At 33.7% G+C, this 144,179-nt stretch overlaps 13 protein-coding genes, 1 long non-coding RNA gene and 3 pseudogenes across 18 annotated transcripts in view; 7 read left to right on the top strand and 10 right to left on the bottom strand.

The window, feature by feature from the left end:
* The window catches only part of LOC145637604 (putative LRR receptor-like serine/threonine-protein kinase At3g47570), a 6,524-nt gene extending 2,028 nt beyond the window's left edge, over positions 1 to 4,496 (bottom strand). Inside the window, exons 1-2 of the mRNA XM_081688834.1 lie at positions 3,641 to 4,496; positions 3,272 to 3,555 (exon numbers count right to left, since the gene is read on the bottom strand). Of these exons, the coding sequence (XP_081544960.1) occupies positions 3,272 to 3,555; positions 3,641 to 4,496 (1,140 nt within the window). The remainder of the gene's footprint in view (positions 1 to 3,271; positions 3,556 to 3,640) is intronic.
* Positions 4,497 to 5,167: 671 nt separating this feature from the next.
* LOC145637588 (wall-associated receptor kinase-like 14) lies at positions 5,168 to 5,669 on the bottom strand. The gene is made up of 2 exons (XM_081688833.1): positions 5,650 to 5,669; positions 5,168 to 5,567 (listed from the first exon to the last, which is right to left on the bottom strand). The coding sequence occupies exons 1-2, from the start codon at positions 5,667 to 5,669 to the stop codon at positions 5,168 to 5,170; spliced, it is 420 nt and encodes a 139-aa protein (XP_081544959.1).
* Positions 5,670 to 13,056: 7,387 nt separating this feature from the next.
* On the bottom strand, positions 13,057 to 15,668 carry LOC145637572 (trimethyltridecatetraene synthase pseudogene; annotated as a pseudogene).
* Positions 15,669 to 20,835: 5,167 nt separating this feature from the next.
* LOC145637556 (trimethyltridecatetraene synthase pseudogene) lies at positions 20,836 to 22,721 on the bottom strand (annotated as a pseudogene).
* A 2,825-nt stretch (positions 22,722 to 25,546) lies between these two features.
* LOC145624188 (putative receptor-like protein kinase At3g47110) lies at positions 25,547 to 28,292 on the bottom strand. Its single transcript, XM_081677177.1, has 3 exons — positions 27,450 to 28,292; positions 26,247 to 27,064; positions 25,547 to 26,091 (listed from the first exon to the last, which is right to left on the bottom strand). The coding sequence occupies exons 2-3, from the start codon at positions 26,893 to 26,895 to the stop codon at positions 25,688 to 25,690; spliced, it is 1,053 nt and encodes a 350-aa protein (XP_081533303.1). The 5' UTR covers positions 26,896 to 27,064; positions 27,450 to 28,292; the 3' UTR covers positions 25,547 to 25,687.
* On the bottom strand, positions 27,445 to 28,203 carry LOC145637540 (wall-associated receptor kinase-like 14). The gene has a single exon (XM_081688832.1). The coding sequence runs from the start codon at positions 28,201 to 28,203 to the stop codon at positions 27,445 to 27,447; it is 759 nt and encodes a 252-aa protein (XP_081544958.1).
* A 2,189-nt stretch (positions 28,293 to 30,481) lies between the features above and the next one.
* LOC145624181 (uncharacterized) lies at positions 30,482 to 33,806 on the top strand. The gene is made up of 2 exons (XM_081677165.1): positions 30,482 to 33,134; positions 33,232 to 33,806. The coding sequence occupies exons 1-2, from the start codon at positions 30,482 to 30,484 to the stop codon at positions 33,630 to 33,632; spliced, it is 3,054 nt and encodes a 1,017-aa protein (XP_081533291.1). The 3' UTR covers positions 33,633 to 33,806.
* A 631-nt stretch (positions 33,807 to 34,437) lies between these two features.
* Positions 34,438 to 35,781, bottom strand: LOC145637523 (E3 ubiquitin-protein ligase ATL6 pseudogene; annotated as a pseudogene).
* A 6,868-nt stretch (positions 35,782 to 42,649) lies between these two features.
* On the top strand, positions 42,650 to 43,931 carry LOC145624172 (protein MIZU-KUSSEI 1-like). The gene has a single exon (XM_081677152.1). The coding sequence runs from the start codon at positions 42,776 to 42,778 to the stop codon at positions 43,562 to 43,564; it is 789 nt and encodes a 262-aa protein (XP_081533278.1). The 5' UTR covers positions 42,650 to 42,775; the 3' UTR covers positions 43,565 to 43,931.
* An 8,940-nt stretch (positions 43,932 to 52,871) lies between these two features.
* LOC145624168 (putative glucan 1,3-beta-glucosidase A) lies at positions 52,872 to 56,442 on the bottom strand. The gene is made up of 10 exons (XM_081677139.1): positions 56,281 to 56,442; positions 56,056 to 56,171; positions 55,836 to 55,955; positions 55,107 to 55,295; positions 54,631 to 54,789; positions 54,196 to 54,365; positions 53,941 to 54,096; positions 53,396 to 53,748; positions 53,104 to 53,283; positions 52,872 to 53,006 (listed from the first exon to the last, which is right to left on the bottom strand). The coding sequence occupies exons 1-10, from the start codon at positions 56,372 to 56,374 to the stop codon at positions 52,921 to 52,923; spliced, it is 1,623 nt and encodes a 540-aa protein (XP_081533265.1). The 5' UTR covers positions 56,375 to 56,442; the 3' UTR covers positions 52,872 to 52,920.
* A 2,902-nt stretch (positions 56,443 to 59,344) lies between these two features.
* On the bottom strand, positions 59,345 to 61,139 carry LOC145624158 (RING-H2 finger protein ATL52-like). The gene has a single exon (XM_081677130.1). It carries the CDS (start codon positions 60,914 to 60,916, stop codon positions 59,702 to 59,704), a length of 1,215 nt encoding a protein of 404 aa, XP_081533256.1. The 5' UTR covers positions 60,917 to 61,139; the 3' UTR covers positions 59,345 to 59,701.
* Positions 61,140 to 72,407: 11,268 nt separating this feature from the next.
* LOC145637507 (uncharacterized) lies at positions 72,408 to 73,031 on the top strand. The gene has a single exon (XM_081688831.1). The coding sequence runs from the start codon at positions 72,408 to 72,410 to the stop codon at positions 73,029 to 73,031; it is 624 nt and encodes a 207-aa protein (XP_081544957.1).
* An 851-nt stretch (positions 73,032 to 73,882) lies between these two features.
* On the bottom strand, positions 73,883 to 82,368 carry LOC145559859 (ATP-dependent RNA helicase DEAH12, chloroplastic-like). Its single transcript, XM_081621143.1, has 3 exons — positions 81,326 to 82,368; positions 76,094 to 79,250; positions 73,883 to 75,305 (listed from the first exon to the last, which is right to left on the bottom strand). The coding sequence occupies exons 1-3, from the start codon at positions 82,160 to 82,162 to the stop codon at positions 74,086 to 74,088; spliced, it is 5,214 nt and encodes a 1,737-aa protein (XP_081477269.1). The 5' UTR covers positions 82,163 to 82,368; the 3' UTR covers positions 73,883 to 74,085.
* Positions 82,369 to 85,622: 3,254 nt separating this feature from the next.
* Positions 85,623 to 94,673, top strand: LOC145559843 (ribosome biogenesis protein BOP1 homolog). 2 transcript variants are annotated; one of them, XM_081621134.1, is made up of 18 exons: positions 85,623 to 85,951; positions 86,037 to 86,082; positions 86,193 to 86,317; positions 86,402 to 86,556; positions 88,808 to 88,925; positions 89,039 to 89,140; positions 89,960 to 90,116; positions 90,219 to 90,327; positions 90,445 to 90,547; positions 90,705 to 90,855; positions 90,955 to 91,087; positions 91,167 to 91,273; positions 91,409 to 91,476; positions 91,583 to 91,643; positions 92,475 to 92,702; positions 92,798 to 92,885; positions 93,523 to 93,686; positions 94,190 to 94,673. In XM_081621134.1, exons 1-18 carry the CDS (start codon positions 85,685 to 85,687, stop codon positions 94,273 to 94,275), a joined length of 2,268 nt encoding a protein of 755 aa, XP_081477260.1. In that variant the 5' UTR covers positions 85,623 to 85,684; the 3' UTR covers positions 94,276 to 94,673. The 2 variants fall into 2 exon arrangements, with proteins under 2 accessions (XP_081477260.1, XP_081477256.1); XM_081621130.1 differs by having other exon boundaries at positions 86,184 to 86,317.
* Positions 94,674 to 99,045: 4,372 nt separating this feature from the next.
* LOC145624138 (putative CRM domain-containing protein At3g25440, chloroplastic) lies at positions 99,046 to 103,575 on the top strand. 3 transcript variants are annotated; one of them, XM_081677111.1, is made up of 7 exons: positions 99,046 to 99,217; positions 99,359 to 99,755; positions 100,713 to 101,114; positions 101,220 to 101,374; positions 102,303 to 102,397; positions 102,526 to 102,644; positions 102,728 to 103,575. In XM_081677111.1, exons 1-4 carry the CDS (start codon positions 99,147 to 99,149, stop codon positions 101,370 to 101,372), a joined length of 1,023 nt encoding a protein of 340 aa, XP_081533237.1. In that variant the 5' UTR covers positions 99,046 to 99,146; the 3' UTR covers positions 101,373 to 101,374; positions 102,303 to 102,397; positions 102,526 to 102,644; positions 102,728 to 103,575. The 3 variants fall into 3 exon arrangements, with proteins under 3 accessions (XP_081533237.1, XP_081533244.1, XP_081533228.1); XM_081677118.1 differs by lacking the exon at positions 102,526 to 102,644; XM_081677102.1 differs by having other exon boundaries at positions 102,526 to 103,575.
* A 421-nt stretch (positions 103,576 to 103,996) lies between these two features.
* Positions 103,997 to 115,884, top strand: LOC145624133 (uncharacterized). The gene is made up of 4 exons (XR_014110387.1): positions 103,997 to 104,120; positions 104,896 to 105,000; positions 110,584 to 110,670; positions 115,651 to 115,884. It is a non-coding gene; the product is annotated as an uncharacterized LOC145624133 (long non-coding RNA).
* A 6,969-nt stretch (positions 115,885 to 122,853) lies between these two features.
* Positions 122,854 to 125,097, top strand: LOC145559825 (homeobox-leucine zipper protein ATHB-16-like). 2 transcript variants are annotated; one of them, XM_081621124.1, is made up of 3 exons: positions 122,854 to 123,065; positions 123,402 to 123,772; positions 124,105 to 125,097. In XM_081621124.1, the coding sequence occupies exons 1-3, from the start codon at positions 123,014 to 123,016 to the stop codon at positions 124,687 to 124,689; spliced, it is 1,008 nt and encodes a 335-aa protein (XP_081477250.1). In that variant the 5' UTR covers positions 122,854 to 123,013; the 3' UTR covers positions 124,690 to 125,097. The 2 variants fall into 2 exon arrangements, with proteins under 2 accessions (XP_081477250.1, XP_081477246.1); XM_081621120.1 differs by having other exon boundaries at positions 122,854 to 123,306.
* Positions 125,098 to 144,179: the final 19,082 nt, after the last annotated feature.

The following is a 144,179-nucleotide window of genomic DNA, read 5'->3' as shown; positions in this document are numbered from 1 at the left end:
AAATCCAGTGTGATGGAATTCCATGTTATGCTTCGGATATCATAACCTTTGAATTCCATTCTACCGTCGGATGTGCAATCCAGTTGAAACTCGCATTTTTGGAGAATCCGAAAGGGTAATTTACTGTTGTCCCCCGTTACATGATCTGATGCATTTTGTTGGATTTGTGATTGCTTTTATTGTTACTGTAAAGGTGAAAGGGATAATTAATAATAATATTGTATTGTTCTTTCTTGAGTTTTTGACGTAGTACCTGATTCCATGACAACTGATCAAGCCACTTCTTGATTATGCGTCCTCTATTAGCCACACTCTAGGGTTTTTTCTCTATTGATGAGAGATTACTGAGAGTCTATTGTATGTACTACTGGAGACCATAACCCTAGACGTATATTTGTATAACTTCCTACCCTAATCCGCCCACTATGCATTAGGAAAGGTCCAATGGTCTTTACACATAAAATTAAACCATGCTCTATAAAAGACGTAATAAGCCCAAAAATAATAATTACTTAAATGGATCACTTTAATTTTGGCTTATAAATACAATCATAACCGTATTTGTTAACGTGGAATCTCTATTACAGATGTCGTATGACTTTTAATTAATAAAATAGAATATATATATATATATATATATATATATATATATATATATATATATATATATATATATAAAGATCCCAATCTAAGACACTTTGAATATTTTATTTTAAAAAAATTAATTAAAAAAAATGTACATACTAGATACTACTTATCAAAATAATCTAGATTATGATGATTTAAAGTTTGGATCATGTAGAGTGTACATTATCAAATGCTAACAAAAAACTTGCTTTTAAGTAGGAGCAAAATTATGGACCTTAGATTAAGAAAAAGCACTCCGTACTTCCGTAGCTAAGGAGGTTTAAGTCATCAACTCATTTATCGGGGCCAGCAGACAAAGAAAAAACGAGTCATGTACCGTCAATGAACGCGGTATGCATGCGTTCCTGCTATAGTTCAATGAAACTACTAGGAAAGTGGGAACAAATATAATTGATGTGTTCTGATTTTCATTGGATTACGTGTATGTTGATCTTTGACTCCATTGAAAATCTTTTAAGGTGCCTTAAAGAGTCGAGATACTTGTCTATTTTTTTTCTTAAGGTCTGTTATCTTTTTAATTTAAGTAACTTCGTTTAAGAACAATGTATAATAGTATAGAGAAACTAATTAAGGGAGCTCACTAAACACTAGAAAAGTTTTTTACGGTTGATAGTAAAAGAATACAAGATGGGCATGCAGATGGCCCATTGAAGAATGTTTAATGGATGGGTTGGGCTGGCAATCCCTAGCCTGACCCAATTGTTGACACCGAAATTTTGTTAATTATTCGGTGTCGTATATATGTAAATAAGGAGATAATATCAAAAAATTAAATTATAAGATATTTATCTTCTGAATCTCATATATTATTATCTTTTACTCTACGATTCTCTATATAAAGAGGGTCGAATTAGGGTTTAATTAGGCTCGGATGGAATAAGTCACAAAGACCCCATCTCCTCCCTACTACTAAACATTGTAGGTATAAAGTATGGATTAAGCCGACAAGGCCCCGTACTATAAACAAATATCAAAACCTAGCCCTTTGGAGAGAGGAATCAAGGGATCTACGAGAGTTGTAACCCACAAACTATCAATGAAAATCATTGTTTCCGTATATTTTTCTACCTTTTTAATCATATATTGCAGGTTTGAATTTTTATAGTTTACACCAATAACCCGTCACGAAATTATTGAGAGAAACTCGAACCGACCTGAACTAAACCTGAAACAACTCGAATTTAACCCAATTTTATCCAAATTTCATATTTTGTAATAATATTAAGTGTTATACTATTTTTGATAGTTTTTAAGCATAACACGAAATTGACCCAAAATCTAACCAAACCCGAATTGCCACCTCTATAGATGGGATTTGGTTGAGGGGTGATGGGCTTCAAATAGACGAACAGTGACCAATCTCATCAAATGGCCAAAGTTGGCTGGTCTTCCGTTTTCAAAATTGAACATTTATTGTTTAAAAAATTCAACATTTTATGATTGAACATATTTTGAAAGAAACATTATTGAAACTGAAGATAGATATCCGAAAATTCGAAATGAACCTTTCGTTATATAACAATGAACATTTTATAAAAAGGAAAGACTTGGCTAGATAATATAGCAATAAGCCGATAACAGAACTTCTCTGAGTTGCTCAACATAGCTTAGGCTGGATATTGTACGTGCTTAATTTTATATATATGCAGTTTGACTTTGAATATATTACATGTAGTAATAGATTGACAGTAAAACAAAAAATTTATTTGAATCAATTTTCTGCGCCTACGTCTCTGATTAGTCTTATAACGTGTTTAACTAGCAAGATCCTTTAAAGGGGTTTAAAAAATCAGTAATGGAAGGAATATTGTGATACCAGAAAATTAAATCTAATGTAAATTGTATGCACGTACCTAATGCGCATTGCACGGATGATTTGTAGGTCTTTAAGGAGAACATCCCTTGTTACTTGTAATTCTTCAATCTTCAATCTTGTGGTGACTTTACTGAACATTTCACTCAATGATAGACCTTATGCACTTCATTTAATTTTTCTACCAAAAGTTCGCCTTCATTTCCTTCACTTGCATCATCTAGGAGCCTTGTGTCAATGATGTTTATCAATTAATTAGGCAATGTTGTTAATTAGCATAATTAATTATGCAAGTCTAAGCCTCCTTCAAACATCCTATCAATGGGATTTATGGAAGTCATCATCTCTAACAAGTAACCATGCTTCCCACACCATAATTTGTCCAAAAATTAAAAGAGCTTATCAAATAAAGCAGAGAAATGTTTCAAAAAAAAAAATTAATAAAGCAGAGAAAAGCTAGATATAAACAAACTACTTATAAAACAAAGAAAGTAAAAAGAAAATGAAGATTAAGCATATATAGATAGAGATAAGGATGTGTAAATACGGATGTGCTATTATTTCAAATACAACCGTTATTTTAGATGGAAAAAAATATATTTATATACATCCTACATTAACTTTTAAGTAACTAAGTTAATAGCAAGCTTAACCGTCTATAAATATAGCATCTGACACTATTCAATACATATATTTGTTGATGATGTGTAACTCTTTAAGTAATTTATCCTTCGTCCCTTGTAGTTCGTTGATTGCATCTTTGACTGTTATTCGATATAGAGGTGACTCGACCGAACATTTTAATCCTACCTTAATGCTAGATTTTATGCACTTGATGTAACATTCAATACTGGCTGCCAAATTTTCATCTTGATTCCTATTTCTTGCACCAATGCAATCATCATCTAGAAGTCGTGGATCAATTATCTTGGACAACTGGTCTGTTAATAATGCTGATTTTGCGTACTTATGAAGGTCTAAATCTTCCCCAAACATCCTATCAGTGGGAGTTTTTGCCGTCATCATCTCTAACAACACAATGTCGTAACTGTAAATGTCACCTTCCTCGGATACCATGCTTCCTAGGCCATATTCTGTCCAAAACAAGATATTTCCGAGGTGAGGAAATTGGCTATTGATAGGTAAAATATACAAAAATAAATAATATTGTTGAGTTACCTGGAGCAACATATCCAACAGACCCTTTAACTGCAAGCGAACTACTATTATTTGCGTGCACATGTAAATGAAATCTTGCCAATCCAAAATCTCCAACATGAGCAACCATATCATTGTCGAGCAAAATGTTGCTTGGTTTCAAGTCGCAATGAATTATAGGAACGTCGCAATTGTTGTGCAAATAATCAAGTGCACATGCTACATCAATTGCAATATTAATTCTTTGAAGGGGGCTTAGGGTTCTCTCGTGTTGATCAACGTGAATCCACTGTTGAAGATTTCCATTTGGCATGAACTCATAAACCAACGCCTTGAAATCGTTACCTTGAAAGTCCATACTCGAGCAAGCAGTAACAATCTTAAAAAGGTTCCTATGGCGAGTAATTCTTAATGTTTCACACTCTGCCATGAAGCTCTTGGTAGCTCCTTTTAGATCAAGGCTAATGATTTTAATAGCAGCAACCATGATATTGTCTAGATCAAGGACTCCTTTATAAACAGAACCAAAATGACCTACACCAATTAAATTTTCTTTCGAAAATCCATCTGTTGCTTTCAAAAGCATGTCATAAGAAACTTTCAAGAAGGGCGATTTTAAGTTCAATGACGATGATACTAAAGATAACTTATTGTGTTTCCTCCAACAATGAACTACGAAGTATATTAACGACAATGTAACACCTACCAAAGAAATTACCCCAATAATCGAGGTCGGAAGAAAAGGTAGTCCACCTTGGCTCTTAGATTGGTCGTTTTGGGTACCAGACAAAGAAAGGTTATGAAGTTGATCAGAATAGCCTTCACCAATCTTGTAATTTCCAACATTTGCTGCATATAAATCTGCAAAAGCTTCCATTCATTAGAGCCTGTCTAAAATCTAGTTACAATAACCAAAAAAAATTAAGAAGTTATGAGAAGTTTTTTTTTTTTTTTTTTTTTTTTTTTTTTTTTTTTTTTTTTTTTGGAAAGCAAGTTAGGAAGTTGATTATTCACATGTAAAAAATGTAATATGATAGTAAATAGGAACAAATTAGTGTATTTGACTGACTAAAGACAAATTAAATGAACTAATCAGCATTCATAAAATTTTAAGTGTGGATAGATAATGTGAATTATATGTAGAAGTCGGTCAAAATGAGAAAAGTGTGCAACTCTAAAACATTGCAATGACTAGTCTTATTATGATTAGTTCAGTACGGTGTATATCAATTATTGAATGTGAATAAATTGTTGCAAAATAAATGCACAGTTGACTCAAGGTCTTGTACAATGACTATTGACCAAAACATGTCACAAGAGTTGACTCTACTACTCTAGTGAATCAGGTAGAACATACTAGGAAAAAAAAAACATACGTGTTATGTTAGGATAGTTTTCAAATGGACACAATAAATAAAAAAATTGTGGCCATTTTATATCGACTAATATAAATGTATGTAATCTATATCAACAGTTTGTATTAGTCAACATAAATGAATGGTTGTGATAATGACTACAATCATATTATAGCCACTCAAAAGTTATCCGTTATATTAAGCGTGAAAATTGAAAAGGACCAAGCACACGAAAACCCTCTCCTTCGATGAACCCATCACCAGTGAAACCCGGACGACACCGACATCGGAACCCGGAATCTCCAACATGACTACAAGAAGCACTGGGATGACAACGGCACGTACCGGTAAGCCACCAACCTACCTTAACCGCTTGAAACTCAACCCATAAGTCGGAATCATAAACAACTACAGACGAAAACAGGGATTGACATCTAGTACCAATAACATCTTCGTACCTCAAAGTAGTAGAACTCTCCTTAGCATAACAACTCAAAATTCCCCTCCTTCCTCTACACTTCGTAAACCAGCTCTCAACCAAGTTCGGAATTACACACTTGTATAATGGCGTGACACAGTTTTGCAAAAGTAAACTGTTTTGTGCAGTTAAAGCGTAGTTTGTTCCGAAAAGATGCTGGATTTGGTTGATCGGACGACTGCAATTTGAAGAGAGACTGAGTATGACGGAATTCCATGTTATGTTTTTGACCTTATTATAACCCGCAAATTATTGAATTGAATCGAACCCGACTCAAACCCGAGAATGACCCTAACCCGTTTTAACTCGTGACTCGAATTAAACCCGACCTATTGTTCACCCGACCCGAATGTAACCCGACATGTTATTAACCTAACCTAAACCTGACCCAAACCCGATAAGAAGTATCACCCGACGTGTCCCGACTCAAGCATGACCCGACCCGCATAGGTTATGGAATTAATCTGAATTGACCCGACCCGAGTTGACCCGACCCAAACCCGACCCGTTTACCCGAAATGACAGCTCTACCCGAATCCTCCAAAAAATTTAAAAAAGCGTGGATATTAGCCTTAAATTTCGGAATTTTTTGACTTTTTTCACCCAAACATAAAAATTATCGAAATGTTTACCATGGTCCCTAATATCCTACGGGAGTCCAATTGGCTGGGTGGAACCATCCAATTTGCCTTTAAACGACCAATTTACTGGTTTACAACTTGCACCGATTTCATTAACTCAAGCTTTCAACGAACATTTATGACAACATATAATAATGATCATATATGGATCCAAAAAACATTATAACCTTGAGATGTATCCCCTAAAATATCAATGCTTTTCGACATCGGGCCCCAAAACATTCGAAATTTCTCAAAAAGAGTAGATACTAGCCCTTAAATTTTTGAATTTTTTGACTTTTTTCGCTCGGAAATAAAAATTGCCGAAATTTTTACCATGGTCTCAAATACCCTTCGGAAGTCAAATTAGGTAGGTGGAACCATACAATTTGCCTTTAAACAACCAATGTACCAGATTACAACTTACACCGATTTCATTAATTCAAGCCTACCACAAACATTAATATATGGTTCCAAACGACATTATATGATCCCAAGATGTATTCCCTAGAATTTCAAGACTTTTCGACACCGGGCCCCAAAGACTCCATAAATTCTCAAAAAGTGTGGATATAGCCTTCAATTTTTGAATTTTTTGACTTGTTTTCGCCCGAAAATAAAAATTGTCGAAATGTTAACCATGGTCTCTAATACCCTCCGAGAGTCCAATTGGGTGGGTAGAACCATCCAATTTGCCTTTAAACGGGCAATTTACCGGTTTACAACTTGCGCCGATTTCATTAACTCAAGCATACCACAAACATTTATGACAACATATAATGATCATATATGATTCCAAACAACATTATATGACCCCGAGATGTATCCCCTAAAATCTCATTTCTTTTCGACATCGAGCTCCGAAATCTCCAAAATTTCTCAAAAAGTGTGGATATTTGTCTTGCATGCATTTTGGAATTTTTTTACTTTTCTTCGCTCGGAAATAAAAATTACCAAAATGTGTACCATGGTTTTTTATATCCTCCGAGAGTCCAATTAGGTAGGTTGAACAATCTTATTTGCCTTTAAACGACCAATTTACCGATTTACAACTTGCACCGATTAAATTAACTCAAGCCTATTACGAACATTTATGACAACATATAATGATCATATATGGTTCCAAACGAAATTATATGACCCCGAGATGTTTTTACTTAAATCTTAAAACTTTTTGACACCGCGCCTTGAAACATCCCAAATTTCTCAAAAAGCGTGGATTTCAATTTTGGTATTTTTTTTATTTTTTTTCGCCAGGGAAAAAAATTTACCGAAATGTTTACCATGGTTCTTAATACCCTCCGAGAGTCTAATTGGATGGGTGGAACCAATCAATTTGCCTTTAAACGGTCAATTTACCGGTTTACAACTTGCACCGATTTCATTAATATAACTCAAGCCTACCACGAACATTTATGAAAACATATAATGATCATTTATGGTTCCTAACAACATTATATGACCCCAAGATGTATCCACTAAAATCTCATTTCTATTCGACACCAGCCCCGAAACCTTCGAAATATCTCAAAAGGCATGGATATTAGCCTTCAATTTTGTAATTTTTTGACTTTTTTTCGTCCGTAAATAAAAATTGATGAAATGTTTACCACGGCCCCTAATACCCTTTGAGAGACCAATTGGGTGGGTGGAAACATCCTATTTTCCTTTAAACGACCAATTTACCGGTTTACAACTTGCACCAATTTAATTAACTCAAGCCTACTATGAACATTTATGTCAATATATAATGATCATATATGGTTCCAAGCGGGATTATATGACCGCGAGATGTACCTCCTAAAATCTCAAAACATTTTGACACCGGGCCTCGAAACATCCCAAATTTCTGAAAAATAGTGCTTTTCAATTTTGGAGTTTTTTTTTACTTTTTTTCACCTGGAAATAAAATTGCCGAAATGTTTACAATGGTCCCTAATATCCTCTAGGAGTCCAATTGGCTGGTTGGAACCATCCAATTTGCCTTAAAACGACCAATTTACCGGTTTACAACTTCTTCGATTTCATTAACTCAAGCCTACCACGAACATTTATGACAACAAATAATGAACATATATGGTTCCAAACGGAATTATATGACCCCGAGATATATCCTCTAGAATTTCAAGGCTTTTCGACATTGGGCCCTGAAACCTATAAAATTTCTTAAAAAGTGTGGATATTAGCCTTTAATTTTGGATTTTTTTTTAGTTTTTTTTGCCTGAAAATAAATATTACCGAAATGTTTACCATGGTCCCTAATAACCTATGGGAATCCAATTGGTTGGGTGGAAACATCTAATTTGCATTTAAACGACCAATTTACTGATTTACAACTTGCACCGATTTTATTAATTCAAGCTTACCACGAACATCTATGACAACATATAATGATCATATATGATTCAAAACGGCATTATATGAGTCCGTGATTTATCCCCTAAAATCTCAAGCATTTTTGACACTATGCCCCGAAACCTCTAAAATTTCTCAAAAACGTGGATATTAGCCTTTTATTTTGAAATTTTTGACTCTTTTTCCGTCCAAAAATAAAAATTGTTGAATTTTTTACCATGGTCCCTAAAACCCCCCGAGAGTCCAATTAGGAGGGTGGAACCATCCAATTTGCCTTTAAACGACCAATTTACCAGTTTACAACTTGTACCGATTTCATTAACTCAAGCCTACCACGAACATTTATGACAACAAATAATGATCATATATAGCTGCAAACGACATTATATGACCCCCGAGATATATTCCCTAGAATTTAAAAAAAAATTAGTCACCGGGCCCCTGTAGACTCCTAATATCTCAAAAGGCGTGGATGTTCGCCTTAAATTTTTGAATTTTTTGTTTTTTTTCGCCGAGAAATAAAAATTTCCGTAATACTTACCATGGTCCATAGTACCCTCCTGGAGTCTAATTGGGTAGGTGGAACCATCCAATTTGCCTTTAAGCGACCAATTTACTTATTTACAACTTGCACCGATTTTATTAATTCAAGCGTACCACAAACATTTATGACAACATATAATGCTCATATATGGTTCTAAACGGCATTATATGACCCCGAGATGTATCCCCTAAAATCTTAAGGCTTTTCGACAACGGGCTCGAAACCTCCAAAATTTCTCCAAAAAAGTGGATATTAGCTTTCAATTTTGGAAATTTTTTATTTTTTTCGCCTGGAAATAAAAAATTGATGAAATATTTACCATGGTCCCTAATACCCTCCGGGAGTCCCATTAGGAGTGTGGAACCATCCAATTTGCCTTTATACGACAAATTTACCGATTTACAACTTGCACCGATTTCATTAGGTCAAGCCTACCACGTATATTTATGACAACATATAATAATCATATATGGTTCCAAACGGCATTATATGACACCAAGAGGTATTTCCTGGAATTTCAAGACTTTTCAACACCGAGTTCCGAAACCTTCAAAATTTCGCAAAATGCCTGGATATTAGTCTTCAATTTTGGAATTTTTTGACTTTTTTCGCTCGAAAATAAAAATTGCCAAAATTTTTACCATGTTCCCTAATACCCTCCGGGATTCCAAGGATTGGTAATGTGAGATAATATTCTTTTGTATTTAAGTTAATTCATTTTTGGCCCTAATTTTATGGCTTTGCTTGTTACTTATAAGACTTGTAAGTGTGTGCATCTTTGGACTTTTGAATCCTATGTAATAGTTTTAAGTGATAAACCATGGAGTTAGGTGTTTTGGATTGAATTGTAACAGGATGTAACCCATTTGGTAGGATATACTATCATTTTGTATTCGACTCAAATATTTATTAAAAAAAAATTATTTATTTATTAGTAACAAGCGTAATCTAATGCTAGTTACTAATAGTATTTTTTTAAAAAATAATAAAAAAAATATTTTCGTAACCGGCATTAATATTTGCCAGTTACTAATAATGTCCTAATTGTAACCGGCGTAACTTAATGCTAGTTACGAATAGTATGCTTTTTTAACTTGGAATATAGACTTTTTGTAACTGGCGTTAGGTTAAGCTAGTTACGTATATTACATTATTTGTAACTAACATTAGCCGGTTACAAATAGTTTCCACTAGTTGTAACGGTGACATTCAAAACCAACAATGCCAGTTACAAAAAGTTAATTTCGCCAGTTACAAATGGCACATTTCTACTAGTGATTTATGATAACAAATAATGATTATAAATGGTTCCAAACGACATTATATGACCCCGAGATATATTCCCTAAAATCTCAACTCTTTTCGACACTTAACCTCCAAAATTTCTCAAAAAACGTGGATATTAGCCTTCAATTTTGGATTTTTTGACTTTTTTTCGCTCGAAAATAAAAATTGCCGAAATGTTTACCAAGGTCCCTAATATCCTTTGGAAGTTCAATTGGGTGGGTGGAACCATCCAATTTGCCTTTAAACGGCCAATTTACCAGTTTACAACTTGCACCAATTTCATTTACTCAAGCCTACCACTAACATATCTAAGACAACATTAATGATCATATACGGTTCCAAATGGCATTATATGACCCCCAGAGATGTATTCCCTAAATTCTCAAGACTTTGCGACATCGGGTCCCTATACCTCCAAAATATTTTAAAAGCGTGGTTACTAGCCTTTAATTTTTGAATTTTTAGACTTTTTTGCACGAAAATATTATTTCCGAAATGTTTACCATGGTCCCTAATACCCTTCTGAAGTTCAATTGGGTGGGTGGAACCATCCAATTTGCCTTTAAACGGAATATTTACCAGTTTATAACTTGCACCAATTTCATTAACTCAAGCGTACCACGAACATTTATGACAACAAATATTGATCATATATGGTTCCAAACGACATTAATTGACCTTGAGATGTATTTCCTAGAGTTTCAAGACTTTTCGACACCGGCCACCAAATTCTCAAAAATTTCTCAAAAACATGGATATTAGCCTTCTATTTTGAAATTTTTGACTTTTTTTCGTCCAAAAATAAAAATTGCCAAAATGTTTTCCATGGTCCCTAATCCCCTCCAGGAGTCCAATTGGGTGGGTGAAACCATCCAATTTGTCTTTAAACGACCAATTTACCGGTTTACAACTTGCATCGATTTCATTAATTCAAGCCTACCACGAACATTTATGACAACAAATAATGATAATTTATGGTTCCAAACAGCATTATGTTACCCCGAGATGTATCCCCTAAAATTTCAAAACTTTTCAACACTGGGCCCTGAAACCTCCAAAATTTCTCAAAAAACGTGGATAGTGTTCAATTTTGAAATTTTTTGACTTTTTTCGTCCGGAAATAAAAATAGCCGAAATGTTTACCATGGTCCCTAATACCCTCCGGGAGCCTAATTGGGTTGGTGGAACCATCCAATATGCCTTTAAACGGCAAATTTATTTACCAGTTTACATTTGCACGGATTTTATTAACTCAAGTCTACAACGAACAATTATGACAACATATAATGATCATATATGGTTCTATACGGCATTATATGACCCCGATATGTATCCCCTAAAATATTAATACTTTTCTACACCGGGTCCCGAAACCTCCAAAATTTCTCAAAAAGCGTGGATATTAGCTTTCAATTTTGAATTTTTTTATTTTTTTATTTTTTTTCGCCCAAAAATAAAAATTGCCGAAATGTTTATCATGGTCCCTAATACCCTCCATGAGTCCAATTGAGTGGGTGGAACCATCCAATTTGCCTTTAAACGACCATTTTACCGATTTACAACTTGCACCGATTTCATTCATTCAGGCCTACCACGAACACTTATGACAAAAAATAATGATCATATATGGTTCCAAACGACATTATATGACCCCGAGATGTATCCTATTACTTCAAGAATTTCTACACCGGGCCCTGTAACCTCCAAAATTTCTCAAAAAGCGTGGATATTAGCCTTCAATTTTGAAAGTTTTTTGACTTTTTTTTCGCCCGAAAATAAAAAGGAAAATTTTTCAAAAATAACATCACCTTTGGACGGTCTTCAAATAATAACACCAGTTTTTTATTATTCCAGAATAACACCACCTTTCACATGTATATGCCAAAAATGAAACAAAAAATCGATAACCTGTTTTATAAGTAACCCTGGGACACGTTTTCTTGTTTGATTGGTTAATTAATTTATTTTTATTTTTTATTTTGAAAAACCTTTAAAAAAAAAAAAAATTAACCCCCCCCCCCCAACCTTTCACCGTCATCCACCGCCTTCCCAAAAATTATTTTAAAAAGCACTTGCCCAAACCCTTACGCTTTAATAACGTTTATGTGATTTGCTAATAAAAGTGGCGCGTCATACTATTGACATGATGGGACAAGTGCCAACTATACTCAAGAAAATTAGAACCATATTAAAGCTTTGTTTCCACGACTCTATGCCTCTAATCAAGAGTTCAAGACCCATAATGTAGGCTATAACGTTGTCACTTTGAGTTAAAAAACAGCGTAGGCTAGTGCATAACTTACTCCACAACGCAAATACATACTACTCCGTACTTTAATATCCATCTCCTAATATAATATTTAACCTATTTTCATTTTTAGTATGTTTATTTACTACTTTTGTTTCATACTACATACAAAGTATCAGTTTTGGTTGTAATAAACCACAATTTTACTCTTACATATTTGGTTCACCCATTTTCCGGGCTATTATCCACAAAATTTATCAATTCTATCATACTCTCACATATGAGCGCTCATAAAACATACATCGTATTAAACATTATTATTGAAGAAATGTAGCAACTACAAATACAGAGCTGAGTTATATATATGCATAACTAATTACGATAACAAAATATACTCACATATAACTTTAACATCTGACATTACCATAACTTACACACTTTGATTTAATTAAAACAAGAACATGAATTCAACGGCCTTAACTACTAGGCTACAACCTCAAACCCCAACTTGAGACCAGTAATTGAGGTTCAATATTAAAAATTTAAAATTTCAAGTATGGTAAATATGGTGACAAAGTCGAGGCTCAGCACAAACACTAAGAGGAATCTTTTTAGGATTTGAGAGACCATAAACCTCATCCATATCCAAATCTTGAGGCTTCATGTTATTAGGCAATTTCCATGCAAAACCATGAAGAAGATTAGCCAAACTTGTCTCAATAACTTTAAGGCCAAGATTATACCCTGGGCACATCCTTCTCCCCGATCCAAAAGGCAACAACTCAAAATTGTGACCTTTGACATCGATATTTTTCCCAATAAATCTTTCAGGCCAAAATTCATCTGGCTTTTCATATACCTTAGGGTCTCTTTGTATGGTGAATGTATTTACAAGCACAACGGAACCCTTAGGGATATCATAGCCTTTGGTTTTAACTTGCTCCCTTGCTAGGTGAGGCGCGAGCAAAGGTGCTACCGGGTGCAATTTCATTGTTTTCTTTACTATTGCGCAAACATAAGGCAAGTTTTGTATATCTTTCTCTAGGACCCATCTTTCCTTTCCTATCACTTGGTCCATCTCCTCTCTAGCCTTAGCTATGATGTCCGTCCTTCTTATGAGTTCAGACATTGCCCACTCAATTGTTGTTGTTGAACTCTCTGTACCTCCAGCAAGTAAATCCTAAAATTCATTTTATGTGTGTATAATACTAACGTACAATATAATGCGCATGCTTATAAATGAGAAATGGAGATCGGATTAATAATAATTAAGTTCAATTTAATTATAAGTCGCCAAAACCATCTAATCATTTTTATAACAAATATTCTTCCTTGTATTTAGCCTAGATGTGCATTATTAAAAAGTATATATACCCTAAAGTTTTTATTTCAAAAAATCTAACTTTATTATACATTTATTTTTAAGTATCGCCCCACTATATTAAGTGTAAATTTACTTCTTATATTAATATTAGGTTGGCTTATGCGAGCGATGTGCACGTCATAACTAGTTATGTTTGGGGAGTTCTTTTAATTTAACCTTATGTCACAAGTTTAGTTAAACAAATAAATTTAAGGGGTATAAATATTTGCACACTAATTTAAAGGTTTAATTATCCAAAAACTATTAATAAGAGTTAACACAAATCTGTTAAAATATATGAATATGGATATGGATATGGATATGGATAAAAGGATGGAGTAGCTATACAAGTAAACTAAATTCCCGAGAATTTCAAATTTACCCTCATCCCTATTCCTCTTTTTTTTTTCATTCATCATCTTTTTGTATAGTTTTAATTTTATACATATTTAACTATCAATCTATTCAATGATGTAGGATTAAAAAAATAATGCTACACATTAAAATGAATCTGCCATCATGAATATGTGTTATCTTATCAATAATGGTTAAACTTTATCACATTTTTTTATTATTATTTTGAAAACAAACTTTTTCACTTTTCAAAATGAACATGTATAATGGGAAATACAAAAATAACGGGGAGTAGATTGTCTGCCCTTTATTACATGGATGTCATTGCTCTCTATGGTATTTCTCTAGGTTGGTTGGTTTCTTTTTTTTTTTTTTTTTTTCGATTTTGGTGTTTAGAGAGTCACAAGGCAGTAATCTATTCCAAAAATCACTTCGAATTGGGGAAGTTTTTATAACCACTCTCTCATGAAAATTGATGTTGCGTAGGTATAACAAAGTAAGATTAGGACATACCTGAGTGAATGCCTTGACTCCAATTCTTTCAAGCTTAACTTCATTATTAGGATCATCAGCAAGTTGTAATAATACATCCACCATATCTTTTGGAACCCAATTTTCCTTCTCAATTTCCCGTCTAGCATTATGTTCATCCAACACATGCTCCAAAAACCTATCAAATTTCTTAGCTAAAATCTTCATCCTCTTCACATAACCTTGAATGTCCATATACTTCAAACAAGGGATCCAATCTCCAAGATTCAATACCCCATTTAAAAAGAACCATTCATCAACCATCAACTTAAATTCCTTTAGTGTTACAATCGATTTTTCTTTGTCATTTTTTTCCGTGTATTTTTTTCCTAACACCATTATACTAATGACGTTTAAGTTCAAAGTAAAGAGGTAATCTTTCAACAAAATGGATTCTCCATTAGTGTTAAATACGCCTCTTAATAAGGAATTAAGTTCTTCTATGCGTATGTACTCGTATGATTCGAGCCTCTTGGAGCTAAAAAGTTCCATCAAGCACATCTTTCTAGCTTGACGCCAGTATGGACCATATTGAGACCATGATATATCGTAACAGTTATATGCAGTATACTTTCCGGCAGCAATTCTAGGCCTTCCGGAAAAGATTTCATCGTTCGTTTTTAGATATAATCTTTGCCATTTCTACGGATGAGCCCACTAACACCGGGACTGACCCAAATTTGAGCATCATTACATGCCCATATTTCTTAGAGAGTTCGTCGATAGAACGATGGGGAAGTGACCCGATGAGATTGAAGTTCCCTATGATAGGCCATGGTTTTGGGCCGGGTGGTAGGTTAAGTTTAGGACGACGAAGGTGATTAGTAAGGAGTACTATGGCTATGGCCGCTAGGGATGTGAGAAAATACGTTGCCCAAGTTGGTGCCTCCATTGTTGAGTGGTTAGTTTATGGATTAATGGAGGTATAGCTATGAATGTTTTTTTAAAAAAAAATTCTTATAGGGTCGATGGTTTTGAAGTGAAAATCAATAGGGTTATTTTACTTATTTATAGTAAATGGAGCAAGAATAACTTAAATCATGCATTAATGTCCTATTTGGCAAAACTAGCGTAGCGGATAGCTTTTAGCGGTCGAGTAATGGGTAACTATTAATATAATTATTAAAGTAAAGGTAATTGTTAATTAAAGTAGCGACTAGCTGTCAATTAGTACTGAATAGATGTTAGCTATTAAAGTAACGGATGATATTATGGGTGTTTGGAAAAAGTAGCGATTGCATTACTAAAATATATTAATAATAATATAAATTGTTGAAAAGATATAATAAAAAATTAACAAATGTGATCCGCTAATTTTAAACGCTACTATTTTTAACGTTTGAGAAAAGCAATCTAAACGCCACTTCTACTGCTAATCACTAATCACATTGATACCTTGTCAAACACTCTTATCTTTTTTTCCATTAGTATTTTGACTGATCAAAACGCTAACCACTATCTTAAACATTATCACCTGTCAAAAAAATCAAAAATCTTAAACATTATCACCAAATCGGGCCTAGGTGATGATGAAGTTGCGATTTTGACCTCCCTTTTGTTTGTTTTTGCATTGCTTTTATAATTTTTTATATAGTGCGACTTGGGAATATTGCTAATCTATGGAGAATGACGAATTCTTTCAAACACATGAAGCGCAATTGATGATTTCGATCATAAATTTCCACAAGATTACAGTAATTCATTTAAGAAAATTATAACGAAAAGTCAAGCAAGCTTATCTTAGATAAAATCACTAGCAAAAGTGCAATTATTAGTGGGTTAAAAGCTTAAAACAAAACATAATCAATAATTGATTAAATGGAAAGAGTATCCCATTGAACTTGTAATTGGTTGGATAGATTGTCTTTTTACGAAAAGTATTCTGATAGAGTAAATTTTATCTTATTCCTATTTAGCTGATTCAAGTGGGTGATGACTGGCGGGATCAACCAAAAGATACGAAATAATTACGGAATCACAAAGTTTTATATGTGGCTAGTCACATGGTGTGACCACTTCACATAATCACATACTAGAATATTGATTAAGTAATAGGGGGTTACGGTGATGAGCAAATGGGTTTAACTTAACACATATATAGGTACTTAAATGAGATATAGGGGTTACTCGATCTCTTAAATAAGTGGAATTATTCTTTCATTTTTTTAAAACAAAAGAATAGGTGTTACGTGAATGAACAAATGAAGTTACTTATTTCTAAATTACTTGAATTTACTCGTATAATGAATTTTAGTTACTTTTATGGACAACACGAGGTTACTCATAAAAAAAAATTTGAGGTTACTCATATATATAAATGAAGATTAATCTTATAAACTAATGTGGCCATACCGTGTGGCTAACCACATAGAAGACTTACCCTAAGGGAATATGTGATTTTTTAATATGACACCAAGTCAATTTAGGGAATATGTTGTTTATCATATGAAATCAAGTCAATTTAAGTTTATTCAAGGTATTCTAAAAAAAAAAAAAAAAAAAAAAAAGAAAAAAAAAAGAAAAAAAAAAAAAAAAAGGTTTATTCAAGGTATTCAATAAACTCCAATGGTTGATTTAATATATGATATTTTGATAAAGATTCTTGTACTATTTCTCCAGGCCAACCTTGGACCAAAAATTGCATGCCCAAACCCCTAAATTTTTAGATGCACCATGGTGCACTTTGAACATTTAGTAAAAATATATGAACAATTGCAAATTTTGAACATGTAGTAAAAACAACTGAACATTGCAAATTTTGAACATTTAGTTAAAAAATATGAACTATCAAAATGCATCACTCCTATACTTTTGAACATTTAGTAAAAAAATCTAAACAATAGCGAATTTTGAACATGAAGTAAAAATTCTGAACATCACAAATTTTAAACATTTAGTACAAATAATCTGAACAATCACAATACACCACACACATTTAGTAAAAAAAAAATATGAACAATAACAAATTTTGAACATTTAATAAAAAAATCTAAACAATCGCAATTTTAAAATTATTACGAGTCAGACAAATTTTGAAAGAAGTTTGTGTGACTCATAAGATCTTCGTACCTCAAAGTAGTAGAACTCTCCTTAGTATAACAACTCAAAATTCCCCTCCATCCTTTACACTTCGAAAAACTGCTCTCAACCAAATTCGGAAGTACACACTTGTATCATGGCGTGACACAGTTTCGCAAAAGTAAACTGTTTTGTGCAGTTAAAGCGTAATTTCTTCCATAAAGATGATGTATTTGGTTGATCGGACGGCTGCAATTTGGAGAGAGACTTAGTAAAAAGGAGCTCCATGTTATGTTCATAATATCAAAACCTTGGAATTCCATTCTACCGTTGGACGTGCAATTCAGTCGAAACTCGCAATTTTCGGAGAATCCGAAAGGGTACTTTACTGTTGTTCCGTTGCATGATCTGATGCACTTTTCTGAATTTGTTATTCCTTTTGTTGTTGATATGAAAGTGAAAATTATCACTAACATTAATTTTCTTCTTTCTTTATTTTTTGAGGTAGTTTGCATATTTCTTATGTTTGAGACTTGGGTTACAGCACTAGAGAACAAGGTTGATTTTGCTAGGTCGTAATTTCATTTGAACTTTCGATATGATATAATTGTGATCCTATTATCATTTTTACAAGTCTTTTGAATTTTAGTAAATGATATGTTTAAAGGTACAAAGTCAAGTTGCCCCGTGAACCAATCCAAATGAGTCTATTTATAGTCCCTTAAAGGAGATAAGGTCAGCTCAACAAACTGTAGAAAGTTCTTGCTTTATACACTACTATTGAAATTAAACGTTACAAAGGGAGAAAAAAAAAGTGTTAATTATGGTTAATTTTTTTAGCTTATTTAATATCATGACCTGTCAATTTGGGTCAACGACTGGGCTTAGGTCTAATTTAAGGTCATTTTAGTCATTTGGTTCAACTGGTTTGTATCATCATTTAAGTTATTATAATATTTCCTCTAATTTTTTTAGTTGACATAGAATTAGAGACCTATATGGTTAAAAATAGATTAAAAAAAAAAAGCATGTGCAAATAAAGAAATATGGTACGAGTTATATTTGTGGAACTTTCTAAATGATAATTGTTACAATAGGAAAACGGGGGAAACATGTTTAAAGTACATCGAAAAGTCAAGTTGCCTCACCAATTAATCATATTGAGTTTATTAATAGCCCTTTAAAGAAGATACAATTAGCTCAAAGAAAAAATAAAAAGGTACTCCGTATTAATTATTTGCTTATGGCTGATTATTCACTTATTCAGTATTATACTGGATGTGCTCTATAAAAGATGGGCAGATGGTCCATTGATAATTATTTCGAATGTGATGGGCCTTTTTTGGGAGGAGGCTATAATAGGCCTACTGCAGTGTGATTGATTATCCAATGATCCACATAATTTAAAGCTGAAATATTTGGTTATTCAATGGGGTGCCTTGACCTTGTTTGTCAATTACGAGGAGCTTTTTACTATTATTTGTTAGCTTCTTTGATAATTTGTAATCAGTTTGATTATATGATAGTAATTGTGTAAAAGTAAAGGTATTTCGTAAATTACTATTTTCTCCATTTTTGAATAATTGTAACATTTTTTTAAAATAGTAATGTCACAATACATGTAAGAGCAAGTTTAGCCCAAAGTCTTAAGATGTGGATGTGACATCATTTTTTGCGGTACTCATTGAAAATAATGTCATCAAATTCTTGTTAAGACTCACTAAGATTTACACAAACTTATCACTTTAGTCCTAAAACTCAAATATATGACATATTATATGTAGAAAAGTGTAAAAAAAATATATATATATATAAAAATATAAATAAAGTGAGGTGGGTCCCAATCTCAAGTCTTAAGTTGAGTCTTGAAAATTTCAAGACTCAACTTAAGACTTGCTTGAGATTTAAGAAGAAAAAGGAGAAAGGTCTTAAGCATAAGTCTTAAAACTCAAAATGATGATATGACTCCAAACTTGGGGCTAAACTTGCTCTATAAGTGATGTAACACATTATAATTGAAATTTTTTTATGTTGAATGCTGTACTATTACAGTATTACCCTTATTTTAAGTTCATTGTCTACTAAATTATACTCCTTATAATCTCACTCTTACTTTTAAAGTTTTAAGTGTATTATATCATGTGATGTCTTTTTTTTTTCTTAAAGACGTGAAAAATTAAGTGTTACAACTCTTGCAAGTATTAAAAAAAACACAGAAAGTGTTAATTAGCTACGAGTATTAATTATTTTTAGTGTATAAAACAATCAATAAGCTTAAATCTCCTCATATTAGGTTTCTGCAAAATTGTTTGTTGGACCCAAAAACTATTTTAAAAAGCACTTGCCCAAAACCCTTACACCTTTAATAATGTTTATGTGATTTGCTAATAAAAGTGGCGCGTCATACTATTGACATGATGAGACAAGTGCCAACTATACTCAAGAAAATTAGAACCATATTTAAGCTTTGTTTCCACGACTCTATGCCTCTAATCAAGACCCTAAACCTAAATGTAGGCTAACGTTGTCACCTTGAGTTTAAAAACAGCGTAGGCTAGTACATAACTTACTCCGCAACACAAATACATACTAGTCCATACTTTACTATCCATCTCCTAATTTTTAACCTATTTTCATTTTTAGTATTGTTTAATTAATTTTGTCTCATACTAAATAAAAATTATCAGTTTTGGTTGTAATAAACTACAATTTTACTCTTACATATTTGGTTCACCCTTTTTTCGGGCTATTATCCACAAAATTTATTAATTCTACCATACTCTACTTGTCTCACATATAAAGTATTAAACATACAAAGTATTAAACATTAATGTCAAAGAAATGTAGCAACTTAAAATACAGAGTTGAGCTAAATATATGCATAACTAATTACGATAACAAAATATACTCACATATAACTTTAACATTTACCATTACCATAGCTTACACACTTTGATTTAATTTAAACAAGAACACGAATCAAAAGGCCTTAACTACCAGGCTACGACCTACCTCAAACCCTAACTTGAGGTAATTAAAATTCAATATTAAAAATTTAAATTTTCAAGTATGGTAAATATGGCGACAAAGTCGAGGCTCAGCACAAACACTTAGAGGAATCTTTTTAGGATTTGAGAGACCATAAACCTCATCCATATCCAAATCTTGAGGCTTCATGTTATTAGGCAGTTTCCATGCAAAACCATGAAGAAGATTAGCTAAACTTGTCTCAATTATTTTAAGGCCAAGATTATACCCTGGGCACATCCTTCTCCCAGATCCAAAAGGCAACAACTCAAAATTGTGACCTTTGACATCAATATTTTTCCCAATAAATCTTTCAGGCCAAAATTCATCTGGCCTTTCATATACCTTAGGGTCTCTTTGTATGGTGAATGTATTTACAAGCACAACGGAACCCTTAGGGATATCATAGCCTTTGGTTTTAACTTGCTCCCTTGCTAGGTGAGGCGCGAGCAAAGGTGCTACCGGGTGCAGTCTCATTGTTTCCTTTACTATTGCGCAAACATAAGGTAAGTTTTGTATATCTTTCTCTAGAACCCATCTTTCCTTTCCTATTACGTGGTCCATCTCCTCTCTAGCCTTAGCTATAATGTCCGGCCTTCTTATGAGTTCAGACATTGCCCACTCAACTGTTGTTGTTGAACTCTCTGTACCTCCGGCAAGTAATTCCTGATATTCATTTTATGTATATAATACTAATGTATAATATAATGCAAATGTTCATAAATGACAAATGGAGACTGGATTAATAATAATTAAGTTATATGTAATTATAAGTCGCTAAAAACATCTTATAGCTTTTATAACAAATATTCTTCCTTGTATTTAGCCTAGATGTACAATACTACAAGAATATACCATAAAGTGATTTTTAAATGTAGATTATGTTTAGAGAGCCACAAAGACAAATGATGAGAATTGTTCCTAAGATCTCTTCGAACTAGGAAAGTTGCTCTAATCACTCCCTCATATAAATTTATGTTGTGTAGGTATAACAAAGTTAGATTAGGACATACCTGAGTGAATGCCTTGACTCCAATTCTTTCAAGCTTAACTTCATTATTAGGATCATCAGCAAGTTGTAATAATACATCCACCATATCTTTTGGGACCCAATTTTCCTTCTCAATTTCCCTTCTAGCATTATGTTCATCCAATACATGCTCCAAAAACCTATCAAATTTCTTACCTAAAATCTTCATCCTCTTCTCATAACCTTGAACATCCATATACTTTAAACAAGGGATCCAATCTCCAAGATTCAATACCCCATTTAAAAAGAACCATTCATCAACCATTGACTTAAATTCCTTTAGTGTTACAATCAATTTTTCTTCATCATTTTTTTCCGTGTATTTTTTTCCTAACACCATTCTACTAATCACGTTTAAGTTCAAAGTAAAGAGGTAATCTTTCAACAAAATGGATTCTTCATTAGTGTTAAATATACATCTTAAGAAGGAATTAAGTTCTTCTATGCGTATGTACTCGTATGATTCGAGCCTCTTGGAGCTAAAAAGTTTCATCAAGCAAATTTTTCTAGCTAGACGCCAATATGGACCATATTGAGACCATGTTATATCATAATAGTTATATGTTGTATACTTTCCGGAAGCAACTCTAGGCCTTCCGGCAAAGATTTCATCATTCGTTTTTAGGATAATCTTTGCCATTTCTACGGATGAGCCTACTAACACTGGGACTGACCCAAATTTGAGCATCATTACATGCCCATATTTCTTAGAGAGTTTGTCGATAGAACGATGGGGAAGTGACCCAATGAGATTGAAGCTCCCAATGATAGGCCATGGTTTAGGGCCGGGTGGTAGGTTAAGTTTACGACGGCAAAGGTGATTAGTAAGGAGTACTATGGCTATTGCCGCTAGCGATGCGAGAAAATACGTTGCCCAAGTTGGTGCCTCCATTGTTGAGTGGTTAGTTTATGGATTAATGGAGGTATAGCTATGAATGGTCTTTTTTTTTTTTTTTTTTTTTTAATTCTCTTAGGGTTGATGGTTTTGAAGTGAAAATCAATACGGTTATTTACTTATTTATAGTAAATGAAGCAAGAATAACTTAAATAATGCATTAAGGTCCAGTTTAGTAAAGCTCGGTAGTGGGTACCTTTTAGCGGTTGGGTAACGGGTAACTGTTAAGTTAGCGACTAGCTGTCAATCAGTAGTGGGTAGATGTTAGCTATCAAAGTAACGGATAATAGTATGCATGTTTGGCAAAAGTAGCGATTGCATTACTAAAATATATTAATAATAATACGACCTCCGTTTCATATTATGTGCAACATTTACTAAAAGTAGATGCTACACTTTATTTGCAACAAATGTTTTCTTTCCTTTTATTGGTTGTCATTTCTCTCTATCTCTCTCCTTATCACATACTTTTTTATATTTCTCTCTCCATTTACCACTCACACACAAATTTTGTCTAGGAGTCCGTGTCGATGTTTTTGTTGCACATAATATGTAACGGAGGTAGTATAAATTATTAAAAAGAAGTATCCCATCAAAAAAATAAAAAGAAGTAACAAAAAAATTAACAAATGCTACCCACTACTCTTAAACGGTACTATTTTAACATTTGAGAAAAAACAACTTAAACGCTACTTCTACCGCTAATTGCTAATCACATTGATACCTTGTCAAAACGATAACCACTATCTTAAACGTTATCACCAAACAGGGCCTAAATGATGATGAACTTGCGATTTAACCTCCCTTTTGTTTGTTTTTGCATTGCTTTTATAATTTTTTATATTGTGTGACTTGGGAATATTGCTGATCTATGGAGAATGACGAATTCTTTCAAAATTGATGATATCGATCATAAATTTCCACAAGATTACAGTAATTCATTGAAGAAAAGTATAGCGAAAAGTCAAGCAAGCTTATCTTAGATGAAATCACTAGCAAAATTGCAATTATTAGTGGGTTAAAACAAAATATAATCAATAATTGATTAAATCGAAAGAGTATCCCATTGAACTTGTAATTGGTTGGATAGATTGTCTTTTTACGAAAGTGTCTTGATAGAGTGATGACTCGCGCGATCATCCAAAAGAGACGAAAATAATTAGGGAATATGTGGTTATCATATGACACCAAGTCAATTAAGGGGATATGTGGTTTATTATTTGACATCAAGTCAATTTAAGTTTATTCAAAGTATTTAATAAACTCCAATGGTTGATTTAATATATGATATTTTTTAAAGATTCTCGTAGGGCCAAGCTTGGACCGAAAATTGCATGCCCAAACCCGCCTAAAATGGCCAGGTCATGCAGGCTTTAATTTTTGGGCTTTTTCAATCCCGGCTAAGAAAATCAACTAAAAATACATAAAAGCGCATGCCCAAGCCAGTCCAAAAAAAAATCGAGCCGGGCCGAACCCAACCCGATTTAGGTCGAAATTTTTTTTTGGCCCAAAACCCACCCAAATTCGTGCTGGGCTAAGTTTGATTAGCTCTAAGTGATACTAGTACTATTACACACATATGCGAGTAGTTTAGAATCTTTTGATAAGAGTGTGTGATTACAAACATATGCGAGTTTGATCATACATTACATACACATGGAGCAAATGAAGTAGTTCAAAGCGAAACATACATTTATAATATATACTATTCGGTTAAAATAATATACTTTATAATCTAATAGAATTTTTATTACTTCCCCTCAAAAAAATAATAGAATTTTATTACAATGTAGACCTCTCAATTAGGGTCGGATCATGAGTCATCTCGGATTAGGTCACCTCAGGTTACGAGTCAAGAAATGTTCAACCCTTGCCTAAAGTTTTGGGTTTGGAACCAACCCAACGGGCTTTGAACATTTATTTTATTTAATTTATTTTTTCTAATTTTTTTATTTTTTTAATTTATTAAATAAAATATTTCTACCAACATTATTATTAGTCATTACATACGAGTATACGACCTACGAGATAGCAAATCATTACAAAATCACATCAATTCATAACTAAATTTTGTATCAATGATATATTTTAAAATTTGATATATAGATTAAAAATTTATTTTAAAATGCAATTATCAACCCGAGCATTGCACGAAGCACAAAATTAGTATATAATACATAAATATGATAATATAATATGTTGTTGCATTTGTCATAATGTCTACTTAAATTAATTAATTTTTTTCATAATTTTTACTAAACTCTTGCTAAATCTTGTATTACAACTAGTTACTTATTTTGTATTCTGTATTTGAGAAGCACACATTCTTGATTAAGACGGACTTAAATATATATTAAATTATTACAGTATAAGATTGTTTAAAGTTAACTTAATAACATGTAATCATTAATAAAAACAAAAATACAAATTAAAATACAAAAACTTATTGTAAATTAAAAATTACTCTAAAAGAGATTAAATTTACCCTAAAATTGTTAAAGTTACCCCCACTGCACATTGTTAAAGATACCAATAAGTTAGATATTATCAAATGTATAACTAGCCAAACAAAGACCATTGTAGTTACGATTTACTAGATTGTTCACCTTAGGCCTTAGAGCCAATTCGTCGAGGCCATCATGCACTCGTGTGTATGTGATACAATTATACAAAACCTGTGAGTAACATATAACTAATTTGCTAAAAAATGAAAATGATATTAATAAGAAATATATAGACATTTCTCACGAATTATTCTATAACAATTCAATCCAATTCATGCATATAGAACTGAGAAAAAAAACATCAATATCGTGTGGGAAACTGATAAATTATAGACACCAGATAATCATTGATTGATCTAAAACCTTTCATTTGCCTTCATATTAGGCAATACGTTCAGTACAATCTCAAAGGTGAATGGATTTCTACAAAAAACACCTCATACTTGTTCCAAATTTTTATTACATGTATCGGTTGATGATGCGCAACTCTTCAAGAAAAGTATCCTTTGTAACCTGTAGGTCTTTGATGGCATCTTCGATTTTTATTCGATTTTGTGGTGAATCCACTGAACATTTTAGTCCTACCTTAATGAGAGATTGTATGCACTTCATTTTACAGACATTAGTTGCCGAAATTATATCTTGATTCCCATTTCCTGAACCATCACTATCATCTAGAAGTCTTGGGTCAACTACCCTGGACAATCGGTCTGTCAATAATGCTTTCTTTGCGTACTTGTGAAGGTCTAAACCTTCCTCGAACATGCCAGCTGTGGGAGATTCAGCAACCATCATTTCTATCAACACAATGCCGAAACTGTAAATGTCACCTTCCTTAGACACTCTGCTTCCTAGGCCATACTCTGTCCCAATAATAACACTTAGAGGTGAGAAACAAGCATATATAAATATGAAAAACATAATAAATTGTAACAACTTATTTTATAAATAAATATATAAATAATGATGCATCGTTTAAGAAACAGAAGTATGAAGTAGTTAATAAATAAGTCGTTACCGGGAGCAGCATATCCAACAGTCCCTTTAACTGCAACTGAACTACTAATGTGTGAACTTGATTGTAAATGAAATCTCGCTATCCCAAAGTCTCCAACATGAGCAACCATGTCATTGTCGAGTAGAATGTTGGCTGGTTTGAGGTCGCAATGAATTATTGGAATGTTACAATAATTGTGCAAATAATCCAGTGCACATGCTACATCAATCGCAATGCTTACTCTTTGGAGGAGGCTTAAGATATTCTCAGTATGTTGATCGTTGTGAATCCATTGTTGAAGATTTCCATTTGGCATGAACTCGTAGACTAATGCCTTAAAATCATTGCCTTGAAAGTCAGTACTCGAGCATACAGTAAATATTCTTAGGAGGTTCCTGTGACGAATATTTCTTAATACTTCACACTCTGCCATGAAGCTCTTTGTAGCCCCCTTGAGATCAAGGCTAATGACTTTAACAGCTACAACCACCTTCTTATTGTGCTCGAGATCAAGGACTCCTTTATAAACCGAACCAAAATGACCTGCACCAACTAAGTTTTCTTTCGAAAATCTATCTGTTGCTCTCAAAAGCATGTCATAAGATACTTTTAAGAAGGGCAACTTCAAGTTCAACATTAATCCTTGAGATATCTTGTTCTGTTTCCTCATAAAATGAACTACGAAATATATTAATGCTAATATCACACCAACCAAAGAAGCTACCGCGATGATTAAGGTCACTACAAAACGTAATTTATGCTGCCTTTTGGACTTGGTTTGGCTATCTGGCAAATGAAGCTTATCCCACTATAATTTTCTTCATTTCCAAAATATTTTTCTGCATTTAAATTCACAAAAATTTACATATATTACATTAGAACATATCCCTCAAAATATTGATAAATAGACTTACATTATGGGACTATGTGCATTGACTTGCAATCTTGTATTATGGACTACTTATAAAGTGTTCCTTATTTGATTAGCTGTCTATCCAACCACTTGACGATATTTAATGTCAAATTGTGATTAATTAATAAGACGGATGTTAGCTCATTAACAACTTCACATACATCCTCATCAAACATATTATAAAATTTAAATTGTTTTTAAATATAATCACATTGTGTTAACGTTAACAATTCAAAGGTATTGAACTATTGACCAAAATAACACGAAAAAAAATGATCGGAACTTTAATAGCAAAATATATTAGCACTAACCGTTACGGCAACCCTCTCCGTCGATGAATCCATCACCAATGAAACCCTCACCACACTGACAGCGGAAACCGGAAGCTCCGGCGATTTGAATACAACGAGCCTTTTCATGACACCGGCACTCCCCATTAATCCACCAACCAACCTGAACCGCCTCGAACTCTAGCCATGTATCAGGGTTACCTCCAGAGACGAAACTGTCTACAACAATCGACGAATACAATAAATCACATCGACTGTCAATGACATCCTCGTACCTCAAAAGTTCACCTTTTAAAGTACCGTTCTTCGAGTCATAGCAGCTCATGATGTCTTTCTTCGAACCACACAATGCAAACCTGCTTTCCGACAAGCTCGGCGGAATCATGCACCCTGTAAAAGGCTTGGCACAGTTCTGTAAAAGTAGACCGTTGAGATTGGTTAAAGCGTAGTTTTTCCCGAAAAGATGTTGGATTTCGGTTATCGAACGGCTGCAATTTGGAGGGAAATTGAGTATGATGGAATTCCATGTTATGCTTCGTATATCATAACCTTTGAAAAACATTCTACCGTTGGATTTGCAATACAACTTAAACTCGCAATTTTCGGAGAATCCGAAAGGGTACTGTACTTTTGTTCCTAAGCATGATCTGCTACTGCAGTTTCCTGAGATCTCAATTGCTTTTGTTGCTGATATGGAAGTCGTCAAAAGGATCACCAAATTGTAGATTATTATCATCATTTTAATTCTATCTACATTTTTTGTGGTGGTTTGCATTTTTGTATTTTGTGCATTCGACTTGGATTAAACTCATTAGTCATTACAGTAAAGAACAAAGACTTGACTTTGCTATGGTGTTTTGAAACTTCCAAAATAAAATAATTTTGTCCCTGTTATCATTTGATTACGTGTTCATATGATTTTTGACTCCATTGAAAAATACGTTTAATGGCACCTGAAAAAGTCAAGTTACTCGTTATTGTTTGCTCTTAGATTTGTTAGTTCTTTAATTTTTTTATTGAATGGGGTTGATGAGAGAAAAAATAATGGAATTTTAAATAACGAGTATTGTGGTGATTAAAATTTCCAATTGTCGAACAAATTCAAAATAACTTGAATCAAATAAGAAGTGATAGAGGGAGTATACTATATCAGTGTATCATTATCCATCACGAAATATATCGAACTAATATACCTGAAATAAATACTTTAATTTAAACCTTGGTCATTCTTATCGAAAAGAGAATTAAAACATTACTTCTCCGATCTCCATATTAATTATAAAAACTGTTGAGCCCATAAACAACCTGCATGTGAGCATTCTCTTGTCCCATACTAAAAAACTAAAGGGGAGGGTGTAGTGGTAATGTAATCTCACATTAAAAGAATTCAAGTGTTACCATCACTATATAAGGCTAAGGGGCTACTCCCCTCATTGCCATATGATTTTGAGGTGGAACCTTTTTGAACTTGTGAAATAGTGGCTTGCACTCTCCTGTGACGGGTGCAGTCCAGACCCGTTATTCGACAAAAACTCAATTGTATTGAAAAGGCAATATAGCAAGAACTCGATACTCGCTCTCTTCTCAATATACTATACATTATTTTATCATTTTATTGGACATTTCCATTCAAATTTCATCATCATATTGGACATACTTTATACAAGATTGGCAGATGGCCCATAAAAGAATATTTAGAATGGTCTGAATAGATGGGCCTTTTTTTGGGGGGGGGGGGGGGAGGGGGAGGGGGTGGACTTTAAACGGTGATTAAAATCACTCAATGGTCCAAGTCAAATCCAAAATTTCTAAGCTCAGCTACGTATTTATGAGGCTGCCACCAAAATGAATATTTTCTAACAAAACATATTTTACAATAATTTTCATTCATATAAATAAATATTCATTTTCTTTTTTAATTATTAATAAAAAATATTTGTGTTTGTTCAGTTGTATAAAATGTTCGCTTTTATTGTAAAAGAAGTTTAATTAACATTAACATTAATAATGTTAGACATTAGCATTTTGTTCATTAATAAAAAAAAATATTATTGATTTACTATGTATTTAATTGGTAATAAATCATATAGTTCAGTGAATTGCAGGATATTCATTTAAGAGACTTGAACAAATCAAAGTATTTCACTTGAAGCTTACAAAAATGTTGATGAATAAGGAATAACAATATATATTCATTTTTATTTAAAACTAAAATATTTGGTTATATAATATAGATGTACAATCTCTTTTATTTAGTTTTATAATCTCTTTATTTTACTTTTTTTTATTATAAATGTTCATTTTTATATATTGCAATGTTCAAAAATTAATGTTCATTTTTTTCTAGTTAATGCTCATTTTGTTCTAGTAAATATTCATTTGTGTTGCGCGACTTCAGCCTAGCTGACTGTGACCCTAGTTAAAAGTTTGCGGTTTTAGGTATCATCCCAAAACTTAGAGATATAATTTCAACTTATTATGTCACCAGCTAACTATCTTTTTTGAAACCCATGAGTCCATGACCCACGTATTACTGTAACACCAAGGTCACCAACCAGCAAATTGACGGCACAAGTACAGAAATTACTATTGGCAACCTCAACCCGGTGTGTAAAGGCAGCTAGGGGAGAAAATAAAAAGAGAAAATAAACTAAACTACTTACTCTCAAGCTCTCATATTAGTCGTATACTTCAGAAAAAAATTGGATCATGATTTCCCCATGTCCATACAATGAAAACGAAGTTATTCTGTACATTTATTATAATCAAATAATGTGAATTCTATTACCTTCCTTTTATAAAGTCATCTTTGTTAATTAACAATAACAATAAAGTGTTGTTGCATTTACTTTACCAACCACGTCCTAGTCTACATTCTGTTAATTGATTGTCGTGTTTAACTGCTCTTTGAATTTCGTCCATTGTAAAACAGCCAAAATGCATTTTACTACTGTAAAAGCTGAATATTTTAAATGCATTTTGATACCATAAATCACCAAATTAGGTACTATAAAAGTACATCAAATAGCCTTCACTTGTGATACATTAGAGCCATGAATATCATCTGCCCATCTTTATTCATTTTAATCATCCATTTCTTAAGCCTTTTAAGCTCGGTCTTGTCAAATAGTGAAGACCGTGTTGCTCTCTTAGCCATTAAGTCTCAAATTACTCATGACTCTCATGGAGTTTTAAACTCTTGGAACGACTCTCTTTCAATTTGTGACTGGCAAGGTATCACTTGTGACACCAGCCATCCTCATCGAGTCGTTGGCTTAAATCTTGAGCACAACGATTTGGTGGGAACTTTATCACCTTATGTAGGAAACTTAAGCTTCCTATACAATATTTCCTTAGCCAATAATACTCTTGGAGGATATATACCACCTCAAATAGGTAATCTCTTAAGTTTAAGGCACCTAGCTTTAGAAAATAACAACTTTCAAGGCCAAATCCCGGCGAACATATCTCAATGCTTAAAGCTCCGGTCACTTGGTCTAGGAGGCAACCGTCTTACAGGAATTGTTCCGTCTCAACTTAGCCTCCTATCTAAATTAGAGTATTTATATCTTTATAAAAACCAGCTTATGGGTGATCTTCTCAGCACAGTCGTTATGAATTTGACATCTTTGCGACAACTGTCTGCATCATTCAATTCCTTTGAAGGAAGCATTCCACACAATATTGGAGCAATACTAAAAAATTTAACTTTTCTTAGTATTGGAGAAAATAAAATGTCAGGTACTATTCCTCCTTCCTTTTACAATCTTTCAAACCTTCAAGTCCTAGATTTGAGCCTTAATCAACTTCATGGAACCCTTCCTTTGGATATCGGGTTTCGACTTCCTCAGCTAACCATATTCCACATAGGTAATAATTCCTTCCATGGAAATCTCCCAGCTTCTCTCTCAAATCTTACTCATCTTGTGGACTTAAGTGTCTACTCTAACAACTTCACTGGAAAATTCAAGTTTAGTGCTAAAAATATGCCTAATTTAAAAGGCTTAGATGTCTCCTCTAACTATTTAGGGACAGGAGAAGTGGGAGACTTAAGTTTTCTACAAACACTTGTTAATTGTACCCAATTACAATTTTTACAATTAAGTTCCAATAATTTTGGTGGGATTTTGCCAGATTTTCTTGGTAACTTGTCCTCTAATTTGACCGAGTTAGATTTTGGACTAAATCAAATCTACGGTAGCATTCCTATAGGATTGTACAACCTCATAAACTTAGAGCGACTAAGTCTCCAAGGAAATCGACTAACCGGACATCTTTCTCCTCTTATAGGAACAAAGTTAACTAAACTACAAGCCTTTAATTGTATGAATAATAATCTCCATGGACCTATCCCTTACTCATTAGGAAATTTATCGCGATTGAGTTGGTTGTACATGGGCTATAATAACTTTGAAGGTATAATACCCTCAAGTCTAGGAAATTGTACAAATTTGTTATATGTGTCACTTAACCAAAACAACCTCACTGGACCTCTGCCTCCTCATCTATTCCATGCTTCGATGATAGTTGAACTAAATTTGCACCAAAACCGCCTACAAGGAGGTATCCCGGTGGAGATTGCTCAACTGACAAATTTAGTGGCATTCGACGTATCAGAAAATGAATTATCCGGTGAGCTCCCTAGTAGCCTTGGTAGTTGCATTAGCCTTGTTGGACTATTTATGGGAGGGAACGATTTCACTGGACCTATCCCTCAATCCTTCAAGTCTTTAACTAGTTTGAATTACTTGCAACTATCTCATAACAGATTATCTGGCCTAATTCCGAATTTTTTGGCTAACCTTTCATTGATGACATTAGATTTATCTTATAATGAATTTGAGGGAGAGATTCCTAGACTTGGTATTTTTACCAACTCTAGTGCCATTATAGTTGAAGGGAATAGCAAACTTTGTGGTGGGATTTCTGAGCTTCATTTGCCTAGATGTTCGAAAAGAGAATCAAATAGAAGGGGTAGATTGTCCGTTGCTGTGATCGTGGTTATTGCAGTGGCTTCATTGATCGTTGGTGTATCGATAGTGGTATCAGTATACTTCCTGCTTCGTACGAGGAGGAAATCCGATAAACTGTCACATACATCATTGTTTAATACAGAGCACTTCTCTAGAGTATCATACTCAATGCTTCTACAAGCAACAGACAATTTCTCGGAAGAAAATTTACTTGGTACTGGCCATTTTGGTTCTGTTTATAAAGGAGTTCTTGATATAAAGGGAAATACAGTTGTGGCTATTAAAGTAATCAATCTTGAAATAGAAGCAGCTACAAAGAGTTTCATGGCCGAGTGTGAGACATTGAGAAATATCCGTCATAGGAACCTTCTTAAGATTGTCACTGCTTGCTCGAGTACTGACTTCCAGGGTAATGATTTCAAGGCATTGGTTTACGAGTTCATGCCAAATGGGAATCTTCAACAATGGATTCACACTGACCAACATGAGAGAGCCTTAAGCCTCCTACAAAGAGTAAACATCGCGATTGATGTGGCATGTGCACTAGATTATTTGCATAACAGCTACGACGTGCCTATAATTCATTGTGATCTAAAACCAAGCAATATTCTTCTCGACAGTGATATGGTTGCTCATATTGGAGACTTTGGATTAGCAAGATTTTATTTAGATACAACCGCGAATAATAGCAGTTCAGTTGCTGTCAAAGGTACAACTGGCTATGTTGCTCCAGGTAATAACAAAACTATAACGCTCAAGTACTAAACTTTCATGTGTTTATTTTTGGAGGCCTTCTTTTTTCACCTCTAAATTGTTCTGTTTTTGGACAGAGTACGGCCTAGGAAGCATGGTATCTAAGGAAGGTGACATTTACAGTTACGGCATTGTGTTGATAGAGATGATGACCGCAAAAGCTCCCACTAGTACCATGTTTGGGGGAGGTTTAGACCTGCATAATTATGCAAAATCGGCGTTGTCTGAACAACTGATAAACATGATTGATCCAAGGCTGCTAGATGATGGTGCTTGTGCAAGCAATGAAAACAAAGACCAAAAGTTGGTAGGAAATTATGACAGTAGTAAAATGATGTGCTTGAAGTTACTCTTTGAAATCGGAGTAAAATGTTCAGTGGAAACACCACAAGATCGAATGAGAATCAAAGATGCTATCAGAGAGTTACAAATGACTAGGGACATGCTTCTTACAAACTTTGTATCCCCTGTACACTAAATTTTAAGTTACATTGTATTATATTATCTTGGAAGAATAATATAATACAATGTAACTTAAAATTTAATATAGTATTTGGAGAGTACTCCCTATATTCATAGGAAAGCCGAATTTCTTCACCCACAAACATTTATGTCAAATGCAAGTTATGTATTCTATATTTGTATAATTGTATTACAAAATTAAAAAAATCAAGAATTAAGGACTTATTAATCGTCATTGCAATTAAAAGATTGATACTTAATCTATTTATTTAATGGGTATTTTGCAAATGATATGTCAATTTCATATAAAATTAAATGAAAACATTGCAAGTAAACAAAACCCAAAAAAATATGCTGAGAGCAATTTAATTATATAAATACAAACTTGCGTGAGGTGGAGAGATGGTGGGCGGTGTACATGATTTCTCAACTTAACCGAAAATTCAATGTCATTTGTTTGGGGTGCTTTTTATAAAATCCTTCCAAACTTACTGTGTGATTATTTAATAAATGACTAACCAATTATATCAATGCATGTCAAGTGCATGGGCGGATCCAAGGGAGCCTACCCGGGACTTGGCTTGCTCGACCTTTGCCAAAAATGTGTTGTATTAATTATTGTGATAGATAATCCATACTATATGAGTTGTTGAGTTGGTTTTATATCTTTGAAAAATGACACGGTAGATTTCATAACGGACATTTCAACAACTACAAGTGTAACAAGAAAAGGTTGGTAACTTGATATTCATACAATCAATCCCAAATTCCAAACATAATCATATATATAGTGTTACCGTATATATTATGGAAGTATACAATTCACAAAATTAAAACTTGTATCATATAATTTACTCAAATTATAAAGGAGTAGTTTGATGCACACTCATTGTACATTATTCTAAGTTTCTAACATGGCAGTATATACAACAATTCCTAATAACTCATTTGTCCCAATGACGACATGGACAATGATCAAATTCTATAAAGATTAAATTTACACCTCACCATGAAAGAAATGGGTTAACTAATGTAATTTGGGAAATTAAATAGCCCTATAATAATAAAATAAATAAACAAGTTATAATATACAATTATTGAATTATGAAAGGGGGTCTAAACTCTAACACTCAAACAGGAAGCCGAGGCAAACCCTCTACCGGTGTTACAACCGTACCAAAAAACCTCTTAGACCCCGAACCTGAATCTCCGTCACCACCATTATTTTTCGATGTCCACTTAAACGAACGCCCGAAAAACCGTCCATATCGACTACTTCCACTACCTTCTCCTCCACCATTTCGATACCCTCGTCGTGAACTCGACACCCGAGGCAAAACCACCAAGCTAGCTGACCGGTTCAGCTTCGGCCGAGCCACCATCAACTGCTTCCGAATCTCATCCGGTAACCTCAGCGTAAACCGCTCATGATCCTCACTCGATCGAACCAATGAGTGACCCGTTGAGTGCGATCTCGGCACTCTCCCCTTCGGTGGCATAGGTAGAACCGTAACCTCAACTTCATAACTTGTCGTTCCTGACTCACCCTGCGTCGAGTGAGGAAGATCCTCACTCGACGACTCGGGTAGTGTGTCAGGAACAAGGTCAGCTCTACAAACAGGGCAAGTTGTATGAGCAATAAGCCAAGCGTCAATACACTCTGGATGAAAGACATGATCACATTTTGGTAGCAAACGAAGCGTTTCATCCTTTTCGAACTCGTTAAGACAAACCGCGCATTCCAGGGACCCTTTACCGATCTTCAACTCCCTTACATCGGAGTATAAAAAAGTCGGGAATGTGTCGATCACGGATCGATCAAGTCCCCGCTGGTTAATTCTTACCAAGTTACCGTTTCGGGCGATAGTGGTCGTATCGCCCGTATTATTATTGGAACATTGTTGGATATAGATGGAAATACATCCCGTGATGAAAAACCCAAGGACTAACACAATCACGATCAAAGCCATGGATGGGCTTACTCTACTATTGTCCAACCCATTATAATCGTCATCTGGTGAATTTGACGATTGTTGCGCATCCACCACACATGTCGGTATTGAAAGAAAGATTAACACTAATGAAATAATAAAAAGCTGGAAGATTGGGATTCCATGTGATTGAGTGTAGAGGTTGTTGGTAGTGCAACAAGGGCGGGTCTTCATTTGGAAGAGAGTTTTTTTTTTTTTTTTTTTTTTTTTTTGGTTAAAATTTAAAGTGTTACTTACAAAAATTGAAGTATATAAATGGGGGTAGGAGTTGTCGTGGGAAAGAAGAAAGTGGGGTCCAAGGGAGTCTTTGCTTTGGCATGTGATGACGTAATAAGGGAGTTAGTAGGCGGCTTTTTTGTGATTAATCGGACGGTAGTGATGCGAGTGATTTATTATGAGAATTGGAGGATTGACTTTATCGGATATGTATGGGAGTTGAAAATTGACTTTCTAGATAAATCCTGAATTTATTGACTTCTTATAATATCATTAATTGTATCAATCTAGAATTCTAAATTCAACCATGCATGTTTTTTCTATTTTGTTGATGTAAGATAAGGTTCAAATGAGAAATTAAAATGAAGAATAAGAATAATCCTTTAGTAATAAGGTTACTAATTTTATATGACCTATTCGTATAATCAGATAGCTAGCTAAATGTTCCGGTCTGATATTTCGAAACATTAACTTTTGATTATGATGTTTAGGAAGGTTTCTTTAAATTCAAGGTTTTGTTAAAAGTTTCTTATGGTGTGACAACACGAGTGCCTAAGAAGGGAGGACTAAATGTTGTAGTCCATATTGGAAGAGGACCGCTGCCATTAGTAGAAGAAAAAGATAATTATAGTATAGATGGAATATATTGAAATAAAGGAAAAGGGGGAGAAATGGAGTGAAGATGACGTTTGCTCTTTTAGGAGCGTTGTTCAATGTTCATTGCATTGCCTTTTTAATAAGTATATTTAATCAAGGTTTTTAAATATTTAATGGGATAAACTGCTTTATAAATTAGCTCACGAGTTTGCTTCCAAGATAGTGTATTTTGGGTAAGAAGGGTGCTTCCAAGTCACGCACTCTTTTGAAAATATGATTGATGTTATATAATGCTTCCACGCTGCACCTCTATTTATAATATACTTGTATGAATGTTAATTTTTCAGTTGTTGATACATATGCATCCACGTTCCACTCTTACTACTTCTATACTCTCATAACTAAACCATATATTGGCTTAAGCCTATTAATATACTAGTATCTTCTTTTTATGTTAAAAACAAATAATAAAAAAATAAAATATAAAAAAAATATAACTTGTATATAATTTACTTTTACTATCTTTGATGATTATAATTAAGGAATATAATTTTGTAAAGATGAATTTTGTCATATTCGTGTCAATTTATATTTTCAATCTTTTAAAATTATATCCGCCAAAAAAAAAAGTCATAATCTATCTATCTATCTATCTATTAACCTATATTAAAAGCAAATCCATCTATATACCTATTCTATATATACCTAAATACAATATTGTTGAATATATTTTATATACCTTATATTTTGTAATATTATTGTAAAAAATATTTAACAAACGTGCATTATTGCATGGGGTTTTAACTTAGTTATTAACTAGTAGGGTATAAAAAAAAATTATATTAATATTGAGACAAAATTTACAAGACCTCACAATATTAAATTTATCCTTGTATAAATATTACTCCGTGCAACAAATAGGTAAAGTAAGGTGTAAAAAATTCTCTTTCAATTTGACCATAATCTAGTATAATATCCATTAAATTATGTATTAACCAAAACAAGAAGTCATTTCACATGTGGACTACTAACGTGCTCCAATTCTCTCGTAAAGCCCAGCCCAAGTTGGTCAATTGCAAGGCGACTTTTGTTAAAATAAAACCAGATCCTATCCACCCAATTAACCAGGTAGGCACTGGCTAAATATGTGATCATAACAATCTTTTTTACAAATTTAAATTGTTTAATGCATCGCTTTTGATCCCTTAAATCACAACTAAACAAGCCCAAGAGTAAAGGCACATCAAAAAAGTTCAACCAATTTGTTAAACTCTAGATGCTATTGGGCCAATGAATTTCATTGTTAAATGAGACATATGAGAGATTGACTCTGAGAGGTAGAGTTGTCAAATTGGATCTGTAGTTCAGATTCGGATTTATAATGTGAATTATTTGGATAATATGTTTATGATATGATCCAAATAATTCACATGGCTCATAAATTTACTGTAGTAAACTAAATATATAGCCAAGAAAGGTACAAGTTTTTAAGGCCAATAGCCTGTAACATTATAACACAAGTATGATTTGAGAAACTTGAACGTCAATATTGATCTGTATAGCCCTAACATTATTTTAAAGGCGGGTTTTAACAATCCCCGGCATATGCATTTTCATTTTTCATTGGGTTGAATCGGGTAATAGGTTTTTATTGGGTTAGATGCAGATTAAGTCCATTTTAAAGTTTTTGGATTTAAATTGCGCATCAGATTCTTCGAGTTGGTTGTGGATCGGTTTAGATATTAAATTCACTGATTAACTCAAATGATTGATTAATATCATATTGATTTGAATCAATTTCAATAGCGTATTTTTTTTAAATATTATAAAGTTGGATTGAATTTCGATTGATTTTAATCAATTTCTCAAGTCGGGTCAATTTTTAACTGCTCTATTGATAGGGGGATTAGCTTTGGACTTTAGAGTCTCCTCTCTATCTTTCTCTCACGTTGACATGTTGGAAAACTTCCAAACTGTAGTGTTTCCCCAATAAGCATCAGAGATTGAGTAATAATTAAATTAAACAGACAAGATTATATATATGTTAGCAACCCAACAACATTATAACTACACCTAAGATGGAACACACTAAACTTTGTCTTAGATTTGCTCTTTATTTTCCTACTCAACCCACCAACTACATGTTTTAATTAATCTTTATTGACACAAATTAGTTGAGTACATGTGAACCATAAGAATAATTGTGAAAAAAAATTAATAAATCAAAGTGCACAACATAGATTTTCATAACTATATGATTCAAAAGTAGATTTAATTTTTAAAAATAAAATAAAGGAAGCAAAGTTAGGACTTGCACGTCGACACGTCGTTTTATTGGGTGCAACTTAAAATTATGTAATTAAACAATGGCTTCAATAATATTATCTACATTCTACACCCATCTAAATATAATAAAATGGCTTCAATAAAGCCGCTATTTATGCAAGTCAGCCTTATTGTATTAGTTTTGTAAGCCAGGTCGTCAAATATTGTTAAGGAAGAAAGAATTATTAATAATTTAAATGGGGAGCATACTACATGATCTGTTATTCTGTTAACCTATAGTATTTTGATTCTATGTCCATTCTTAATTTTTGAGGAGATTTTAAGGACACCGAATTGCATGTAAACAAAATACACATATGGGACTAAGTCACAAGCTATGTGACTAATATGTGCTCATATGGTCGAACTCTCTAAAATATAGTATTTAGGGATGAAGATCTTTTACCCTTTTGAAGAACCGATTGGAATAAAATAAAGCAATCCTTGTTCATAATGAGGGAAATTGGATGCTAGGTCAATTAGTGGGAGCAATTAAAAAAAAAGGAACAAACACATCAAGAAAATCAAATGCGCTACACCACAAACCCTACATAGCCAACTTGTGTGTGTATAGTATACATCCTCCTAATCCAGTAATCCCTTGCCAAGGAGGAAAACATACACTTTGTATAAACAAGGGAGATGTCTTTCAATCTTTCTTTGTGAGACAAAGACACTTTTCCAAAATAAAACCCATGCCACGCAAGCTTTAATTTGTGGTTTTTACCTCCAACAAGATATTTTGACATTCATATATATTTTGAGATAGGAGCCAAAACATAACAATTGGTATTTCTTTGACTTTAGATTACATGAAGCTAAGGTCAAATCTCACCAATCTCAATCTAGAACGGATTTTCCTAAATTTTTACCTTTATATGGATCTTCTTCTATCTCTCTTAGCGATTCATGATCTTCAATCCCATATTGTACGTTAAAATATGAGATATTTTTCACCGTACAGACAAATCACACTACACATCATATATGCCTAAACATTGTAGAGTGAAAAGGTACGTAGCAAGTCTTTCAGTATACTAGGTCACACACTCACACAATAGTACATTGTATTGTCATTTTTTGGTTAGTTGTATGCTAGAGTCATGTAAAAAGGGTCAATAATGATTTATGTGCACCATATGATTGAAAAATACCTTGGTCATTTATACAATTATAAGATATGAATAAGGAATGTTTTCTTTCAAAATAACGGAATTGGTCGATTTAGCGCGGGGAAAGGGACGAGGAGATCGAACAAAGTGGGTCGAAGCATGTGGTAAAGGAAAATTAAAGGCGAAGCAAAAGAACATGAATGGAAAATTCCAGCTAGAAAGCCAAAAGAAGAGCAAATAATGAACTACTATCTACTATTAATGCTACGTTTATGGTTCGTAATTTTATCATAATTTTATGTATACTTGCTTATAATTCAGTGGTCTACATTGCATCCAACAAACCACATTAATTAACTCTATTTATTCTCTTCTTTATATTTTCTCCCCCTTTATTCACTTTGAAAAAAAAAAAAAAACTTAAATCAATTTCAAAATTATTATTAAATACTAGAAAAGATAGAATAATTTGTTTCCAAAACATATTCTTTTTGCTTGTTGAAGGAATCTATTTGTTGATATTCAATTTATGAAATCTCAACATTTGGTACATGAGAATGTTTAATTAAAATTTCCTTTTCTCAACACCCGATGTATAGGTCTATCATGTTAATATTCTTTACTGATCTCGACTCTATTTTTGATGATATTTAATCTTCTTGTATTTCTTCGTTCTAATGTTGTTATGTGGTCTCACATTAAGTGGGAGGGAAATATAGTTGCTCATAATCTAGCATATGTTTACGCCTTTTGGTATTGAGCAAATTTGGGAAAATCAATGTCCTTGTGAGGTTTCTCTGTATGAGATTTTTCCGTATATTTAAATGGACAAATTATTAATATAATGCATCTCTTGACTTTGCTTCAAAAAATATAGGTGTATCGCGTTAATTTTCATGAAATTTACATGTATTAACACGGTTACAATCTAAATCATATTTTAGATAGCATCCGGCCAACAACTTACACCCTAACAATATATTTCTAAACTTTCTTTTTTCAGAATTTCCCACATTTGTATAAGCCAAAATAACATATAGTAGACCATAATGCCTTTATTAAATTAATATTCTCTTCTTTAGAGAAATTGTCGTTTTTCTTAAAATTGAAATGATATGAGTATCTTTTCCGGGAACACCGTGTTAATTTGGAGGGGAGTATAGGACATCCTTTCGTCAAGAAAACGCCAATTAATTAATGTTAAAACTTTTTTATTTTTTTATTTTTTTTATTTTTTTTTGTAAAAAAATATCCACACACTAACAAACACTTATTTTTGGGGTTTTGGGTGGCAAAATGTCGTTAAATCATTAATTTTTCCAACCATTTTTTTCTTTCGAAATGACTAATTGTACGGTACTCCCACGATTCTTCCTCTCTATATTACTGTTATCGTTGTTATATTATGTACATTCCCATAATTATTCCTTTTCATTATTGTTGCAATCTAGGATCAACGAATTTGCAAATATACCCTTTGTCAAAATATTTTCATTAATGAGAGAGTGAGGGATAGATCAAGTGGTAAGAGCTTCCCTTCCGATTCTAGGAGGTCCCGGGATCGATTCTTACCCCGCCCTTGTGGCTCTCTAAACACCAAAAAAAAAAATCATTAATTAATTTAACAATTAAAATATAGTGGTATTCTACATAAATAAAAAACAAAAAAAAAAAATTCAAGTCTAAGATTTTATAAATAATAAAATAAATAAATAAATAAACTATTGGATTAAATTGAATGGATTATGTCATTTTTGAACCTATCCTTTTAAGGAAGAAGGGTGAAGAATTTTTTTTTCAAGCTTTCATTAATGATTTAAAAATAATACTCCGTAATAAAATTTCTAAACAATAATGGGTATATCAAACTATGGTTCACTATTGTAGTTTTTATGAAAGAAAATTTTATTTGATTCAATATCTTATTTATTTATTAACGTCGAATCTCTATTGTAGTTTTTTAGATTTCGTATGACTTTTAATTAATGAAATATTTTTCCTATTATAAATTTATTAAAAAAAAAAAAAAAAAAAAAAAAAAAAAAAAAAAAAAAAAAACTTATGGTTCACTACTAATGTAACCCATGCCCAAAATTAGCACCATTCACATACAAGTAATACAACTCTGCAAGTCTATCTCAAAGAGCTAAGACCAATATTTTTAAAATATACTCCAAGCTCGATCTCTTTGCCTCTATTCTAAATCATAAAAATGCACTTATTAATTATATATGGACCGACTAGATAAATGGGATAAGTACTCAATTTTAATTCAAAGATTATTAAGAAAAGTGATTGATTATAATACGTTTATAATAACATTATGATGTTATGGTACAATGTATAACCTTATGAATTATAATTTTTTTCCTTAAAAAACTACTTTTTTATGTTGAATTTGTTCAACCTAATATGTATTATCCAAAAATAATATAAAATATTACTTAATTTCCTACTTTGCAAAGTAAGGTTGAATATATTCACAAAACATTTGATCGACATTTACACCTCATTTACGCAAACATTACTAGAAAATATTTATTTAAGTACATTTAAAAAGAAAAACTGTCAACTTTGCATCAACATATATAAAAAGAAAAAAGAGCATCAAAATCAATGATCAATTGAATGATTGAAATCAAGAATAAATTAAACATAGCACCTTCTTTCACTAATTGAATCATTCCATTATAATTAATGTGATTAATTAGTGTCAAAAGATAAATTAAATAATTACTCATTAGTGGGCTAACTAGATTCTCATAAACCCACGCATATAAACCTTTTTTTACATTGCTAACCTCATCATATATTCATATCCCTTTCTATATATAAAGGTGTACCACACAAAGTTCTTAGTAGCTCCAACAAACATTTCACACATACATCACCTAAATCCTCTACCAACAACAACCACCATGCCCACATACCGGAACATGGGCCCCACCCACATCGCCGCCAACGTTACCACCGTCGAATGCCACAAACAAGTCCGAACGTGGCGGCTCCTCCGTGCCATCATGGAACTACTTATCCCTACATGTAATTGCACCTTTGTCCAAGAACAACAACCTAATAATAACCACCAAATTAAAAAAACAAACTCAAAACATCATAACCTTAAACCAACTCATTCTAGAACCTCCTCAGCATCCTCATCCTCATCCTCATCCTCATCATTCTCCTCGTTCTCCTCCTCATCCTCGTCCTCATCCTTCCTTACAGGAACAATCTTCGGATACAAAAAAGGCAAAGTAAAGTTTTGCGTTCAAACAAACTCTAACGCAGCAACTCCAATCCTACTCCTAGAGCTAGCCGTCCCTACAACAATCCTAGCTCGCGAAATGCGAGGCGGGGTATTGCGAATCGCCTTAGAATGCTCCTCCATGCCTAGTACTAACGACCCTTTTTCTCTTCTCGAAATGCCGGTTTGGAAAATGTACTGCAATGGTAGAAGGGTGGGTTTCGCAGTAAGGAGACGGCCATCGAAGGCCGATACCGAGATTTTGAGGAAGATGAAGGATGTAGTGGCGGGTGCCGGGGTTGTTAGCGGTAAAGAAGTTGGATGTGAAGAAGATGATATTATGTATTTAAGAGGAAATTTTGAGAGAATTCGTGGATCAAATGATGCTGAATCTTTTCACTTAATTGATCCTGATGGTCATATTAATCAAGATCTTAGTATCTTTTTTCTTCGATCTCGATAATCGTTATCGTTATCGTTGTCGTTGTCGTTGTCGTCGTCGTCGTCGGATCAAATCATCTATCTCCTATGGATACTCACTAGTCCATGCTATATTTGCATGGTTTTTTTTTTATTGGGTTGAAGAAGGAGGTTTTATATTTTTTTGTCAAATATTATTTTGGTAATTTCCCATTTAGTTGGTTGTCTAACAATTTTCTCTTAGTTTTTTAGCTGCTAAAAGAGACTTACTATAAGTGCTTTTTTGGTAGTTGTTGTCATTATAGAGAAAATTTGTAAGTGTATTAATTACCTAAAGGGGGTCTTAAATTGTTGCTAGCCAATTTATGTAAATGATTTATTCATGAATTAAAGTATTTTGTGGATTTTAATACATGAACTATATATAGTTCAAGATCAGATTGCTTGTTTTTATTGCTTCGTTTATTTTAATTATGATTTAAAAATTGAATTAAATATTTGTATATACTCAATCAATACTCTCAAACAAAAACCAATGAACTTGCTGGCTTGGAGGATAGTTAAAAGATAAGAGCATGCACATGCATGCACTACACTTTTTTTTTTTTTTTTTTTTTTTTTTAAGAGGGGATTATTGAACTGCAAGAAATAATGTGTATTAAGACTTTCAACTTACATCCTAGCCGTGAAAGTTGAATTTACTTTGCAAACATTAATCATTATTCTTGCTTTTGTTTTACGAATATTAATATGTTTATATGTTCAGTCCAATCTAGTCCCGCAATAGAGAAGGCTTAAGAAGCTAAGACAACTAATCTAACAAGGTTTCTAATTTGGAAAGCTCAACTAACTTAATTTGCCAAAATCTTGGGATTGCGGTGATATTCAAGATTTGTGATAGTATTTGTACACATTATTGTCTTTTGTGACTTTGTTCACCTACACACAATAAAAAGTACACGACCACCCCTTTGTTGAAAACTAGAAACCCATTGTAAACTCACTTGTGAGTGTCTGAAAAAGGAGAGTTAGTTTTACTATCACCAATTGGTTTTAGTATTTATATCCGCAACAAAGTTACCTTAAAATGATTAAAAATTACCCAAGCCTTGTTTATGGAATAAACTTTCCTCGTCCGATTTGTCCAGACCCATCTCATTTTATCTCAAAATTTAACATATTAAAGCCTGATTTTATTTACTACCTCCGTTAACTATTATGTGCAACAAAAAAATATTTTATGTCTCATAAATAATACCCCTTTGTTACACATAATAAACAACGGAGGTAGTTTTTTTTTTTCTCGTTGTTGATGATTTTATATAAAGGAATATATGTCATTTTTCATTGTACTACCTCTATTGCATATTATTTGCAACTTTGGAATATTTTATTTCTTACAAATAATATCTAAAGTTATAACTGATATGTAACGGATGTAGTACGTATATTATGGAGCGTAGCACTGTATAGTTGATTTTTGAAATGTTGTTTTCCCGCACGCTCCTTATCTTTAAATGTCAGTAACACTGTAAAATGCATATGATATGATTCATGCATGCAAGTCACGTCTTTCGTTCTCAGTTCTCACCAGACACTAGTTGTTGCACACTACGGGCGCAGGCAATTTAGCATGATTTGGTCGTGGTCAAGCATTGTCGTGTGGCATCTATATATACACAAGTACTCTGAAAGTGCTTCTTTACTCTTTAGTCCTAGCTTTTCAAAATTCTTTTCCATGCATGGTTTGTACGGACTACGGAGTCATTAACACCTATTTAATACTCCGCACTTCAGAAGTGATAACAAATGGTAAATTACAGTACTGTAATATATACTTCCTCCGTTTCTTTTTACTTGCAACACAGTCTTGTGGCACGTGTTTTGAGGTCGGGTTTATGTAATGTAAACGGATAAATTATTCATTATAATTTTTACAAATGATACTTAACCCTATTCTAATCTTCGTGTAAAAATTATATTGATAAAATCGCTCGTTTATCCTCACTAATCATCTCCTAAAACTGCGTGCCTAAAAGGTGTGTTGCAAGTAAAAGAAAACGGAGGAAGTATAATTTAGTAACGTGTGCAGATCTATAAATACTATAGTATGTTAGTAACGTGATGTGTGCAAATTTATAAATACTACTCTTATCAGTATTATGGATTCACAATAATATATACAACTCTCTTTTCAAACACTATAACAACTTTTTTTTTAAGTATTTATGTTTGAATGGTAATTGTCTCACAAGAAGAGTCAATATATAAAGAATTTTGTGATGTAAATGAGGTACTCCAATAAATTTGGACAATTTGAATCAAACATTAATTTTTCCACTAAAAATTATTTAAATAATTAGAGTGATAATCACCGGCAAATAATGTTGGGATTTATTTCCGATAAATCTATCTCCTCATAATGCAATGAATTTTAAGAATGTTATTGCACCTTTTCTCTATGACTCTATCATAGTGGAATTGTTTTAATCATGTTTGTTTGTGATTTTCCCCCACATATTTCACAAAAAAACAGATATTAAGATTTTGAGTGGTTGATTTGCCATAAATCCCATGATAATTTAAGAAAAAGAGGTTGGGCATGAAAAAGAAATTTATGATAATGGAGCCCATTTTGCACTATTATAGGGCCTTTACCCAAAATAATTCGACAACACATTATACTTTGCTGGTTACACTCACTTTACTCTGGCCCAATTATGATGGAAAATGGGCCCAAGTGGTTTGGACTTTCTCTTGGAAGGCCTGCTATAAGACAATGGCCATGTCTTATCGATTAAACCTTTTTGTGCTAGATCCTATCAATCAATTATTATTATTTTTTAATTTTTTTAATTTTTTATTTTTTTAAATAGAATCCTGTCATTCATTTGTGTCATTTCATTGCACTTTTTATAATTGTTTAGCCAAAGTAGACAAATTCACACGTGTATTTGTGCCCACATAAAACTATGGTGCCCCCTCCAAAAACTTGCATACACAAATCATTCAATTAATGGAAATTCTCAATAGCAACCTTGTATTTGTGCTACATTATTAAGGACTTTATTTTTCTATTTTATATAAAATGGTTTTAATTAAGATTTTATGATTACATCTTATTTTGATAAGGGATGTAGCTAGTGGTGGCTGGGTTTGTTAGGGGTTTAGGGTTGGGGTGAGGATGGTGGTGGTTGGATGGGTGCGTGAATGATGTATACCTTCTTTCATTTTCTACTCATAATCGATATGCTTGACATTGTTAAAACTCTCCTTTAGATTAATACGTAAGTTAAATATATATTTTAAAAAATTTATTAGATTTGTTTTAATAAAGTATCAAATTTTTATAATCTATGTGTATTGATAATTACATAAACTAATAGTTGAAATTATGGCAAACAATCCAAACATGCAAAATGGATGAAGTAGTTTAAAACTTACAAATTTCTATAAATTATAGCTCTTATCTAAGGCGACAAAATCAGTTGTTGTAGTTAGTCGTTAGATAGGTGTCGCAGAAAAAAATTAAATAAATAAAATAGTGGACTCGTATACACCATGAGTAATCATATGTTGTCTGACATCTTCGGTTCTTTTGAATGTGTTTTGATGTTTCTTATATAAAATAATTGTGACCAATTCTATCATCACTCTACCAAGCAAAACCAATGTATCTTTAATGCTTCTAGATTTAAAAAAAACAATTTATGTTGGGCTGAACAAAATTCTTACAAGGTAAATTTGATGAAACCAACCACAGTATAAGGTTTAATTTAATGGAATTTTAACTGAAAATTATCTTTTTAAGGTCATATTTGAGATATTTTATAAATTCAAATTTATCATTGGTAAGTGAAAAAAAATATATGAAAATTAAAATATGATTTGAAACATAATTTAATTGTATTTTTTGTTTATTCACCATGGTAGGTAGCTGATGAAGGTAGCTGACATTGGAGTGATAGCAGCTGACAGAACTTTTTCAGATAGGACTTATTCTGAAACATTATAAATAATTTTATAATACGTTTTGAACATTGTATGGTTTTACTTTAAATTCTTCAAACTTAACAATATGGTTGCTCATTTTCAATGGTAAATTTAAAGATACAGTTTTCTATCATCATCAACATATGCTCCACTGGTTACATGAAAAAATTGGACTCATTAAAATTCAATAAATAGGTAAGTAATTGCATATTTAATTATTTTGTTAGTAAACAATTTTAATCAAACCATTTCAATACATAGTGTTATATATATCGTTTAAATTATATACAATTTATTTTGTCAATACATATACTTTACACTTGGGCAAAGGTAGAGGGTCATTAGCTCATTTTAATTTATTTGACAGAGATATGTAAAATCAAATCAAAAGATAATTTACATACAATAATATAAGAATTAACAAATTACGTAAAATAAATTATAGGTACTTGCATTATAAATATCAAATACATGATTTAAATTGACCATCATAAATGGTCATGAAAAAAAAAAAAAATTGAGTGCAATGGGGAAGATTAATGTTGCTGTTAGATATGGGATCACCAACACTTGTTCACATATTTGATAAACTAGTTTGATTCAACAAATATGAAAGGGGCTTTTTAAATGTGGGTCACCTTTAGCAAATCAGTAATGTAACAAACAAACGCAAATTTTTAATTTTTAAATTTAAAAGGAAGTGACAATCCATTATCAAACAAAAGCAAATTTTTAATTTTTTTAATTTAAAAATGTTGTAATCTCGGGCCTCAAGAAGAAGGTTGCCTTTCGCAGTACATAACCGAGTATGTACTGAATCTGGACACGATTATTGAACAGAGTGCTTGAAGATTGAAGGAAATCCACTTTCATAACATCAATTCTTTTTTTAGGGCAAAATACCTAGTAACTCATTTCCTTGTGGCAGTTGCAAAGGAATTTAATTGGGCTGTAACGAAAAGGGGGCTGTTGTAGAGGAATTCGGGCTGTGACGAAAAAGGTGAAGCATGTCTTCATTAGGGGTAGCACCTATAGTACGAATAGGGTCAAAATTTGGGATTTTTCTAGCTAGGACATCACCAACAAGAAAAATAGCTCTAGTAATGCTCCAAAGTAACATTTTATATTTGAAAGGGGTATTTATTTTCCATAGAATAGACCAAGGAAAACTAAGGAGATAAGGAGATTGAAGAGTAGGAGGGGTAGAGGCATGATAAGCAAATTTAATTGTGAAGGAACCATGTTTGTGAAGAGTCCATCCAAGCTTGTCTTTGGGGGAGTGAAAAAGGGGGGAGGGATAGCTTTTACATTAAGGATGATATTGTTAGGAATGAGGTGAGAAATAGGATGAAGAAACCATTTGTGATCAGAACCCTAATGATGTCGGATACTCTCCAATGGCCTTTGCTATAAGGAATTTTGACATCATCATTTAGATAGAGTGGGTTGTCCCCCGCCCACTTGTGAAGCAAAAGAGAAGTGTCTTCACCATTACCAATGTGGATAGTTAATAATACAGTTTAACTGATTCTTCCTAATTAAATATGAAAATAACAGATTTTTGGAAATTGTATTTTCATATTTAATTAGAATATACTACATAGAAAGTAGTTGTTTTTTCTCAACATGTGCTAAAGAGTCTATAATTCATTTCTTATTTTAAAACCGTGCATCGCACGGGGCTAATCTAGTTTAAATAAATTATGACCAATTCTATCATTATTTTACCAAGCAAAACCCCACTAGAGGCAAATTGGGATGGGGATTCTCTTACCTTTCTCCCCCATTTTAAAATTGTCTAGCCCGTTAACCTAGGTTGGGTTGGACCTATGAGTGGTTCTGGCCCGGTAGGGCCCTTCTCCTTAAAAAAAAAAAAAAAAAAAAAAAAAAAATTCATCACTCTAAAGGCTCCTTTGTCCTCTCTTTTTTATCAGCTTTAATGGAGGTTTAAACATAAAGTAGGATGTGTTTTATATGCGAAATATCTCTTCATTGAAATTAATACAGTAGGTAGCAAGTGTTTTTTTTTCCCTTCCTACAAAGTACAAACTTAAGAGATCATTATTTGAAACTTTGGGCCAACAAAAATCAAACATGAATATATAGTCGGGCCTTTTTATTTATTTATTTGGACTTTTTTTTGACGGGTATTTATTTGGACTTGCATATTATTTATATTTACCAAACACATTACGAGATTTCCCATACTTAACCTTTATTGATCAATAATCATGTATGGATTGAGGGCCTGTTCCTTAAATTAATTTCAGTTCAGTTTAATTCAATTCTAATTAGTTCAGTTCAATTCCTAATTTACTTCTCTCTAGTTCAGCTCAATTCAATAACAGTCAATTGATTTCGGGTCCAAAAAAAATTGAGAGTCCGGTTCAGACTGCCACATAGCTGCCTGTTTTTTTGGTAGTTAGGAAGTGGGTCCAAATTGGACATGCAGCAACTAGTCAACTACCTGAAATTCAGTAGAATGGTCTCTGTTCAGAAATCCTCTGTTTTGCCGCACCAAACTGTCAAGTGTAAATAGGAAGTCTGGCAGTTTCAAAAAACAGACATTCAGTTTTTCTCACCTTATTGTCAAAATTTCATACTTATATATAGCTTAGTTTGGACCAAACTTCATAATTTCTGTATGTTTTTCCAACCATTAAATTTCGTTTCTTCATTTTCTCATGGCAAGATTCAAACTTTCCTCCATATTGATTTCTTTGATTAAAACCATTAATTTCGTGTATTTTTGATTGATTTTAATAGGAATTGAAATGGGTAGTTATTAATTTGTTGAAATTTTGCAGGATGAAATGATGGGAAATCGCAGACTAAGGAAGAGAAGGTTTATTCTTGATTATATGCTTTTGCTCAAACTGATCAAGCTTTGCCTTTTGAATATGTTGAATCAACTGAGCAAGGTGAAGAATTTTTAATTATTTATTTTTTCGATTATTTTTTACTTTTTTATTTATATATATAAGTTGTAAACCATGTGCTTGATAAAATGCCTTCAATTGTTGACTTTGATTGAATTTGTCTGAGTAAAATGAGAGAATGTGAGAATGATGAAGAGAGGCCAAAGTTCATAATCTTCTGCCAAGTACAATTGTACAACCCACAATATATTGCAATATGAACTAGGATTTTCTAAAACTGGTTATACATTATACAAATTACTTTTGTTATGGCATTATAATAGGCAATAACCATGAATGAAAGGTTGTGATGATATTACTGGAATCATTACTGTGAGTGATGGAAGTAAATTACGCGAGTTGCTAAAAATTCATTTCTTATGTTCCCTGAAATTTACCATCATACTAGAGTAATTATCATAGAGAATTTGGTTCCTTAATTTGGGCTTACTTCTGCTCTGACAGAAGACTAAAAGAAAGTAGTCTCAGTGTAGTCAACACTGCCTTGCATAACTTGGGACGTTTTAAATGGCTGCATCATGCTGCTGGTACCGGTTTTCATAAGTGTCACTCTTCGTTCCTAACAGGTCAAAATCTATTTCAATGGTTTTCGTCCCTTAATGATAAAGGTTCCATGAGCCACATAGTCATCTTTCGCTGATTTCTTCATCCTCGCAGGAATACAGTAGCAGCAAAGCAGCTCCGAAGCTTTTTGAATATTTAAGATATCAAGTTAAATCCAAAGATGCACTTGTAGAGTTGTTCAGCAGGAAGTAATAACTCGAGTTGGTCAAAAACATATCGTGCCTGGTGATATCATCCTTTTTGGACCAGGTGACCTTTTCCTTGGCAATGTGAGGCTTTTAACATCAAAGCAATTGATTTTAAGGTATAATAGTTTTAATGGATTCTTGACTGTAACTTAGGTTCTCAGAATGTTCCGTCATGCACTCTCATATATTTTAGCTTCTATCAATGTCTAGAACAAATGATGAAATCCTGCTTCTATAACAGTTAGTCATCATTAACTGGGGAATCTGGAGTAGTTGCAAAAACCACCAGATCTGAAGAAGATCAAAGCACACCTCTACTAGAAATGAAAAATATATGAAGATGATCAAAGCCATTCGAGTCATCCAGCAAGTCGCCAATGGATGCAGTTGCCTAGGATTGATAATTCTAACTAATGTTTTATGTTTTCGGATAAGGAGTCCTTAGCTGTTGGTAATGAGCTGCTTGTCATGGGCCACATTATGTCCTAGGTCATTGATGGATATAGTATACTAACAAACTCTTTGTCATCTGGGTTGAGCACGAACTATCCTAGGTGTATATTTGGGTCTGCAGCCTTGGTGCAATGGCCATCTTTGCTGGTGCCACCTGATGATTATGATATGCAGTGAAATAGTCTTAGTTTGAGCCCTTTCGAGCATGATCAAACCAAGGAAGATGTGATCAAACCTAGCAAAGCCAAGGAAGATGGCAATTGCACCAAGGCTTACAAACCCAAATAAGCACCTGGGATAGTTCGTGCTCATCCCAGACGACAAAGAGTTTGTTAGTATACTATATTCATCAATGACCTGGGACATAATGTCATTCCCCATGACAAGAAGCTCAGTACCAACAGCCAAGGACTCCTTATCCGAAAACATAAAACATTAGTTAGAATTATATATCTATCCTAGGCAACTGCATCCATCAGCAACTTGCTGGATGGACATCGTCTGTAGTTTATATGTCATTCTGATGATGCCACACTAGAAGCACTCTCCGCGGAAAATCACCAAAGGATTCAAATTATGGGAGAAGCATTGAGCAGAAACGGGTTACAGGTTCTTGGAGTAGCAAAGAAGCAGTTATAAATGGTATAATCATTTTTTTACAAACTTGCATCAGTCTCATACCAAACCTATTGAAATTTGAAAGTAACATGTGGTTGCAGAAGATAGTTGTTGGAGGAAAACTTTATGATGATTCCAAAGAGTCAGATATGGTGTTTCTTGGCCTAATGACATTCTATGATCCACTGATGGACTCTGCTAAGATAGCTTTATGGCATTTGGCTGAAGAAGGAGAAGCAGCAAACGTTTTAACTGGTGACTCTGTACCTCTTGCAATAAGGATTTGTGGAGGTAGGCATCACCGCATCAGTACAACTCGTAATCACTGGACCCAAACATGAGTTATTTGACCCTGACACTTTCCATGAAGCCGTCAAAAAAACAACTGTACTTGCTTGGTTAACTCTAAACTCAGAAGCAACGGATGGTTCAAGCAATGCAGAATAAAAACGTGGGGATATCTGTTGATCATGAGGTTATTTATTTCAAGATCCGTTGACTGTTATCAGAAGAAAATTAACTTGTATTGGCACTCATTGACAACATACAAGATTTTTGTATAATACAATTAGGATTAAAGAAAAAAGAACAGCTGCATTCAAATTTCTCTTCAGATTTTGTAAGAATAAGGTAAATGATGTCTGTTACAAAATGTGATGCAAGAACAAGTAACTGCAAGTCAATAGTAGGAAAAATATGACGTCTGAGTCATACGATCTAGGTGAGCTGCCTGCATAATAGAAGCACATTTATGAAAACGTACACTATCAGTATCCAGTACATCTGAAGCACGAGACAAATCAATGGGAAAATAGATATATACTTACTGAATTGAAGATAGTTGTTTTTAATGTTCCATTCAAAATCCCAGTGCTTCCTGTCATTTTTTATTGTCCAATAAGCCCATCCAAATGAAGCAGCATTATAAACATCTAACTGTGCTTTACCAAAACTCTGGTAGTCTTGTTCTGATCCGCTTGTTACATTCCATTCATTCACCCATTCACCTGAAACTCAAAGAAATACATTCATAAATATCTGAAGCTCGTTGATGGAGTTTTCGCAAGGAATTTTCATGGAAATTTGGCAATAATTGCAGGGTTTTTTAATCTTTATTACCAATGAAAAGAAGTGGACCACTCGCATTGTTAAGCTGTTGGAGTTGAGCTTCCCTACTCTTGTATATATAGTCAATATTCTGAGCTGAACTCATATTAACAAAGAAAGTATCAAAAAGATTATAATAGTGCAGGTCCACCACAACATTTGAGAAGCCTATGTTAGCCTGATAAAGTTCAAGAGGATCTGCATTGCCGATTCTCTGACAGACTATAACATAAGCTGTTGGGGAATATTTTCTCACTGTCTCATAGCCATTTTGGTAATAGGAAATCAAAATGTCAAGCGGAACTCCTGCAGCTGATGGTTCATTCAAGAGCTCGATTCCCAGCAATGCAGGGTGGTCTGCATATCTGCAACAACAAAAAAAATTCAGCAAGTTGGTGATGCAGAAACCAACGTTGTCTAAAAATGGACAACCATATAGATTTGAGGCAATAAGGCATCATCCTTGTCATCTGAACGGATTTTTCCCGAAACATTATGCTGTAAGCCTGTAAGGTGAAAAGAACAAAGCCCAAGAAGCTTTGGTGTGGGGGGATTACCTGGAGGCCAAGAAGTCAATAACATCCAATGTTTTATCAATATTATCTTGTGACTTAGGCCAATCAACTGAGCCGTCTCTGCTTGCACTATGTTCCATTCCATTTTGAGAGCCCGGGGCAGCATGAAGATCGATTATGCACTTGATATTATATGTTCTGAACCACAAATGTAACATGCTTATCAATACGAAGGAAAACTCAAAATTCACTGATATATAGACTATATACTTCGTAAGTATTAGAGCAAAGACCTACTGCGCCCAGGAAAACGCATTGTCTAATGCTGCCAATGATCCCCCAATGAAAGGTGCAGGAGGATCAGGATCAAAAGCAATCCACCAGCCAACAGGGATCCTCACCGCATTTATCCCATGTTTACTGATAAAATAAAAATCATCTCTGGTAATAAAGCTGTTTCTATGTTCCTGTGCTTCAAAAGGTGAAGAAAAACAACACATGTAAGAATCAGAACAAATTGTGTGTTTTCTGAACTTCTTCATTAAGAAAATAGACTGAATGCCTCACAGGCCAAGGAACCACTAAACTACTCCCTTTGCCCCACATTAATCTATTGCTTCACATTTTACAGGAAACTTTATCCGTAAAGTTTAGGCTCACTCAAAAGACTTAAAGCATTGCCCCCATACATTACAAGAAAGTGGATTAGAACTGCTAAGAATTACAGCATACCTCCAGAACTTCTTTGGCCTTGGCATGTCCATATCCATTTGCAAGCTGGAAATCGCCATTAAGATTATTTAACACTATTGTCATCTCAAAGGTGGCTGCATTATCATCCCATCCTGGTGTCCCTTGATAATCTGCTGTAATCTGGCTTTCTGTCAGAGCCTAAATTGTGAGGCCAAATCACATAGTTCTTAGTAACCAACATTCTGAGAAGAGAAGCCGACTCTGTGACTCTTGAGTCTTGGCAGAAAAATTTGTTCAGCAAAACTAAATTTTGCAGAATACCATGCAGAATATTATGTAATACGTATTAACACATTAGTCCAAGAGTTTTGTTTCCCCCTTTTATTTTCCTGATCATAGTTGTCAGACAAGGACATTTGTCAAGGTACTTGAAATTCTCTGTTAGGATTTTCTGATGATTACTGGACAATCATTAACCCGATCATAAGCATAAGAGTTAAGATGCAAATATATACCTGCAGGTAGATGCCACTCTGAAGTTTAATATGAACTCGGCTGCTATTGTAAAGTCTCTCTATGTTAAATGTCTCATTGGTTGCGGGTGCATCTGTAGTAGCTGATACAGAGCTTCCTTGACCCTCACATGTCCAAAATTGCCCTTGTGTGGAGCGCAATTGGAATTCTTTCTCGGACACTCTCCATAACTGCAATCATATTGTTGAATGCCTTGAATATTATTTTCATCAATTGAAAATTCAAATAATCAGTAACCATATCTGTAAAAACATAGAGGCATGAGTTCAGAAATCCTGATTATATTGCATATTTCAACACAACAAAATGTTGAGCTGTTCAGTAAGTTACTGACCAAAAAATCAGGCAGAAACAACCTTAAAGATTGCTGTAACTAAGCTTATTTCGAAAATTCAGATATACATATTGTCTAACAGAAAATAGTTCTTAGTCATGTCAGGCAAAAAAAAAGTAGCACATCCATGATCATAAACCAAAATTACCAATTTCCATTACTCTATTACAGAAAAACTCATTGACACGCAATTACAATATTACATACAAGGAATTCTGATTCCTGCTCATGATCATATCTGTTAAGCACACGAGCAATAACGTTTTCATGTAGCAAAATGAATAGAGAGTATCAATCAATTACGAACCAAACCAAACTAAATGTATGTAAAAACCACACTTTCAACTTGTAAGTGACAAAGTAGTCAAAAACGAACCCGAAACGTTTCCCAGGAAGAAGGTATATCCCTACTGACTGAGACATTTGAGCCACCTCCATTTTCAGCAGAAACATACTTCTGCAATGTCACTGACTTAAACTGCACTTCTGTCCCATCCTACATTTTCATTGAAACACAAGCATAAACAAACATATTCACTATAAATTATTCATATCAAAAAGATAAATCAAACAAATTCCAAGTCAAGAAATCTCACAAGCACATCTCCATTGAGAATTCCATCAAAAAGTGAAGGTTTAATCCACCCTTCTATCACCAACCACCCACCTAAATTCACTGCTCTAACTTTTGAATTTCCTTTTATTCCTTCAACTTCATTCAATAATCATCAAACAAAAACATGAAAATTATCACAATTAGGATCAAAAGATTCAATAAAATACAAAGCAAAATGTAGCCAAGTTTTTTTGGTATTTTTTACCTGATAATGCAGCAGAGAAGTGGAGACAAAAGGAAAAGAAAAATGCCAAAACCCATTTCTGGAAAACAAATTCCATGTGAAATGTACAATTCATCTCCTACAAGATTAGTTCTAGAAGAAGAATATCATAAAGTAAGAGGAAATTTATCCAAACTCGTTAGGAAAAAAAAAAAAAAAAAAAAAACCCACTTTGAGCAGAATCTTAGGTAATTCTTTTCTTTGAGATAAATCAATCCCAACAAATATACTAAAGAATGATAAGATAATTAACGGCTTTTAACAACGTTCATGTATGTGAGACTGATCAGTTCTCGTTTATGATCCAAGAATCATTACATTACTTACTATAGAAACTTTGAGAATGCTCATAAAAAATTACTACGTAGCATTACAATTAGGAAAAGTTTATTAATAGACAGCAATGTCTTTTTTTTTTTAATAAAAAGAAGATGGTAGAAGAGAAGAAAAGAACAAATGGAGCAACTTTAGAGGAACAGAGAAAGCCCAATTTTTGCTGTTGTGTGCCATGTTAGGCTATTAGGATTATAAGGTTTTTGATTGTTGATCAACCACCTTAGTGCAGCTGAAAAGGCATGCTTATCTAACCGAATCAACATTTTTTTTAGGTAGAAAGTTCATTAAATTGACATTTTTTTTCTTTTTGGACAAGGATAAATTGGAAGTATAATGTCATGTAACTCATGTTCAATTAAATTTGCAAGTCCAATTTTTAGAAAATAATGGTAAATTATGGAAAATAATTTAGTTAGTTCAGATTAGAAAGGCTTTGGGTTCATAGAACACCCTTTTAATTTATACAACAATGTGCTAATTTGATATAGAAATATATGGTGTGTTGTGAAAATTATAAAATTCACCTTATGGACTCCATGTTTTTTTTTATTCATTAAAATGAACCAAAAATATCCTTAGGCACACCCGGAAGTACATAAGAATATTTGTCTTGTAGAAGGTTGTTTCGCTCAAAGGCGAGAATAATTCACTTGTCCCCTTCTCCATACCAACCTCATGGGTGACATCCGATGAACAATAGAAAATCTCAATTTAAAGTCTAGTAGACTCGTGTCAATGACATTTTTGGAAATTGCTATGGACATCAACCTCAATTTCAGAGTAGAGGGGGGAGATTAGGGGATTCCCCTACTCCTAAGCAAATGAAATTCGTGGGGCTTAAACTTGTGACTTCAAAGTCATAAGGTAAGTTCCCCCATCAACTCCACCAAGCTTTACTTGGTACCCTGTAAATATGTTAATTGCATACAACTAAGGGATGATCAATTAAAATAGAGTAGGAACAAACACTAATAACTAATTACTCGTAATAGTTATGATATCATAGAGCGTAAAACATATATTGCTTGAGCAAGTATTAATCATAGGTTACTAAACATCTTGTAGAAAAAAGACCTATTTTTCAAAAAAAAAAAAAAAAAAAGGAAAAGAAAAAAAAAAAGAACTCCTGTAGTCCTGTGTTAAAAAAAATAAATCATGAACTCCTGTAGTCCTGTGTTACAAAAAAAATATCATGAACTCCTGTAGTTTGAATTTTGGCAAGTGTTGGCCTTTTTTTTCCTCTCATGCAATACATGCTACCTATCTGCATTGTTCCTCTCAGTCCCTTCTTGCGTTCCTCTCAGTCACCCTCAAAATCGTAGGTCGGCTCACTTGATAAGACAGCCCTACCCCATATGAAGATGTCACACCCCACAATGAGAAATGAACCAACAAGGCCAACATGGTGGTTCGTCATAGAAATGAGAAAAACGGTATGTTTGTTTAGAGAGACGGGGATAAAACGTTCTTGTATCCTAAATTCCTAATCCTGTTCCCATTCTACATCAAACAAGTGAAAAAAACATTAATTTCCCCTTACTCGTATATCACACGCCCCATAAAATATGGACCAAAATCAAGGAAAAAACAGTACCCTGTTTGAAGGAAAAAACAACAATGATGTCAAGCTGCTGACAGCTTTAAAGTTCAAACCTGCTCTTTGGTCCTAATGTTCATACCTCTCTAACATCAAAACTGACTGCAGCAAACATTTACACACAATTCAAGGAGAAAAACAAGGCAGAGTCTGCGCCTGACGTACTCAGCTAGTGTACACCAATTAGAATCTTTGTCTGTTAAACCTTAATCAAAATGAGTTTTCACTTAATCCCTGAAGCTAAATTGTTTTAACAAGATCAAACAAACAAAGAAACATATGAAGCAGACCTAGCAGTAACAGAATATCATACATAATCTTAGGGTATCCGACGAGTTTTTGTGAAAGGAAGACGACTTCTAATGCGTGTTTAGTTGTCCTCTCGAATCTCGATACACTGACAGAGTCGGAGTATCAGATTAAGAATAAACTTATTTGCTTCGGTATAGTTGAACACTGAAATAATTCAAGTACCACCGAGTCTCATACTCTCATTACTTTGAAGCATTTGCAGGTCACTCCTACAAACGGATCATGATAGAATATTCTCTAGCATGAACTCATATCATGATGACAGATTAGATCAAACACAACAGAATTTCAGCTACAATTGTACACCCTTGGCTCTAGAAGCTTTGATTTTGTTCAGACAAGTCACTCGAAAAATCTACAGCAGAAATAACACAAAATGACATCTAGAAGAGTTAATTCTGCTGAGACCTGAGTCTGACACACAGGTGCATATTGGACAGTCTAGTTACGCCAGTTATTTGAAGAGCCAGCCTAATCAAGCCATACATTCAAGGAGGGAATGCAAGTGCTGATTCTTAATGGGAGAAAGAAGGATAATCAAATTGAAGATGAACGACAGTCACATCAGCTGACAAAATATGCACATGACATTCAATGTAAGAAACTAAGAAAGGTAATCTATCAGCAATATATGTTGGCAAACAGGCAAACACAGAACATTCAAGCACTAACCCAAATATGCAATGATGCAAAGCAAACCTTGCTGTAAAATTTCACTACCGCAACCAAATAATACTTAAAATAGCATATAATAAAACTTTTCCAGTAAAACTCGTAAAAGATGAGCTGCTACAGCAAAAATAAAGGATAAATTGTAGTTCTTGATGCCATTATATTGTATCATTTACTTACTGAGTGCAAAAATTGCAGAGGCACTCTACTCATAAATAGTGGCTTCAATTTGAGTAAACCACAATCGTTGACATAAAGATTTATCATATTTACATTAATTTATCATATCATACCAATGCCCTATCCTCATTACCTATATATGCTCGAACGTCTGAAACAGCCTTCGGCAACAGACAATTAGACCAGCTTTATATATTCCTGAGAGTTCGGTATGTTGAGACCATAATTCACCAATGTATAGCAGTATAATTATTGGAGGCGGTAAGCATGTCTTATTACATTAGCAAGATGATCAATCCACCTTATTCATAATGGAAGAATTGAGGCCTGGCTTTTGGACCTGCGAAATGAAAAGAACCTGCTACTCGAAGACAACGATCTCTTCATAGAAACAGGACCCTTCTGCAATGATAGACCAATAGACGAACTCTTCATCAACAAACCTGACATACTCGATCCCCTCTTATTACCACCCCCTTTCCCTGAATCAACTTTCTTTTCCTTTAGAACAACTCCAGAATTCCCACCACCAGAACACCCTTCATTGCAACTCCTATCACTAGAACTCCCTTCATTGCCCACAACAGCACCACAGGCTGCAGAAGCAGCAACAGCATCGAACGAAAACGACCTCCTAACCGGCTCCAAACCCTCCTCCACCCCTCGAAACCGATGATTCTCACCTAAATCACTATAAATCCTTAACTCACGATTCTTCTTCAATATCTCAGCTATCCTTACACCCTCCCCAAAAGGCAATCCCCTCAAAACATCCTCTTCTCCCCTCGAATTTCGATTACTACACTCGCCGCCTCCTCCAGACGCAACCCCTCCATCATCCTCCTCCAAATTAACCCTCACACCTTCCTCACCGGAACCCGAACCACTCGAATTCAACCCCATTACACCAGAATCACCCCCCTCAACCTCATTCACAACAGGAGCCCGGCAAAGGGGGCAATTCTTATGAGACCTTAACCAAGTATCAATACAAGAAACATGAAAAGCATGACTACACTTTGGCAATAACCTAAGATCATCACCTTCCTCAAAATCAGTCAAACAAACAGAACAAGAAGAATCACAACCATCAACAAAAAACCCATCAATTTTTTTATACTTAAAAGCAGTTATTGAATCAATTACCGATTGTTGAAGCCCAATTGTTGCGATATGCCAAATTGGGTGGTCCACAACCGACCCACCATCGTTCATCGAAGCATCATCGGAGTTCGCCGGAGAAACCCCTCTTCTCCGGTCAGTAAAACGAACCCTCAAAATGATAGTACAAGTCGTAAGAAGAAGGAAGGAAACTCCCAGAATACAAACAGTAGCAATCAAAAAAGGAGCTATATGACTCTGAGAAGACGGCGGCAATGGCGGCGGAGGTGGCGGCGCAGGAAAAGGTAAGGGGTCAGGGATGATGGGGTAGCAGTCGAAAAAACAGGGTTTGGTGAGGTTTTCACAGCTTAGTGGGAAGCAATTAATGAGGCCATGATTGGGAGAATCCGCCATGATCATGGAGCTTGAAAGAGATGAAAATGGCGGAATTTTGTTAAATTTGTTGTTTATTTTTTGAGGGGTTTGGAATTGGAAATTGCATGGTGTAGAATTCAAAGAAGTGAGTGCGTTTCAGTTGGGTGAAAGGGGGAGTTATGAATTTTTCCTGTAAAAAAGTCAAAAGGGGGAAACTTGAAGTCAAAATTCCGCGTATAATTAAATGGAAATAAATAAAAATGGTGGGTGGAAATTTACTGATAAAGATGGGAGGAGAGAGAAAGGAGACGAAGAAATACGTGGAGTTTGTTTTGCGAGATTAGTGGTTTTTAAGTTGAAGGCCGGTGCTCATTTTTTAGATTGATGTAATAGTGCGTTATCTATACTTCTTTCATTCTTTGGTGTCCGAAATACTAGTAGTCTAGTCTAGCATGTCATGTATGTTGGTTAAATCGGATTTATATTGATGATGTTTATTACGAGTAGCTACTTACTTTTGGTTTATGTAGTCGACCCTACTTAGAGAATTAAGGCTTTGATTGATTGATATTGATGTTTATTAGCATGCTAGGTGCTCTGCATGTTAGTTAGATCGGATTTATATTGATGTGTAGCATGTTGTGCATGTTGATTTTAGATCGAATTTATATTGGTGTTGAAAATTGAATTTTATTATTGTCTTGCCACTCTCATATAGATGAAAGAATGCGAAAAAGATGTAAGATTTTAAACTTTATATAGGATTGAAGTTTTGCATAGTGATTCTCATTATTAATAGAATAATGATTATGAAGGGTGATTTAATTTTTTTGTATGAGTCAAGGAGTATATGTCATGTTGAAAATTTTACTAGGTGAGAAAGTAGCATAAATTGCGGGTTGAGGACATCTAGCATGTCATGTATGTTAGTTAAATCTTGAACTGGTGTGAATAACTTCAGTATTTTAATGCTGAAAAGATGTAAAAATGTAAGTTTGCGGTTTTTGAATTGTAAGCTACAAGTATAATTCTTCGCATAGCATAGTTGATTCCTTTTTTTTTTTTTTTTTTTTTTAGAGAAAGCCGATTCCTTATTATTATGAATTATGATATGATCCCTTGAATGAGTAAGATCTTCTATACTATCTAACAATTAAAATTTTTTGTTGATTATGATCATATAAGTTATATAAGAATCAAAAAGATCTTTGTTGATTATGATCTGATCTTATAAATTGTCTAACTATCAATGCACATATCATATTACCAAAATCTCATAATTAAATTGAAGTTTATTTTCTCCCCAAACTTGATATTCAGGAATCAGGATCAATTCAATCTTCTAAAACACAAGATAGAAAACTAAATCACAAAATAATATAATAATGAATGAGACTTTAATTTCCACCCGTTCATTTTTTTTTTCCATTCATCAATTTAAACTAAACCTAGCTTCTTTTTTTTTACTCACATGTACTATTTTTCCTCTTTTTTGAAAGAGCAAATACATATTGATATCCTATTTTTTGAAAGAGCAAAAAGTTTCCAAATATTACAACAATGCCATTATATCAATATATTTTTGTTGATAGTGGATATCAATGGGGTGTGGCTCTTTTTGAAATTATCTCCTTACATCTCTTTTAAATTTTATTTGTATAATCAGTTTATACACTTTTTTTTTCTTCTTTTAAAACTTTTATTCAATCGATTATCTGATCTTGCTATGCTCTTTTTCCTTTTCGAACGATTTCTTATGACAATTTATGTTAACCGACAGCAAATCATTTTAGGATTAGACTTTGTTTATTGTTGTTGTAATTGAGACTTTCCACCCATTGATTTTTTTTTTTAAAAAAAAAAACAAAAAATTAAAAAAAAAAATAAAAGGCAAAAAAACCAATAGAAGCCCTTCTAAAATTTGCTAATGGTGGCTAATGTAAGAAAATTGAGAGAGAAGAATGTAATTTTTTTTGAAATAAGAGAGAAGAATGTAATACTATAAAGCATAAAGTTGTATAAGATCAAACAAAACTTGCTTGTCAAAATAATACGTAGTAATAATAAAATTTAAAAAAAAAAAAAAAAAAATCATTTTAATTTGGGATGTACAAAAAAATAGGAGAAAAAGGAAAATGTTTCACTTATTGGCCCATATAGTGCATGAGAGGTTAAGATTATAACTCTACCACCCCCTTAATTATTTTTATTTCAAATATAACATTCAATGACATAATGTGAGCTTTAATTTAGTCTATCATACTATTCGATCAAGCCTGTGTATTACCCTATATAATGTTGTTTAAGATGGCTATGCCGCCTTTAATTTGGCCCTTAATAGTCATCATCTTGCCCTCGATTAAGACCTCAGAGTTTAGATCTTAGCCTTGAAAGAAACATGATAAAAGACAAAGCTTGTGAACTAATCATCGTCCGTTTCTCTACCTAATGCCACCAAATTAATTTTAATTAATATTTTTTTTTTAGTAAAATTAGTATGATTATTCTTTTTGCACCAAAGGAAACCAATTTAAATTTTAATTAATTAACACAAATTTTTAGGCTTCTAGTGTTAAAATGGGCGGCTCTACCTTTTAATCGCAATGCAATATTTATTTATATACGAGTAGTTTGTTATAAAATAAAAATAAAATATAAACCTCGAGTCATTTAAATTATTACCCAAAGATTAACTAATAGTAGGTAGAGTACGTCTACATCTTAGTGGCAAAACACTCCCCAACATGGTAACATATATATACTCTAAGGACCCGTTCACATTTACTGAGCTGAACTGAACTAGACTGAACTGAGTTGAAACGAATGTTTTATGAGAGAGGAAAATTAGGAGCTGAATTGAACTGATTAGAGCTGAACTGAACTGAAATTAAGTAAATGTGAACAGGCCCTAAGCCTCTAAAAGTGTAGTTAGTTGATTTAAGATGAGCTAGTACAATGGCCTGTAAGCTGCTTCGTTAATTTCCCAGTAAAAATGAGAAATTTTTTGATAGAATTAAAAGAATTAATCAAACTTAAGACCTCATAAATAATAATTGCAAGGTTGGATCCATTTGGAACTCTATGCTTAATTTAGCTTGTAATTACGACATGGAGCCATGGAGGTTATCATGTACTAACTCTCGACGTAAATTTCACTAGCATTGCAATGAAGAGCAAGTTGTAGGCAGTGTGGTGATGATTTCATGGTATTAGAAGATGTTACACTCACCTTAAAGCTAAGAGAATTATTATATACTTGTATATTAATTAAGATCGCAAACATCAGCAACACACTCCAAAGACAACTTGCAGTTGTTAATTAAATTCCCTAAATCTCTATATATTATAATTAACGTTAGTTGTTAACTTGTTAATAAAACAACAAAAATCTAGCTATTATATCGTCTATTATATGCATGTTTAATGTTAATTATCGCGATAATTCAGGCAGCCTCACCCCCAAGCTAAATCCAAGCAAGATCAAAGTTCTAGACCATTTCAAATGCTTGCAAATCTTAAAATGTTCAAAGAAAATAAAATGGCTTAAAGTTGACTTGTACTTCTCAAAGGTGACATAATTCCAAAGTGATTTTAGATCGAAAAACATCCATAAATATTTGATGAAAGCACTAGTATTAATATTTATATCTATGCCTGCTTTTAATTCTTATTTTTTTTTCATGGAAAATTCATATGCGCAAGTTACATGTAGCTGTCCTTGTGAATATTTATCATGCACCTAATCCTTCAATACTACGGAGTAATAAACATTATTAATAATACATAATGGCTTACAAACTTGTATAATCTCATATTTATAATGGAGACATTGAACTCGAACGGCCTGATTAGACTCCGTAGAATTCAAACATTGCAAAATAGATCATCTTCGAGTTCTAAAAATAATCAAAGCAGCTTCGTCGATATATCAGCAATCAAGAATCAGAAAAGGTCTAGGGTCTTGAGTGATTCACTAGCTCGGAGCAATGTTAATACAAGCCGGAAAAATTACGTGTAAGTTTTATTTATTTTATTTTTTAAGAAATTTTATGGCATTTATATATTATTCTAATATTGTTGGAAATTGAAGTAACTTTAATTTCTTTAATTTCTTGAATCTGATCATGCATGCAGGGGAGTAGTATTTGCATGGCAAGGCGATAAAAATGTTGAAGGATCAGCTTCCAACCCAGACCCTTCTGGAAATTTTAATTGGTATAATTTTCATCATAAATTCTAAATTTCTAAAGACATTAATTTCATTATTTTTTAAAAAAATTATATTCCTTTTCAAATAGGTGTCTCTAATTCTATCAAATAGGTATAAGCTAAATAGGTAAAATCTTGTCAATATAATGTGTTTTGAAGTACTTTTTGTTTACATGTTCGTAATTGTTGTGAGTTTTTAAGTATTGCAAACTTTTGTCGAAATTTCCCATGTTAATTTAAATAACAAAACAAGTAAATCATTTAAGTATAACCCTTTGAGAAATTATTTAGTTTAGTAGTCCTCTTGGTGAGCAGAGCTTATAAAAATTGTTATCTCATGACGGCAGTGTCAAAATCATTTTCCAAATCCTTCCATCAGCCAGTATCATCCTCTCACTCTCTCTTTTCATGACCTATATCAAAATTTCCTTACTTTAACTCTATCGATCAAAAGCATACACGCACATCCTCACTTCTTTTCCTTAAATTAATATGTCAAAGACGTAGTACTTGTTAGGAAATTAGGGTGTAATCGTGTTTGATTAATGCGGAACAAGTCAATGAAATTAAGAACGAGAAAAGCAATAAAGAAGATAGACAAAAAACACAAGGATTTACGTGGTTCGGTCAAAATAGACCTACATCCACGGGTGGGGGATTCGAGAGCTTATTCACTATAATGGAGACAGAAACAAGAGAATAATACAAGCAGTCTTAAATCTAATGGCTCAAAAGGTATATACTAAATGATCAACTAAAGGGTCCTTTTATAACACAAGGAAACCCTAATAAAACCCTAAGATTGTTCCCCAAGTATACTCAAATAGCCGTCATAGAAAAGATATAGATATAGGAAATATTCCATAAATTATCCTAGAATAACCTAACTACCGAGCTATAGCTCGGCAGCTAGCTCATACCTGCCGCAAGTCTTCATAGGGCCGAGCTATAGCTCACTCGCATAGAGCTATAGCTCGCAGCCTCGTTGCAAATTTCCAGCTTCGTCAGGTTTTTGTAAAACGGTCATAAATTTCTCATTTCTTATCGGAATTGGGAATATAACCTATCGTTGAAAAGCTCTTGAACCAAGCTATCACCTCCAACTTGAATCACCTCAAAATCAGTTGTAGTTTGAGAGATATAATCGTTCAAAGTCATCCCTACTAGATTTTGAGTCACAATTTAACAGTACTTTATATTATATGTGTCAATTGTTAAGATTATTAGGAATAAAATAATTTAAGGACATAAATAACAATAACATTAGCTACAATCAAATGAAGTGGTCAAAGTTCTACCACACGTATTGGAGACATCTTTCGTCGTGCATAGTATAATTCTACTTCCACCACCAATTCAATTAACATGAATATATATTAACTTTGAAGATTGGTAATAATTTAGTATTCTGAATTATATTAGTACGAGTATATGTTAAACTGTCATGTGATGCGATGCGATGCGTGCAGGTTAAGGTGGTTGGTTGGTGTAATTTTGCCACTTATTTTGCCCTTTGCTTCTAAAAAATGGAGCCGACTATTGGCAATCAAAAGTAAGTATACACTTTACCTTTATTTAATTACATACGTAGTATATATTAGAGTACACTCCACATTATTAAAAAATTAACATAGTATTCTCACTAATTAATTTAAGTTGTGGTTATTATATGATAAATTAATAATATGGTACGGTAGATGAAGTCGACACGGTGGTGGAGACAGTTGAAACAGTGGTAGAAACCGTTGAAACGGTGGCTGAGGAGGTGGCTCACGTGGCTGATGAAGTGGCACATCAACTTCCAAAAGATGGAAAATTGCATGATATTGTTTGTCATGTAGTAATCCGTGGTTTATACACACGGGTGTACAGTGCTCATTGTACACCCGGATAAATAAAAAAAAAGGCGGAAAGAACATCCTGTATTTCATAAAGAACATACATGTATTTGACAAAGAACATATTTGTATTTGACAAAAACATGCATTACCAAAGAACATAAAGATATAATAAAAAGAACGAGATAAAATCTTAATTAAATTTTCTGAAAAATTACACATTATTAACGGTAAAAATTTAGAGGTGATAAAAAATCGAGTAGGGCCGGGCCATATCATAATTTCTCGTGCCCAAACCCGTAGAAAAGTAGTGGATTTTCGGGCTTTTTTCAAGCCCGGTTCGAGTTTTAACTAAAAATGCATTTTTAGGTTTGCCCAAACCCACCCTATTTCGGGCCGGATCGGGTTGGGATGCGAGTCATGCCAATGTTGATCACCTCTTAAAAAATCCTTACCAAAGATATCATTTCCCCAAAAAATAGTTTTCTATCTCTCCAAAAAAAATTCAACTTCCCATAATAATTTAGTTTTTTTTTACTCTAATATTATTTTCAATTAAAAATAATTTAAGATTTCAATATCAAATTTCAAAATAACATACGAGTATGTTAAAAGAACATAATTTATATTGTAAAGTACATATAGTTAATACCCAAATAACACACTAATCAAACTCAAAGAACATACGATAATAAAAGTAATTTAAATATGACATATGATAATAAAAATAGAATTTGGGCGTCACTACGACCTTAAAGAACATACACGCCAAAGTCAAAGAACATACTTTGTATTATTAAACCAAAAAAACATATATGTTTATCAACATATGTTAAATAACATAAGTTATAATGTAAAGAACATATAATTTTACTCAAAGAACACACTGATCACACTCAAAGAACATATTAAAGGTATGTTCTTTGTCAAACATAGGTATGTTCTTTATCAAACACTATATGTTCTTTCCGCCTTTTTTTGTTTACCAGGGTGCACCATGAGCATGGTGCACCCGGGTGTATTATCTAATTTTCAGTCATGTAGCAAATGTTGCGGAGGAAACTGCAAAAGATGCCCACTTTGTAGATCAACTCATTGAAAAGGTCATAAATTTTTTTTTTCCTTTGATCTTTTGGGTGCATGGCCCTAGCAGATACTCTTTGCAAATAGTACATGTAGCCTCGTCCATGATAAATTGAGGGTCTGTTCATATTTACTTAATTTCAGTTCAGTATATGTGAACAGGCCCTGAATCTCAAAGTGACGCCGTTTGTTTTTATTATTAATATGCGTTTTTTATTCATTTGTTACGTACAGATAGAAGATATGGAGAAAGAAGTAGAATCTACATTTGTGGGTGAAGTATTACACGACGAAATAGCCACGAAAGTTGTACCCGGTGATGAAGATGTTACAAAGGGCAATATACAATCTGAGAAGGAACTACTAGAACAAAAACATGGTATAGCCATGGAAGTGCAACAAGATGAGATTGTCGATAATCAACCTAAATAACTAATCAATTAAGTATGAATTGTAACACTTGAATGATCTCATGTAAAAAAAATAAAAAATAAAATAGTATTCATGCAACGTAATTATCAAATGTAATTATACTTGTGTATATGCACCTAATAAAAAAAAGGTAAACTTGTTACACGTTTGGTCTTTCGGACTAACTTATACTTCATGATAACGAATTTAGTATTACAATTAGGTTATAATTTTATTTTTTTTTTGAAACGCACAATTAGGTTATAATTAGGTACTCTATATTGATAAATAAGATGAAATATATTCAAATAACTCTACTTAATTACTAGCTTAGATAACGTCAAATACTAATGCATACAGTACGGTTAGCTTATTTTCTGATCTGCCAAGCCGGCCATATGATTTGGCAAGAATTTTCACATACGTACGGCTTTACCTTGTAATTCTTAATGTTGACAATTTTTACATGAAATTTTTGTAAACATATTCAAGTAATAAGTTATTCAGAGACAACGGTTGTAAAAAGAGATCTTGAGTGAGCTTATGTATATACATGTGGTAATATATATTCTCACGTAGATATAGTGTAAACTAGTTTTTTATCAAGCGAATTTGGGTTAACACTAAGAATTGTATCTCTTAATTAATTTTAAGGTTAGGGGTTTAATAATACCGCTAATTCTTTTTTTTTTTTTTTTTTTTTTTTTTTGAAAACCATAATACCGCTAATTAAGGGTATGTAACTTGGGGGAAAAGTCCCCTACTCCCCCCTCCCCATCGCTCTCTAAGGGTTATTTCACTAACCCGGACTGAGTTGATCCAAAGAATTGTAATTTCGTAGTGATGCTTTCTTACCTACTAAAAAAACTATAAGAAATTACTTAGTCAAACATTACAAATTGACGTGTAACGGAACTTTTAACAAATTGTTCACTAAGATTAGTAAGATAGGGTAGTTAGGCCAAGTAAGGTTTGGCTAAAATTGTGGGTCATTAGGGTTGAAAGGAGGATATATGAATGGGTTGGGACAATGCTAAATTATAAGTAAAATGATATGGATAACGATTAAATTATATTGTCTAACTTATATACCTATGAATATGTGTTCAATTTCGCTTGTCAATGTTAAACAACCCATAAAATAATGTTGTGAATCATGTTTCATATCGAGTCCATATTTTATGGAGGTTCAATCCGTAGACTAACCCAGTTATGTATTGTCTCAACATTCTCAAAAGGGAAGTCCGAGTCCAGCATAACTAAGCTCACATGCGATCATGTCACAGCAACACACATACATCATACATCCACCTGCCACTGTATCATACTTGCACGCATAAGCCGCCAAATGTCATTCCTTATACGGAGTATTAATTAGCTTGTTTATATGTGCTAAGTTGTGTTGTGTCAAGCTTTTATACAAAAAATAAAAAAAATATTGTGGCATAAGCCCAAACCATAATTTGGCATGCACCCAGTTAAAAAAAAAAAAAAAAAAAAAAAAAAAAAAAAAAAAAAAAAAAAAAAACTTGGCATACACTACATATCATATATTCAATTCGTATAGTATCATGTCTTTTCGTGTTAGATTATGTCATGTTATAAAGCTTGTCAATGTCGATTAGTTAGCTATTTACCTATATTAGTTATTGAATTTTTTTTTAAGTGATACGTATACAATTTTATTTGCAAATCAAAATTTTGTATATGAATACATGGTGATCTAATTTTATAATCTCATGCTCACAAGATATTACAATAGTATACAACCAAGCATCACTTGAGATTAAATCTAGTTTGACTATTAAGTGATTGTATGAGTAATAATTTATATTGGGTAAATATCAATTTTATTTCTATTTCATAAATTTTTTTGGCAGCTAGGGAGAATGTCTAATATTATTGTTCTATTGAAAATACAAGCTAAGAAGACAAATTGAAGTCGTCAAGCTGGGCTGCTGGGGCCACTACACACAACCGACCTCTATAAAAAGACTTCATCAACATCATTAGGAAAATACTTAATTATTGGCTACTTAATTAGTTATCCTTCATCATAATTATTTATTTTAAAAAATCAAATATCTTATTTATTCATCAAATCAAAATCTCTTACCAGATGCATGCATGGAATTGAATTGAGATGATTTGGTTTAGATGAGGTGGGCGATGTAGAAAATAATTTGCATATGTGGAAATGTGGCAACATTACAAGCAAAACATATTTCCAAATTATATTTATATATTTATTCAAAATTTAATAATAAGATTATACTCCAATCGGTGTTATTAATATTTATAATTATCTCATTTAGGTCTTAGGTAAGGTCTTTATATCATTTTTAATAGCGTGTTTTGTGTGTCTAGCCTATAACATAAGCCGAGTAACCCATGTAATATTGATCGAGTAACCCATGTTACATTGACCAAATAACTATTATAACACTAATGAAGTAACCCTTATAATAACTAGCCACACGATGTGGCCTACCACATATAAAAGTTTTTACATTTCTAAATACTGCATATTATTATCTTATCACCTAATAAATAGTCGGAAAAAGGAAACATTATATTATGATATGATACCATACGCCACAATTATTAAAGATTAACATCTTGAATAAAGACTATTTGGATAATGGAATTTGATTGTTTCAAATTATTCAAAGCATAAGAGTTGACCTTAGGTAGACTTTTGACCACTCTATTGCAATCCCTTTCTATATATGCTAATACTATGAGAGGAACCGCACCTTCTACTTTAATTTTTTCACCTCATCCTATTTTTTCTACACCAAATTTTAACTGAAAACATCTCTTGAATATCCATTAGCATCTTTTTGTGAACAATTATTTTTAGCAACAAGCGTTGTCCTAAGTAACTCATTATTTGGTCTTCCAAAGAGTTTTTCAAATGGCACTTTCCCCTAAATTGTGAGAAATTACAGCAAATAAACATGTTATCTTCCATGAATTATGCAGGTGGAGTAGTCCAAAGTTCCAAACCCTTAAGATCGTCCGAATTGAGTTTTTACTCCTTCTGCTCCTTAAAAATAACTCCATCTCTACTTATATTTTTTTATGTATAAAAAAAATTCCTAACAAAATAAAAGAATGATTTCGAAGAAGAATAAAATGTGAATAAACTCGGTAATCTATACTTAGTATTTAAAAACACAAACCACACACTACTCATATGCCACATGTCACCACAAATCATTCATATGCCACATACCACCTTCTTTATAAAAAAAAAAGTTCATGTCTTTATGCATTCTGTAACTTGCAAATTTAAGTAAGGAAATTAAGTATTTCAACTACACCAAAATAAAGCCGTAGTCTTTTCATCTCCTAAACTTAAAATAAAGTAATAGTAAATAAAAAATAAAAAAATAAAAATAAAAAGTTGAGCTAATTAGTCCACATTATATAAACATATATATAAAGTACAATAAAACAATGTTGACTCATATAACACAAATAAGCAACACATTACAAGGAAAGTATTCTAAGTAATTACCCGTGCATGGAACCGGCCAGAAGGCTAGTTCTATATTCTATAGGTTAACCTTTTTCCGAGCAAGCCACCCTTAATGTTTGTCCAAAAATAATTAAAATGCTTAATTCCTTGCTTTTTCCAAGCAATTGATATTTAGTGGAATCTTTCAATATTAAAAGTAAGAAAAGTTGTAACGTTTTGTCAATGATATAGCATCCCACACACGCAAGAAAAGCATTTCCCCTCAGCAAAACCAATTTAAAAATAAAATAAATTAACACCCCACCATTTCTTGAGGTATCCACTTCCCTCTCAACCACCCTTTTTAACTTAAAACTTGATCAACACATATAAAACAAATAAAAACATAAAGATTAGAAAAAAAGAGTCTCTTTCTTCCACGCCTCAAACTAACAAATTTCTCTCGTGTAAAAATCTAAGATGACCAAAACTTCATACATACCTTAACTGACCTTAGAAAGGAGCCACTCTAATGGCTAGCTGGGCCGGGGCGACGCCGAAGAACCAACAGATGTTTAATGTAAAAGGGTTTGATGAGAATGAGTTGATGATGGGTTTTATGTTGTCACAAAAACCAGGAAATGATCTTATTCAAAACTGTGATCTGCCACCCCCTACAAAAGTCTTTTCAGGGTTACCTGACAATGTAACAGTAATTAGTCCTATGAACAGAAAAAAAGTGCAGACTTTTGTGGGTGATCATGATCATGGGGATGAATTTGATGTTGGGGATAGAAAAATGGGGCTTCTGAAGGCACTGAGGCTGTCTCAGACACGAGCACGCGAAGCAGAAGCTAAGTATGCCGCGATTACCAAGGAAAGAGATGCGCTTGCCTGTGCTGTCGTGCAAGATTCGATGCAGATTTTTGCTTACAGACAGTTTGTGAAGTTGCTTGAATTTCAAGTAACTCAGCTTCAGCAACAGCAAAAACAACAGCAGCAGCAAGTCATCTGTGATCATGGGAAGCGAAAACAGGGCGATGAAGGTGGTGATGGAAGTGGAAGTAATGGGTTGACATTGTTGATAACTATGGCTTTCTGTTTGGGTATTGCTGGGGTTGGAATTGCAGTTGGTTGCAAATATTTTTACTCTTAGGTTTACTTTTTGTTTTTGGAAACTAACTTGGGTTTATATTTCTGATTTCTGATGGGTTGTAAAGTTGTAATTGGTTTAAATTATAATAGTAACCTATGAAATTCCTCTTTTCTGCAAGTATGAACTCAAATTTGAGAGTAAATTCTATGGTACAGGCTTTTTCTTTTTAACTTTCTGCTTCAATGTGCCAAAATCTGATATTCTGCTAGTTCAGACTCCAGAATTTCTTGGCATTAGGTATTATAAGGCAACATTGTTTTTACCTATCTTTAATTAAATAGCCCATTCACAAAATCACAAGTCTTTTTCATCTAACAACTCAAGGTACAGAATTACAGAACCAAACGTTTTCAAATTTTACTCAATTATATTCTTACACTCATATTCATAAATATATTCCACAACTATAATTGTATAACAAATCAAATCATATAGGTTGCATACTATTACCAATTCTCATCATCATCGAATTATTTAAGGATGGTGAGACTGTTTTTAGTAAACAGTAAATGCAATAAACATTATTTGAATTAATGTCAACAAAGAAAAGAGATTTATTATACTCTGTTACCTCATACAGGTTCACCTACAAGCAGTTGTGCCATAGTTGATGAGAATTTCACCCAAATGATAATAATAGAATAGTCGAAGTACTAATTTACAGTTGCAATTCTGATAAAGATATCCTTTTTGCATTATCTCCCAAAAGTTCTTACTGTCTGTTTCACACCAAAAACAATTGGAGGTGTAGCGAAAACACTCAATTCAGTCAGTTAAAATCTAGAAAATGGTACCTGAGAGACTTTTCAAAGGAGAATAAGAAAGGGGGGAAGCATAGAAAGCCACATACATGCGTCAAACCTGCCACGAGCACTATATGTACTCCGTATATATATAACATCATTACCAAACTCGATATATACAGAAGGATCACTAAAGTTAGTTTTAGACTGTAGTCGGAGCTATGGGATTGTGGAAATGTACAATGAGCTAAACTAAACAAGCCAGTTATATACATGACATCTAATGGTTAGGATTAAGATAAATACCACTTTCATGTAATCCCGTGATGTATTTCCCTCAAATGGCTATAACATTCATCACTATCAGCAAAGTACTCCAAGCAAACCCAACACAAATGCTTCCCACATTTACATTCAACGTGGTTGCATCCCTCGGACTTCTCAATGGTATGGCCACAAATCGGACACCTCTTAACGTACTCCTCCTTACCTCTCCACCACTCTCTTAGAGATGAATCTGGATCTTCCTTGAATTCCTTGTACTTTTCACATGATAAGTAAGGGTGGTACTCCAAATGGCATTGAGTACAAGTCTCTGCATAGCAAGCCCCACACACAAAAGGCTCCCCTGTCTTTCCTGGACCATCAGTCTGATAAACAGAAGGACAATCAGGTGAAGGGCAAAATTTGAATTTGCCGTAACTACATGCTACAAATGCTCGCAATGAAGCCATAAAAAGCTCATCCAGCTTTTCAGATGACAAAAGAGATTTCAAATCAACAAGCCAAAAAGGGACGCCACAACCTTCATGGGCACAACAGATAGGGAAGCTATCTATGTTTTTTATTGCTGACTCACATTGTTCCACTAAACATGATCTGCAGAACACATGCATGCAGCTCTCAAGCTGATATGCATCCTCCAGTTCACACAAACAAATCGAGCATGCCTTTTCACTACAAGCATTAGGCTCTCTTGAACTACCACTAACTAGTGCTATCTCATTTACAATCTCCTCCACCTTTTGCTTTGCCTCTTTAGTACCACAAATGGAAATGACGTGACGGCGTGTATTAAGAGTGAACTCAGTTTCAGGTATCTTCTCCTTCAGCCCATGCAGGTCTGGGCCAAACCTCTTGACAACTTCCTTCATCAAGTCATGCGGCAGTTCAACTCCACGTAGATGGATCTCTAAGTGCTTATTCATTTGGAGATTAAGAAGGCGCTGAACAAACTGCTCCTCTGCAACAACAATCTTAGCAGAAGGCCCAATCATTCTCACATTAAGACTCTGCCTGTCAAAATATATGTAGATTCTCATTTCTTGTTGTAGGGACTTCATTAATGTGATACCATCTCTAGAAAAGAGCAGCTGTAGAACAGCTGGAGTGAGGCTGGCATGATGGATAATTTTCCCTTTCATAAGTTCTTCCAGTGGTCTTCTCAACTCGGCAACAACTTTAGTGGCTGTTGCTGAAATCTTCACTCGATAAGAGCCATTGGCATTCCTGTCTAAAGTGCATTCAGTTCCTGTAAATAAAGTTTCCTCATAACAGTTAGACATATAAATCATAGTGGTTCCACAACTATTTCAAAAAGAATATATCATCATAGTGGTTCCAACTTTGTAATCCATCTCATAAGGGGAAAAAAACAACCTAATTTGCTAATAAGCACATTGTCCAGCATGCCTTTAACTCTATATCCTCATTCCTTATTCATGCTAACATGGATTTAAGATAAGAGAAAAATGAATAAGGGTGAAAAAAATCTAAGAGCCAAAAATAAAAATATATAATAAAATAAAATAAATACTCCGTAAAACACTAATAGAGGCTTTCATCAAGTCAAGTTGGAAAGATGAACTCATGAAAGTCAACACAAACAAAAAATTGGGTTCTTGATATGAGGCCCCTCATATAGCATGATAAACCTGAAGTTTGTAATTAAGGTAATTCCTTATTTGAAATTTTAAAAAATCAAGTGAATTTGAGGAAGTGATTGATGAAGTTTAGTTCAGCCAACATATAATCGAGTAAATAACACTGGGGTGCATAGCAATTTAATATTCATTATTCATTAGATATGATTCTAACAGCAATTAAGTTTATGGTTTTTGAAAAATGCTACTTTCATTTACTTAAGCAAGGAATTTCAGATATCTCAGCAGTATCACTATATAGAACTGATGATCAAGAATTCAATGCAAGCCATTTGAAACATTGAAACAGTGAAGAGTTCGATTTAGGCAACAGAAAGGGAATGAGTAGAAAAATATTTTGAGCAGACAAGTGAAGTTTCCATGAATTTACACATACCTATTTGACGGTTAAATCTTGCCACCAAGGAATCAAGTTCTCTCTTGATTATAGAGTAGACAGCAGAAGAACAACACACTGAAGTGTAAAATAAACGCTGGCATTGTATTTTCTGCCATGATTGAAAACCAAGTAAAGCCTTTCCTTCAATCTCTTCTAACGCTCTTGCCGCCTCCAAATGTAACCTTCCATCAAAAGTAATCAAAGCTCTCATAAAAACATTCTTGGGCTCTGGAGGAAAGACCTGAACTCTGCAGAAATTAATCTGTGGGGCCCCTTTTGGCATGAATACAGAAATCTCTCTAAAAAGAGCTTCTTCACATGCATGGCATGTTGGATCTTCCACAGCATCTCCCCTGACCAAAAAAAAATCCATAATTCTTCGATTTGTAGCACTCCTCAATACCTGTAATATTTCAGGTTCAGAAGCTTCCCGATCAATTCCACTAATCACAACAGAATCAATAGACTTTTCACTACGTTCACATTTTAGATATCTTTCTCCAATCCGCAGATTAGAGAACTGTGAAACCAGTAAATCAGCGTCATGAGCCATGCATTTAACAATACCAAAGCCTCTGCTAATTCTACGAGGCCATGACAATTTTGCTTTGACAGCAGGAAATGAAAAAGGTCGGTCTATTCCAAATGTTGCCCTTGAAAGATTCACTCTAAGCAAAGAACCATCAAACGTAAAATTGTTCAACTCAGCAACTGCCCTTTTGGCAGCATCAGGCGTCAGAAACGTAATACTGCCCCACTTCTCTTTATCTTCCATCTCTGAACCATGAATTACAGATTTATGGACAGCACATACTCCTGAGGCATGACTTTCAAAAAGCAATAAGAGCTCTTTATCATCAATAGCATTGGCATTGGGATGGAATACATCAGCAGTCAAACATCTTTTGTCAAGCTCTAGATGCTTAATTTCAGCTCCAGACCCGAAAAGTGCAACAGGAGGGAATGCACCAGGACCACCATGATACAAACATTTTTCCACGCATTCATTCTGTAATGATCGTCTTTCACGATCCAAAGCAGCCTTAACATGATCTGAAACCTTTTCGATGTCATCTGAAGAAGTATACAACCGAATTTCATCCTTATCACAGTCAACTTCAACGATGATTCTTTCATCTCCGCAGATACTTCGCAGTCGTGACACAAGATAAGTCAGACCATTATTATACTTCCCGCAGAATTTCTTAAGAAGGGTTTTCCCATTGCCAGATAATGTCATTACTTGCAGCTTTTGACTTGCCAGTCCAGAAACATCAAACAGAGGAGGGAGGGTAAGAGCAGATAAGAGTTCCTGGTTAAATGCAGTCACACACGTCAAATATTGACAAGACACTGATAATAATTCACCAAAGACTACCCAATCAGGCCTATGATTGAACATCAACAGAGAACAGGCAGGATGAAGCTGCACATATTGCCCTGACAATGCCACTTTATAGCCGAGTTGATCACTACCAGAGTACATTGCCACATTTTCAGCAAGGGAAGCAAGAATGGCCATTGTAAGATTCCTGTCATGCTCCGTGACACGCTCAGGTGTCCAGCCCCAGTAACTTGGTACAATAATACGAAGTTCGCTTTTAAGACAGCTCTCCCATTCACAGATGGCATCATGGCATCTTTGCATTGCCTTGGCATTAATGCTGTTATCCCAACACCACTGATTCCTCCTCTTTCCCACTGGAACATCCTCCCATGCTTTGTAAACAGAAAGCAGCGTAAAGAGATCACCATGAGGGTGACAAAATGACACCTTAAGACGGTCAGACTTCAGCTTATCTGCAAGGTTACCAACTCGACAAAATATACTGCTGGCATTTGCCAAAACTGCAGCAAGAACAATACCTTCTTTTTTCAGGCCAACACTGCCACATCCGAGAATTAGCTTACCTAAACGAGGCTCGATGCCCAGTTTAACCAGAGACCGACCAAGGTCAGTCAATACAAAATTGCCACTATTTGAAGTGACAGCTCCCAACTGCACAAGATTTCGAATAGCAATATCAATTGCCTCAGTGGAGGGAGCATCAATGAAATCAAACTCACTAATGTTTTTTACTCCCAGTGCAATAATTTTCAAGGCAGCAACACCCAGATGTACTCTACGAATTTCAGGTTCTTGCTGAGCAGTCATCGAAGTAAAATCATCCAGAGAGTACAGCCGATAACAGCATCCTGGTTCTGTTCTCCCAGCACGACCAGCTCGTTGGTTAGCAGAACTCTTGCTGATCCAGCATACTCTCAATACATTCATGCCAGAACCAGGTTCAAACCTGCTCTCCTTGGCCAGACCAGAATCAACAACAAACTTGACCCCTGGAATTGTCAAGGATGTTTCAGCAACATTTGTTGCAAATATAACTTTTCTTTTTCCAGGGTAGTCCTGGAACACCTGTGACTGCTCTTCATATGACAGCTTACCATGTAATGCCAGAGGCACCGCATCAGGTACAACCAACATTTCACAAGCCCATTCAACTTCCATGAGTGACGTCAAAAATGCAAGAATGATGCCTTCTTTCTCAGTTCTATGGATTTCAGTCACCAATCTTACAACATCATACACATAAGGGGCAATGTTACCAGATGACCCAATAAGTGACTGAGAAATTCCTTCACAGAAAGATGGGACATATTTCACATCAACTGGGAAATTTCTGCCGACCACCGAAAACATTCCACATCCAAAGAAATATTCTGAAAGTTGCTTAGCATCAGCTGTTGCAGACATGATAATAAGTCTCAGGTCAGGCCTCAGAGGAAGCAACTTTTTAAGCATTGACAAGAGCAGATCAGTGTTTAGAGTTCTTTCATGAGCTTCATCAACAAGAATGCAGGAAACCCCATGCAACATCTTGTCATTCATACAGTACTGCAGTAGACAGTGATCTGTCATATATATTAGCTTGGCATCAAATTGCTGAAGAGATGAAAAAGACCGATAGCAGCTGATAGCATTATCTTCATAACACCCATAACTCTCTTCTTTAACTCTACGTTCCAGTGAATTTGCCGCAATCTTTCTTGGCTGAGTGCATATTAAAGATCCATCGCCAACTAAACCTGAATCAGCAAGAAATTGCACCAACTGAGTACTCTTTCCCGATCCCGTTTCCCCAATCAACACCATTATCTGCAAAATTAAAACCAAACAATCATAAAACAGAAAGGGATGATATAATACACAAAAAAATCCACCAGAAAAGAAGGCAGTGGGATTCTGAGATATGCAATTCAGTTTTTATCAACATTCCAACCATCATGTATAAGTTTTCCTCATCCGTTACCAATTTTCTTCATTACAAGATTATTGGGTAAGCATCACTCAAACATGAAACCTATAATCATTTACTAAACCATTATTTTTTTACAGTCTCCTTTGACCATTATATCTTTAATTATGTATTTAGTAAAAATCATGAAAAATTAATATTTTGGGACATACACATCCTTCTACGTATTATGGTTCGTCCAAAAATACTTTTGAATTTAAATTTTTTTTAATTATACAAAATATTGATTTACATGTTTGTTTTGCTAACGCACAACTTTGGCCATTTATATCTTATAATAATCTTCTTTCAAATTTTCCAAAAAAATAGATTTGTTTATATCTTTGACTACTTTTCACACTTGTTGATGTTTAGCTAAGACCAATTATATTTTTAATTTTTAATAATAATTAAAATTTTATTAGAAGTCTATATTTGAAATATTTACACGAAGACAATTCTAGCAAAATTCCACTTTAACATTTTTTTTCTACTCCCTGTGTTTCAATATTTATATGCTCACATTGACTATAGTTTTAACTAACATATTAAAACAAATGTTATCGTGTAAAATGTTGTTAAATACAATATAATATCAAATGTTATTAAAACAAATTATATTAATTTAAAGTTTCAAAATATTAACTTTTTTTCTAAATTATACTAATATTCAAACATATACGAAAAATATATAGGGTCAAGTTATTATGAAATAGGGGTATTACATACCGTGTAATAAGTTATTCACTAGTGTTGGTCAAAACGGAGTAGGGAGATTGTACACCTGGGTGTAGGGTGCAAGAGCACCTAGGTAGTACACATGACACATGATGCACCCATGTGTATTTAATTCTTATTTACTAATCAAATGAAGAGCAAAACCTAATACTCCTTCCGTTTTTTCAATGCAATTGAATATTATTCCCTCCGTTTCATAATAAAATGCCTCTTTGGGTTTTTATGTGGAAATTAAGAAAATTATAAATTCATTAAAACTAATGATTAGAAATACATATATGCAAGTGGAGTTAGAGAGAGATAATAAAGAAAAAAAAGTTGGGAATAATAGAAGAGATAAAGAGAGAAAGTGTTGGAAATTGATGTTAAAAATACAAAAAATAAAAAGAGAAATGGAAAAACGATGATAACTCATCAAAAAGATAATAATGTCTAAAGTACAACTTTTAAATAGAAAGAGACATTGTATTTTGATTTGCCCGAGAAGGAAAAGAGACATTGTATTATGAGACAGGGAGTAGTATTTTATTTATTAAAACAATTTCAACAAGTATCCGCAATACTATATCTTTTCTTGTACTTAAATAAAGTGTGAGAGTATTAGGTTAATTGGATGTAAAACACAGGGTGTATTTAATTTTTAAAAAAAACAGTTAAAAATATGCCTTAAAAATAAAATTGGTGGACACAAAGCTAAAGAAATAAGATTGGTGGAATCTTACAGTATAAAACTGTGTGAGACAGAAGAAGAACATTTCTTTTCATGCAGAATGCAGTGCATACAACAACAAATTGATTCATAAGTTCATAACCATAGAACATGAAAAGACGAAAATACCCTTGTTACCTTAAGGTAAATGTGGTTCATATCTTCATACTTTCTTTGAGGGTATTCATGTCATTCTCACACCATAAACAACAGAACAACCCCTTCTTTAAAATTTTAACTATACACAAATTATTTCATCGCTTTTCTAATTACAGCATTCACTTTGTCAATTTTTCTCATACACCTAACACCTTGTTGTATGACTTGTATCTTACGTGTATGTTACTCCGTATAACCCAAACTACTTTGTATTCGTTGCGCTAAAAAATAGTCTTGGTTATATAACGGTGACAGACTAAACACGAGTAATGACACTATATTGCAAGTTATTAAAAAAAAAAAAATAGAGATTAGCTTAAGAAAATTGACCTGCTGAGAACTGATCTCCCGGAGAAGTTCCCGGCGATAAGCATATACAGGCAAACCGTCTCGAAACCGACGACATTCCCTCGTTATCAGATGATAAATCCTCGGCCAATCGAACCCGCCATCATGGAACCAATACGGCGAATAACCTCCTTTACATTCTACACCTTCAATGTAACAACGCAAACAACGAACACCTGCTTTAAACTCCTGAATACGCTTAACAATCAACTCTTTCTCACTCTTCAACACCTCCTTCTTCTTCCTATTCTCCTCAAATAGCTGCGGATGTTGTTGTTTCTTCATAGCAACAAAAACCGCTGCAATTTCTTTCTCCAAACTCTGCAATTTTTCCTCCCAGTTTTTCACCTCTTCTCCAGAATCCAAACCTCGAAGCTTCGCCAAAAACAGCGGTTTCAACCTATCGTTAACCTCATCAACATCAGACGGAACGATGACGTTTCGAATCAAAATTGGGGTCAAATTATGTTCGCCATTGAAAAGCGCCTCCCAGAATTTAACGACACCTTCACGAGCGCAAATCCATTGAATGTAATACAGAAGAATTGACGACGATTTCCACTCGAAAACGACGTCGTACGGTCGGAATTTGCAGTGTTTCACCAATACGCTTTGAATAACACCGGAATTTCTGTAATTGAAGGTGTCGCCAGGAAGAGGAGAGAGCTTGACGATGAAATTAGGGCGGAGACGACGGTGGTCTTCTAGAACATCCGGCGGCCGTCCACGGTGGTCATCCGCCGGAGATTTGTGATTCCGGGATGAATACGACGAAAAATTCGAGTGATTTCGGAAACCTGGGTTGCAAATTCGAGCCATGAGAAAAATTAGGGAGAAAAACCCTAAGAATTTGGGGAAAAATTTTGAAGGTGAAGGGTTTTAGCTGAGAGAAACAGTGAGTTAGTGAAAAAATTAATTTTTTTTTAAAGGGCAGAATAATTATAGAGGGGTTTTTGGTTTTGGGTTTTTATTAAGGGTGTGAGTGATTAAATTAATTAGATTTAATTGTTTTTATTTTTTTATTTATAGAGATAGTGAAAGTTGGATATGATGGAGATTATGAGTTGGAAAAGGTTAATGCTTTTTATTTTCTTGGTGATTTTCTTGGTGATTTGTCGTTTTTCTTAGGTTAGTGTACTACCTATAAGAGGGAGTACTTTTTGGAATCCTTCTAGAATAAGCAATGTGATTTATTTGAATGTTCTTTTGAGTAGGAGGGTAAAGAGTTTGTGACATTCAAAGGAAGGGATAGGGAACTCATGGTGCCCTAATTTAACGGGTTTTTATATAAAGGATCTTGCTAGCGAGCGTTGCGGGGCGTTAGATAAGAAATAATTATATTTGTTCAAAATAGTAATGAGTTAGGAATGCATGATAAAATTACATGTTGTTCAGTATAATTAACATTAGTTCTAATCTAATATTTTAATTTTTAGTTCTCTTATCTAATGTCCCGAAGGCGCTCATTAGCTTTTGCCTTTTAAAACTAGTTTTGTGTCCTGTGTAATGCTCGGGTTGTTTATTGAATTTTAAGATAAATTTTTAATTCGAGATAACTCATCACCCGACCCTAATTGACCGGTCTACTTGTATGATAATTTTTTTGAATTATAATTTAACTTTATCGAAAATAAAACTCTAAACTAAAAATTTTATCAAATTTTATCCTAAAATTTTATCCAAATAGAATTCTAAATAACTTTTTTTATCTTATAAAGCGTATTTAAATCTATCCAATGTGGCACGACACTTGGCAAAAAGTTTATCTTTATATATTAGTTATTATATGATATGATAGGAAGGAAGTCTAGGGCCTGTTTTGTTCAGCTTAATTTTAGTTCGGTTCATTTCAGCTCCAATTAGTTCAATTAAACTCCAATTAGTTCAATTAAACTCCAATAAGTTTAGTTTTGTTCAATTCAATTGTTTTCAGTAAATCGAAAGAGGCCCTAATAAGATAAGGTTTTTATTTTCTTCTAGTGTGGAGTGATGGAGGAGATAGATTTTGTGTGTGTTGTTGAATTTTTTTGATTGATTGTGTAAAATTTTTTAAGAATTGTTGATTTTGGTTATGATGCAAAAGGTGGAGTAGGATAAGCATGAGATTGTCTTCCTTCTTGAGTAACCTAGATTGCATGCAGAAGATAGCCATGCAACAAAAATCTCGTATATAAACACTTTTCTCCTTCGTTATACATGAAACGGCCTTTTTTATGAATGAGAAATCTAACTTTTTTATTTTTCCAAATTAGATAAAATATAGTATATCATAGCAGTGTGTAAGTAACAATTATCAAACAACTAAATAAGTATCAATTTATAACTATCAACCATTTATACTTTTATAGTTATCAACCATTTTATAGCTATCAAGATCAACCAATTTTCACATCAATAGATAAACCATTTTTCACATATATATGTTTGTGAACTTCCTTATTAGTTATATATGTTTGAAATTTTATTGAAAATCAACCATACCATTGATATGATATTGTTAGATTAGGTTTCATCAATAATAGCTCTTTGTATTTTCTTTGTTATTCTCATTCATAATAATTGCCCCATTAAAATATATATATAGACAAAAGGAATACTTGAAGAGCAAGCCTAAAGATGATTTTGTGTCGTGTCTTTGTGCGGACCCACGTGTTTTGGGTTTAGTTAGGCCTAGCCCACGAGTTATGTGTCAGGTCGGGTAGAAATTTTCAAAAGGATGGCCCATGCACGACCCAATTCAAACCCATATGCCATCGTGCTGGTTGTGTCAGGCTTGCGTGGCTAGTCAAAAGTTCATTGATTATAGCATGTTTTGTCATGTCGTACCTTATCGTGCTTCTACCACATAAGGGTAAGTCTTATACGTGGCTAGTCACACAGTGTGACTAATTAGTTTATAAGAACAATGTTCATTTATAAGTATGAGTAACCCTGTGTTGTCCATAAAAGTAATTCAAATTCATTATATAAATAAAATCAAATAATTCAGAAATAAGTAACCACATTTGTTCATTTGAGTAACCCCTATTCCTTTATTTCAACAAAAATAAAATAAAATAATAATTCTACTAATTTAAGAGAGTAACCCTTGTTTTTCATTCAAGTAATCTACATACATGCAATGTTAAGGTAACCCCATTAGCTCATCACCGTGACCTCTATTATTTAATTAATTTCCTTATATGTGATTATGTGAAGTGGCCACATCATGTAGTATGTAGTATAAGAATTCTATATGTGGGTGTAAATATTATCACAATAATACCATTTTTTTTTAACCTTAAATTATTTTATTTTAGTTGAATTCATATATATATGTAGATTTTTTTGAGGGAATTGAATTCATATATTAATTTCATTTCATTTCATTGTTGGTTTTTCTTGTTTAATTTACCATGCATCATGAAAATTTATCAACATTATTCTACCCGTCAAAAAAAAAAAAAAAAAAAAAAAAAAAAAAAAAATCAACATTATTCTAGACGGATTTTCGCTTTGGGTATAATTATTAACCCAAATACGGAGCATTGGACCAAGCCCAATATCAACAGTAAAATGGCTTCTCCTAAGGAAAAAAAAAGTCCAATGGCTAGCCCGACCCGTTTCACTCTAAGAACAAATCCATCTAACCTTATGAAAAAAAAAGAAAAGAAAAGGAAATACTTAGTAAAAAAATTAAATTAAGAAGAAAAATTTACAAATTGCAGTCATTTAAAGTTCGTATTTTGCAAATTGCAACCATTTAATTTTTTTTTTTGTAAATTGCAGCCAAAAGTTCGTATAAATTGTAAATTGCAGCTCAATTCAACTTTTTTTATCGGTTTACATGTTGAAAAATATTCGTTTAAGGTTTTAGGGGCCATTTTAGTTATTAAGAGTCCGAATTGAGCTTGGAACTAGCAAAAAAATATCATAAATATCTCATTTTTACAGTTTTTCACAAATTGATATATTTTTATTACGCAAAACGAGACAATTCTGTTATTTTTTTTGTTAATTTCGAGATCAATTCGGGCCCTGAAGGGCTAAAATGACCCCTAATACCTTAACCGAATTTTTTTTTAACATGTAAATCGATGTAAAAGTTGAATTGTGCTGCAATTTACAATTTGTACGAACTTTTGGCTGCAATTTGCAAAAAAAAATTTAAATGGCTGCAATTTGTAAAATAAGAAATTTAAATGGCTGCAATTTGCAAATTTTCCAATTAAGAAAAGAGAACCAAAATAAGGAATTTATCAAAATAACCCTTGTCCGCTTTCGTCATATTATTTGATAAACCCTAAAAAAACCCTAACTTATTTCAATCTCCATCTCTCAGTTTTTTCGCAGACTGAGAAAATGGAGTTAAAGGTCGGAAAGAAAGCAACAATGGCGGTAACTAAGAAGAACACGAAGAAGAAAGAGAAGCAGGAGAATTTAAAGGAAAAGCGGAGGGATGAAACTAAGGAGAAAGAATCGAGTAAAAATTTGCAGAAAAAATCCAAGGAGAAAAAAGTTAGAAGTAGTTTGCAGAAAAAATCCAAGGTGAAAAAAGTTAGAAGTAGTTTGCAGAAAATCAAACTATCTGATGATGAAGAAGAAGCAGAAAAATCATCTCAAATTTCAGTGAGTTACTTTTTAATTATATGTAGTTTTGATTTTTGAGAAGTTATTGCAAGTTTTGATGTTTAATTTGATTTTTTTGTGAAAGGAATATTATTCCGAAGAGGAGGAAACCTCTGGAGATGAATTAAATGGTAAATATCTGAGTTCCTGCTTAAGAATTAGCTATTTAATTATAATTTGTGAATTTTAGGATTGGTACTTTTGCGTTTAATTTGAATGTGATTTGAATTAGTTAATGTAGACGGTGCTTCGCCTAGTAGAACCGTTGTAGCTCGTAAGCGCGGTGACACGAATACGAGTGGTGGCGATAGTGACGATAATGATTCTTTTCATTCGGCTGTAGAGAGTGATTCCTCAGAAGACGAGGTTTGGATATTGCATTGGCTTAATTTTGGTGGCATTGGGAGTTTTATTCATGTGTTTGATGTTTAAAGATTGTTTTATTGTTAGGTTGCTCCTCGAAATACTATAGGAGAAGTTCCATTGGAGTTTTACAAGGATGAGGAACACATTGGTTATGATGTTATTGGGAGGAAGATTAAGAAGAAGGACAGGAAAGATAAACTCGATGCTTTTCTCGCCAATGTCGATGATAAGAAATCATGGTATGTTTGCAATCACTCCTTGCTGGTGGTAATTTAGCATTTGTTTGCTTTCTTTGCTTTATGAATGTTCCTTTAAAGATTTATGCTCGATTATTAGTACCTTTGTATACATCAAATCGATTACTTGCTGGAATTCGGAGCTTGGTGCTCATCCCTCTGATATAATTAGTGGAATACAAGAAATTTTTAACCCTGAAGTCTGCTCTTGGATAGAGAGTTAGAGAGCAACGTTTATTTCACTTATTTGACATCATGTGTGTGACGGAGTATGTTTATGTTTTGTTATAGTTGTACGCAACACATGGTAAAAAATATAGTGCCACTAAATGTTTATCTTTATACTGTGTATAATAGTTATTACCCTTCTTTAGGTTCTGCTTCCATCAATTGCTTTTTGGTTGCCAGAAATGTTCTCTGGGTTGGAGGGAGAAGGAAAATTTCACTTTTTTATCATCGTCTTTTTTTTAACTTCTTTTTTCAAAGAATACTAAGTATTTTCTCAAAGGAAGATTGCTGCTGTTGAATTTTATAGATTGGCTTTTGATAAAAATTAGTAAAGCATAATAGGTGTCCTCGTATAGGCGCTTAGCTAGTGATAAAAAAATTTAGTAGACACTTGTTACCTTCGTCAGTGCATACAAGTAAAGATTTTCCTTGTTGGATGTGTAATTTAATTATTTTGGAATTACATTGTATAGACACCTAGCATGCAAAATAACTTCTACATATTCGAATAGGAGTTGAGAGCCTTGGGGTAGCTGACAAAATGTTCTGAAGTGTGTTGGCTAGGATTTACAAAACATAGTAAATACATGTGGATGGAGAGGCGTTAAATATGTTATGTGGTGGGGTTAGTTTTGGTTTTCTTGTTAACGATCACATGTTTTACGTTTTAGGGGCTCAGTAAATGAATGCGAACACTGGATCATGCATGGTAGATTCTGTAATAGACTACTACTATTGTAAAGCAATTATACTAAACTAAATGACTAAGAAGGCAGCTTGTTGAGATTTTCATTAATGGAAATAAGAAGATAACAATGGCTTTAGGCCATTAGTCTCACCATGTAGCTTGAGGCTACAACTCTTTATTACAATTCACTCAATTTCTGGATGATTTCTAATTAGAATTACCACTACTTATACTAAGTTGGTCACTATGACCTTAAGGCTTAACATGTGAACTTAGCTTAATTTAGAAAAACATAACTCAACATTATAGAACCAAGGCTGCCTTCTTTCCTTCCCTTCCTCTTAATTAGTTTTGTCATTAGCTCTTTGTTGCTAGTGTTGACTCAACTTCTTCAACCTCTTCCAACTCTCTTCCCTCTGGCTGCTGCTGATCCTCCTTTTGCTCTGTTTGCCGTGCCTTGACTTGTGGAGTGTGGGCCTTGGGGCTTCTGGTGTAGACTTGTATAGGCCGGTTTATGGGTTGGGCCGTATGATCCATCACAAATTCGTAGAAATAAATGCAGACCTTTTCAATGTCAGATCAATTGTAGACATCCCTCACATAAAAGATAGCCTTGTTGGGCTTTACTATTGAAGTAATCATAAGCCTTTTTTATCAGAATTTGTCATCCTCACAGGAGAAAAGTTTGTATTATGTTTTTCACCTGTCATTCTGTCCCTATGAACATCTAAAGGTTATTTTATAGGGTATTTTATTTTGTTTTTTCTTCCTAAGACACCTTTATTTATACATTGGTTGCATGCTATATTGGATTGTTGTCATCCATTACATTGAACCAAAGACCCTGTCTTTGTTCTTGTATACTACTATAAGAATGGTGACAACATTACTTATAACATGTTTCACCATCCTGCTGGAAATTCTGAGCTTGTATAAACATATTTTTCATGTAACTTTGGAAGTGCTTGTGGGGGGAGTTAGAGATTTAAATAGCATATATATTCAATAAGTCCAACTTTGAGAGTCGCTAGTTACTACCAGATATTGAGCTATATATAAATCTTAGTTTCTTTTTGCTTCTTTCATGGTGACTTCTTTTTTTTTTTTTTTTTTTTTTTTAAAAAAAATAAAAATAAAAAATTGGCTGTGCTCTTAATATTTCTGAGATCATTTATGCTTGGGCCAGTCCAAAGATTGAGGATGAATAGAGTTTGAGGAATGCTTCATTTCTTTTCTAGGGCAAGATAAGTTGTGATCCTCTGCATGCATGTTTGTGATGCTTCTTCTATGCAAAGTGTTGGTTTTATGTAACTTGACTTATAAATGCAATAATTGTAGGCGGAGATTTATTGATGAATACAACGACGAAGAAGTGGAATTGACGAAAAAGGAGACCAAGATGATTAATCGTATATTGAAAGGAAAGACACCACATGCTGATGTGAATCCTTATGAGGTATCATGCTCATTTTATTTGTGTTATACTATGATGCTAATGCATTGTAACTATTAGCCAACTAGAGTTCTATGCTGTGGTCTTTTCATAACCGTAATACATCTCCTCTGCAGCCATATGTTGATTGGTTTGTCTGGGAAGGTAAAGGCCATCCTCTGTCAAATGCACCAGAGCCAAAGAGACGGTTTATTCCCTCTAAATCAGAGGCCAAGAAGGTATTCTTTTTAAAAAAGATTCTCTGTCAAGTGGAGCACTTTATAGTTTCATGCAGTAGTGAACCTCTCATCTCTATATATAGGGTTAGATGTCATTAGGTCTTTTTTGTTTGTTTGTTTGTTCTGTGGTGCTGAAATAATTACACATTAAAAATTGTGTATGGAGTCTTCTAGGATTGTCAAATTCCGGTGGACATTGTACAAGATGTAATTGGACCCCTTAGAATGCCCCTGCTATGAGTGTAGCTGCAAAACTAGTTTAAATTAGTGTCAATTTGTGAGATATGTGTCTTTAAACTAGACATTGTTCCCTTAACCTTATTATTAAAATAATATTTAGTAAAATTTAGTTCAGAAAAAATAAGTTAAGTTCAACAAAAATAAGTTCAGCTTGACAAAAATAAGTTCAGCTCACTTAAAATGAGTATTAATCAATACAAATAATTGAAGGTCGACAAAGATAAGGTGAAGAAATCAGGGTCTTACAAGTGAAAGTAATTAGTTGATGTTTTCTGATAAAAATTTTGAAGATGTTTCTCCATGTTTTTGGTAGAGGTTAGGATAATAAGCTATCTTTTGTACATCTAGCGCAAAAATTAGAAAGGATGCTGAAATTGTATGCCTTGCTGGAACTTTTACTCTTTATTTAATTTTTTTTGAGAACGGTTTTCATACTGTCTCGTTTGTGTTAATGTGTTAATTTCCCTGTCTTTTGGTAGTCTTATTTCATCAGCTTGTCCTTATTTGGAGTTAAATTTATTGTTTCATTACAATCTTATGGATTTTATAATCATCTTATGCTATCATGTGAATCTGCAGATCAAAAAGTATGTACGGGCAATCCGAGAAGGAAGAATCACATTTGAAAAACCCAAAGAAAAGGAAAAGGTCTACCTATTATGGGGTGATGATTCTAGTTCATCAGGAAAAACAAGAGGATTATCCTACATTCCTCCTCCAAAAGCAAAATTGCCTGGTATGACTAATTCATTATGAGAGTCCCTCCCGCTCCCCTCTCTTCCCCTTTTGGGCTTTTGGGTCCCAAAATTTGGCATCAAACAAATTATATTCTTTTCAGGTCATGAGGAAGCTTACAATCCTTCCTTGGAATACCTACCAACTCAAGAAGAGATTAATTCATATCAGCTAATGTATGAGGAAGATAGACCTACATTTATTCCCACAAGGTATTTTTAATGCTCCATATGACCATGTCTGCAAGTATGAAATATTAACATTCAAAGATTGTTTTCTCTTCATTTTGATGTGAACTGATGGATTTATTACACTTTTTTTTTTATTAGTTATACATCTTTGAGAAGTGTCCCAGCATATGCCAATTTTCTCAAGGAATTATTTGCCCGCTGTTTAGATCTGTATCTGTGTCCTAGAGTTATTAAAAAGCGTGTAAGTTTTTGCCATTTAATGTAAAGAAAAACTGGCTGTTTTCTCTAAGCTGAAGTTTTTACCATACTCTGTGTCTTTGTACATATACTTTATATATAGTGCTTGTGAACACAATTGAAGGCCTTACAGGAATCCATTCTGATTTGAATTTCTCCAGGTTAATATTGATCCTGAATCCTTGAAAAAAAAGTTGCCTGATCCCAAGGATCTTAGACCTTATCCTACAACATGTTATATTGAGTACAAGGGTCACAGTGAAGCTGTTGTCACTATTTCAACTGATTCTTCTGGGCAATGGATTGCTTCTGGTTTGCTATCGTGTTCACCTAGTCATCACATATTTGTATTTCAGGATGATGCCATCTAAGCTGAATAGGTTTTTTTTTTTTTTTTTTTTTTTTTTTAAGGTTCAACTGATGGTACTGTACGTGTTTGGGAGGTTGCTACCGGAAGATGTGTCCGTGTCTGGGAAGTTGGCAGTTCTATCCGGCAAGTTGCATGGAATCCTTCACCAGATCTACCAATTTTGGCCGTCTCCGTGTATGGTTCTTTTGAGTTATCAATAATTTGCTTTTTCCTTGTTTAATTGCATAACAATTGGCTAAACTTCTTTCTGTAGGGACCAAGACGTGCTTATTCTAGATACTGGATTGGGAAGTGAAGAAGAGCAGGGGAAAATTAAAGATCTTTTGCACATGCAGAAATCTACGATTTCTGATGAATCGGGTCAGTTTTTTTCTTTTCTTTTTTTTCCCTACTGTTATATCTGCTTATGTAAAGATTAGCTTTGTCCCCCTTTCCTTATAACCCTCTCAATGAAATAAAATCTGCCTTTTCAATCTATATGTTATTATTATATAGGTGATGCTGCCATTGTAAGCTGGCTGTCTGATGACAAATTAGGTGGTCTTAGATTGAAGCATTCTAAGGTACTAATTTCATATTATGTACTTATATAATCCCGCATTAGGTATGTGCAAGGCAGCAAGGTGATTTTGTGAAGAGTGTAACTGCTTATTGTCTTTGGATTTACAGACCGTGACATCAATTGAATGGCACCGTAAAGGAGATTATCTCTCAACAGTGATACCAGCAGATATCCTTATCTCTTCTTTTGTTTTATTGATCTTCTTTTGTTGATTTTAGATTTCAAATTTTCAATCATAAATAATATGAAGTATAAAGCTTTAAGGCAATGTTTTCGGTAATAGAGATGATACTTATGTATCCAGCTAATTGGAAGATAACTTGTGTGGTACTGTAGTTACTGTAGTAATTATGAGAAACTCTTGTTTGCTATACATGGGGTGTATGTGTGTATGTGTTTTGCAGTGAAATATCCTTGGTTCCAATCAATTTCTGAAGCAATTTTTTTTGTAATAATCCTGACAGATGCTCTTTGCTCTTTATTATTAATGTGTTGGGGCCTGGGGCTTTATTTTGGGTGATGATCCTAGTAGATGCTGCTACTATCGTCTTAATTGTTGTTGGTCAGTTGTAGATGTATCCTTTACTGTCTTACTGCATATTAAGCTTTGTATGAGGTTGTAATTTTATATATTTCATACAGCTATACTCGTCATTTTTTCACCTGATATAATTACTACAGTAAAATACGATGTATTATTACACACTATTCTTTTCTGTTGAACTGGTGGCTAAAAAAAAAGTGAAGCAGGGATTACTAATAAAAACCTTGTCTTAAAAATTAGCTTCATACGCTCTAGGTCCTTTATTCGAGTTGATTATCTGATTTCCATTTGGTTAAAATTTGAAGTTTTAATAGACTTTGGTTATACTTGTACCTGGCTGCTTGGCTTTCTTTGTGGGAAATTAGACTGGGGACACTTGAGTATCTTCAACAATGCTAAATGTGATGTTCACTGTTACTTGTTTGCCCCATGAATTTTCTTAACATTTTTTTTACGTGAATCTCGAGCGATAATGATACACCAGCTGTCTAGAAAAGGAAGTCAGAGAATCCCGTTCAAGTTGCATGGACTTCCAGTCTCTACGGCTTTTCATCCAGTTCGTTCAATTTTCTTTATCTCAACCAAGAAAAATGTTCGTGTGTATGATTTACTCAAGGAAAAAATGATCAAAAAAATTGATACAGGGCTGCGTGAAGTTTCGTGCATTGCAGTGCATCCCGGTGGTAACAATCCATTCTTTGCTCATTTTTAACATAGTTTTAATTCTGTAGTTGTACATGTGCTTTTATCTAAATTTTTTGTTATAACTCTAATGTAGGTGATAATGTGATTATCGGGAGTAGAGAAGGAAAGTTGTGTTGGTTTGACATGGATCTCTCCTCCGTAAAACCTTATGCAAACCTGAAGTATGTTCTCTCTCTTTAAAGGCTTCCTATCCTCTTAGCTTAATTTGGTTGACATTGATTTTGAATTGCCTATCTCTGGTATCGTTTTTATTGCGTTTGCTTTATACTGTGGGCGGCCTTGATATTAGGAGTCCTAATGGATTATGTAATTGGTTTTAAGCTTCCAAAAGTGGTAATATTGAGATAAAGAGGAATAAAGTGCAATAATCAAAACTTAGTATGATTTATAAGCTGTGAAGAATTCATACAGGGCAATCTCTATGTTTGTTTATCTGTGTCTGTTTCATTATCCTTTTTCTACAAGGCATCTTGGTGGGGAGAGCCTGTTCTGTGCACTCGGGTGATCCGTACACCCGGGTAATTGCTCATGGATTTTTGCTCATTTAATATATGAGCAAAAAAAAATATGCTCATTTATTAAATGAGCAAAAATTAATGAGCAAATTACCCGGGTGTACGGTACACCCGGATGTATATAACAAATTCTACTTGGTGGGTTAGGTGGCTGGGAAAAGGGGGTTGAAGTGACTTTGTTCTTTTGGAGCTTCTTTTGGAATTTTCTCCTTGCAGTCATTTTCTACTGCTTTTAGAAAAACTTGACATACTGATTTTACTTGTTCAATGGTTTTCTTTTCAGGATTCACAAAAAGGATATCACAAATGTGTCCTTTCACCGCTCATATCCTTTATTCGCTTCTTGTTCGGAGGATGGTAAAGCATATGTTTTCCATGGCATGGTTTATTCGGACTTAAACCAGAATCCTCTCATTGTTCCGCTGCGAATTCTCCAAGAGAAAAACGGTAAAGGCCAATTTTTTTTAAAAATTTTTTATTTTTATTTTCTTGCTGAAGGTTTAATTGCTTCTGTATTTTATTTCCTAGCCAAGATAAAAAGCTGGCAATTTTGTTGTGGCTTTGCATTCTTGTAATGTTATTGGTAATGATATATGTCACATGTTAATTATCTGCTTATTGCCTTACAAAATTAAAGCGAATAAACAAGCACAAACCCGTCTATCTCTTCATGCTCTTAAGTCATATTTACTCCATTTTGCTTTCATATAGATTTAGTTGAGTTATATAGTACGAAGTACAAACTTATATCATGGCATTTTTAGTTTTACTATCCTATTTTTTTGGGAGAGGGGGTGTGGTTAGTCAGAAGCAAAATTGAAGACTAATTGATTTGTTTAATGCATATGCATGCTTCTCTTCTTTGTGCTTTAAATGTTACAGGAATTCAAGAATTCTAATTTCTGCTGATGCCTTGCTTACATTTTTTTTTTCTATCTTTGTATTTGCAGGCATTCTGGATTGCAAGTTTCATCCTAGGCAACCCTGGTTATTTACTGCTGGTGCTAATTCTGTCATCAGACTCTATTGTCATTAGGAAGACTAACTAACCGTCCTCATTATTTCATTAACATGAAACATTTGCATTTGTCACCGAAAACGTAAAAAAAACTATCATAAATTGTGGAAACAACCAAGGATAAAAAAAAAAAATCTTATGTTTACTATGCTAGCGCTTCTGCAGGAGCTGTTTTTTGTAGAGTAGATTTTTTTTAATTTATTTTGCTATGATATTTATAATATATGAATGATGTCATTAAATATTCACGACTGTGACGTTGATGTAAAGCTTTAGATACTACTAAATTTTGTTTTGAGCGACTGGTTTTCCTTGTATTTGGAGAACTCTTGTATCTGCTCAAGGATGTATTGTTGTAGCATACATAGTTTTACAAGCAGCATAAAAAAAATCAATGTTATTGTATTTTGGTATAATTTTTTTTTTTCAGGCTTGAATTGTCAGGTGCAATCCATGTTATTGTATTTCGGTATAATTCTTTTTCAGGCTTGAATCTTTTGACCGGTTAAGTAATACAGTCTTTTGCACAAGTAGATTGCAACTCGATTAGGCATTTTTTAATTGTATAAACATGACAATGCTTCTAACTTGAAAAGGAATAGTATACACGGTTCTTTGGATTCTCGTTATACAGAATGGTCATCACGAATAAAAAGAGAAATTTTTTTGACAAAAATAGTTTGGAAAATTAATCACATTGAGTTTCGGGTTTTGTTACGCTTCCACAAGCATTTTTTTTTTTTGGTATGTGATACAGAGAAATAATTTGTAATTTGAGTGCTCTGGGATGGGCCGATTAGGAGAAAACTAGAAAACCAATTGTCTTTTATGTTGACTAGAGCAGCCAAAGCGCGCGTTGCGCGCAAGATGGCCAGCCCTTTTGGTTTAATTTTTCTTGGTTTGTGTTTGCACTTGACAAGGAGTTAGGGCCTGTTCTCTTACGTTGAAGTTAAGTTCAGTTCAGCACAGTTCAGTTCAGTTCAGCTCCTAATTTCCTTCTCTTATAAAATATTCATTTCAGTTCAGCTCAGCTGAGTTCAGTCAATGAGAACAAGCCCTTAATAGACTTATAGAGGAATATCTCTCTATTGCTTAGCCTTAATTTTTCTTGCCTTGTGTTTGCACTTCACATGGAGTTAATCGTCTGTTGCCGAAGGTTCTTGTCTTTTATGTTGTAGAATATTCTCGGAAATGTGATACAACATGTTGCACCCTTATTTATTTAAGTAGTGAAAAAACACAGCGTGCTAACACTAATTTATATAGGAATTTATGATATTGATATATCTTTTGCGCTCATTGACCTAATTGGAAACAAATGGTACATCATATAGTAGTACATGATGGAGTGGCATTAATACATAATAGTATTCAAATACACATGATTTCACAATGCTAAAAAATTAACATATATTCAAATTATGAACTCGGACAAAATGCTTCTAACAATTTGGTTTGCAATAAATTAACCCTATGCAACCCATAATTCCCTTAGTAATTCCTTGAACCACTTCTTGCTTTCTTCCCCTTTTCACCGTAGTCAATTTGGTTTCCTTTCTTTTAAGTACATCTACTTCGGCACAATCATAGATTAATTTCATTAGTTTTAATGTCTTTTAAACACAATTATGTGTAAATCGTTTATTTCGACCTTCACAAAATGTAGGAAAAAAAAAATTCTCACATAAAGCAACAACCTTTCGTTGTCTAGTGACTAATGTTGTCATGTAATAAAAATAACCCCCTTTAAATTATATATAGAAAAATTTAAACTTTATTATTCCATTCTTTATTTAATTTCTAATTAATTTATGGGTCTTTAGAAAATTACAAAATTACACTTGGGAGTAAGAAGGTAAAAAAACATTTTGAGAGGTATAATAGTCCGTGCACTATTCATAAGAACAATCTCCCACTTTTTATAAAGTAGGGATTAAAATATACTATTAGTATAGTTTCCAAAATGTTAAATATTGATTGATAGATAATTCAATGTCATTGATTTTTTTTTCCTTCTCTCTTTTTTTTTTTTTTTTTTTTTGTAAGAGTAATGGTTTGGGAATTCATCATGAAATCACACACAGATTGTTGTAAATAATGTTAATTTATTTTCAATATTTATTTTTTAGCTTCTCATACATATGGTTATGTTTATCATTTTTTATTTTGAAAAACTTTAATAATTCAGGTGATAGTTAATTAATGCACAAACCTAATAGTGGGGTATTATGTTAATTTTAAGGGGGACACCATAACCTCCCTCTTGACTTATACTCTCTCTGTCCTTTAATGACAGTCTATTATGGGCAATTTTCACGGGAATTAATAAACATAAATAAGAATTGTAAAAGTACATTGGAAAGGTAAGTTGACATTAGGTATGCAAAAAAGTAGGGAGGAAAGGTAATAAAAGTACGTGAAAAAACAAAATTTACATAGAAAAGTTAAATTTGCGCAAATATTATTGCAAATTGAAGGGAATTTTGGTAAAAATTTAATATTAATGGTACTTGAAAAAAGCAAACGAGACTATCATTTTGAGACTTAAAATTGACCATAAGAGACTATTAATAAGGGACGGAGGGAGTATGAAGTATATAATAAAGATTTCTCAAGACAAATTGTAAGGAAATATAAAAATAGTAGTGGGCTTGAATGGGATCAAGAGAATTGAGAGAGATTAAATACTTTGTATAATTTCATAATGGTCCATTATTTGAAAAATCATCACGTTTGACCTCTTAATTTACTTTCATTTTTTTTTCTTTTATCATAGTATATTTAGTATGTATATTTAACAATTTTTATCATGAATTTTATTGTTATATAGATGAAGTTGTATAGGTACAAAGTTTCTACTTATTAGCAGTGTTGTTGTGCATTTGCAAATGTATTAATGCAATGTTGTTGTGCATTTGCAAATGTATAACAAATATAAAAATATTAAAAAGTACATGGAAGTGAGAGAAAGGGGGAGAGAGAAAGGTAAGTGAGACTATTTTCAAATATACTACCGAAAGTTTATATAATACCATTAGTTATTTAGTGATACTATATATGTACTTAGTTAGTACCACTGAATGCATACATAGTAGATAGTATTATTGAATGCATACATAGTACCACTTAAATACATCATAAAAATATAAACATTAATTATACTGATTTACGCGTGTTTTTGTCATAAATTCATAATTTAATACAATTTTACAATTTTCAAGAACGTAGTCTGATGTCTTTGTGTAAAGAATGATTTGGAAAATTTCATTTTAATTGCTTTAATGCTTATATATAGTCATTGGGGCTACATATAACATTACCCTATTTTTTTATTAATTTATAATTACCTGTATTTAAGGTGAAACTAGCGTATGTATCAAATTTGACTATGTCAATTATGTATAAATGTACAGAGTAGTAGTTTTCCCAAAAATGAAGGAGTATTATAAAATATGCATACTTGTAATGTTTTAAAGAATCCTTTTGTTCTTGTCAAAAAAAAAAAAAAAAAAAAAAAAAATTGCTCCCATTAATCTGAACTTTGCCTCATCCGCCGAAAATAATCCCAACTTTCGTTTATTATCTGTTGCACCCAACTTTGGGGGGTATTAATTTCTATTGCACCCAAATGACCTGCAACCGGTAAATCAGGTAAACATTTCTGATTTAATTTTTTTTTGCACACGTGTCAACATGTAATTGGTTGAAAAAAAATAGGAAAAAAAAAAAAATTTAAAAACATAATTAAAAAAAAAACCCCAACAGCCACCCTTAGCTTCTCCACCAGCCACCAGCACCACCATCACCACCATCACCAGCACCACCATCACCAGCACTACCATCACCGGCGCCGACCCCCTCTCCCGCGTATCGTCCCCTCCCTCTCCCGCAACCACCCTCCCCGAAACCCTCCCTCTCCCGCAACCACCCTCCCCACCCTCTCCCGCAACTACTCTCCCGCAAAAACACCTAAAACCCATCCCCCACCCTCGAAAACCCTAATCGGACCTCCCTAGCCATCGCTAGGGGTTCAGTCAGGGTTTTTCGAGGGTGGGGGATGGGTTTCCGGGGGTGGGCGGTGGAAATTAATTTTCGGGGTGGGTGATTTTCTGGGGTTTTCGTGGGTGGGGGAAGGGAAGGGGTGGGTTTCGAGGGAGGGGGAGGGGTTTCCGGGGGTGGGCAGTGGTTTCCAGCACCAGGGGAGGGTTTTTTCGGGGGTTGGGGGTGTTTTCCGGCGGGGTGGGGGTGGGGGTGTGGTGGCAGCCGCTGGGTATGGGTGGGTTTGTGGGGTTTTTATTTTTTTGTTTTTTTGTTTTTTTTTTAAAAAAAAATTTAAGCCAATCATAAGCTGACACGTGGCTAGGTAACCTGCTACATCAGGTTAGATGACCTGTTGGGTGCAACGAAAATTAATACCCCCTAAAGTTGGGTGCAATAGATAATAAACGAAAGTTGGGATTATTTTCGACGGACGAGGCAAAGTTCAGATTAATGGGAGCAATTTTTCCAAAAAAAAATCCTCTTGTTATGTTTTGTTGGATTAGATGGAGGAATTCAATCCCAATATACGCAAGCTGTCAGTCTTACTCTCTCCGTCCCTAAATTACATTTCTACTTTTAGCATTTATCCTCACATAATAATAGAGAGAAATAGGAACGTAATTGAGGTTTAGAGGAAGTATGAATGCTTTATCATCCTAATCAGGGTGGAAATGCCCAAATAACCAAAAACAAAGAAAAAAACGAATATTTGTTTACTCGTATTTAAATTGTTCAGTACTCCGTACATTACTACATGACGGCTGACTGACTTCTCCCTTGGCTAACCAGCAACTCAGCAAGCAACTCTACACTCTGGCCCCTGCACGGCGTGAATTAGAGCCAGAATTATGATGCAGGCACTGTGTAGAACAACTAATCGCACTTTCTTCAATTCACTCCATTTTTATTCTATTCTACGGTTTGTATTTCTCCAAAATTTCATTTTCTTCATTAATTATTTCTAAGGATTAATTCATCATTGCTTTCAATTTCTAGTATATTAATTGATTTCAGGAAGTTTTCATGAAATTGAGGGTACAATGTTTTGATTTTAATGCAGGGGTTCATCACAAACGAACAATTTATCTCATTATTCATCAAATTTTCATACTTATTTGCAATACCAATCAAAGGGTATCTTTACTAAGCAATTGGAATCTAATGTAAACTGGATTTCTGAGGGTGTTACTAGATTGTTGAGTGTTAGGCAGTTGAGCAATGCATCTGTTGTTGGTGTAAAGGATGATAATGGTGTTGTTAGGTTTTCTTTCGGCGATTCGCCTTGTCGAAAGGGTGATGCTAGGGTTGCTGCTGAAGAAGGAAAGGGGATGATGGTGAGAAAGAAAAAGAAGTCAAAGAAGGCTAAGGTGAATGAATTGAGGCTTTACCGGCTTATGGCGAAGAAGAAGATGAAATCGTCGAATCCTGAAGTTAGGATTAGATATAAACTGGGAAAGGTAGCATTGCTTTCTATTACTACCTCCGTTTCATATTATTTGCAATGATTAGATATTTTTTCTCTCTATTTATGTCAAATTGTTACAAATAATATGAATCGGAGCCTGAAGTTAGGATTAGATATAAACTGCCTGAAGTTAGGATTAGATATAAACTGGGAAAGGTAGCATTGCTTTCTATTACTACCTCCGTTTCATATTATTTGCAATGATTAGATATTTTTCCTCTCTAATTTATGTCAAATTGTTGCAAATAATATGAAACGGAGGTAGATATATTTTGATGCTTTAGTGTATTTTGGTGATTCAGTAGCTATATATTGACATGTTCATTGCTATTATACTTCTAGGAGGAGAGTAAAATTCCTTCTGTTAATTTAGCAAGGTCTTTTTATGCATCTCTTAACCTTCGCATGATTGACACAATTAGCAATGTGATGATTTTGTTCTGAAGATGATAATTACATTTTCCCTTCATTAATATGGCTGTTTTTGAATTTTATAACAAAATCTTGTCAACTTTGATGTTAGTCTCTAATTACTTAGTTAGAACTATGGTTGTACATTGTACTAAAAGCTATAGAACTCAACCCTTGCTATTTCCGGTTTCTGAAAAACAAGATAGAGGAAAGGCGGTGCCTTTTTCGCATTGTCTCAAGTCTCAACTTTTGTATGCATTTGAGCATTTCAACTTTGATATGGCGGCACCACATAGTGCTTTGCTATGAACTAAATGTTCTGGTTTACCCCATCATCCACGCCAAATGCACCTGAATCTTAAATAATCTTCCATTCACAAACGACGAGAAAGATTGGAAATAATTCCTAAGTGGAAGAATAATGCAATGTTAGTGGGGAAAGGTTATAATATTGACTGTGATGCCTTGGCATGCATATAGACGATATAGTGCAATGTATGTAGCATAATGTTTTAATGCATCTCTGTTCTCTCCTTAGGCAAAGCGAAAGGAAGCTTGGCTGATTGAGAAGTTGAGAAAATTTGAGTTACCTAAGGCTCCAGCTGAAACACATGATCCTGAAAGTTTAACAGAGGAAGAGAAATTTTATTTGAAACGCACTGGTGAGAAAAAGAAAAATTATGTTCCTGTTGGAAGACGAGGAGTCTTTGGGGGAGTTGTGCTTAATATGCATTTGCATTGGAAAAAGCATGAAACAGTTAAGGTTGTTTGCAAACCTTGTAAGCCTGGGCAGGTTCATGAAATTGCGGAAGAGCTTGTTCGGCTGAGCAGAGGTATTGTCATTGACATAAAGCCTGACAACACTATAATATTTTACCGGGGAAAAAATTATGTGCAGCCAGATGTTATGTCTCCTCCTGATACACTGTCAAAGGCAAAGGTCATTTTACATTCTACTGGATTTTGGTGTGGTAATTTCCCTTGTTTATAAATAGATGTTGCTACAGTATCTATTCTACCATACCTTTAATGCAATTTTTTTTAGGCTTTGGAGAAGTATCAGTATGAACAGTCCCTTGAGCATACAAGTCAATTCATTGAAAAGTTGGAGAAGGAGCTGGAAGAGTATCATGAACACCTTGCTCGATACAATAGAGGGAAAAATAATGCATCAAAAGATTCTACTACACTTGATTGATGGTAAGTTTTTAATTTATATGCAATGATAGTAGACTGATAGTCTGACACTGTTTTCGATGGTTGCTAGAAGAGTATTAACTAGAGATTATTTTTGCAACTTTACTACTGTGAAAAAAGCTAAATGTCCTGCAAAGTATTATACTTGAGAGACATAGATGATGTTTGAGAAAGGGAAGCAACTGTGATAGGAGACTGGATTATTTCATATTTGGCTACTTAAAAGGCAGGTTGGGTTGCTAAAACTTTAATTCCTTGTTAAAGGTATTGGCTCATAGAATTTGCTTGATCCTGGGATCTCCCCCAACCAGTCTTTTAAGTGCAGACCTTAAAATAGTCTCATGTACAGTCGTTTGGACCCAACGGACTGGAATTTGTTTGATGATATAGTCTGGAATGCTGAATTACTCCTAATTAGTTTCTGGTGTACAATTAGCCAGTAAGACTGGAAGTTGGGATAAGACTGGAACATTGTAGCCTGAAACTATTAGCCTTTAGCAATTAGTAATTATATGCTCTCCAACAGGTCTTTGTAGGTCCTCTTTTAGTGTTATAATATGTAGTTATGTTTATATTTCTGAATGACTTTGGCTGGGCCTACAATTGACTGTGATGTTAAAAATGATACTTATTAGTTGAAGAACCTAAACATTGCTTAATAGCAGTTGGGTGACTCATATTTGGCTTATGCAAAAATTTAGGAAGTATCTTCGACTCTGCAAACACATATTGATTTTTTGGCGTAGCATTATGTGCCTTCTATCTTGTTTACGTCTTTGTACGCTGAACGCCTCCAAAATGCTGAAAGACTTGAATTTCCAGCTTATGCTACAAAGTTGTTGAAGGATTTGATTGTTTCATCTCTCACCTATTCTGGTAATGAAACTTTTGAGTTGAAAACCCCTGTTTAATGCATGCTTTGATATCGCAGTGCCTTTACCAATTCCCAGGCTGGGGCTGCTACTAGAAGATGTTTTGATGTAGGCAAAATCTGCTCTTGGAGGACCATTATCGATGGATTTGATGGTAAGTGTATCCCCCTTTCCTGTTTTCTTCACTAAAGCCCTTCCCCCCCCCCCCAAAAAAAAAAAAAAAAAAAAAAAAAAAAAAAAATAAACAAACAAACAAATAAGTTATTCATTTGAATTTTGCAGCTCCTTGTTAGCAATAGAAGAATTGGCCAAAATGAAGCTTTTTCGAGACCTTTTGGCTCATTTGATACACGGTTGTGGGTTAGGGGGAATCATACTGAGTTAGTGTATTATTTTTGGTAGTAAGTCCCAGGTTGATGTCTTAATTGTGGCATCTCTGCTACCAAACATGTATGAATTGTCATTGATCTTATTTTTTCAACAGATGCTCACACGTCTGGGTGGTAATAAGTGAAAATGGAAATTAGTTCCGGCAACTTGTTAGTGGAGATGCAATGTAATGGGCATTCACTTGGACTTTCCATGTAAAATGTACGAGCACATTTCACGAATAAGTGCTTGCTCAATGGCGTATCAAATGAGCGGTTAGTGTACCGTGGAGGAAGAAATTGATGATTGAGAGTCAAGCATAATGCTGAAAGATGGAGATGCTTCTACAGCCCCATGCCTTAAGAATGGACCTGGCTCATAGAAGAAACTTTTGGTACACGAGATGGAGACTTGTACTGACTGGTTCATGATCCAGGCTGTATCCTAACTCAGAGTAGTCTATTATTCCAGGCCGTATGCAGCTGGACCTGGGCTATTATGTGGAAGTGCATCCAGTGCCTATCTGGCTGTATAACTGGGAGAATTTTTTACTTGATCCGTCATCGTGACTAAATATTGGTCTCTTAATGGTCTGCATGCTTGATTATGCAATTGGAAACAATTCACCCCACTATCTAATATGATGAGGAGCCTTTTGGGTTTCTACACAGACATTGTCCCTGGAGAGCTGAACTGCCGAAGTACTTGGTTATGCTCATGGATGATAATCTAAGTTTCCGCGGATGCTATATGCTTGATTTTTATCCTATTGTGTGGTATAAACTCTTGAGTTTGTCTAGCTTTCTGCCAATGTATAATGCTGTTAGTGGTCCAGTAGTCTATGAAACAATAGTAGGAGTGTAGGACTGCGAATTATATCGAGGAAGGCGGAACTAACTCTTATCTCTTATGCCTAATAAATGTTCCATCGTAACATTCTCTTAATTTTGTAAATTACATATATACTCTCCTCGTTCTTAAATTCTTACAGCATTTGACTCATATATTTGTTTGTTTTAAAGGTACTTAAAATGCTTCCTATTTCGTACGGGATCACTATTATAGTACTCCCGTATTGTTTTTGTTCGTCTATGTACTCCTCATGAACTTTTAAAAACAAAAAATAAAATGAACAAGTAATGAAAAATTATCTATCATCAATCAATATCTTATACTAAAGCAATAGCTATTCTTTTATTTTTCTAACTGATTTTTTTTAAAAAAGTCACTTATGTGTTCAGCATTTACTCGTACCTCCGTTAATTATTACGTGCAACCATGAAATATTTTATATAACGGAAACCTCTTAATATTTCCCTCCTCCCGTCTATAATCAAAAGTTTCAAAACCTTAATAAACTTCCTACCCTCGTTCTTCCTCACCATTTTCACCACGTTTCGATTTTCTCTCTCATCTACTACTGCTTCATACGGAGGACAAACGATTCAGCGATATGGAACTCGAAAGCTCGCTCTTCTGCAATGTCATTACGTCTCTCACATTCTCAGGTTCTTCACATTTCACTGATTTTTCTTCAATATTACTCCTCCATTTTTATGCTTCTCAAATTATAATTATGCATGTAATTTTAACTTTATTTTTGTTTTCGCCATAGTTTCGTTCTCTTCAAATTCTCATTAGCGTTGTATTTCTGCTGAATTTCGATTTCTTACTTGAATTTTCTGGAATTTTGGAGGCGATTTTTGGTATATTTCATTGAATTTCGTTGAGTTATTCGTAATTTGGATTCTGTAGCCTACGATTATGCTGGAAAGTCAATTTACTTTCGTTTTTGTAAGTGTAATTTATCTTGCTATTTCATTTTTAACTTCAAAAGATGAATTAGGTTAGCCTTGGTTAATTTTGTAGCAATTGGATGCATCAGTGAACTTTAAGCGAGTATATTTGCTAGAATTTTGTTGCATTTGTTCTTTCTAATTGAATGTGTCGGCTTCGAGTTTGTGACATCATATCACTAAAAATTGAGAGTTACATGTGATGATCAAGTGGTTGATTTTAATATTAATTAAAGTAATGGTTTGGATGTGATGGTTTTAGACGCTGATTAGTATAAAATGTTTCGTAAAATTAGTTGATTAAATTGCGGAAACTATGGAGAGATGCGAGTATTTGAGAGCTGAAAACATTAGATAACCAGTTTTGGACAATGATGGTATCTTAATTAAAAAGAATTTAGATAGTTGAAACTTATTCTTGTTAGAGGGATTAATTTTATTTTTGAAAATCATTTTAACTCAAATTCTGCTGTATTTTCTTTTTCAGACCTTACTAAATACCTTTCATGCTACTAGTTGAAAACAACAAAGGATGAGCATCGCCAGCATTTCCAGCATTTGATCTGAACTCTAATTGTTGTCTTAAACTTATGTAAGTTTTATTTTCAAGTATTATGCTAGGAAAGTGCAATCAATTTCAAAATATTGCTGATGATTACTTTGGTATATAGGATGTGGAGATCATTTTTATATGTTTTCGTTTTTTAATAGATTTTTAGCTTACTTGAAAAATGCAGTTTCAACTTTGGTATAGTTTTGAAAGGATTACCAGTATTGTGTTTGGGATGAGGTTATTAATATGTGTAGTTCTCCATGTCCTCAAAAAAAATCTTTATGAACCTCTGAAGCTTATTTTAGGTGTTGGTCACTTGATCTTTGCCGCTTTGCTTGCCTAGTATATTATCGTCAGTTTCAGGTTAAAATATTTGATGATTCAGGTTATTTACTTTGGGAGAGCTAACCTTGGTTATGGTTTTAGAAACTATTATATTTCCATGTAAACCTATTAGGGAGAGCTGACTACTTGAAGGATGGATGGTCCAACTACACATAGAAGCTAAGCTATCCCAAGGGAGTTTCTGCGGACTATGGTTGTCTCTATATACTTTGCTCTTTCTTTGAAGTGATATATCTTGTAGGCATCATCTTGGGCATTTTTTTTTGAGAAGGTTTTTAGGAATTTGGGTGGGAAAGGATTTTTCCCCAATTCTCCAGAGGTGGGGTGTTAATGGCATTCATCAAACTTGCTAATCTTCGCCACTTTTCCCCCTTTTCAACCGGCTATGGCTGATGTCTTTGAGATGATTATTAATATTATATATGGTCTAAGGCAAATGAAGATGGTAGGAGGTATCACCTTGTGATATGGGAGTGAATTTGTAATTTTGAAAAAAGGAGGTTCTAGTTTTGGACCTTTTGGTTGTGTGGAATCTAAAACCTTTTCTCTAGTTGAAAGATGGTTGTGAAGTTTTTCACAAAAGATCCCAGTTATCCTAGCCTCCTAGGCATAGGGTTCATTGGAATTGGTACTATGTAACTAATGGACTGAATAATCACTGGTAATGGAGTATTGGGGTGAATTTTTCTCTTAGTCAAATTTCAAGGTGGAATGAAGGGGTGCATTACTTAGGGAGGGATTTTGAGCGAAAGAACAAATTTGAGTGTATATATCAATACGTCTACTGGTTTCTACTGTTAACCATTCTCCTATATTATCTTTTTATGTTAGAAGTAGTGGCACTTCTGGGATTTTTTGGTTTAGGCCGATCTTTTATGAGTGGGAGTTGGAAAGGAGCTTACAAACTTGATAGCTAATTCTTCAGGTTACTTACTTCTGCTCCTTTTATAGCCAATTCCTAACTCACAACCTTTTCCTATTTCCACCTTTATGAGAAAAATTACGCCTTACAGCTCCAAAGCATGTTAGGGTAGGCTGTGTAGAAAATTACGCAAGTTTGAAGAAAATTACTCGTTAGAATTTTCTGGATTGTAGGCTGTGTCACTATGTGTTATCTCCTTATGTGTGTCTTGTGCTATGCTAATGGAGAGGCCCTAGCCTCAGAGTCTCAGACATAGGCTATTTAGTGAGGGGAGAGGAGGTTAGCTGGGTTGTCTCTGTTACTGTTTTTAGTCATAATCAGGCGCAGCATAAAAAATTTAAGCAACATATGGGGGCATCAATTTCCTGCATACAGTTATTGATTTAATTTTTGGTGCTTTGATGGGAGAAGAATGATAAGGTAACTCTTGTTTGGAATTTTAAATTTTTTAAACCAAATTATTTTCTTGAATCTGGTGGACTTTTAAGCCCTCTCTTTAAGGTATATGATTCTATTGTAATAGTTTGTTTGTTTTTTTTATTTTATTTTATTTTATTTTTATTTTTTTAAAATAATCTGCTCAAGTTTTGTAGAGTAATTCTAATTTCTAAGTAACGATAAACTTCTGTATGATTTTAAAAAGTCCTCCTATAATGAAGCAAAGTCATGCATGATAAGATAGATTTTTATGTCCATATTCGGATATTCATGCTATTGCTTGTTCTTTAACCCTTTAGTTTCTTCACCCGACAGCAATTGCAAGGTGAATTGTTCTTTGAATGCATTGGAGGTCTTTCATATTTAGATTAAGATTTTGAAGATGGAGTCTGGCCTGTCTGGGTCAAATGTTTATAAGACTAGTTGGTGGCCCAAGAGTCCAAGACAACACTTGGCCCAATTAAGGCCATTATGTATGTTCATAACATAAAAAGGGGGGGGGGGGGGGGGAAGTTCAGGCTGAAATCCTTAGAAAAAGACACTTCCTGAGTTTCTGGTCCAATGACATTAAAGTCATCCTCTAACAAAATAAATACAGTCCTACAATGATTAGGCATTACTTATTCCTTTCTGAGATTAATCACCTGCCATTGGCTTAATGTTATCTATTACCTCCTGGCCCTTGTAAACTGAGGCCGGGATAAAGTGATTACAAAAGGCTAATTCTCATAGTCTTGCACAAGAAGGAATCTCTCCTCCTAGTATAGCTCAGCATGTCTTAATTCTTTAGGGCCAAAAGTGTTCAACAAGCTCATACTGTATTTTTTAATGTAACTTGCAACTATGGCTATGATGTCATTTCTTTTGAACCTGATGGTTATGAACTTATGATCATTAAGGTGTACATGTTATTGTGGAAAAAGGACATTTTAACTTCCTTGTTCTGACTGTATAAAATAATTGGTTGATAGGTACTTGAAGTTGCACATTTTAGAAAACTCTTAGCTTATTTCATTTTACAAGCAGGGTTTGAGTATCATATGAAGCTAGTACCAGGCTTATAATCTTTTTTATTTGATGTAAAATTGGCTGCATGGTTGACTAATAAATGGATGCTTATACATTATGCTTTATTTTGTGGAGTTGCAGACTTTTAGGGAGGGCTAATTAACATGATTGTCCTTTGCCCATAGTCTAGTATTCTAAGTAAATTCTGGATGCTTGTAGCAATAGATTTCAACTTGAATCAGCTTGATGCTTTATCATTTGCACTTTGAGCGATGAGGGTGCTAATCTGTGCATATAGATATCTGTACGTACTAATTTTCCTTTTTTCTGTCTATTTGATAGTCAGAGGGGTGGTTAACAGAATGTTAAGAGGTAGGTAATGTTAAGAGGGTGTGAGCAGAATGAGGAGAGCCGTAGAGGGGTGAAGGCACGTTGCTCGCTGAATGAAAGCAGAAGAATCTATGTAGTTAGTAAAATACCTTTTCTTGCTCCTATATACCAGTATAAGTTTTGCTCGAGATCTTAGAAGATTGATACTAGTACATAGATTTCTTGTTTGCCTGTAGGATTGCTATATTTTTTTATCCCTGATAATAGGATAGTAACGGAATTGATTGTACATCTAGTAAAGAAGCTGATGACATTGTTTATTGAGGTCGATTAGAAGTTGGATTTCAAGTGCTGTGCACAGACAACCTTGATGTTGGGAGATTGCCCTTGTAGAAGCCAAATTTGTTAAAGTTGGGGGGTTAAATTTAGGGCTTTAGTGCAATGTAAAAAATGATCATGGAAAGGAGCAAAATTTCTATGTAGCATTTTTAATTGCTTTTTGTGTAACAAAAGATAAGGGAGAATAGGCTTATCTTTTTGGTCTACTTGGCCATAGGCATGTTATTTGACTGAAATGATTGGTGTTGATTGCTAGTGTGTATCCAACATGCATATCCCTGAAGAAGTCACGTATACAGATAGCATTCCTAATCTACTAGGAAGTTCATCATCTTTTTTGAGTTGGTATCTCTAGTGTAATGAAGATGCTCATGACTCATGAGTGGAGTAAGATTATTCTAGCTAGAGAAAGATGTCCTACTTTTTTCTTTAGTTTTAGTCATTTGAAACTAGTAAGTGTGCTTCTTGGCTGATGATTATCGTTCTGTTTTCTTTCCCTATGATTTAGGCATTTTGCTTTGTCTTTTAATTTTGCAATGGCGTAAGGGGAATTAGTAATTTTTTGCTCATTTTAGGTGTATCAAAACTTGGTATGTTGTGTATGCTGATGGATCTTTAGTCTTTTTTATTAGGGAAAAAAAAATATTCCAAAGTAGTATGAGAATAGTGTATTTTTATAAATGCACTTAGCTGCGCCTAAAGGTGTGTTTTTGCACATTTAATATTTTTAACTTATTTCAAAATCTTTGATTGAACTATAATTAGCTAAGAAGCGCATCTAACTCTAGGTACATTAGAATTTACATTAGAGGTTTTTGAATTACAAAGCAAATTTTTCTTTATCAATTACTGATTTGATGTAAATCACAATGGTGTTTTCCTGAAAAATATGCTATTGAACAAGTTAGTAAACTTCGTATATATATATTTTTTTAACTGTTTTTTTTTTTTAATTATTTTGTTTTATCATGAAAAATTTATGTTTGATGTACCTCTAAATTACTATACAAATGTAATTTAGATTCCAAGTCTCCGAATTAAGGTTGTTGCATAAATACATGTCAAGGCATTAGACTCCCTCCATTTCCCAATTGCATCTTTTTGGCCAAACTTGTTGTGTCCAAGTATCTATGTTCTCATTGAATGTCAACTATTATACACGGGTATTTAGGTGAAATGAAAGGCCCGTGTTACACAGTGTTGATTCTTTGCCATGATGAAGTAACGAGCTAATTTGTTTTCCACTAGAAGCCACATCCATCACCTCTCACTGTTTTCATGTATTTTGGCTCCCTTCTTCACAAGGGGGGGTGAAAGGGATGTTTTTGGTTTAACTAAAGGTTGATTTATACATGAAAAAGATGACAAAAGAATTCCTGACCAAGATTCTGCTTTTGTTTACCTTTCAACCTGAGCCTTTAGACAGCACTCACCTAATAAAAAAGAAAGCCTAAAGAGAAAGCTGCCTACCATTAAGGGGTCGATAGTCTATAAAGCTCCACAATTAATCATATCATTTCCCAATTTGTATACTTTATTATTATTATTATTACTATTGTTATGGTCACCTTTTTTAATTTATTTAACTAAGTTCATCATATTCTATGTGCAGCCAGCAAATAGGTACCCGAGGACATGACCGAAGTCTAGTCTCTATTTTCCCTCCGTTCGCATTTAGTCATCAATCAACATGCTAATTATTCAAATTAACCTATTAACATGGTTGTTAATGTTGGATGAAAAAAGTTTCCTCAAAAAAAAAAAATGTTGGATGAAAAAAGTATATCTGATGCTACATTTTGAAGCATAAGAATGCTAGGACTGTTTTCCGCGGAATCTGTTTTCTGTCACTTTAATTACATTAAACACCATGACAGCTATTTATCGCCTGATTGTGGAAATTAGAACTGGCCTTTTAGAAGAGCCCATGTGAATCTATATTCAATAGATTACGAGTTACTATCAGATTTAGGTTTTGGCTCTTATTGTCTTCACTTAACCGTGCGGATTCATGTTAAGTAGGTTAATCATCCTCAATTTGGGTTTCAAGTCATGACAGCTACCAGCATGCATGTCCCTTAATGTACTTTCACCTAGTAAATGTATGATAGTATTTGCCTACTCTTGTTTCCCATATCTGGCACTTATTTTCTTATTATTCCTGAATGTTAGGCATATCTTCAACCATAGGTGCATCCTAAAATTTCATGTTTAAAAATTAAAATCCCTCTCATGTGCAGGTTAAATCTTAAATGCTTCATTGGATTGCAACTGTTCCCATGATTACCAGGCTGTGGGTCCAAGCAAAGTTAGATGCAACTTGGAAGGTACTATACTTGCCCATTTGGCTTTAAATACAATATAAGCTAAATTTCACTAATATTCCTGGGTTCATCTTGAGTGTCCATTTTAGGTAGTCAATATGCAAAATTGGTAATAATGCTTTGTTTTATCAAGCACAAGTTTTTTAAGCATTACAAGTTTTGCAAAGCTGCACCTAGCTATTCATGGATTAACACTTTTAGCCAAGTTTGGGTAACATGGAGCATATTGGTTTGATTTGTGGCGAACCAAGTTTTTATTTTTATTTTTTATTTTTTTTATTTATTTTTTTTTTTTTTTAACTTTTTATATCATATAAAATCAACCAATTTGTGGTGTTAAAGTTAAATCACTTTGGCTCTGTTTGGTAGTTAGCTTATTGGAGTTATATTAGCTTATTTGACTAACTTTAGCTGATTGACTAGTCAAACAAGCTAATACAAGTGTTTGGTAGTAAGCTTATTGAAAGAGCTTATTCCACTAAATAAGCTCTTTTTGAAAAAGCTCATTTTAGGAGCTTTTTCAATTAGCTTATTCATTAATTTTTGTGAAATGACACTTATAACCTCATTTAATTTAAAATTCTATCTAAACTACCTACCTCACAATTAGCTTATTGGTCATTTCACATACTCAATCACCTTTAAGCTATCAGCTATTTACCAAACACTTTTATATAATCAGTTAATACAATAAGTTAGTCAAATCAGTTAATAAAATCAGCTAACTCAATCAGCTTCAGCTTTCTCCCAAACAGGGCCTTTGACTTTACCCGTTTACCCTTAATGATTACTTTGATTAGTAAGTGATCGTTTGGTTGAACTTAGGAAGTAAAATTTCATAGGTAGAAGTTTTCCATGTAATACATACTCTCTGAGGTAGTAAAGATTATTATTTGGTTAGACATGGGAAGTAGACTGTTCCATGGAAAGGTTTACTTAATTATAGGGACTTACGTAAACAATTTTTTTCGTTTTGTGGGAAGTGAAACTTTTCATGGTTTTTCCTATTCAAGCACTTCCTATATTATGGTAGAAGTTGATTATCTAAGCCTTGTAAGCGAGAGAAACTTCCTTTAATCAAATTAATACACTTCATAGAAATTGGAAAGTCATGGGCACATCAGCACATGAACGTCCTAAGAAATGGTATTTTCTATGTTCAACCAAACGACCACTAAGACTCCAAAGGAAAGACGATCTTGTCTATTTATGTGGTGTGGTGATAACAATATTAATAGTGATATGATAGTTGTGGACTATTTGTTCAAGTATTTAAAAAGTAACCTTCAATTGTGTTTGGCCGTGCCATTTAGCAACTGTTATTATGTAGTGTAAACTTCAACTGTAATTTAAAGTTGCTAAACTGTTATACGGAGTTGTAGTGTTCAAGTAACATAGAGCATATTTTGATTAATACGGAGTAGCAGAGTTTGAGTAACATAGGGCATATTTTGATTAATACAGAGTAATGGAGTTCGAGTAACATAGAGCTTAGTAGTGGTTTAATTGATTTACCCGGTTGCCTGTGAAAAAATAACTTAACAGTAGATGGAGGGTATAGTGCGGGGTGGGGGGATGTCTTAGTCCAAAAATCAAGATTACTTTTCCCATCTTTATACGAATCAGGTCAAGTTAGATCATGTCTTTTTTGCATTGAAAGACGCCAGAATCTGGTTGAAATCTCTGTGCTTTTGTCGGCTTCTTTTTTTAGTAGGATTTTGCTTCTACATACTAACAAAGATTAGTCACACTATTTTGAATGCTAAATCAAGGTTAATGACATCTTACCTGCTCATTCAATCATTTCTAAATATCATTTTATATTTAGGGAGTATATTATTTTTATATTTCCTTTCTTTTTATACTGTAATAGCATTCTTATATTAACTAGATGTCCAGAAAAAACAAGTTGTTACAATTTCTAAATGGATTGTGATTTCGTGAACCCGAAGAAAGGATGGTGAGAACATAACTATATATTATTACGGGTAGTTCGATGAAATTATGGTGGATCCTTGATTAGACGAGTTGAATTGGGAGACTATGAATTGATGGTGGGGGTGGACATTGGGGGTACTAAATTGTATACTTGATAGATAAATAGTGTTTCGTAAGCAACTAGTTCTTGGAAAAAAACCCAATGATTAGAAGTGGGCTCTGATGAATATTCGTTCATTATCAAATAATTGCTCATTTAAGAAGCACTCTGATCTTAGCATATACATGCATGTCATTCAAGGGAGACGAACGTAGCAAATTGCTTTCCCCGTGCTGAAAAAGATGAGTAGAAAAGATGGAGATGATAATATAAATTTTGCATAGATAGATCCTCTGTTTTAGTCAGACCCCAATTAATTATTTCATACTTCTTCCAAATTATTATAGTGAATTTGGGAAGATCCTCTACCCCATTATGCTGGACAGACCCACCCACTCCGTCTCACAGTGAGACCTTATCATCACATTTGTGTGCATTAAAAGGTGCTTCCATTATATTTGCAAAACACGAGCTTTTATCTTTTTAACACTTTTTACTTTTTATAAGGTAAAAAACGTACGTTAAGAGACTCTCTATACAAGGAAATTACAGTGTATATACTCTCATCTAATGAACCCTAATGTGTTTAGTGGTTCCTGGGTCTTCATCTTGTCTTTATGACTCGTGGGCTTTCTTCCACGTGCATTAAAGTTCCATTCATAACCCTATCTTGTGCTTATGAATTGGTGAAAGAGACTCCTCGTTGTATGTGGTCTGATTGGCTGATTGACTATTAAGGTAACAGTAGTGAGTCTTCCAAATTTATACGTCATTATTATAATTAGATAAATAATTTTTCAATACTGTGATTTAACTAGATATTTTCATATTTGTAGTACTATGTGATAGGACTTTAAATATCATACGACGTAGTATAAACATGCAGCCTTAGAACTTTTACTGTGAACAAGCTTTGGACCATTCCCTCGCGTTATAAGACGTTAGTCTAACAACGTTGCCGAATCAAGGGATTAGGCAGTTAGCTTTTCCTAAGCTTGTTCCTTTGCCACATGACTGGTGAAGTTTGTTATGTTACACTGCCCATTACCAAAGGCCTTGTTTAGGGGTAAAAGATGAAAACATGGAAATCACCTGCTCTAAACATGCAAGGCTATAGGATTAGGTTCGTGTTTTTAGAATATGTGGTGTCATAAGTTCATAACATCACATTCAAGCAAACTCATCTGGTCGGGTTAGGTTCTAATCGGTTTAAATTTAGTGTTAGGTTTATGTTTATTTCTAACTTTTTAACGGATTTTATAGTGTTAGGTAAACTAAGATGATAGAAGTCTTGTTATGCTTAGGTGAGCTTTGGTATATGCACACTTAATAAAAAGAAAACCTTTGGAGTAAAAATTGTAAAGTTATGTGCCTCTTTGAATGCATTTTGCCTACCAAAACTATATTTTCCAAAACCATTAATCTTGGTGTGGGTTGAATAGAAATCCCAGGTCTACTAAACTTTCACAAGTCTTTGTGCTGTCCAATCTCTTTATCTCCCTTATACCGTGACAGTGTTTGTAAAAATAAATTCCCCACATAGTACTCCTAACTTTTTCTCTCACTACTCAATATATGTGGGACCCACGTCGTAGTAGTACAAGATAAATGGGACCCCCTGTTTAGATGATGTATTAGTGTCATGTGTGTACATGTTAAATTGCTGAAAATCACAAACCAATGTAACACTTGCTAAACTATACCCCATTACAAATGTTCCAAGAAGTTGAACATGGAACAAAATTTAAAGGGACCAGAATTGTTTCTCTTATTAGTATTGTGATTCCTCATGAATCATGATGCTGCTTTTGTTCCATACCCTACTACTGGATTTTAAGCACTGATTCAGTTTTTTAGTTTTTTTATTTTTTATTTTGTGGACTTTTATGCTGATTATGAAAAATACAAGAAAGTATCCCACATGCTTACAACTCAGCAGTTCCCCTTTCTGTTGGCATTGGTCTAAAATATTGAAATCCAGAAACTCAGTCTTACACGTGTTGCTGTCAATTGACAATCGCTGAGTGGGGTCCTTTCCTTTTTTATTTTTAGATAGAGAAAGAAAGTATTTTTTTGGTGGTGGGCTTTGATTTTCTTTAGGTGGCCCTACAACTCCAGCTAAAACCCCATTACTGCCTGCGAATCACCAACTTACGAAATGCTTGCTGTCTTTGTTTCTTGCTCACGGTAGGCGCTTAGTCGCATACTCGCATACTGTGTGTTTGTGGCAACTTGTTTACTGAGTACTCTCTCCGTTTCATTTTACGGAGTAATAACTACGCATTAGGAACTTAAGCAAAAATAAGTATTGTGACTGAAGTTTACTATAGAAACTTTAACCCTAATCACCTCGGTCGACACAAGACAGATTAAAGGTAGCAAAAATTTGCCATTTTATTGGAAAAACTCTAGGACATGACCCTGCATGGATGTCCATAAATCTGGTTAATATTGTTGGTGTTGAATGAGACTTGACATTACATTTTGACATAATTGTATCTGGTTTACTGCAAAACTTTGAGTATTTGGAGGTACAATTTACTCATGAATTTTTCGTATGGACATGTTTCTTGTCTTGTTTGATATGAGCAGTTTATTTTTTTTAATGTACCTGAAATTGTGTCATGATTTTCTGATTGCTTCACATAATGTACGTTGCGTTTTCATGCATGTAAACTTTACTGATAAAGGGTGGATTTTTGTCCTAGTTGATGTACATTTGCTCATGGAAGTATTTTGCTATCAATTATCTCATGTTATTATCATGTTTCTCCTTTTCCGTTTCATTTTGTTTTTGCTTAGAAGTTTTTGGGGGTTAGCTATTTCAATTGAAATTTGATACCTTTCATACCGTGTGGTTACCCTTCCTCTGGAATTGATATGTGTCTGCTCAAAATGAAGACAAAACTTGCTGATTTTCATTCATTTTATTGCATATTTGACAGATTAGAACAGCCCAACCGCCTGATTCTCACTACTAAGATCAACTCATGCCTCATATTTCCATGTTTACGACTTGGAATTCGCCAGGTTGGGCTTTATTAAAATCAAATGATAGGTAAGATGTATTTGGCTTATATGTTAGTACATTAAACTTCGTTAGACACATAGGATATACATTATGAATGTATACCTTTGTGTTTGCAGGTGGGTCGCTAAATTCCCTAATGATGAGTTGATAACATCTTTAGCTAGCTGAATGCCCTTTTCCTGATGAAACTCTATTTTAGGTTGGTATTCTTTGGAACCCACTTCATTATATCCAGACTAATTTCTACACATTGTTTTCCTGAAAATTGACATCGTAACCAATATACTATGTCATCGTTAGGCCCCAATGAAGGAGACAAGAAAAACATATTGGTAATCCATCTACAGACGAAAGATAAAATTATAGCTTTATTTTTGCACCTTTTGAGCTTGTTGTACTGTCTTTGGAACATGTACAAGTAGAAGAGAATGAGGTTTGATAGAATAATTACCGTCTATTTAGTCCACCATTCATCCCGTTCGAATGATCTAACTTATGTCCTAGGATTCTAAGGGTATTAAACTAGCTAATTGTTCAAACCTCAAGCAAATACCATTTTATTAATGGTAGGTAAAGAGAAAACGTTTTATCAAACTAGCCCAGATAATGTGCCTCTTGAGAGTGAGAGTGGGGGTGGGGATAGGTACGGAAATCATTTCTTCCAAGTTGCCTCTAGTGTGGGGGTTGATCCTAAAAATGTGAATATGAGATGACTATCTACTCCTTCTGTTTTTAAATATTTGCTTCATTCTTTATTTGGAAGATTTTTACCTTATTTAATTTATTTATCTCAATTAGTGGACCTAATATAAATCATATTGTATTTTATTGATTTTATATTCTATCTCCTCTAACTCTATCCACTAGTTTTGCTTTTTATAATTTTTTATTCTTTCTTCTACCCCACTACCTTCATATTTTACTACTATCTCCAATTTCTCCTAAAACTCCGCGTATCGAGAAATGGAGCAAGTATTTAAAAACAAATGGAGCATTTAACTAGACTAAGTACTACATGTCTGCATAGTAACATAGAGTGTTTTTTTTTTTTTTAAATACGGCACATAGTAACATGGTATAGGCATATAAGCATATTACTATTGGGTCATCGATTTGGTTAGATTAAAAGATTATACACTAGTTGGCGCTTAGGCAAATTACAATTGGGTCATCGACTTGGTTAGATTAAAAGATAAAACACTAGCTGGGCGCTTTCAAGCTTTTCCCGAAAGTCGAATACTTTGACCATAAATTTGACATCATCTTGTGCTAAGTTTTTTGTTTTTTAGACGAGCTTTTCGGTAGATTTGAGTACGAGTAATGCTTTTTTGAAAGGGAAAGGAAAACCTTTAACTCCTCCTGTTTTAACCTCTTTTTTCTTCATTTGTATGAGCAACCAATCAACCATACCCTTATCTGGTGTACTTGTATTAGCTTAATTCAGGTTTAATGTTACATCCGCGTTCAAGGTGCGGATCAATAGGACCTGTAACTTTCTAACCGGGAAAAAAATTAAAATAAAAAGGATGATATAGATCACAATATTTTTCCTTTAAAAAAATATGGTGGGTCCTATTAATTTGTATGTATATGCATAAAATATTCTCCTTGGTGCATGAATATGGGCTTTTTTTTTTTTTTTTTTTTTTTGGGGGGTGGTTCTTAGGAGTGTTTTTCTTTCGTGGTAAAGGGTGAATTTTTTTTTAATTTACTTGGGTAAATATGACCATCAAAGAAATTGGTGAATGTTATTTGATGTAGTGTTAAGTGGTTACCGTTTCCACCATACTACTCGGTCTATTTTACTCCCTCTTGCACCTTCTAGTGTGCTTAAATTCCTTAAGTTGAGTTGTTTAAATTATTCATTTTCCTTAATGAGAATATGTTCAGTCTTTGACAAAAATGAATTTGGAGCTATGGACTTACAACACTTGTACGGAGTATACGTACATACTTTGCAAAATAACCGAGTTTAGCACTTAACACGTTACACGGTTAGATACATAGAATATGGCATAGTGTGACATTGTAATTTCCCTAAAATATATAGAAACTACCCTTTTAATTTGGACCTTTGAAATAGATGGGAGATGCGGTAAAAGATGGTGAATTAGAAAAAACATGGTCTCTGGTAGAAGAAACCATGAAAAGGGCCACCCACCATATTTGACAATCTATACAACACGAGGTGCTTGCAGGTGACATTTCTGACAGATATGACTAATATACAATGAATACTTTACCTAATCTGTCCTTCGTATATGCTCGTAATGAAGCGTATGAAAATCGTATGTACTCCGTATATGGAAAATTGTCTGAATGCCGTTTCTAACGTATATCTAAACATCACTCGATAAGACTCTTACCTTATACGGAGTATTTTTTAGGTCTAGAATTGAATCTTGTTAAGGGTAAGTGTTTGTGGACATTGGGGTAGACATTTCTTTAACTTTTTGTAAATGCTAGACTGATTTACCCAGGATTAAAATTTTATTTAGGTTTTTATACTTATCAAACCATTTATTTCTTGCATTTGTGGTACTGAGCTCCTAGATGACATTAATAATAAAGACATTTCTGAGTAATAAGTCCTACGTATGAGTACTTGATTGTACAAAATCAACCTAATGGACGATAGTGTGGAACTAGTGAAAGGTCCAACTATCATAAACTTTAATATGGTTGCTAGATCAATTTTGTGCAATTTTTAATGAGCAAGTACTACGTATGACGGTATGAGTACTTGCTTGAGCAATTTTGTACAATTTTAAATAAATTTGATTAACTTTAATGTTATATAAATTATCCTCATGAGATGCACGGTTTTAATAAAAAAAAAATAGTACAGAACTCGTATATACAATGAATCTTTTCAATTTTGTCAAAAATTCATTGAAAGGAGATATCTTAAAAGAAATACACTGGACGTTTAAATATTAGTGTTAAGCAATTAAGGAGAGGGAGTGATAGATTTTTAAATCAAAATAAAGGAATACATTTGCTATTCAATTTACTATACTTCAATTTTCTAGATTAAAGTTGTTGAAAAAACTTACGTAGATTATTTATGAAGTATCACACAAAAAGGGGAAAAAAAACTATCACAAACACAAAAATGACGTAATCAATGGTTTTAGGTTCGTTGGAAAAAATTTCATAAGAAAACGATACATATACAGTTTTGAGGAGAGATGATGTTAACCATGTTTTATTTTAGTATTAGTTAATAGATTTGATGCATTTTGATATTATTGTAAGAAACCTGTTTTTGTTCAATGCAAAAATACTTATCTAGTCTCCAAACCACTCAACCGGATTTATATCTATTTTAGTTGGTGTTATTACTTGAGTTAAATACTTAAATCTAATGTTATGAAAGTTTTTTTTTTCCTCTACTGTTTATCTTCCGTGTTAATGTTTTTGTTATTTAAGGACTTTAAAGTTTAAACATCTATAGAAGAGAAGATTGTGACTATGGGCCTATTCTGACTGAAATAAGCTGAGCTGAGTTGAATAGAAAATAATCTGAAGAGAACAAACCCTTTGCCGATATACTACATGCATGCAAAATAGATGAATTACACCAAATAATTAAAGTGATTTAACACTCAATTTAATTTAATCGATATTTTAATTTATACTTCCTTAAATATTTTAAACTACCTTTAAGGAGGTGTAAATATTATCAATGTAGATATTTTTTTAGGGATCAGGGGGGCAGAATGTCAAAAAAAAAAAAAAAAAAAAAAAAAAAAAAAAAAAAAAAAAAACACCACAATTTATTTATTTTTTTTCTCCACAATTTAATTAGCTGGGAATATGGATCACAAAGTGTTTGAATTTTAGTAGACATGTCGTTTTTAAGAAAAAGACTACTACAGTAACCGCTGGCATTGACAACTAGATTTAGCATAAATAACTCCTTTCCTACTCATGATTATGTTAATACATACTCTAATAGAATTAACTTTGTTGTCATAGGATGAACTTTGAACTTTATTCCTGTGGCAATCATTTGAGTAATTTAATCCGTTACACTAATCCCATCTTAATTTATAATTGTTATGATTATTATTATAATTATCGGTGGAATATCCATTTTCTGGCGTACTTGTCTTGATTTCTTCTTAATTAATAAAATTACTAATATTATCCTTTGGCTGTTTGGCATTACTCACTCCCAAGTCTTAAGACGATTGTAACATAATTAAAAAAAATATTAAAAAATAAATTTCTGAAATAACCATGATCCCGCAACCGACCACACTGTAGTTACACGGTCAGGATACGCTGACGCTGTACAAATCTTGAACCGCGTGGCTTCAGCTTATTATACCCAATTACCCACACCAAAAATACGAAGTATATTATTATTTTAATAATAACTGATTTTTACTTACTCCTGCCTTCTAGAATCCAGTTTTATTTTTACATTATTCACATAATTTTCCTAACATTTTTGGATGAACAGAAATTTTGAAGCGCGCTATCACTAATTTTTAAAAAAAGTTTTTACAATTAATCCTAATGAATTTGAATAGTATTTTATTATAATTATTTGCATAGAGAATAAATGTGTTGGATGTTGTAATCTTGTAATATTCTTCAAAACTTTAGTAGAGTTAATTTAGGCCGTATGAGGAAGTGACAAAAACTATCAAGTTCTAGGCTACTACCTAGGAATTTTTTTTTAAAAAAAAATAATAATAAAAAAAACTTTTTAAACTTATTAATGGGGGAAATATGTAAACAAACATTTTTATGTTAGAATTTTTTTTTTTTTTTTTTAACTTCTTATAGATAGTAGTATATATATAAACAAACATTTTAAGGGGAATAAATATCCTCACACTATCCGTAAGAGCTCTCTCATACTTTTTTAAAGGTACTGATTCAGCTAATTTAATTACTTTTTCCGTCCAAAAATAATTTTACTATATCCGATTTTTGGATGTTCGTAAAAAAATATTCATGTTACGCGCTGACCCCCTTGTTACGACCCATTACCCCATATCCTCTCTCTCCCTTGCCCTCCCTCGGAGAACGAGTTTGGTTTTTGGGTGGTTGGTTTTCTTGGTGTTTTTGGGTGGGGCTGTTGGGGTAAGGGAAATGAGAGGGGATAGGGGAAAGAGAGGATGAGGTCCGGCGGAGGTGGAAAGGTTGGTCGTGCCTCCACCTCCGCTGGCGCGCATTCCCCCCAAACCCTTGTACCCGTACCATTCTGACCCCTGCCATCGTCCTTCCCTTGAAGCCCCGAACCACCATCCCCCACCCTAAACCCCCTCTTTCTCATGAAAAACCCTCCATTTCTCCCCCTGATATCTCGATTTTTGTATTAGGGTTTCAGGTTGATGGGGGAGGGGGGAGAAGGTGGAGATGGCACGGGGAGAGGAGAATTTGGTTCGCAAACGCGGGGGAAGGGTCTTGGGCGCCAACAATTGAAGAGAGAGGGTTTCGAGGGAAGAGAGAGAGTTTTAAGTTGGGGGGAGGGTGGTTTAGAGGAAGGGGATGGACATCAGTAAGGGGTTAGAACACTCACATCAGTGAGCATTTTTTTGCTCATGAACAAAAATGGTGAGCAAATTTGTTAAAAATGGTTCCCCATCATTAAGCATATTGAAAAATGCTCATGAGCATTTCTAATTTTGCTCATCCTATGAGCAAATTTGAGGATGAATAGTAACTACATGGGGCCCAGCAACTCTCCAATTTCCCTGTTAGCTTCTTCCTCCAATCAGCAAATATTACCGTTTTTAAACGGTAATTAATTTAAAACGGCTATTTTGGACGATTTATAATTAAAAAAAAATAGAGATCCATTAATCAACAGTTATAATTTTTTTTCTCTACAAATAGAGATCCATTTTGACATATTTTGGTATAATTTCAAAAATTACAAAAACACTATATTATTCTTACTCTCATTTCTAGTGAGATTTATAATTTATAATTGTTTAGCGATTAAAATTCAATATTATTAATTAATATTTAATAATTGTATTAAGTTAAATAATAGTATAATTGTAAATAGTAGCACTAAAACTTCATTTAACCAAAACATAATTAATAATAATTGGTGATGTGTAAGAGAGAGAAATGTTGGTGGGGTATGTGAAAAAGTAGGAGAGAGATTGATGAGCAATTTTTTTTTTTTGCTCACTAGTGGGATAAAATTTGCTCACAAAAATACTCATGGTTGGCAAGAGAGAGAAAGTGGCTAGAGAGAGAATGAAAAATTGCTCACTAGTGTGAGTGCTCTTAGTGTCAGCAGCGCCGGCGCCTAGGGGTAAAGGGTAAGGGAAGTGTGGTTGGCTGGGGTATTGTTTTTTTTTAAAAAAAAAATTATTACTCTGTATTTTTTTGTTATTTTATTATTTAAAAAACTTAAAAGAGAACTCATTAAAGGACGTCATGTGGCATTGTTATCCTTAATAGTCACAAAGTTAACCGTCATTATTCATTAGGCATATGGTAAATTTAAAAAATTTCATGTATATAAGCTTATAAGGTGAAAAAAAAAATTAAAAAAACAATTCTCAAGATATATGGTGAAAAAATCATTTTTAAATTTTTTTTTTTCTAATATGAACAAAAAATTCTCTTAAAAAGTTGGATGCAACTTATACCGATGTGTATAAGACCATATCCAATGGTAAGACTCAAGTACAGAGTAAATTTTACTTTCTTCGTTTATATTTAGTTGACGCGTTTGATTTAGGCACATATATTAAGGAAAAGAGAGAGAATGAAAAAGAAAATGGGATAACTTGTAAATATAAGGTAAAAAAATTTCAAAAAAAAATTGTCAACTAAAAAAAATTTCCTAAAAAGAATTATGGTCAACTAAAAAGAAACACAGGTAGTTTTACTTTTAAATACTAGCAATACTCGTAGAGTCGTTGATGAAATTTGTGAAAATATCTTCTCAGCAAAACCCAAACGGTCCCTTAGCAAGGGAGAAGGGACTACCACCGGATATAGCCGGTCAACAAAAATTGCATTTGGTTATAATTTGGGTCTCATTTCATTTCCCAACCCAGTAGGATCTAACCCAAGTTGAATTTTAACCATTCTCACTAACCCCAGTTTGTTTATTTAAGGACACTGAAATCTGAGAGCCTTCTGGCTCTGGGTTGTGATCTTGTTATTCATCTCTTTCTCTCTCTTACCTCTCACTTACTTTCTCTCTCCTCTCAATCCCCAAATGAACTTGTAGAACACTCTTTTCCTGCTTCTGGTTGGGTAAATTCTTGTGTTTTTTTTTTTACTGTTGTTGCATGGGGTTTTGTAGAGGAGAAGAAGTAAAACTAAAACTAATGATGATGGAAGGTAAAGAAAATGGTTGTTTAGCAGTGAATTATCTGTTGTACTGCACCATTTCAACTGCTTCAATTCTTCCTTACTTGGAAACTCAACACAACATCTGAAACACTCAATAAAGTTGACTAAAGCATTTTAACTCTTTTAAAGAAAATTAAAAAGGCATAAACTTTTCAAAGTTTGAGAATTATGAAGAGAATTAGCAGCTCAGATTCATTGGGTGCCCTCATTTCCATGTGCCCTCCTACAGGTTTACTTATTTTACAACATAATTTTCTTTAATACTTATTTTATATAATGTTTTTAATTGTTGGGTGCTGAATTATGGTATGATGGTTGATGCAGATGAGCATAGCCCAAGAAACAACATATACAGCAGAGATTACCAGTCTATGTTAGATGGGTTTGATGAAGAAGGGTGTATAGAAGAAACCGGGCACGTACCGGAGAAGAAAAGACGGCTAAGTGTGGATCAGGTGAAGGCTTTGGAGAGGAACTTTGAGGTTGAAAATAAGTTGGAACCTGAAAGGAAGGTTAAGCTTGCCCAAGAGCTTGGGTTGCAGCCTAGACAGGTTGCTGTTTGGTTCCAGAACCGTAGGGCTCGGTGGAAGACTAAGCAGTTGGAGAGAGATTATGGTGTTCTTAAAGCTAGTTTTGATAATCTCAAGCAGAATTATGAGTCTCTTCAACATGACAAGGATGCACTCCTTAAAGAGGTATGATCTCATGTGACTTTTATTGAATTTTGTTACTCGGAACTCTTCATTATATTATGTACAAGTCTTGAGTAACATAGATTGCAAGTAATTTGATTAATTGTGTTACTCGGAGTCTTCATTTCACATTATATCATATTTGTACATCTAGTCGAGTTAACTAGTGCTAATTTGATAAATTTTGTATTTTTGTTACTTTCATTTCACCCTGGATATATCATATAATCGTACACATCTAGTCGAGTCTGAGTAACATAGATATTTGTAAGTAAATTGACTTTTATATGTCCTCCGTAATGTATATCTTACCAAGTGATTATAATTTTTGACAGATCAAAGAGTTAAAATCAAAGCTGAGTGAAGATAATGTCTCAGACAGCAATACACACATCAAAGAAGAAGCTTTGATATTTGAATCCGACAACGATCACAACAAGAAAGACGTTGAGCTGATCACCCCACTCGACACACTGAGCGGCGGCGACGACGGTGGATCGGAGGATGCAAAGCTGCTGAAGGTAAAGAATGCATTCTCCGAATTCAAAGACGGACCATCAGACAGTGATTCAAGCGCAATCTTAAACGATGACAATAACAGTAACAGTCCAAATGCATCAAATTCCTCAAGCGACGCACTCTTCCACCACCCGCAGCAGCAGCAGCTACTGATGTCACCAACATCCTCCTTCAGATTCAACTGCTCTTCATCTCCACCACCTTCAATCAACTGTTTCGGCTTCGCAGCCGAAACAAGATCAGACAATCTAGGCACTCCCCAGAATCAGAACAATGTATATCATCCCCAATTCGTGAAAATTGAAGAACATAACTTCTTCAGTGGTGAAGAAGCTTGTAACTTCTTCTCTGAAGAACAAGCTCCTTCTCTTCATTGGTACTGCCCAGATCAGTGGACTTAATGATCCCAAAATCAAAACCCTTAAACCAAAAAGAAAAAGGAGATGATCAAATTTGAGGAATTTCATGGGTTTTGGGAACCTAATTCAATAAAAAACATCCTTCCAAATTAATTGTACAGAGGTTAAGTTCCCAAAGCACTGTGATTTTCTTGTTGGAAGCAAGAAAAATGGAGGCCATGTGAGGAGAGAGAAAGATGACGTCTTTTGGAGGTGGCCGTGTCTTTGTAGTATTACACCGTGCGCCAAATGAATGAATGATTAGGCAGTAATTGGGGAGTTTTTCCATGCTGTAAAAACCATGAACAAGATTAATATTATTATTACTAATATGCACGAACAGGATAAATCCTGTATAATGCAGATAATAATATATGATGATGGGGTTTATAATCCCCTTTTTCTTGGTCATATCATATTAGCAACTACTAGTATATTATATTATTATGTCATTGATTATTTTTTGTTTTTTCACTTTTTATTTAATCCTTTCTTATGAACTAAGAATTTTAGCTCTTTGAAATGATGGTGTTCACTCTAAAGAAGCTTTTTTACAAATGAGTATGTTTACCCGGAAGATTGTGACTACCTTGGTGCTAGTATTCGGGTGTATAATGGACATGTTTATATTCGATTTTGTGCGAGGTCCACTGAAGTCGTGTGTAAGCTTCTCTTCAGTCTTCACACCCTACTTCTCTAACACTTTCTTTTAGGCAAAAGAACTTTAAAGTGATGTTTTTCAATTCAAAAGAGCATCATTAACAATACATTACTCTATTATAATACAAAGTGTTATGTATCAATTCTTTTTCTCTCACTCAAAGATACTCAAAAAAAGTGAGTTATATATGAGAGATGAGAAAGATACAGAAAACATAAAAGGGGTTATGAAATCCTCTCTTTTATCATCCCATTCACTAATTTTTTTCAACTTTTGATCTAACGTACCTTAAGAGAGAAAGGGATGGCAACACTTAAAAGATGATCTTAGGTCCCGTTGTTTTCAGTTTTTCACCATATCGACATCAATTTATTTTAATTGATCAAAATTGATTTTTTTTAAGTACAAATTAGAACTTATCCAATTAATCTTAAGCTATTTTTATTTAGTTATGTATTAATTACATAATATTACTTAAAATTATCACAAGTGATCAAAATCATTTTTTATAAATTATAACTAATGTTAATGGTTTTTTTTTTTTTTTTTGAGGAAAAATGTTAATGGTAATTAATTATGATTATTATTACTAAATTTCATTTTTCCTAGTGGATTAATTTCACTTTATGCTTAAAGAGTGTTTGTGAAATTGAATAAGGGCTTGTTTGTCCTGCTTGTCTTCATGTGATGAGCTGCCCTTAAGCCTTCAAATTCTTTGTGGGGAGAGGGGGAGTGGGTAGAAAATTTGTAAAGTTGTATTGATGATTGATTTTTTGTGTCAAATAGTAATTAAAGGTTACTACTATTCTTTTGCATAGTCGTAGTAATTCCTAAAATTGTCATATTCTGAGGTCATTGCCAAAACAATGGGATAGGACCTACTTACTATTCCCGCAAAATTCCAATTATTGCTATATTAAGGGGGTGGGGATGGGTCTAAATACGTTATCATATCTATGTATCAGGCAGCGTTTTATATGAGACAGATTCATTATTATGAAATTAGGGTGATTTTCTCATTCTAATTACCAAGTACTTGTTTTATTTTTGGTTGACACCTTTAATTTTTCAAAATAAAATAGATTTATGTGAAGGCTATATAATTCTCAAAGAAAATTTGTATGAAAGACCCTTTTATGGTGACTTGTTTACGAGAAAAGACCTTATGTAACAAGTGGCAAATTAGGACCTTGTTTCCAAAAAAAAAAAGTAAGATCGATCCTCTGGACGGAATTTAGCTATTGACCCACGAAAACCACCTCCAACTCACCGAAATCTCATCCCGGCCCTCAACAACCACTTCCACTTCACCGAAATCCCACACTGACCCACGAAAACCAACTCCACCTCGCCGAAATCCCACACCGACCCCTGAAAACCACCTCCACCACACCGAAATCCAACACTGACCCCTGAAAACCACCTCCACTTTAGTGAAATCTCACCCCCCGCCCCCAAACCCAAAAAACCCCTCCACCTAGCTGAAACTCCACCCCGACCCTCGAACCCAACTCCACCACCACTATAACCATCACCACCACAAATCCCCCAACTCGAACCCAGCCTTGAACACCCTATGAAACTAACCCCCAAAACACCTCGAAACCCATTGCAAACATCCTAAAATCTAGAAAATCGAAGGTAGTTTATGAGTTTTCGAGGGAGGACGAGGTTTTTTGGGTTTTAAGGGAGCATTTTCGCTGTGATTTTCTAGTATTTGATGGAGCGTGGTGGTAGGTTAATTGGTTGGGTGGAGTGGGTGGGGCTTTTAGGTAGAGGAGTGATGGAGAGGGAATAAGGGGAGGTTGCGGGGACGGGGTGGGTTATCGAGGATAGGAGAGGGTAGTGGTGGTCGTTCATGCCCCGGGGGGCGGCGGTGCAAGGGTTGAGGAAGGGGTGGTTAGGCGGAGGGTGTTTTTTAATATTGAACGTACGTGACATGTGATAGTCAACGCTAGAAATTGTAGGCCAATGGTTAGATTCCATTAAAAAGTCTCATCTCACAATTTTTTATTTTTTGAAAAAAGGTCGCATCTCACAACTTTTTTTTTTAAATATGGTCCCAATTTGCCACTTTTTTTTTTTTTTAATATAAGGTCCTTTCGCACAAACAAGTCATTATAAAAGGTCTTTTCTCGCAAATTTTTCTAATCTTAACAAATAATTATCTAAACCAAGTAATGATAATGGAAAGCTTAATCTCTTAGTTTCTTTTCATCTTGCATTCGAGCATTTCTACCTCACCAGTGTCTTTTTCAAACTTGGCATTGCTCTTATCATTTACCAATTAGGTTCTTGCGAATTGTGATCATGTTTTCAAAAAAAAAATCTTGTGAGCATCACTTTTATCCAAAGGATCTAAAGGTCGTTGTTTATGAAGATTTGTTGGTGTTATTGAGATAATATGAAACTGAGGAATCATTTAAGCAAATAATTCTTCTATTAAACTATTAAATTAGATTAAAACTTTCTTAATTATATAGTGAAAAAGAAGAATCTATAGGTACCAATGTATGAGCCATTATGTAATAGTTTGATTTATACTTCTAATTTTCTCTAGTGCATAGTGTATTAAATCTATTGAAGATGCCTTGACTTCTCTGGAGAAAAAAATGTTATTAAGCGAAACATATAGTTTTCGTCTGAAAGACATGTTACATATTTAGTCTATTTTCTTAAATCATATTTTCACTAATGTCTGGAAAAATAGATTCATAACTTCAACTAATATTTTAAAAAAACTTAGGAGTTCATAATAGATAAATTTAGAGCTAGATTAAATCTAGTTCATATCATTTTAAAAAAAAGGTTCATATATGTTAAAATTAATAAGTTAAGAAGAGCAATTTATAGCTAAATTAAACTCATACTTGTATAACATTAGTTAAATAAAAATTAGGTGAACTAAACGCACTATAATTTGGTTCGCTTTTGCCTTGTCAAATTCCTACACATAAGTCTGACATAGATCTATAATTTTCGACTTTGCAACATTGGCTTTTTTTTGGCAATTATCTTGGTGATTACCTTAAAGGGAGTCGTCGATTGTCATTCCTTCTAAATCTAGTTTGTTAAACTTAACATATTGCCAACAACCATTGTGGGGAGAACGATAATGAGATAATGGATCCACCGTAGTATTTTGAATTGTGCTCCGAGTAAGGAGCCACTCGACAAGCTAAGGTACAATGGTTACTTATACAATTAGCAAAAGACAAGGAATCGTACATACTTACTTGACCCAATTTAGGGTTAAGAAAGTCCCCCGTAGGGTTAGGAGGGTAACGTTCCTATCATTCAACTTGGGTATGTAAACCTTCCATTGCAACAATTATTGACCTTTTGTAACGGCCTTCTTTTAGCTCAACATTAAGATTCTACACCTCTACTTCACTATTTGTATTGAAATTGAAAGAGACAATTTAGTGGTGATCAAATCTCTCAATCCCACTCTTACACTTCGAATAATTGGGGCCTTTGTTCTTGTGAAGAATATCTTACCGTTTTGACTCATCCTACATTTTAAATACTTCAATTCGGATATACTACCTCTGTTACAGGTTATGTGCAACTATTAGACATTTTCTCTCTCTGTTTGTCAAATCGTTGCACATAATCTGTAACGGAGGAAATACTTATTTTAATTCTCTTTTTCTTTCCAGTATGTAAACAACAAATGTATTTATAAAAAAATTTGTTAGATAATTCATAATGTACATGTTCAAATCATCACATCGATGCAAAATAACTATTTTAAAATATCAGTTATAACGATTAAAATTGTATACTGATAAATGTGTACAAACAATACGAGTGAAGTATTTTGAGACGGTAGCACGAATATATACTTCGTATATAGTATTATACGGAGTATGAAGATTATTTTAATTTATGTGACGTGCAAATATGCAAGAGAGAGCACAACCCACGGGAGTGGTTGCTTGACAAAGTAAAAATGAATAGATAGAAAACCTCAGACTCTAGCTTTACTAGATAGTAGTACTCGAAATAGCATGTAGTATAGCATACTAGCCTAGTAATAGGGTAGGCAGTTTGGATAATTAAATGTGAAATTGGCCATTTTGCTAATTGTAGAGAAAAACTTGTACACTGGCGAAAAAAAATATGACGAACTTGTACAATTCCTACTTAAAATTGCACTATTTCGTACTTTGGGGTGGAATTGATGAATTATGTATTATGAATTGTATGTGATTATTCTGTCTTTTTAATTCCATTAAAGATGTACTTCGATATACTCCGTTTACTAATAGATGAAACGATTGTTATTATCCATATAGAGGTTAATATATGAGGTTTTGGTCATTTTCTTCTTACTTGCCAATGTTGCATTGTCACATATAGTGTTCAACTCATCCTATCCTTAATTATGTATTAAAAGAACTCGTTATGATAAACGGGTCTGGATCACACCCGACACAATTTGTCCACTTTACACGACTAAGGAGGTTCCACCTCAAAACCATATGGCAATGAGGGGAGTAGCTCTTTAACCTTATAAAGTGAACACAACTTTTTTGTTTCTTCAATGTAGGATACACTTCCCAATACAAACTCTTACTTATAAACTAAACCAATGTGGGATAACACACCACTCACATGTGAATTTTCTCATGGGCTTAATCGCTTAACACATTATCAATTAAGTACATAAATGATGTAATCCTAAACCCTGATCTATTCAGCTATTTTCAAACCAAAATAGAGTAATTTATTATAACTACGTACGTCTAGTGATAAGGTTTGTCATTTCACAATACATTTAAACACACAGGTCAATGTTTGATAGTAGAGGAGGAAGGGTAAGAGAATCCCATACTCTAAAACAAATGTACTACCTCCGTTATAGGTTATGTGTAACGATTTGACATAAAATAGAGACGAAAAATGTCTAATCATTGCACATAATCTGTAACACAAGTAGTATTTAGCAGAGTTCGGTGTATTCCCCATTGTATGATGTTAACATTAGTCTGTATTTTGTTCGTATTAAAACCTTTAAATTACGTACTTGGCAGTGTTATAAATGAAAATGCACTCGTGTCCTTAAAATAGAGTAACACTATGACAAGGTGATAAAGATAATGTAAAAATATAGTACAGACTAAAGACTGGACCCCAGACATATCATCTCAACCTGATGCATTGGATCATGGGACACCTATTTTCTATTCCAATTAATCTAACAGTTTGTTACTGTATCTTCTCTTCATGTTCTACATTTTAACTTTTTCTACCTTATTAATTAATATGGTGGTTAAAATGTCATAATTATTACTATACTCTGTATTTAATTAAAAATAGGGCCTCAAACTTAGGTACTCAATGTTGTAATATGGTCGGTCTTCTCATTTATGTAAAGTCTCACACCCTCTCATATTACAAGGACTCGACTGTGTGCCTTTAATTCTGATTTTTCATTTAAACCACTATAATTCTATCAACATTACTCTTTATATATCAATGAGAAAAATGCACGGGAGCTAATTAAGGTGGGGAATAATGGAGGCACAATTGTTTGTTTTTGTCCAATTTGTTGTATGTACTTTCAAATGGTGTATTCTTGGCACTTGCTAGCCTGAATTACTCAGTCTTAACAAGTTTTGTATAGAGATTGACTAATTGACCAACACCAATATTTCGAATGGATCGGACTTTCAACTACTTATAGGGGATTCATCGGGTATTGACACATTAGCTAGAAGTACTACATTAAAATGTACGATAATTAATAAGTTACTGAATTTGATGTACTACCACTATTACATATTATGTGCAACAAAAAATCGACACGGACTCCTAGATAAAATTTGTATGTGAGTGGTAAATGGGGAGAGAAATATAAAAAAGCATGTGATGAGGAGAGAGATAGAGATAAATGACAATCAATAAAAGGAAGGAAAAATTAACATTTGCTACCAGCGAAAAAACGTGTCACATTTACTACCTGTTTAATATTTTATTTTATTTTACTACCTTCAAAAGTTACAACAGATAGATTTTACTACCACTTAACGGAATCATAACAGAATCCGTTAAGTGGGGCCCATTTTTCATTAAATAATGATTTAATTTATAAAAAAAAGAAAAAACTTAAAAAAAAATATCAGCCACCTCCCGTTAGTCATCCCTCCCCCCCCCCCCCCCCCGTGTCAGCTGCCGACCCCGGCAACCCCACCCCCTCCCCTTTTCCCACGTTGATTGGAAAAAAAAGGGGGAAATGCAAAAAAAAGTTCAGTGGTAATCGCATCAGTAGAATGAGAAACAAAGTAAAGGGTTGAAGACGAAGGACTTGGAATTGAGAAGAAGGTAAGCAGCAGCAGGCTGACGAATGAATTAAAGGTTAATTGATTCCGTCGATTTCAAACTCATTGAAGGTTGATTCCCCTTAAGATGTAGACATATTCCACATTTTCTAGCTCGGTTCGTACAATTATAATGTAACAAAATATTGATTGCAAGAGGATTAAGGGATGAATTGTAGGTTGATTCTGGTGTTTCGAACTCTGTTCGTAGCACTGAAGCATCGAAAATGGATCGAAGAGCCATTGAAGTGATTTGATTGAAGATTTTGATTTAGGGTTCTTGAAAGGGGGGAAATTTTTTGATTTAGGGTTCTTGAAAGGGGGGAAATTTTTTAATTGCAGCGGCGTTTCATAGGAGACGGAGTCCAAGCATTCATCTTGTATCAGTGGGGGCAGCCGAGAGTAGGAAAGGGGAGGGGAATGGGGTCGCCGGCGCGGAAGCCAGCACGGGGAAGGGGGAGCGAATGATTGGTGCATTGAGGAGCGTGTGAAAGTGGGAGTTTGGTGCCGGCAACCGGCAAGAGGGGAGGGGGGCTAACAATGAGGGTGGTTGGAAGGTGGCTGGAAGGGAGAAAGGTGGTTGGAAGGAGGGTGGTTGCAGTGAAGGTGGTTAGACGGTGGTTGTGCCCATTAACAGCAACATCAACCGAAACCGTTATCTGGTAGTGAATTATATATTTTTGGTATTTGAGTGGTAGTAAAGTAAAATAAAATATTAAACGGGTAGCAAATGTGACACGAGGCTCTTTTGCGGGTAGCAAATGTCAATTTTTCCTAAAAGGAAAGAAAAATTTGTTGCAAATAAAGCGTAGCTTCTATTTTTAATAAATGTTGCACATAATATGAAACGGAGGTTGTATATAAAATATTTAGGTGTACTAGAATCTATCTAAATCTAAGTGATTCTAAGACTTTTTTCTAATTTCTTTAATATAGGATAATCTTTTCGAAAAAAAACATCTTTCAAAATAATGAATAGGGACCAAGTTTGTCATATCACATTTAATTAATTAATTTGTATTTATTTACAAAGATTTAATATAACGATAAGACAGAAATTGCAACCTATAAAAGCTAAGCAAAACTACATTACAACCAAATGCAATACATCAAACCACATACAAAAACAACAAAAGGAAAAACTTATGAATTGTAGCTGAGGCAAGATGCTTAATCCACTCCCTAAATAATGAATAGGGACCAAATTTGTTAGATCACATTTAGGGCCTGTTCTCGTACGTTTATTTTCAGTTCAGTTCAATTTAGTCCAGCTCAGCTCAGTTCAGTTCAGCTCCTAATTCCTTCTCTTATAAAATATTCATTTCATTTCAGTTCAGTTCAGCTCCTAATTTCCTTCTCTTATAAAATATTCATTTCAGTTCAGTTCAGCTCAATTCAGCTCGGTTTAGTTTAGTTTGGTTCAGTTCAGCTGAATTCAGTCAGTGAGAACAGGCCCTTAATTTAACTTACTCTTAAATATATATAGTGTTATTTACACCATAGTTGTATAACAAAAAATTAATTAAAAAAAAACTCATAAATTTAATAATAAACGTACTCCTATACATATAAATTTCTTCATTTCCAAAATCTTTATAAACTACCACAAATGAGTTTTAAACAATTTAAAATGCAAGCTTTCCTCTATTAAAAAAAATGTTGCTTGTTCATGGTTAAGGGGGTTACCCATATTGATTTGTTAAGTAATGTCAACTTCAAGCCCACAATAACTTGTTCAAAGCTTGAAAAGAATACAATACAATACAATATTATATTACTAAAAGATGGGGCCCACATGTTGAAGTGGGTCCCAATGGTTAGTGATGTACCTTCCTACAATTTCTCCCAAAATCTTTATCAGAAATGATGCTATGTAAGAAGGGCATGTGAAGTGGGGCCCAACAATAGGAAATAAAATATTAAAAAAATGAGGGGTGGTCAGTCGTCATTGTCAAAGGTCACAAGTGTCATAAAAATTGCATGGGAATATGAAAGTGAGGAGTAGCTGCTTCCTTCCATTGGATAGGGATGTCAGTAGACTTTGCTCGTGTGTATTGATTTTCATAACTATTGCCTTTTTTTTTTTTGTGTGTGTGTGTGGATTAGCTTGCCAATCTGGATTCCTTATAAATGATTTTGCCACTCCTCAATGTAAATCCATAGTTTTTTTACTCACTTCGTGTTACAATAACACTTACTAGTATTAAAATACAAAAGGAGCATGCTCTTCTTATATAGGAATGTGCCAAAATTAATTAAGGGTGTGTCAAAGTCAATTTTTTAAAAACTTCAAACCAATCTAATTCTTTCGATATGTATTTTAATTTCATGCTATGAAGAGAGAAGAGTAATACTATGTTCTTTTGATATGTTATATTGACATGTTATGTTGATTTAATCTACTATGCTTTGCTGACACTTGCTCTGTTAAAATCTATTCTACTATGTTGAAATATGCTCTGTTTGTCCAGAAGCTCAAAAGAACAGAGCCTACTTTGATTGTCTTTGATTCATTTTGCAAGAACATTTATATGCTTTTTCCATTTTATATTAGATGACACATTTATTTTATCACATTTGTCAATCTTAAATAAGTTAATTTAAGATAATATGAATAAAGCAGAGGCTGAAACATACGCCCAAGGCCACAAACAAATACAAACGGCGTTTATGAAGGAAAAAAAAAAAAGTAGATCAAATAGCTCAAAATAACTCAAATAATCTCGTAAAAGGTCAAGGGTCTAGAGTTAAATTACTAGATAAAAAGTAGAGCTGACATACCCTCATAACCAAAACATGCCTTGGATTTATCGAGAGAAACCTGAATCGGTCAAATGTAGCCTCAACCAAATTAAACCTTAATGGCTCAAATACAGCAGACATCAGTTATATAATTATAACTCATATATTATACGAAGTATATTGTAATAATAATATTAAGTTTTACTCACTATTTATATTATGACATTATAATATTTGTACAAAATTCGTGATCAGCTTAAAATCTAACATGAACTTGACTAGGGTTAACCCATATATATAGCCACACTTAATAAAAAGAATAGATCATTCATAGGGTAGTAATGTAGTATTGCGCATTTGACACATTTCTTATATTGTTTGTAATTTGGCAAATAGATACGAATAACAAAACTACACTTCAGTCTATACAAATATACAATTGATGTTTGGTTTATGCTAACTATTATAGTTTCACATAAAGTGTTGCCTACTTAATTTTCTTCTATTCATTAATACTTATAGAGTAATAATATAGTACAAAAAGCACTTTCTTCTCTAAAAAGAAGGTATTCTTTATTTTTGATGGTGTTGTTTACTAATACTCTTATTAATTACTAACCATTAGTGTTAAGTAGGTAACCAATGAAACTCCTCAATTAAGGGAACAAGCTTTGTTGCCATATTGTGGAACCGCACTGCAGTGTATATTCGCAAATTATAAAATTAATTTATAAAGTAAAAGCTTTGAAAAAAAAAAACCTATAAACTTTTTTTTTTTTTTTTTTTTTAAAAATCTCCTATAAAATACAAAATTCTTTATAAAAAATCTTAAATGGAGAATCTCTTGAGTTGCTGCTTTTGCTTTCCCTCGATCATTTCAGGTGCTCCCGTGCATCACGCTACCTTTTTTTTTTTTATTTTTTTTATTTAGTTTTTAATTTCACTTTCCACCTCTCGTCATTGTTGTCAATTAATTATCGAATGGTTCTTCGTAATTTATCTATAACTTGTTACGTACGTACTATTGTTATTATAAATTTTATGATATGCTATTTTAATTATTCTGTTAGCGTTACCTTATATATAATGGATACGTACGTCGTAATTAGTTGTTGCAACACTTCTTATATATGCTAAGATCGTAGTTAACTATATTTTGATTAAGTTCTGATAATCTTTAACAATAATAGTGAGACTCATTCTTAGATAGCCTAGATTAGTTTAGGTCATAGGTTTGATAATTGAGTCATTTGTTTATAAGAAATTATAATCGAGCGCATGTTAGAGTGTAATAACGGATATTTATGTTCTAAGATATATATACACGAGACGTCGAAAACTTTGTAACAAATGGGTCTACTTCTGCATATAATATGCATGCGTATATAATAACATGTTAATGAGAATCGGAAGAGATAATTTACTTATTATTAATATTTTGTAGGGAAAGGTTCAGTGCCGGTGAAAAGTTCAACTACTTATGGAAGATGTTAAGGGGCTACTTCGACACTTCAACTATGTTGATTCGCGCCACATTTATAGGGAGGGTAATAGAGCAGCAAATTATACCTTCTTTGGGTTATTTCGTGCAAACTTATCAAGATATCGATCCGTTTATAGATAATAATTTATTTATTTATTTATTCTGATAAGATAGGGTGTTATGGTGTAGTAATAAGTGAAACTATCTTAACTTCTTATTTACCTTTTTCTTATAAAAAAAAATGTCAATTATAATTGGGAATTTGGGATAACATGATAATTATGAACGGATGAAGGAATATTTGAGAAACCTTTATATTCTATCATTTCTTTCCTTTATTTGGGGATATAAGAGAATAAAATATTGGCTAAAAGCTAAGCTAATATGGTAGTACTACATTATAAAAAGTCATGTAGTACAAAGTGTGAGGTACATAGTCAGGTAGTACCACACTAAAAAAGGCTTAGGTCACAGATTAACCCATTAATATTTGCTCTGAATAAGAATTGGTCAGTTAACTGCTACGGAGTATAGTTATTTGATTATTTTCATTAGCGTACTTTTGTACGCGTTCCTACGTAGTCCGTAATAAAATAGCTAGAGTATACTTTTTCTTCTTCCAAAAAAAAAGTTCAAATTCATTGTGGGTGACAATTAAAAATAATACGTATTATTTACAAACATTTGTTTTTTACTAGCTACTACCTATTTATATATACAATACACCACTTCTTAATATGGCCCAGATCACAATTCAAATGTGGATTTTCTCATGGGCTCAACACTCCCCCTTACATGTATCCATAATATTGGCCCAAATCACAACACAATTTAACTTGACTCTGATACCATGATAAATGGTCTTAGACCACACCCAATACAACTGTCAACTTTATACGATCAAAGAGTTCCATCTCAAAATGAGGGGAGTAGCCCCTAGCCTTATAAAGTGGACACAACTTTCTTATTTTTTCAATGTGAGATACACATCACAATACAAACTCTCACTTATAAACTCAACCAATGTGGAACAACACACCACTCACATGTGAATTTTCTCATGAGTTTTCTCATATGGACTTTCTGATGGACTCAACATCTTAACCCATTCTTTAAATAGTAAAACGTTTTCTTATTTACACATAATTTCTCTTAATTCTCTCAATTTCTTTCTATTTCTCTAATCATCAGAAGAGCGTTACATAATAAAATAACGCAATTGTATAGGTGCATGCACCAAATAACATATGTATGTCAAGGTACCCACCCCCCCCCCCCCCCCCCCTCTAATGCATGCACTCACGTAGATGTAGTAGACCTCAAGCCTAAGTAGCAAAATAATATAACAATAGCCAGTAGTTAATTATTGATTAAGTGGTATCAATACTATATAACTAATATAAGTATATAATGCCTAGTTATGATGTTGCTACTTTTTGGAGGCCGGACATACAGTATTATATTTTTAAGATTGAGGAACCATTTTTTTTTATTATTATTATTTTTTTTTTTTATATAATAATATGTATATAGCTTATTGTTAAGATATAGGAGTAATTAATTTCCTAATCACAAAGTAATAGCCACTCAACAACCTCATAGAATATGTTTAGTTGTTTTACTTTTATTTTATTAACTTATCTTATTGTACTATTGTGGATTTGTAGGCGTTGATGTTGTCACTAGGTTAGTAGGTTTATAATATATTTAATTATATTTATGCATTAATATATACTAAGCATTCTAAGATATGCTCTAAAATAGCTTAGCTTTATAATTAAAGGTAATCTCATCGTGCATTGGGATGTAATAAGTTTAGATGACCTTCTAGATGTAATAATATTTTTTTCTACGTGTCTTAGAAAATGAAAGTTCCAAAACTATTAAATTAACACATAAATTATACACTCTATTGTCAAAAAAAAAAAAAAGACTTAAGCGAAATTCATATATAGGGTGAAATTGAAACCCATATCTTCTAACGTTATACTTTTCTAGCTATTTTTGCATCAAAAAAAAAAAATAAAATAAAATTTCTAGCTATTTAAAATTCAAATATGAAAACATATGTTTGTAATTCAATGAAAAATAGGTGACACCCACAATACATGAAAAGTAAAGAAAATTTTTTTTGATCAATATTTAATTTATTGTCCACCCTTCAAACTTCTTCCATTTTTTTTCTTTTTTTTTTTTTGGTGTGTGTGTAAAACAGGTAAATAAAACATTGTTTTAGTATATCGTCTACTTGAGTTTTGGAGGTTTTAATATTTACATGATTATTTTAATACCCACCGTATCATGCAAGTTATTGTACTATGGTTCATTTGTCCGTATTGATGCATATGACAATATGGAATTAGGACCATTATATTGTGGAATTATGGAAATTAAATGATTTTTATGAATTGCCTAAATCTTAGTGCTAATCTAATCAAGCAAAGTTTTCGTAACGTAGAGCTACCAACATGCATGGAATGACTCAATCCTTTTGTCTGTTAAGGTTGGAGTTGCTACTATTGGTCTATATTAAGTAAACTAGTTAAAGAAACAGTACAACATATAGTTCTAACACTATACAAAAGGAATGTGTTATTTCACTAACAACTTGTCACAATAATCAAGTCATAGACTTATAGAGATGAAATTAGTGGGTGATAAATCATTATGTAATGTAATAGCATTAGCTCTCGGTTGATATTTTAAACATTCAATAATAGATTTTAATCCTACCTCTATTTATTATTGTATATAAAAGGGTAAAAAAAAAAAAAAAAGAAATAAATAAATTAAGATACTGACCGAGTGACCGGATATAATTTCTCTCCCAAATCACTCTAATTTATTGAGGAACATCTAAGATATACGCAAATTTTATCTACTAACCTAAAATTCACTTGATCAAGCTTTTTTTTGATGATGTTTAAGATATGAAGTAGAAGTAATATTTTGCTTAATTACCCTATACTTTTATTCACGAGTATAACATAACTTTTATGTAATTTATGTGATGCACATATTCACATATTTTGACCGTGCAGAGTAAATCTTATTTCAGGTTAAGAGAACGAGGCCTTACAAAAGTCTTCGTGATGACAAATACACAGTAAATTTGGTTGCACTACAAGTCCAAAGGCCTTATTAGTTGTGGGCCAAATATGAAACAAGGAAAGTGAACAAGAAATGTAGTGAATTGGACAATGTGGGGTTCCCATTGGTAGTTGAGTTGTCGCTAACTCCTTTTTATTTATTTTTTATTTTTTTAGTTTTCCATTTTTATTGCTTTAGTGTTTTATTCTTTTTGGGGGCTGTATCGTTCAAGTATATTACTTCCTTCGTTCCTTGAGCCATCACGTCAACGGCTCTCCTCGACGTCCACTGATTCATTCCTCATTTTTTGTTTACTGTAATTGTTTTCAACACTTTATTTATTTCAAAGTGAACAAGCTCTTGTTTTATTAACTTTTTTGTGGTAATAATGAGTTATCTAGTTGCAGATAACAATCAACGAAGACAGTATATGGGCAATATTAGTGAGACGGAAAAAGTGATGAAATAAGATGTATTGTCGATACAAGCTACGAAATGGATGTCGGGCTAGAATTTAGACTTGTGATAATATACAAACTTTCTCTTTACGTTTTAACTATTAAGTCAAAATCTCATTAGTATTAAGAGTGATACGTAAAAAAAAATATTTTCAAGGAGAATTTGGGGAGAGAGGGGGGGGGGGGGGGGGGGAGTTCAGTATGTGCGGCGTGTAAGGAGAAGCAAAATTGGGTTGGACACATTGACACTTGAAAATGACTATTGAAGTCTACGGCACCAAGTCGAAAATAAAAGATGAATACGACGTCGCCGTTTAAGACAAGCCTCACCTGAATGTTACACTTACCCTTTTTTACTTTCTTTTGTAAAAGCCTTTAAAAAAGCGGTCAACTTCTTTTGACTCCACTCTACTTGCCCACGGTTAGATAGATGACATGGTACAATCACCTTATGTTAAAATTACAGAGTAAAATCTTTACTATTGATATAAAATATGAACGTAGCACCCATTTTACCGGGTAACGCTCCCATTTTAACTTGAATGGACAACTATGTCCTTTATGCAATTTGTGTTATAAAAAGGACCTTGTTCCCTCATTTGGACACATTACATGAAACGGTCCCCTCACGTTACGACCTTGCTATCCCGAGCCTCCCAAAATCGGTCCCCACGACCTCCTTAATTTCTTTTATTTTAAAAAAATAATTAATCGTAAAATTTTCCGACGGGACTTGGGTCATGGACGGCGAGTGGAACATTCATACGCCGGAAAATGCGTCGGAACATTCGGTAAGTTTTCTGTTTTTTTTTTTATTTTCTGCAAATAGGACATCCGCCTAAAATTTCCGGATGTCCAAGGTACATCTGCCTTAAATTTCCGGATGTTCCATGGTACATCCGGAAATTTCAAGCGGAAGTAGGGATCCGCCTGAAAAATCCGGATCTTCCAGGGTTCACCTCACGGTCAGTAAGCGCATCAATTCTAGTACGAAAAGATAACAGGCGCTCCAGGTTCTTGCTAGGACATCCCGCTCCAACATCCCAAGCAGACGCACGAGGCATTTGAAGGTCCCGGGTCAAGGTACCCTGCTGTGGCCGAAAGCACGGAAAATACTCGTAAATCCACGCTTGCAGAAGCGTGAGACAACCAGCAATCGAATCAGCACCTTTCCGTGATGCCGTGCCCAGTTGCCGATACAAATAGGCCAGTGCAGCTGTTCCCCAAGCATACTCGTTAATAGGGACATCCAAGTAACATAGCTCGTGGAGGAAGGAAGGATGCGTACGGTTACCACTCTTATCTACAAACAGTGTACCTCCAAGCACTAACCACAAGTATCCATTAAGCTGATCACTAAACTCCCGGTCAACCGCCAATGTCAACTCAAAAATCTTATCAGTCAACACCCCACTACCCTGCCAAATGGTCTTTGTGCCGCAAATCTCAGACAAATCATCTGGAGTCATATCCATGGTAATCGAGCACGCGTCCCGTAACACGTCCGTGCTAGGAGTACGTAGTGGTGACCATATTGCCTGCGACACGTAACCCAAGTATGTTGTACACGTCGTGCAACAAGTTCGTAATCTCCCCAAATGGCATGTGAAAGGTGTTCGTATCTGGCTGCCACCTCTCAACAAAAGCAGAAATCAACAGCCAATCAAGTCTTTTAAACATCAGGCCGGGCAAGTGAGACAACCAACTAGCATCAATCGCCGCGAGGTCCTCCACAGATTGACGACCTCGCCAAGTGAACAAGTCAGAACATAACTTTGTCCTACTCAAACAACGCAAAACACTATGCTCCTGCTCGATCCAGATATACCGTGCCACGTGACCGCCAAAACTAGGGATAACAGACCCATCCTCAGGCCCACCCGGCATCGGTTCCTGCACTAATCATGCCTCTGCAGAGCTGGTAGTAGGCTGACTCGATCCACTACCAACAAATCTCCCAAACTGACCCCTATATACCATATGGTAATCCTGAGGGTCCTGTTCTTCATCCCGGTCACCAGCATGACTAGCCGAGCATTCGACTTCCTCGTCAGATATGGGTGCTCCACTTGCAGAGTACAAGGGCCGACTACTACCAGACTGTTGGTCTCCCGACCAACCACTAGTAGACCCGTATTGGTGCTGCTCGGGCTGAAGCGGTGCTGAACGAGATGTTTGTCTCCTAACAGACGCATTCAGACGTCGTGATATTGCATGTCGAGCACCAAAACCCTCGATCTACATAAAATAAGTACAAAATCCGATTTTAGTAATAATAATAATAATAATAATAATAATAATAATAATAATAATAATAATAATAATAATAATAATAGTAATAATAATAATAACAACAACAAAAAAAATTAAAATTAACAACAACAACAACAATAACCATAGAAGGCCAAGAATAATAACAACAACAACAACAACAAATAAAATTAACAACAACAACAATAACCATAATAACAACAACAACAACAACAACAACAACAACAACAACAACAACAAACAAAATTAACAACAACAACAATAACCATAGTAACAATAATAATAACACTAATATCAACAACAATATTACTAATCATAATTAAAAATATTAATAATAGTACTACTAATAACAATAATAATAATATTATTATAACAACAACAACAACAAAAAAAAAAAATTAACAACAACAATAACCATAATAACAATAATAATAAAAACCCTAATATCAACAATAATAATAATAATAATACTAATCATATTTTTAAAAATAATAACACTACAAAATATGCTAACCATAATAATAACAATAATAATAATAATAATATCAACAATAATAATAACAATAATAATAATACTAACCATAACACTTCAAAATAACAACAAAAATAACAAAATCCAAAAAAAAAAAATTAGCAACAACAACAATAACCATAATAACAATCATAATAAAAACCCTAATATCAACAAAATAATAATACTAATCATATTTTTAAAAATAATAATACTAATCATATTTTTAAAAATAATAACACTACAAAATATACTAACCATAATAACAACAACAATAATAATAATATCAACAATAATAATAACAATAATAATAATACTAACCATAACACTTCAAAATAACAACAAAAATAACAAAATCCAAAAAAAATAAAAATAAATTAACAATAAAAAATTAAAAAACCATATTATTAACGGGAAAAAAAAAATTGGAACTTCCGCCCAAAAAATACGGAAGTTCCAAGGAAGATCCGCCTGGAATTTCCGGATCCTCCTTGGAACTTCCGGATTTTTTGGGCAGAAGTTCCAGGTTCCGTAATTTAAAAAAAAAATCACTTGCTCGCCTCCGTCGCCGCCGCCTCCGCCGCTGCCTCCACCGCCGCCAAAACTCCTCCCTCCGAATGTCAGCCTTATTCGCCTCGAATCACCCATCTTTTTTTGTGTTTTTGATGATTTTTTTTTTTTAAAATGAACAAAAAAATTTGGAAGAATTTTTTTTTTTTTAGATTTAGAGTGTTTTAGAGAGTTAGAGAGAGAAGTAAGAAAGTGAGAAATGTTGGTCGGGAAGTGAAAAAAACCGTATTTAAATGTTAGGGGTAAAATTGAAATTTCAAGTCAAAATGGGAGCGTTACCCGGTAAAATGGGAGCAACGAATAACAACCCCCTATAAAATCTTATTCTCGATCTAAAAGCAAATTTGTTTTCGATATGTTATTATTTTTGCTCGTTGTCAAATTTGATACATTTGTCAATACTGTATCACTTTAATGTAACCATTTATACATTCACTATTCTACAAAATGTACATAAAGATCAAAGAATATAATAAACGGTAATTAAGTGAGATAAATTATTAAATTTATTAAAATATTAATAATTTACCGTATTAATAATACGGCTAGTGGTAATGAATTACAAAGAATTTATGTACGGAATTTATGGTACAATTGTCCATACATGGCCTTCATTGTCTTTGCTACTTACAACGAGCTAAAGTCTGAATTAACAAATTTTTCCAGTGGTTCCATATTATGTCTTTATTGGTTCTTCAAATGGACCACATCAAACTCAGTGTGATCAATGATCATATATAAGGTCGGTTGGAGGGTCAGTCGATTTTTAATTTTCTTTTTCTTCTAAATTTTATATTTTTAAAAAATTGAACACGATAAATAAGGAGTTTAGGAAGGGAAATCATATGCAATATCAGCAAAGTTAAGTTTTCATATTTTGTTTTACGGAAAATAAGCGGAAAAATATAGGACACAAACATGCTACTCCGTACTAAATTTCATGCATCGCGTGTATAATTTTAATATGTAATATAGATGTAGTTAAGTTTCATTGATATGATTTCCTTGCAAAAGAATATACAAATTTATCAATTATCATCATTTTCGCAATATATGACCGATTACTAATGTGACGTAATTAGTATAATTTGTAATAGCTAAGTAGTCCTACAAACTTACATACTCCATATTCCTCTATTTTTTTTTATTTTTTTTTTCATGTGGGACTATTCGGGTATATATTTTTTTCCTACTATAAGGTCCTGTTTGATTCACCTTAATTTTATTGAATTGAAATTATTTTTACTGAACTGAACTTATTTTTACTGAACTGAACTTAATTTTACTGAACTGAAATTATTTTTACTGAACTTAAATTAATTTTACTGAACTGAAATTATTTTTACCGATTTTCTATTATAATTCTTCTTTAAGAAAACTG

The sequence above is a fragment of the Chenopodium album genome, chromosome 1 (genome assembly GCF_948465745.1).
Source record: "Chenopodium album chromosome 1, dcCheAlbu1.1, whole genome shotgun sequence".
Taxonomy (NCBI): domain Eukaryota; kingdom Viridiplantae; phylum Streptophyta; class Magnoliopsida; order Caryophyllales; family Amaranthaceae; genus Chenopodium; species Chenopodium album.
This window is presented reverse-complemented; position numbering and strand designations above follow the sequence as displayed.

Excerpts from the sequence above, each read along its gene's own strand:
- LOC145624168 (XM_081677139.1), bottom strand. The coding sequence starts at position 56,374 with ATGAATTGTACATTTCACATGGAATTTGTTTTCCAGAAATGGGTTTTG. Across the intron at positions 56,172-56,280 it reads CTTCTCTGCTGCATTATCAG|TTGAAGGAATAAAAGGAAAT; the intron begins GTAAAAAATACC and ends TATTGAATGAAG. Across the intron at positions 55,296-55,835 it reads CTTCCTGGGAAACGTTTCGG|TTATGGAGAGTGTCCGAGAA; the intron begins GTTCGTTTTTGA and ends ATATGATTGCAG.
- LOC145637507 (XM_081688831.1), top strand. The coding sequence starts at position 72,408 with ATGGCTAGCTGGGCCGGGGCGACGCCGAAGAACCAACAGATGTTTAAT.
- LOC145559825 (XM_081621120.1), top strand. The coding sequence starts at position 123,246 with ATGAAGAGAATTAGCAGCTCAGATTCATTGGGTGCCCTCATTTCCATG. Across the intron at positions 123,307-123,401 it reads TTCCATGTGCCCTCCTACAG|ATGAGCATAGCCCAAGAAAC; the intron begins GTTTACTTATTT and ends TGGTTGATGCAG. Across the intron at positions 123,773-124,104 it reads AGGATGCACTCCTTAAAGAG|ATCAAAGAGTTAAAATCAAA; the intron begins GTATGATCTCAT and ends AATTTTTGACAG.
- LOC145624188 (XM_081677177.1), bottom strand. The coding sequence starts at position 26,895 with ATGAGGAAACAGAACAAGATATCTCAAGGATTAATGTTGAACTTGAAG. Across the intron at positions 26,092-26,246 it reads TGTTGGATATGCTGCTCCCG|AGTATGGCCTAGGAAGCAGA; the intron begins GTAACGACTTAT and ends TTATTGGGACAG.
- LOC145624138 (XM_081677118.1), top strand. The coding sequence starts at position 99,147 with ATGATGCAGGCACTGTGTAGAACAACTAATCGCACTTTCTTCAATTCA. Across the intron at positions 99,218-99,358 it reads CATTTTTATTCTATTCTACG|GGGTTCATCACAAACGAACA; the intron begins GTTTGTATTTCT and ends ATTTTAATGCAG. Across the intron at positions 101,115-101,219 it reads ATACACTGTCAAAGGCAAAG|GCTTTGGAGAAGTATCAGTA; the intron begins GTCATTTTACAT and ends AATTTTTTTTAG.
- LOC145624172 (XM_081677152.1), top strand. The coding sequence starts at position 42,776 with ATGCCCACATACCGGAACATGGGCCCCACCCACATCGCCGCCAACGTT.
- LOC145624158 (XM_081677130.1), bottom strand. The coding sequence starts at position 60,916 with ATGATCATGGCGGATTCTCCCAATCATGGCCTCATTAATTGCTTCCCA.
- LOC145559859 (XM_081621143.1), bottom strand. The coding sequence starts at position 82,162 with ATGGCTCGAATTTGCAACCCAGGTTTCCGAAATCACTCGAATTTTTCG. Across the intron at positions 79,251-81,325 it reads GGGAGATCAGTTCTCAGCAG|ATAATGGTGTTGATTGGGGA; the intron begins GTCAATTTTCTT and ends TTAATTTTGCAG. Across the intron at positions 75,306-76,093 it reads AAGATTTAACCGTCAAATAG|GAACTGAATGCACTTTAGAC; the intron begins GTATGTGTAAAT and ends CTTTATTTACAG.
- LOC145624181 (XM_081677165.1), top strand. The coding sequence starts at position 30,482 with ATGAATATCATCTGCCCATCTTTATTCATTTTAATCATCCATTTCTTA. Across the intron at positions 33,135-33,231 it reads AACTGGCTATGTTGCTCCAG|AGTACGGCCTAGGAAGCATG; the intron begins GTAATAACAAAA and ends GTTTTTGGACAG.
- LOC145637540 (XM_081688832.1), bottom strand. The coding sequence starts at position 28,203 with ATGCAAACCACCACAAAAAATGTAGATAGAATTAAAATGATGATAATA.
- LOC145637588 (XM_081688833.1), bottom strand. The coding sequence starts at position 5,669 with ATGGAATTCCGTCATACTCA. Across the intron at positions 5,568-5,649 it reads ATGGAATTCCGTCATACTCA|TTTACTTTTGCAAAACTGTG; the intron begins GTCTCTCTTCAA and ends TGCACAAAACAG.
- LOC145559843 (XM_081621130.1), top strand. The coding sequence starts at position 85,685 with ATGGAGTTAAAGGTCGGAAAGAAAGCAACAATGGCGGTAACTAAGAAG. Across the intron at positions 86,557-88,807 it reads GTCGATGATAAGAAATCATG|GCGGAGATTTATTGATGAAT; the intron begins GTATGTTTGCAA and ends CAATAATTGTAG. Across the intron at positions 91,088-91,166 it reads CCAATTTTGGCCGTCTCCGT|GGACCAAGACGTGCTTATTC; the intron begins GTATGGTTCTTT and ends TTCTTTCTGTAG.